Here is a 143,227-nt window from a genome sequence, read left to right on the forward strand (position 1 = left end):
TTCCTTCTCAGCTGGACTGTATTCCCAGGCAGGGGTTGCTTATCCAGCCCAGTTCCCCTCAGGTGTAGCCTATCAAGTTAATTGGACCCCTTTTCAGCCTCATTAACCCTTTCAAGGCTGGTCAGCGTTGAACACCCCGCTACACACCCCTCTGAGTCACAATCCCTCCCTGCTTCCTCCTTATGCTGCTGGGGGGTGGAACATGGCTACTGCCCTACACCAGAATCAATTGCACCTCTTGGGCACCAGACAATAGGATGGGCTGTCAGGAGTCACGACTCCGCCCACTGTACCCTGACTCCAAGGCCTGGCTATTCTATGCAGGGGTGGGGGTGTTCTTATCCTCCTGCCCCCCGGGCAGGGACACTATCTACGTCAGACTCTAGTCCCTGATTGGTCACGTCGCTCCGATGACCCCTGGATCCGATGGCTCACTGGCTGGGACTGCAGGCTCGGTCCCGGGGGCTTTGCTACCTGCAACAGTGGAGGAGCGCATGAGCACATCCCTGGGGATGGTCAGTGGCCCTCAGCCTGTCTAAAATACCAATATTTGCCAAACAGAAAAGGACAAAATGGGGGGAGAGGCACCGTGCGGGACTGGGGGTGTGTGAAAAGTGCCTGAACGAGAGCCAGCGTGTGCGGTGCTGGATGGCAAGGGGTAGTATGTGTGTGTCAACAGACATAGGGTCGGAGACAATTCCAGTAGGACACTGCAGGCGCTGGGCCTCCATCCCATACTGAAGGGGCTTGGAACAACATAGGAATTCAGGGCTCAATCGTAAGCCACCCTGGGCCATGCACAAGGGATAAATGGGCATTGCTGCTACTCCCACGCCTGGGCAGGGAGTGGGCAGGGAGCCTGCAGTGCCTTGGCACCTCCCGCCCCCCGTGTGCTGGACGTTGCAGCGGAGCTGGGACAGTGAGGGAAGTGACCTCTGCTAGGTAGAGGGCTGGCACCACTCATTCCCAGGGAGCCAGGAACCAGGCTGTCCCACGGAGAGTCAAGCTCTAGTTCCAGTCTGCTCTGGGGGCAGCACTCAGACATGCTGCCCCGCACAACATGCTTGTGCCAAATCCACCAGTTAGCCCTGAGGCAGCAGCTCGCATGGTAACGTTGTGCCAACCCTTCTCTGGCATGGGCACAGGGGCTGGTAGTTGTCCTAAGGTAGTGAGCCTGCACCCACTCCTCTCCAGGTCAGGCATTTTCCCCCTTTGCTTACATGGATCCGGCAGCCCCTGAGCCAAAGACCCAGTTGCACGCAGAGGAGTTCTGCGACCATCCATATGAAAGGATTTTAGGCCAGGGAATGGACCAACAGGCTGACGGGATGGGAACTGAAAGGAATTCAACAGCAACGGTGAAAAAACAATAGCACAATCCCTTCCCCCACCTCCAGCGGTGCTGAAAACCCTCCACTCCCCACCCCCCTGGCCTTGAGGCCTCTAACCCATCCAGTGGTGCGTGCAGCTGAGATGCACTAGCTGGGTGAGGTGGCTGCTCGGTCTGGACCTCCGGCCTGGTGGGGTGCTGCTCCTCGGCCTTCCCTTCCCTTGGGACTCGCCCAGAGTGCTCACCCCCAGCCCCAGCCGAGCCGTGCCAACCACAGCCCATCCCCCAGGCTCACGCACACCCGCACCCAGGCCAGCACAGTCCTCCCCTGCCCTCCACTGAGGCCCAAGTGTCCAAATAGGGGTCAAATCCTTCGCTCACAGACCAGATCAAAGTCTCTTCCTCATTTTTGTCTGAGAAGCTGTTGATGGCCTGTGGGCAACCCCTTCCCCTTTCCTCCTGCAAGACAATGCTTCCCAGAGAGGGATTCTCCAGTCCGTAGGGCTGAGGTTTTTCCATTCAGGCCCTCCCCTGAGTCAGGCTCCTCCACTCCCAGCTATGAGGCTCCATCACCAGGCCGGATTCCAGGATTTCCTGGCTTCCCAAGGGTCCAAGTGCCATAGGCCTTGCTCAGCTGTCTTCCAACATAGCTCCTAGTTCTTGTCTCAGCCCCAGTAATTTGATGGTCTATGAGACAGTGATATCATCTCCTGGTGGTCTCATACTGCCAGTACTAAAACATCCTTGGGATTTCTAAATAGTATCGATGACAATTTCTTAATTCAAAAGTGTTGCATCCAACACAGGGCAATTCTATATTAGACCTCCTCTTAACAGATAAAGAGGAACTGATCACCGAAATAATAACTAATGGTAACTTAGATACAAGTGATTATGACTTGGTCGTACTTATAATGTGCAAAGAGAATAGAGTCCAGGTCAGTGGAACCATATACACTTGGTGGTTTAAAAGGACCAATTTCACAAAGCTGAAAACAATTATGAGCTAAACCAGCTGGGTGGAAGAATGTAATCAGAAAAAATGTAAATGATAATTGGAAATTGTTTAATAATGTTTTACTAGATGCCTAAAGAGCCACAATTGAGGAAGAAGGCCGTTGTGGTTAAAAAAAACTGACCTGCGTTAGAGGGGAAGTGAAAAAAAATATAAAATTGATAAAGGAAGCAAAGGGATGCAAGGAGAAATCTGTGGTCAACAGAGTTAAGGACAATAAGAAGGAGATTTTTTGAATATTAGCAACAAAAAGAATCTTAGCAATAGTACTGGTCAACCACTAGATGGAAACTGTAGAATTATTACTAATAATTCAGAAAAGGCAGACTTGTTCAATAAATATTTCTGATGTATATTTGGGGGGAAAAAGATAATGTAGTCATATCATATGACAGCACTTTTTCTATTCCACTAGTATCTCAGGCAGATGTTAAAAAGCATCTGCTAAAGTTAGAGATTTCTAAATCAGCAGGTCCAGATAACTTGCTTCCAAGAGCTTTAAAAGAGCTGGCTGAGGAGCAAGCTGAACCATTAATGTTGCATTTCAATAAGTCTTGGAGCACAGGGGCAGTTCCAGAAGACTGAAGAAACCTTATATTGTGCCAATATTTAAAAAAGGTAAATGGGATGATCCAGATAATTACAGGCCTGTCAGTCTGATATCAACCCCAGGCAAGATAATGGAGTGGCTGATACAACACTTGATTAATAAAGAATTAAAGGAGGTTAATATAATTCATGCCAATCAAGATGGGTTTATGGAAAATGGATCCTGTCAGACTAACTTGATATCTTTTTTGATGGGATTGCAAGTTTCTCTGATAACAGTAATAGTGTTGATGTAATACTTAGACTTCTGTCAGGCATTTGACTTGAGACTGCATGACATTTTGATTAAAAACTAGAAAGATATAAAATTAACATGGACTTGTTAAATGGATTAAAAACTGGCTAACTGATAAGTCTCAAAATGTAATTGTAAACTGGGAATCTCCATCAAACAGGTGTGTTTCTAGAGGGGTCCTGCCGGGATCGATTCTTGGCCCTGCGCTATTTAACATCTTTATCAATGATGCAGAAGAAAACATAGAATCATCACTACTAAAGTTTGCAAATGACACAAGGATTGGGGGAGTGGTAAAAAATTAAAAGGACAGGTCAGTGATACAGAGCGGTCAGGATCACTTGGTTAGCTGGGCTCAAGCAAACAATGTGCGTTTTACTATGGCTAAATGTATCCATCTAGGAATAGAGAATATAGGCCGTACTTACGGGATGGGGGACTCTGTGCTGGGAAGCGGGGACTCTGAGGAAGATTTGGGTTTGTGGTGGCTAATAAGTTGAACGTAAGCCAGAAGCTCCCTCAAAGTGGGGGTGAAAGTGAGCCGGGGGTGAAAGTGAGCCGGTACGGGCCGGTATGGTGTACCGGTAAGAATCCACACCGGCTCATACCCAGCCCACATTAAAGCGCTGACACTTTAATGTCCCTGCCCCTTTTGCCCCGCCGAGCCGCCGACAGGTTGGGGGGTCAAAGGGAGCAGCTGCCCTGGGGCCAGCGATTTAAAAGGGCCCAGGGCTCCAGACGCCACTACCGTCGCAGCAGAGCCTGGAGCCCCGGGCCCTTTAAATCAACACGGGAGCCCCGGGCGGCGCAGGCCAGGCGGCCTGGAAGGGTTGGGTGGGGGATGCTGACCCCCCAGCCCCGTCCCTTCCGCCCAAGGCACCACCCCTTCCGGGGCCAGAACCGCCCCGGCCCCGTACCGGTAAGTGTCCTGACTTACTTTCACACCTGGCCACCGGCATCTGAATCGTGGCCCCACCCCTGTGCCCCCCTTCCCCCGAGGCCCTGCCCCTGCACTGCCCCTTTCCCAATGCCCCCCCCCCACGTTGCCCCTTCCCCCATAAAACCCTACCTCCACCCCGCTCCTTTCCCCGATGCCCTGCCCTTGCGCCAACTCTTCCTCCCAAGACCCCGCCCCTGCTCATTTCTCTCCACCTCCTTACCCCCATTTTTGCCCATATGGCATAGCCTTCCCACTTTTAAAAGTGATGGGGCCGTGGCCCCCTGGCCAAAAGGGCTAATGAAATCCTTGAATGTATAAACAGGGGAATCTTGAGTAGGAGTAGAGAGCTTACTTTACCTCTGTATTTGGCACTAGTGTGACCTCTGCTGGAATCCTGTGTCCCGTTCTGGTGCCCACAATTCAAGAAGGATGTTGATATTTTGGAGAGGATTTAGAGAAGAGCCATGGGAATTATTAAAGGATTAGAAAACATGATTTAAAGTGATAGACTCAAGGAGCTCCATCTTAACAAAGAGAAGGCTAATGGGTGACTTGGTTCCCGTCTATAAGCATCTACATGGGGAACAAATATACGAATATAAAAATATAAGAATGGCCATATTGAGTCCACCTAGCCCAGTATCCTGTCTCCTGACAGTGGCCAATGGCAGGTGCTTCAGAGGGAGTGAACAGAACAAGGCAATCCTCGCCAACCCCAGTCATCCAGTCCCAGCTTTTGGCAGACAGAGCTTTAGGGACATGTCCCTGCCCATCCTGGCTAATAGCCATTGATGGACCTGTCCTCCATGAACTTATCTAATTCTTTTCTGAGCCCTGTTATAGTTCTGGCCTTCACAACATCCCTTGGCAACAGGTTCCACAGGTTGACTGCCTTGTGTGAAGAGGTATTTCCTTCTCTTAGTTTTAAACCTCCTGCCTATTAATTTCATCGGGTGGCCCCTGGTTCTTGTGTTACGTGAAGGGGTAAATTATACTTCCCTATTCACCTTCTCCACGCCATTTGTGATTTTATATCATATCTCTGGTTAGTCATCTCTTTTCTAAGATGACAGTCCAAGACTTTTTAGTTTCTCCTCATATGGAATCTGTTCCACACCATCATATTTGTTGCCCCCTTCCCCCCTGTACTTTGTGAAATTCTGATGTATCTTCTCTGAGATGGGGCGACCACATCTGCACGCATTGTTCAAGATGTGGGCATACCATGGATTTATATGGGGCAATATAATATTTTCTGTCTTATTATCTATCACTTTCCTAATGGTTCCTAACATTCTATTCATTTTTTTGACTTCCACTGCACATGGAGTGGCTGTTTTCAGAAAACTATCCAGAATGACTCCAGGATCTCTCTCATGAGTGGTAACAGCTAATTTAGAGCCCATCATTGTATATGTATAGTTGGGATTATGCTTTCCAACGTACATTACTTTGCATTTATCAACACTGAATTTCATCATTTTGTCACCCAGTTTTGTGAGATCCCTGTGTAATTCTTCACAATCAGCTTTGGTCTTAACTATCTTGACTGTCACAACCCACAGGCCTTGCACTCAGGTCCGCGGGGTCATGGGAGCAGCCACACTCCAGCCCTCCACCTGGCAGCCAGTTTGGAATAGCTTATCTGGGACCCACGAAGCCCAGTCCCAGTGCGAGGCTCCACCCCTGAGGTCTGACTGTCAGAGCCCTGGATCCGCTGATTGGCCCATTGGCTGTACTTAAGCCAGCAGCAGGAACAGGGAGCTGTCTGAACAGCTGGGCTCCACCCTGCTCTGCACTGGGTGCCTTGTGCTTCCTGCTCCTGCTCCTTGATTTCCTGACATCCCGACCCAGCGGGACTCCTGGCATCTGACTGGTGATTCCTGACCTCCACTTTGTCTCATGCCTTTGACCTCCTGGTATCCTGACCCAGCTGACTCTTGATTCGTGTCTTGTGACTGTGGAGTCTGGCTCTGACTACTAGGTCTGGCCGCCCACGACTCGGCCATGAGAGCTTGTTCGAACCACAGTCACCCTACAGGGCTGAGCCCAGCTCGAGAAGGATGGACCCAGCTGCACTACCACAGCCACCAGAAGCATCAGACTCGCCCAAACGGGGCCTCATCTCCTGGTAGATTATCAAGCTCTACAGGCCCAAGTTGTGACCAGGGACAGCCAGCAGCTGCAGGAGTGAGCGAGGCAGCTCAGGGCTGAGAATACCATGCTGCGAACACGGCCTGCAGCGTCTGGCCCTGAACGGGGGCCTGCGATACCCTTGCCCAAACGGTTCGAAGGGAACCAGGACTTCATGAACCAATGCCGTCTTCCATTTCTGAGGTGTCCCAAAATTCATGCCTCTGATCTGGCCCAGGTGGCCTTGGTAATTAGCCTGCTGACAGGAGACGCATTACACTGGGCCTCCCCCGATGGAAGGCCAGAGCCCGGAGCTGTCGAACTGGGACACCTTTGTCCTGTCAACGTCAACCATCACCAGTGACCCACACCAAGCTCAGACGGGCGAGGCCGCCCTGAGGAGACCCATCAGGGGTCAGGCACAGCAGCCTCCCAGGTGGCACACTTCTGCCGCTGCCTCACAGCAGATACGGAGTGGAACAAAGCAGCAGAGCTGTACCTTTGCGGTGGGGCCTGCAGGAAGAAATTAAAGATGAACTGGCCTGCGTAGGGATGCCTATGGCCTAGATGCCCTTGTGGACCTTGCCATCGGCAGAGATGATCGGGGGCGAGAATGAAGAGAGTCCCTCTGTCTCCATACTGTGACCTCACCTCCTGTGTTGCCCCTGAACCAGTGCAAGCCAATCTGGCTCATCCACGGCTCGCTCCTGAAGAAACAGGAACAGCACCATCAGCAGCACTTGTGCTTCTACTGCGGCCAACTTGGCCACGCCATCTCAGTCTGCCCAGCACGAACGCCGAGGAACTCAGAGAGACAAGTCAGTCCAGGCACAGTGGGGAGAACCGGCCTGGGCCTTGGGAGAAGAGAATTTCCACGTACTCTAGTCCTCACAGAGATGCACCCCAAGCCCCATCCAGGGGCTTCCCATTTGCAGGTGATTATCCAGCTGTGCATTCCAGGGGATCCCTGATAGATTCCTCTCCAACAGCCCCATCAATGTGGGAGAGGTGGATAATTTTATGGATGCAAGGCCACACTGGACATGACTGAAACTATTGATGGCTCCATGCTGTCTTCAGGTCCAGTTGTGGAGGAGACTGTCCCCTTGCAGGCCATTATTCGGGGCCATAGAGAAATAATACAATTTGGCATGACTCATTCCCCGCATTTTCCCCTAGTCCTTGGCATCTCCTCCTTCATAATCCCCTCAATTCACTGCCAAGAACAGAAGGTCACTTTCCTGACAGAATGCTGCGGCCAGCATGGCCAGGGACCAGAGAACAATTCACCCAGGCTCAAGAAGTCGCCTGAATTGAAACACCTCTGAGAGAACTATGGCACTTCCCCCCAAAGTACACTGATGTCTCTGAGAAACAGAATGCAGAAAGCCTCCCCCCACATCAGGACTACGATTACCCCGTAGAACTCCAGCCAGGGGTGAAGATATTGTGTGGGTAAATATACACAATGTCAGAGCCTGAACTAGTTGCATTGTGAGAATAATTCCAGGAGAACCTGACTCGGGGGAACATCCATAGGTCAACTTCACTGGCCAGTGCCCCAGTCCTTTTCGTAAAAAAGAAGGATGGCAGCCGCCACTTCTTTGTCAGTTACTGAGCCCTAAATCAGATAATAATCCAGAACCATTACCCCTAATCCCTGAGTAGTTGGACTGAATGGGGCCCCCCTGCATATTCACTGAACTGGATCTCTGGGGAGCTTACAATCTCTTCTGTATCTGAGAGGGGGACGAATGGAGTCTTTTGGACCCGCTTTGGCCACTTTGAATATTTAGTCATGACTTTCAGACTGACTAATGACCCAGCATTTCATTAATGATATGATAACTGGACCAGTTCATTGTGATATACTTAGATGACATATTGATCTTCTCAGATGGTCTGGACCAACACACCTCTCACAGCTGCATAGTTCCGAAGAGACTAAAGTTGAGAAGCTAAACTTGAGAAGTGTGCATTCAATCAGACCTCAGCCAAGTCCCTGCGTTTCATCCTGTCCCCAGAAGGGATCAAGATGGATCCGTGGAAGGTCCAGGCTGTCCGTGACTGGGCAACCCCCTGTAATGTGTGTGACCTACAATGTTTTTTCTTTAGGCTTTGTGAACTTTTACCGGACGTTCAGCTCGAACTTTTCAAAGCAAGCCAAAACACCGACTCCAGAAAAACACCCAGGTGCACTGCTTGCCCAAGAGTCAGCACATGTCCCAGCAGCTAAAGCTTGCCTTCATGGTTGCTCCAGTACTGACCCACCTAGACATGATCCAAGCTCTCACTGTGGAAGCTGACACCTCTAGCACAGTGATCAGGACAGTCTTCTCCCAGAGGCATGGGCCGAAGCAAATACTGCGCCCCATCACCTGTTACTCAAGGAAACTTACCCCTGCTGAGCAAAACTATGAGATCTTGGACAAAGAGCTCTTGGCAGTTAAGACCCCCTTTGAAGAGTGGCAACACTACCTGGAAGGGGCCCATCATCCAGTCCACGTGTTTACTGATCACAAGAGCCTGGAGGATCTGCGCAGGGCCAAGGCCCTAAACCAACTACAGCACTGGTGGGCCCTATCCTTTTCCCATTTCAACTTTACCACAACATGCAGCCCAAGAACTAGAAATGGCAAGGCTCATTCCTTGTCCCAAAGATATGGCTCTGACCCACAAGGGCCCAGTCCAGAACCAACCCACATACTCCAATCCCATAATTTCCTCAATGTGACTCATTGCCAGGATGTGCTCATGCTCATCCGCTCTGCCTCTGTCTCTGGAATTCCACCCAACAAGATGGCCATTATCAACGGAGAACCACGTGACACTTGGGAGGGGATCACGTTTGTAATGGACAGCATCTGTGTTCCCCCAGGACCTGCGAGAGTGGCAGCTCTTCAATTCTGCCCTGACTCCACAGACACTTAGGGCAATATAAAACCTGACAACTAACGTCCTGGTACTTCTGGTGGTCCTGCATGCGCCCCATGATAGAGACCTTTGTCACTTCCTGCCAGGTGTGTGTCTGCACCAAGAGGCCTTGCCAGAAACATTGTGGTCTCCTCCACCCTCTGGACACCCCATCTCAACCGTGGGAGGCCATTTCCTGGACTTTGTGGTGGAACAACGGGATCCAGTGGTTTTGTGACATTCCTGACAGCAAGCTGTTTTTCTAAAATAGCCCACTTCATTCCCTGTATGGGTTTACCCCCACCGGAAAAACCACTGAGTTCTGGATAAACAGTGTAGTCCATCTTCATGTTCTCACGGATCATGTCACGTCTGACAACTATGACTACCTCCCCCGATTTCACCCACAACTATCCACATCCTCCCCCAACCCATTGGTCTTGGACATAGTACAATACATCCATCACATCCAAGAGGCAGTGAAGGGACACCTTCAAATGAGAACTACAAAAAGCATGCAGACAAGCATAGACAACAAGGTTCCACCTACTCTGTAGGACAAAAGGTATGGCTTTCTATGGAACAACTTCGCATGGACAGACCAGATTTGGAGATGGATCAACCAGGTCATCTTCAAACTCCAGCTCCCTCGATCCCATTGAGTCCACCCCATATTACACATCTCACTTTTAAGGCCCTACACTGAGAACACATTTCCCCATATAGCCCAGTCACTGCCCCCACCAGTACAAAGAAAGGGTCGGGGGAATATGTTGTACATGAAGTTCTTGACTCTAAGATCAAGCAGGGCAAATCAGGGCACCTGACTGATTGAGAAGGTTACAGCCCAGAGGAACATACTTGGGAGCCAGCTGAAGAAAGCTCTGTGCTCTCCTGCTGGTTCAGGCTTTCCATATGAACCGGCCTGAGAAACCTAGACCCATGTTGACTGTAGAGTACCCCTAGGGGAGGGGGGCAATGTCTTAAGCCAGGGGTCTTGAACCCACCTGAGGGCACTCTAACCCTATACCTGGCAGCCAGCTAGCAAGTGCTTACCTGGGATCCATGAAGCCCAGCCCCAGTGCAAGGCTCAGCCCTGAGACCCAATTGGTGGAGTCCCCGAGCAGCTGATTGGCCTAGTGACCCTACTTAAGCCAACAGGAGGCACAGGAAGCTGTCTGAGCAACTGGGGTCCCCCTGCCCTGGACGGTGTGCCTTGTGCTTCCTGCTCATTGATTTCCAGGCATCTGCCCTGTGGTTCTGATCTCCCATTTGTCTCCTGCCTCTGACCCCTAGTATCCTGACCAAGCCAACTCCTGTCTTGTAACTGTGGGCTCTGGCTCTGATCACTAGGTGCAGCTGCCCACAACCCTGCTGTGACAGCAAGAATTTTGTATCTTCTGCAAATTTGGCCACCTCACTGTTTACCCCTTTTCCCAGATCAATTATGAATATGTTGAACAGCACCGATCCCAGAACAGACCCCTGGGGGACACCACTACTTACCTCTTTCCATTCTAAAAACTGACCATTTATTCCTGCCCTGTGTTTCCTGTCTTTTTAAACAATTGCCGATCCAGAAGAGGACCTTCCCTCTTATCCCATGACAGCTTACTTTACTTAAGAGCCATTGGGATGGGACCTTGTCAAAGGCTTTCTGAAAGTCCAAGTACACTCTATCCACTGGCTCACCCTTGTGTACATGTTTGTTTGACCGCCTCAAAGAATTCTAATAGATTGGCTGAAACTAAGAACAGAATTATCAGACACATAGATTACCACAATTTGTTGGGGAAGAGTCAACATGGCTTTTATAAAGGGAAATCATGCCTTACCAATTTGCCTAGTACTGAAGTTAGCCTTACTGGCCTGTAATTCCCAGGATCACCTCTGAAGACTTTCTGAAAAATTTGGGTCACATTAACTATCCTCCAGTCATCTGGTACAGAAGCTGATTTAAGCGAAAGGTTACATACCAGTTAGTAGTTCTGCAATTCCATATCTGAGTTCCTTCAGAACTCTTGGGTGAATCCCATCTGGTTCTGGTGACTTATTACTGTTTAATTTACCAATTTGTTCCAAAATCTCCTCTACTGACACCTCAATCTGGGACAGTCCCTCAGATTTGTCACCTAAAAAGAATGGCTTAGGTGTGGGAATCTCCCTCACATACTCTGCAGTGAAGTCTAATGCGAAGAATTAATTTAACTTCTCTGCAATGGCCTTGTCTTTCTTGAGTACTCCTTTAGCACCTCCACCTGCCAGTGGCCTCCTGATTGTTTGGCAGGCTTCCTGCTTCTGATGTACTTAAAAAATGGTTACTTTTGCTAGTTGCTTTCAAAATTCTTTTTTGGCCTGCCTAATTATACCTTTACATTTGATTTGCCAGAGTGTATGCTCCTTTCTATTTTCTTCAGTAGGAAATGTCTTCCAATTTTTAAAAGATGCCTTTTTGCCTCTAATCACCTCTTTAGTTTGAGCCTCTGTTATGGTGTTTTTAAATAGTTTCCATGCAGCTTACAAGCATTTCTCTCTTGGGACTGTTCCTTTGAATTTCCATTTAACTAGCTTCCTCACTTTTGTGTAGTTCCCCTTTTTGAAGTTAAATGTAATGTAGTGGGTTTCTTTGGTATTTTGCCTCCTATTAGGAATTAATTACATCATGGTCGCTATTATTGAGTGGTCCAGCTATATTAATCTCTTGGACCAGATCCTGTGCTCCACTTAGGACTAGATCAAAAATTGCCTCTCCCCTTGTGGGTTCCAGGACTAGCTTCTCCAAGCAGCCGTCATTAATGGTGTCTAGAAGTTTTATCTCTGCATCCCCGTCCTGAGGTGACATGTTCCCAGTCAATACGGGGATAGTTTAAATCCCCCATTATTATTGGTTTTTCTGGGTTTTTTATAGCCTCTAATCTCCCTGAGCATTTCACAATCACCTGCACCATCCTGGTCAGGTGTCGGTAATATATTCCTACTGCTCTTCTCTTCTTATTCAAGCATGGAATTTCTAGCTATAGAGATTGTATGGTATAGATTGATTCATTTCAGATTTTTATTATATTTGACTCTGCTTTCTTTCTGACATAGTGCCACCACTCTGCCGCTCAGTGTGATCTACTCTGTCACTTCTATGTATTTTGTACCCAGGTATTAACTGTGTGTGACGTTATTGACATGAACTGTGACCATATAGATCATTGTTGCAACCACTGTTATATATTTGCAGCAAATATTGTACAAAGGTTGTTGAGTGAGGTGTCTATGAAAAGATTATGATCTACTGGTTATGATTATGCTATCTGTATGCATGTATCAATTTTGTAGTTGAAATTATGAATATTGGCTATGTACTTATATCTCAATGTGTTTGATTCTAAGTAGCATCAGTGAAGCATTTGGTCATCTTCTTGAGAAAGGAATTTGAAGATTAAGGCCCAGTCAAGAAACACTTAACTGACAATTGACCTTGGGAGACTCCAATCCACATGAGAAGTCTTCCTGAGAACGTTCAAGGTAGCATTTGAGCAATGGCTGCTCTCCCTGTAAAGAACTGAGTCATGCATGGACATGTAACTTGCCCATGTGACTCCAAACTCCACCTTGCTGCTGTGATTTTCCACAGTAAGAACAAAGGGGTCCTTCCACATGGCAGAGGATATAAAAGGCCCTGGAAACCCCTCCATTTGGTCTTCAATCCTGCTTCTTACGTCTGGAGGAACTTTGCTACACGGAACAAAGCTTGAATGACCCATCCCAGCTATATATACTCCAGAGACTTGATTGAAGCCTGCAGTTAATTCCATCACTGCTACAAGCCTGAACCAAGAACTTTGCCCTTACTGTATGTAATGGATTCCTTTAACCAATTTTAGCTCTCATCTATATTTCCTTCTTTTTATGAATAAACCTTTAGATTTTAGATTCTGAAGGACTGGCACCAGCGTGATTTGTGGGTAAGATCTGATTTGTATATTGACCTGGGTCTGGGGCTTGGTCTTTTGGGGTTGGGAGAACCTTTCTTTACTGGGGTATTGGTTTTCACAACCATTCATCCCCATAAGGAGCGGTGCTGGTGGTGATACAAGGGTACTGGAGTATCTGAGGGAATTGCTTGTGTGACTTCTGGTTAGCCAGTGGGGTAAAACCAAAGTCCTCTCTGTTTGGCTGGTTTGGCATGCCTTAATAGTAAAGGAACTCCAGCTTTGGGCTGGAACTGCCCTGCTCTAAGCAGTATGTCCTGAATTGATACTCTCAGTTGTGTCCCACCAGAGGCCGCATCGTTACACTGTGTCCCACTGATTATCATTGTTCAACCAAGTTTCTGTGATGCCTATTATATCAATATTCTCATTTAATACCAGGCACTGAATTTCACTCATCTTAGCCTTTATACTTCTAGCATTTGTATACAAGCACTTATAAAATCTGTCAATATTTACTTTTTGCCTTCATGTGAGATAACTGAATGGGACTCTTTTCTGTTTGAGTGTTTCTCTTCTGCTCCTACCTGTACTTTATCAATCTCTATCCTCTCCTCTTTACCAGGATATAGAGACTCCCCATTAATAGACCCTCCCCTTAGCATGTGTCTGTCTGACCCGTGTGCTCCTCCGCACCTGTTGGCTTTCCCCTAGCCCTTCGTATACAAACTCCTCTATGACCTTTTTAATTTTACATGCCAGCAGTCTGGCTCTGGTTTGGTTTAGGTGGAACCCATGCTTCCTGTATAGGCTCCTCTTTCCCAAAAGGTTCCCCAGTTCCTAATAAATCTAAGCCCCTCCTCCCTACACCATCGTCTCAGCCATGCATTGAGACCCTGCAGTTCTGCCTGTCTACCTGGGGCTGCACATGGAAGTGAACGTGTTTCAGAGAATGCGCCTATGGAGATCCTAGAGTTTAATCTCTTCTTAGCAACCTAAATTTGGCCTCCAGGACCTCTTTCTTACCTTTCCCGATGTCATTGGTGCCTGTATATACCACAATCACCAGCTCCTCCCTAGAACTGCACATAAGTCTATCTAGATGTCTCAAGAGGTCTGCAACCTTTGCACCCAGCTGGCAATTCACCATTCAGTTCTCCCAATCATTACCAACCCAGCTATCTATATTTCCAACAATCAAATTCCGCATTACTACTACCTGTCTCTTCCTATTAACTGGACTTTCCTCCCTAGGAGAGGTATCCTCCATGCAAGAGGACACCATGACATCATCTGGAAGGAGCATCCCAACTATGCTCCAGTTAGATGTTCTCCTTCCCCGAGACCTTCGTCCTCCTCAACAGCACAGAGGCTGTCAGACAGTCGGTGGGACTGGTTTACTGTGCCCCTGCGAGTCTCATCTGTGTACATGTCTGTCTCCCTTAGCTCCTCCAGTTCAGCCATTTCTAGCTCAAGAGCCCAGACTGTGTCTCTGCGGGGCATGGGTTCCTTGCACTGAATGCACACACATGCCTCCTGCCCCCAAGGTAGGTAATTGTACATGCTGCATTCAGTGCAATAAACTGGCTAGCCCCAGCTCTGCAGCTGGACTGCTTCCTGCAGTATTTTTATGCTTGCCGGGGTTTTTGGTTTCATTCTTTGTTTCTGGTTTTGGGGCGGGGTGTTATTGGCCTAAGTTTAGAATATGTATGTTGGGGTATCTGGCTCTCATGTTCCCTCGCGAAACTCCCCTGTTTGCTGCTCCTGTTCACTAGCTCCTCTGGTTGCTTAGCCAATATTTAATAATGGGCTCCGCAGTCTAGCAGAGAAAGATCTAACATGATCCAATGGCTGGAAGTTGAAGCCAGACAAATTCACACTGGAAAGAAGGGATCAATTTTTAACAGTGAGAGTACGTTACCACTGGAACAACTTACCAAGACTGGCTGTTTTTCTAACAGGTCTGCTGTAGGGATGACTTGGGGGAAGGCCTCCAGCCTGTGCTATGCAGGAAGTCGGAGGAGATGATCACAGTGGTCCCTTCTGGCCTCGGGATCTATGAACCTATGGATAAATCGCTGGGTTAACCTCCATGAGCAAAGCTGGCCGTCACACTGGCTCTGTGTCCCTGGGGACAGCATGACAGGGCTGGGTAGAGTTCTCTGCCAGGCCGACCTCAGCTGAGTGATGCTCCCATCAGCTTCCCTTCCTTCTCCAAATAGCAGCCTGCTTTCCCTCATCTCCATGGTCACAGGACCACTCCTTCCCAATGCAGAGGCAGTAAAAGGTCACCTCTTGGACCTCGAGGGCATACAGTGCGTTAGCACCAACTCTTGATTCATAGCATGAACAGTCACAGCTTTGGTGAACTCCCACGGCTCCTGTGAGCCTCTGTTTGCATTCAGTGGCTCGTGTTTAGAATGTGATTGTGTCCGGCTATCTACTTTTCAGTGGCTCCTCTCTAGCATTTTTGTGGTGCCACTTCTACCTTCTCCAAACTAAAACAGGCAATAAAGCAATGTCTCCTGATTTGATTATGAATCTCATAATAACCAGTGTCTTTCTCAGAGGTCCGGCTCCCAGGCTCATGGCATGGCAGGAGAATCTCAGCTGTTGTTACCAAAAAAAGGAAGTTTCTAGCCTACATGGTTGTGAGAAACTGGGAAATGTAATTCAGGGGCCAGAAGGCAAATAGAGGAACCCCTCCCCCCCCATTTATTGGCTTTTAAAAAGCTCTTGATTTTTAAGTTAATCTCATGATTTTGGGGGGCCGACCTGTGACTTGAACGCTGGGGGTTGTGAGGACTGAGGAAGTCACCCCCTGTGCTTGGTGAAGAGGGAGCTTTGCAGTGCAGGGCAGCGGATCTGACAGCGCACCCCCGGTGCCTGGGCCTCGCAAGGACAGCAGGTAGGATGCTGGTACACAGCACTGCCATTTCTTAGTGTGGTGCATGGGCACTGGGTGTGAGGGGTACCCTGGGAGCCCTGCCTGTCACCTACCCACCCCCTGCTGCGTTCTGGCACATTTTGGGGGGGGCTGCAGCAGGCTCACAGGTGCTGGTGCGGTGCTGGGCTCCGGTGGCCTGTCTGACCCGCCCGTCGTGTGCCAGGCAGCGTGGAACCCCAGGGCAGTGGCTGGCAGGGTGGGAAGGGGAGGGGAGTGAAGCAAGAAGACCAGCCAGGCAGCCTCAGCTTTGGCAGCCCTGCCGATGAGTCACAGTGCAGGGGTTGGGGCTGGTTTTGGGGGCCCCTGCTGCCACAGCTCCTTGGGGAACTGCCCAAGCCACCTGCAGTTCCCCTGTCAACTGCTAGAGCTTGCTGTCATGCCAGCGCTGCAGGGGGCTATGGCCCCTGGCGCCCCCCTGCCCGCCAGCCACCCCCCGCAGAGGCTGCTTCTGTTCACGGTGCCGGGCAGGGGAGGCAATGGAGACACAGCTCTGGGCAGACCCCTTCCCTACTGGCTGGAGACAAAGGGCGGCTGCAGGAGCTGCTGGGGTCAGGAAGCAGGGGGCTGGAGGATCCAGCATCGGCAGGGCTGTCTGCCCTTGTGGCTTCATTACCAGGCCCGTGATATTTCCTGTTTGACCCCCCAGCCCAGCCCTGGAGGCCATTCATGACATGGGAACCTGCCCTCAGCTTCCATTTGAACACACAGGGAAGTTTCTAGCCTTTGTGGCTGTGCAGAAAAGCCAGGAAACGTGAGCCTAGTGCATCTGCATGGCTCACACTGGGCGGATGGACTCATGGTGGCTTGGAGTCTCTGAGACTAGATTAACATTTTCCTGATCCAATCAATCCAGTTTCTGGCACAGGTGCTGTGGTGCGTTGAAAGGAGGATGCGGGGCAGTCAGTCTGGGTCACTGTGGTGGTCTCTTTTGCCTGTGGGGTGAGTGAAGCTTCCTTCATGAGCCATGGGGAGAACAGAGTTATCTGCATTGCCCCAAACATTCTCATAACACTTGCAGCTCTGCATTATGACACTGAAGCTAATAAAATCTCATGCTTCAGGGCTTCACCCGGTAACCTGCAAGGGTCAGGAAGATATTTACTTCCCCATGCACAATTGTAATCTGGATTTTTTTCTCTCTGAAGCATCAGGGATTGGCCAGAGCTGGAGACAGGACACTGGATGTGGTGGATCAATGTTCTGAGACTCCTCTTTCTAGATGCCCGGCTGGTGTGCCTCGCTCACATTCTTGGGGTCAGACTGATCACCACATTCAGGGTTAGGAAGGAATTTTCCCCAGGTCAGAAGGCAGGGAGCTTGGGGGAGGGGGGTGTTCCCTTCTTGGAAGTGTGAGGCTGGGGTCGCCTGCTGGGATCATCTGGGCATGTCCACCTGATCAATCCCCTGCCATTGCAGGGGCCTCGCTCTCTCCTGGTCGCTGCTTGAGGCTCACAACACTTTAGTCTCCTGAGGACAGACATGCTTTAGTCTAATTAAAGTCACTGGGCTCAAAGCAGGAGTAACTGGATGAAATGTAATAGCTTGACATATACAGGAGCTCAGAGCATGGGTCCCCCCTGTCTGGGGTCCCGTCTCCAGCTGTGGCCAATCCCCGATGTTTCAGACAAAGGCCCAATCTGGATTTAAATTCTATAAGATATAAAAGGGAAATATGAAACCCCTGAACCATTTTTATTTTGTAAATTGCTCCTGGTTTTTAAGCCTGGCGGGACTGCACTGGGGAGCTGGAGAGGGCGGTGGGCTGGAGCAGGCAGGGTCGGCTCTGTAGGGGGTTGTGGCCTGCATTTGTGCAGACACACCTTTTGTAGGTGTTCTCAGATTGAATTTCCCACCTGTGATTGTCTCCATGTGGCATGTGTGGCCAGGGAGTTCAACAACCAGCAGCCAGACCGGGAAACATCTTTTCCAAAAACCCTCTTCTTTTGGGGCCAATCTCAGGTTTTTTTAATGCTTGGGGTTGGCAGTAGGGGTTCCCTCACCCCTGACCCCCTACAACTCCCACAACTGGCTCCCATGGCCTCCCCTCAGCAACTCCCTTCTCAGGCTTAGACGGGAAGAAGTAGCAGTGGGAAATAGCTTTGGCTATTGAAACTCATTCACAGCTGCACGCTTATTTTTCATAAGATTCTGACCCTTGGAGGAAGAATATGAAAATCAGGGGGCTCTTTTTAGACCTTTGGGAAGCTTAATTTGATTTCAAGACAGCCCCTTGCAGCACGCTGGTATGCAGCGGGATTGCGACATGGCTGGTCAGCCAGCCAGCCATCAGATGGTTGCCATTATTTGCTGGCCAGCTGTGCCGCAGACCAGTCAGCTGAAATTCTGTAAAATTCTCTTGGCGTTCTCTGGCACTTTCATCTGTGTTCCCGTGGGATGATTATTTAATGCTGCTGGGATTTTGTGTAATTAAAGATGTTAAGAAACTCAGAGCCTTGGCTAAGTAACTTATTATTTTAAAATAAATAAATCACATGGCCAGATGAGAGAACACTGCCCTGAATTTTTAACAGAGGCTATTGGCCCTCCTAGGTTAACAGCTACAATAGTTTAATATCTGACAGATGCTGCATTAGGGCTCTCTGTCGTACCACACATATGCCCAGGATTGCAAGATCCACCAGGCGGGGACTCTGCTTTTCCGGGTTCTCTGAAGCATGCACAGGGCTATGTAAAGAGTCATTAACGCTGTGGATTAACGGCAGGCAGGAACAGACTCAGTGATTTGCGTGCTTTGATCATACCTGATTTCTCCTTCCTAAGGTGCAGGCTGCACCATCCATGGGGCTGCTGTCCTTGGGGCACACCCTGCCCTCTGCACAGGAACTGTCATTCCCCTTGATTCACAAGGGAGCATGCCCCCAGGACACTCCCTAGGGACACCAGTGGGGAAGAGGGCTTGTGCCTCCGGTGTTAGCAGGCAGCAGTCTCTGTCTCCAGGACAGCCCTAGGCCTGCGAGTGCAGATGGCTCCCGTGAGATGGCTCTGGTGAGCCCGTGTAGGAGCCAGGCCCCGTCTGCAGCTGGATCACACAGCTGCAGGCCAGGGCTCTCGTTGCCCCGGTTCTAGTCGCATGTGCCTCAGTGAAGGGGAAACGCATGGACTCTGTCCCGGGCAATAGCAAAACCCAGGAGAGGAGAGATTCAAGGGCACACGGCTCCAGTTTTACAGGGCGAGCGGCACTTCCAAGCGGAGCGGGGCCCGGTGAGCTTGTGAGCTGCGTGAGCCGGCTGCAGCTCTCTGCTCCACAGCCCTGGTGGCGCTGTGACCCTTTGCCTGGTTTTCAGAGCCCAGCAGGGCTCCTTGGGCTCCAGTCAGACAAACGTGCGTCCGCGATCACTTACAGATGTGCAGCCGTGACCATATACGGGCAGAGATGTACTGAACAAGCCATACCATTACCGTTATGTACTGCCTCCCCTCCCAGCGGGAAGCTACAAAGCAGCCAAGGGCCAGCTGAAGACGGATACGGTTTCCCTCAGGCAGCTTGTACTGTAAATAAATAAAATACCCGTGGGCCAGCTCTCCACTGTTCCTTTGCTATGAGCCAATAGTGTGTGGAAGAGAAACTAATTCTCCTTCTCTAACTGGCTCTGCAAAGAGCATAAATCCCACGTGCTCGTCAGGAAAGCACCCCTCTCTTGAGTCGTTATGATTTCCCCTTTTGCCTGCTACCCTGAGCCTCCAGACTTAGGGAAAACCCTCTGTCCCGTGCGCAGCCTGAGAAGCCGTGCTGGACTCCGGGCTGATGGCTCAAGGAGCAGAGACAGGAATCCTCTGTCTCAAACTACGATGCCCTTACATGACTCACTCCTCCCCGGCACTCTCATGCCTCGACTCCACCCAGGCCCTGTTTGCTGCCATACAGAGCCCCCTTGCAGCTAAGCTCCATGATGCCTAGGGGTGATGCACCTTCCTCCATGGCTCCACACAAGGTTTGCCCCCCTTATCCGGTGGAATGACCCCAGTTTGGCTGCCAAGGGAGCCTTTCCAGCCACGGAGACAGGGCAGGGCGGCATCACCGATTGCTGGTAGCCACACCCTCAGCAGGGTGAAGCTAGCTTCCCAGTGCAAGCCCCACTGTCAGCCTTCTACCCAGAGAAATGGATCTCTCCGCAAGCCACACGCAGCATCTCATCCCAAGAGGGGGGTGGTTTTCCAGGAAGCTGGTGCCAATCAAAAGGTGGGGGGAGTGAAGTGATAGGGCTTGGAACCTTTACCTTTTTTCCCACTTAATCTTTGCTTTTTGACTCCTAATGTCTTCAGCGTAGCTTGGCCTAGAACCCCCAGTCTGCCCTGGTTAATTGGCCTTACTGGGCAGCGTCTTTTGTTAGCTCTGGTGGACATGTGCTAGCCCACTCCGAGACAGGCATGGAAAGGGTTAGCTGGAGGCTTTATTAAGGGCCTGAGTCAGCCAGGTATTTATGCATGTGTGCAAGCTGAAGGGCCATCCTGAGGCTTTCCCCATTTCTTTGTGCTTCCCACACCAAACCTAATTAGTTCACTCTGCTCTTTGGAAATGATGGCGCCTCGAGCACTCGCAATCACCTTCTCAGTCTCTCTAGGTGATTGCGGAAGCCTGGCACATCCTGGGGAGCTGAATGAAAATGTTTTTGTTTATCAGAATTAATATTGGTCTTGTGAAGGAAACTGTCAATAACATTAATGTCTCTGGGTCCATCACACTCCCTGCTTTCTTTAACTGGCCCACTCTTTCAAGCTCACTTTTCCCCGTGATTTGAAAATGGGATCTGTGTCTCCTCAAGGGAAGTTAGTGTTCATAGAATCATAGAAGATGAGGGTTGGAAGGGACCTCAGGAGGTCATCTAGTCCAACCCCCTGCTCAAAGCAGGACCAACCCCAACTAAATCATCCCAGCCAGGGCTTTGTCAACCAGGGCCTTAAAAACCACTAAGGATGGAGATTCCACCACCTCCCTAGGTAACCCATTCCAGTGCTTCACCACCTTCCTAGTGAAATAGTGTTTCCTAATATCCAACCTAGACCTCCCCCACTGCTACTTGAGACCATTACTCCTCATTCTGTCATCTGCTACCACTGAGAACAGCCGAGCTCCATCCTCTTTGGAACCCCCCCTTCAGGTAATTGAAAACAGCTATCAAATCCCCCCTCATTCTTCTCTTCTGCAGATTAAACAATCCCGGTTCCCTCAGCCCCTTCTCATAAGTCATGTGCCCAGCCCCCTAATCATTTTCGTTGCCCTCCGCTGGACTCTTTCCAATTTGTCCACATCCTTTCTGTAGCAGGGGGCCCAAAACTGGAAGCAGTACTCCAGGTGTGGCCTCACCAGTGCCAAATAGAGGGGAATAATCACTTCCCTCGATCTGCTGGAAATGCTCTTACTAATGCAGCCCAATATGCCATTAGCCTTCTTGGCAACAAGGCGGGGATATGTTGATTCATATCCAGCTTCCCGTCCACTGTAATCCCCAGGCCCTTTTCTGCAGAACTGCCACTTAGCCTGTCAATCCCCAGTGTGTAGCAGTGCCTGGGATTTTTCCGTCCTAAATGCAGGACTCTGCACTTGTCCTTGTTGAACCTCATCAGATTTCTTTTGGCCCAATCCTCCAATTTGTCTAGGTCACTCTGAACCCAATCCCTACCCTCCAGCGCATCTACCTCTCCTGCCAGCTTAGTGTCATCTGTGAACTTGCTGAGGGTGCAATCCATCCCATCCTCCAGATCATTAATGCAGATGTTGAACAAAAGCAGCCCCAGGACCAACCCCTGGGGCACTCCACTTGATACTGACTGCCAGCTAGACATCGAGTCGTTGATCACTACCCGTTGAGCCCGACAATCTAGCCAGCTTTCAATCCACCCTATAGCTGTAGTATTATAGTGTTGTATCTGATTGTTAGAGGGTTGGCTCTCACTTTATTCCCCCTCCTCCCCCCGCATATTTTCAAAGTTAGGGAAAGTGCATTTGAATAGCACTCAGCTGTTTGATGAAATAAATTATTGACCCAGATGGGGTAGTGTCAGTGTCCTGTTATGGCTTTATCTGGTGTTTATTGTTATCCTCATTCCACAGGGCTACCAAGAAGGGTATTTGTGTACGCAGATATTATTCCTGAGGTGCAGAGCCATTTGGCTTCCTTCCAAAAACTGAGGTAGGTACATTTTTAAAATTAGACCCAGCTATAATATTGCCCCAAATCAAACATCGGATGGAGGATTGCAACTGTTCTAATACAATGGCTGCACCTCTAAAGTTTCTTCCATGTTGAGAGAGATAATGGGTTCCAGTGGGATCTCCCATCTTAGACACGGGGAGTTCAAGCCAAGTCAGTCTTTTGAAATGGAAACACTCTCTGCAAGAGACCACTTCTTCTTGGTTGGGATTTCTACTGGGGGTGTGTGACGTAAGGGCTATCAGGTGACATTCCCTCACCTGTGATATGAAAAGGTCTTTTCTGACCTTAAACTCTAACTGTGAAGAATGTAACCCTGGGGAGAATGGTCATTTCTACAGTTAAGCTTCTACTGTTCCATGGTATTATCAGATTGGCCTATTTTATTAAATTTTATAAAGGTTTTTCAACAGAGACACATAATCTGAATCATATAATTTTTCTAGATGGGAGTTAGCCGAGTACTTGGGGTACCTAAGTGTTTTATCCAGTGGAATCTATAGTTTTCATCTATCGATTTCCCCAGCCACGCCAAATGCCTCATCAGACCCCAGAAACTTGTCCAATGCACTGAATCAAAGGCCTGGAGGAAGTTTATAAAAAGTGCCATGCACAGCTCATTACATTCAGCCCTCTTCTCAAAAAGCTGTCTCAAGGTGACGATCTGGTCAACAGAGGAATGTAGAGCCGTTATGAGTATCCTGGTCTTTGCCACAAAGTGCATTGATGATTTGAGACATGAACACAGAAGTGAAGACTTCTCCTGGGAGCAGTCATGGCTTGATACCTCTGAAGTTGCTATATTCGACCTTATCACCCTTTTCAAACAGAGGCAGAATAATTCCCTTCCCCAGTCATTGGAGAAGGTATTAGTGTGCCTGGTGGTCTGGAGGAGACTATGCAGCCACAGTACAGCAATACTCTGACAAACCACTAATGCCTTCCCAGACTTCAGCTTGTGGGCTGTGATATGGATCTCTTCTTGGATAAAGGAAGGTACCTCTACTGGAATTTCCTGCCCCTCTTCACATGGAAGAGGGACTGCAGGCAACAAACAATTCAGAAGTGTCTTGAAATGATCTTCTCATTGGTGCAACTGATCCTGCAAGCTCTGGTGGATGCTGCCATCCCAAGTCTTTACGGGAAGCTGCAAACACTGCAAAGCTGAATAGAGGGTGTGGAGACCATGCTAGCTGGCAGGCTGTTCTAGACTGGCTGCTTGAGTCAACCACCAGAATTCCTCACCATTCTTACACAATGACTTGACGACGTTCAGAAGTCGAATGCATTCAGCTTTTGCTTTTGCTCTCGACAAGTGTGTCTTTGAAGATTCAGATTGTAGCCTTGGTTTTTCCTCAGCTCCATCTGCTGTGAGTGACTCCTCACTAATCCGTGGATGACGTTTAAAGGGCTGAGGCTCCAACACTGAGCTGGCAGTGATCAGCACTGATGACTTGGAACAATGTCATTCCTCATCAGAGGACAGAGGGAGTGAGTCTCTGATGCTTCAGTGACCCTAAGCCACTCAGAAAGGGAAGACGCCTGGCAGCTTGGCTGTAATACGAGTTTTTGGTTGAACTCGACTAATGTTGGGCAATTAACTGGCTGCTTTTGAAGTCGGAGGTGCACTTTTGTCCACAGAAGCTGATGCTCATTGTCAAGTTCAGCACCTCTGCAGACCCGTACGTCTGTGGCCATTGACGGCCAATGACTTGTTAACGAGGACATGGACAATAACTGTCCTAGCACAACCATCTGGGCTGTCCCAGTTCTGCTTGTGAATCCTTGGATGATGGAAGAGCAAGTCAGTGAACACCAGGTCATTTGCAGCCACAAATGCCTGCAGTCACTGCCAATTCCTGTTCTGTCCGATACCAAACTTCTGAAGTACACTTGCCCAGGTGTCATAATCCTCCGCTCCCTAGACATTACACTCGCCCAGGTTTACAATGACATCTCTCCTCAGAGTTTCATTATGATTGCCTGCAGTTGCTGGTAAAAATGATTTGCAGTCCCATGATGGCATTGATGTTGGTGGGCCCATACGCTGCAAGGATGGTAAGATGACCACAGCCATGCAGAACTGGACACTGATAAGTTGCTCATTAATCACCTGCCAACCCTGCAATGCCTGTTGGGCACTGGATGGAAGTACAGTGGCCACCCTTGCTGAAGCCACCAGCCAGGGCAGCTTGAGAATGAAGATGTGAATTCTGCAACTCTCCTTCCACCGACTGCTGGCCAGTGCCCTTCTGGGAAAGCACAGATGTCAATGTTCAGGCTTTACAACTGCTTGGCAAGGGGGACGGCATTAGCTATTTTGGCTAATGTTTGAAAGTTCCAGGCATGGATTTTACATTTGCTACCAACACACAGGAGACCAGAATGGCACTTTTGCAAGCTTTCATTGGTCATTTTTGCCTCGGTGGCAGAGAAACTCTTGGCCATTTCAGCTACAGGGGCAATTGACCAGATTGTCACCAGTGGCATAAACCTAAACACCCTCAAACATGAACATACCAGCCCCGGATGGCCATCTAAGTCAGTGGAGGTAGGGTAACGTATAATTAGTTGCAAATGTGGACTTCAGACTTCTCTGAGACCTCTAGATATCCCCATCCGTGACATCTTCAAGTAATGGTTGTAGAATTTACAGATAAAGGTGTTTGGTGTTCATTTCTTCGGTTGATCAGTTTGCCTTTCACACATTTAAGAAGGGATTTATTAATCATTTACTGCGGTTCTACAGTGAATATCAGGGTTTGGATTGTTTTGGAAAAGAGAAAAGTACTGGAGGCATCTGGGACAATTCCTAGAACTATTTGTTGGTACTAGACAAATTGGGAATCAAGGATCTGTGGATTAAGAGCTTAGTGGCTGTGTTTTGCATGACGAGATGATAAAACCTTTCCTGCCCCACAGAGGAGCAATGGACCCTTTCCTGGGGGGTTGGCAGTGGGGAGGGGGGGTTTCTAAATGGAGTAGCTGTAACAGAAGAAGCAATGATGATAACTTTAAGTTTGACACGTAGGGGTTGAACAGAAGATGACGGAGATTAGTAAAGAACCCGGCATTTCAGTGACTTCCCTTCAATGTCAGAGGCTTGAATCATCCAAATAAGAAAAGAGCAGCTAGGCTGGAATTTAAGAAAGTTAAGAACTCGCTTTTTACAAGAATTTCATTTAAATGTGTTGGAAAGAAATACGCCAGCACGTGGCTAGTTCCGACATGAATCATGTGCCACCAGGAACATCGCAAAACGGGAAAAGGCTAAACTGCTGGTCAACACCCACTCCTGCAAATGCTTGCACATCTGAGTAGTCCCAGAGGGTAGCCGCGGTGGCTGGGACTCCCATGTCCATCTTGTCACAGGGAGATGGGGGACCCCGTTTCCTGTCTTCTCCCACTCTACAGCCGGGTAGGGAAGGGCTGGTGGTGGGAGAGTCAACGGGGTCTCCTGGTACCCTGGCCTGTTCCGAGGTCCTTGGGAGTGGTTGCGCTGGGGCCAGGGTGAAAGGAGCAGCAAAGACAGAGGTGAGAGAGTCAGGTGTTCCCAGAGCCACAAAGCACGGGGCCTCCCCTGGGCGAGGCAGACAGTAGGGGAGGCTGCGGCACCCCGAAGCCCTGCTCTCCAGCTGAAGGGAGGGAGGAGGGAAAGCAGCGGGAGGAGCTTGCTTCTCTGCAGGCTCTGAAGGGGATCTGGTTTCTCTTTGCCATAGTTTGTCCACAGTATCTTTTAGGAGCCTAAGGGTATCAATTTTAAAAGGGCCCCAGTGCCTCTGACTTTCAATGGACTGTGGCTCTCCAGTGCCTAAGTCAGGCTTCTCAGTCTTTAGGCCCTTTTAGAAAATCTCACGATGGCTAATGAAACCCTGGCCAGGTCCAGGCCCTCTGCCTCTTGCTGCCTTCCTTCCCCAAGGCAAAAGCAGGCAGAGCTGCAGGGAAGGGAGCAGAGAAGGTAGTGGGGCTAGAGTGCCATGGGTGGGGGATGGACCTGGAGCTGGGAACCAGTCCTAGAGAGATGGAGGAGCAGGCAGGTTCCTTCCAAAGGTGGAGATTCTTCTCCCTCCCCTGGGTCTGCATCTGCCACCCGGACAGGGGCCAGTTTTGCTTTCTTCCGGGGCAGGCAGTGGGGGTGGGAGTCGACCAGCCAGTCATGGAGACACAGGGCTCTCAGCCCGTTCCCTTGCAAGCTTGGGTTTTGCTCCTCTGGTTTTATTGCAAAGCGGGTGCTAAATGAGGGTTTTATGAGTGTGCCGGCTTCCTCCACTTCCTGGAGCGCAGCCAAGAGCAGGAGAACTCAGCAGGATGAGGAGATCCAGGCCACTGTTTCCTGACAATGGAAACAAGTCACCCCGGCAGGCTGTTTGTTTGTCTATCTGGCTGTTGCTCTTCTTAGTCCCCGCCCCCCACCTCTCAGTACCCCTTTATTTTTCCTGCTTCCAAGACAGGGTCTCTGAGGAGGCTGATCAGCTGGAGCCCTCCTGTCTCCTCTCCTTTCGTCTCTGCATTGATCACAGAGTGTTAGGGGAGGATGAGGGAGGGATGTGGTGGGGGTTGCAGGGGCTGAGGGAGGGGACACTGGGATGCGGGGGGGTGGCTAGTGGTGTATGTGCCTGGAAACAGTTTGTGTGGCAATTGGGGATCTGCTCTCTGGATAGGCTGGTTTTGTTCTCTGTTTCTCTTAGAGGAAGGTTTATAGTCCTTATAAACACACAATTTTTCCATGCCTACCATAACTCTGCAAATTTTAGTTTTCCATCGAAATGCCTAATCCCTGTTTGAATCCTCGTCAGCTCTTGGCTTCTGTGATATCTTGTGGCAGTGAGTTTCACAGGGTACAATACACTGTGTGTAAAAGAATATCCTTATTTCACTGTCAAATTTTCTGCCTTTCCGTTTCATTGAATGTTGTGCTCTTGTGTTATGACACAGGGTAAATAGGAGTTTGCCTTCTCTAGATCTTCCACACATACATCCCTTAGCATGTCCCCGCTTCATCTTCTCCCGAAATGAAACAGTCCCTATCTTGTCAATCTCTACTCCTACAAGAGTCTTTGTCTCTAATCAGTTTTGCTCTCTGGCTATGTCTACAGGATGAGGTCAGGGGGCAATTCCCAGTTGTGACGATGTGACGCAGCAGGGAGGTGGAAGTGTTGACCTGGGAATGTGCCCTGGGGATGGGAGACCTGAGAGCCTGTCACCTGAGCCAGGAGGGGGAGGTAACACCTCTGCCCAGGAATGTGAAGACAGGCTGCAGGAGAGAGCCTGCTGGGGGGGCGGGGGGTTAGTTTCAGTTTGGGGATGGGTGAAGGAACACAGGGAACCCCAGGGCTGGGGTCTAAGCTCCCTGCTCCCCCAGAAGGACTTGACTGAGGGGTCCTGGGTGTACCCACAAGCTCTGTTTTGGACTGTGTTCCTGTTGTCCAATAAACCTTCTGTCTTACTGGCTGGCTGAGAGTCTCAGTGAATCCCAGGAAGAGGGGTGCAGGGCCTGGACTCCCCCACACTCCGTGACAACTGGTGGCAGCGGTGGGATGTACTGCACCCCGTGAACGGCACTTCCTGCAGTAAGTGACTGGGGAGCAGTAAAACGAAGGGGGATTGACGGGGACCAGGCGTGCTGAAGAGTCAGAGAGAGACAGTTTCAGGGGGCGGTTAACCCCTGGGAGTGTGTGACCAGAGAGAAGGACTTTTGCAGTAACAGGGTCCCCCGGGGGATTGCAGCGAGCGGTCCCAGGGGCGGAGGAGTCTGCAGCTCGACCCTGGCAAAGAGGTGGTGACCTCAAGAAGGACTGGCACACTAGGGGCTTTTCCTGGAAACCGTGGAAAGCTGCCCGGCCTGCGAGTGGCCAGCAGGGAGATGTACGCTAAACGCCTTAAGAGCGACCTGGTGGAGCTGTGCAGGCAGAGGGGGCTGCGCATCGGGAGGTCCACCAAGGAACAGCTGATTGCCCAGTTGGAGGAGAGGGATCGCTTGGATGACCCGATCCCTGTCCCTGAGGGAAGCCGCCCGGCGGACGCAGCGTGGGCCCTGGGGCCTGACCAGGCTGGGAGGGGTCAGACTGCTGCCCAGGACATCCCAAGACCCTTCCTGGGGGATGGGTTGGGGGAAGCCCGGCAAATACCAAGGGCACCCTGACCCCAGCAGCCAGCAGGGGATCCTCCCGGCGGAGCTCCCCATCCCTGGAGCGGATGCAGCTGGAATGGGAGAGGGAGATGAAAATGAGGGAGCTGGAGGATCATGAAAAACAATGTCAACATGAGGAGAAACAACGTCAACGTGAGGAGAAACAACGTCAACATGAGCAGGAGGAGAAGGAGAAACAACGTCAACATGAGCAGGAGGAGAAGGAGAGGGAACGTCAGGAGAAGGAGAGGGAACGTCAGGAGAAGGAGAAACAAAGAGAGCATGAACTGGAGCTGGCCAGGCTGAGGAGCAGTGGGGCCCCGGCTGCGGTGAGTGAGGGGGGACCCAAGGCTGCAAGGAGCTTTGATAAGTGCTTCCTGGCCCAGCGGAAGGAGGGGGAGGACATCGATAGCTTCCTGACGGCCTTTGAGAATGCCTGCGAGATGCACAGGGTTGACCCTGCAGACAGGCTCCAGTTTCTCACCCCCTTACTGGACCCCAAAGCCGTGGAGGTCTACAGCCGGATGACAGGGGCGGAGGCAGGGGACTATGAACTGTTCAAACAGGCTCTGCTCCGTGAGTTTGGGCTGACCCCCGAGATGTACCGGAGAAGGTTCCGGAGTCAGCGTAAAACGCCTGAGGTCACCTACCTACAACTGGTCAACCGGATGCAGAGATATGCCCGCAAGTGGACAGCTGGGGCCCAAGCTAAAGAGGACCTGCTTGACCTAATCGTACTGGAGCAACTGTATGAACAGTGCCCTTCCGACCTGAGGCTGTGGTTGGTGGACAAAAAGCTAGAGAACCCCCAGCACGCAGGGCAGCTGACCGACGAGTTTGTGAACAGTCAGTCAGGGGGTAGCCGGGAGGAGTCCCAAAAGAACAGGCCTCCCCCGATGCAGAGAGAGAGTCACCATGGGGCCTCCCAGCGGGGAAATAGGGAGAACCCCCTCCCAAGGGGAACGCCTGGCGTCGGGCCCCTCCAACCTGCTCGAGGGGACCAACGTGACCTGAGCTGCTATCACTGTGGCCAGAGAGGCCACGTACAGACCCAGTGCCCCGGGCTCAGGGACAAACTGAGCAGACCCAACCTACCCAGGGTTAACTGGGTAGGGACTCAGCTGGACGAGGGGCAGACAACCCAGGAAAGGGGGGCTACCAGTTTACCACCTGCGCAGGAGGGAAGAGTACCCCCGGCCAGCTCCGCCAGAGGGCCGGAGGCTCTGGACTCAGGGTGCTCGGTTTACAGGGTGGGCGCGGGGTGTCCCTCCGGAGAGAGTGCCTTGTTCCCCTGGAGGTGGATGGGAGGAAGGTCAATGGATACTGGGATACGGGCGCGGAGGTGACGCTGGCCCGGCCCGAGGTGGTGGCCCCAGATCGGGTGGTGCCCAACACCTACCTGACCCTGACAGGGGTGGGCGGGACCCCATTTAAGGTGCCCGTGGCAAGGGTACACCTGAAATGGGGGGCCAAGGAGGGCCCCAAGGATGTGGGGGTACACCACCATTTGCCCACTGAAATTTTGATGGGGGGAGACCTCGAGGACTGGCCAAGCAAGCCCCAGACCGCCCTGGTTGTGACCCGTAGCCAGAGCCGGCGAGGGGCACTGCGCCCTGACCTTGGGGAGGGTACCACACCGGAGGCGCAGGACCCTACCCTGGTGGGGAGGGAGCGCCGAGGGGCACGGCTCAGAGAGGTGGAGCCCTCAGACCTGGCCACTGAGGGGGAACCGGGCCCCATCCCTTCCCCAGCCGCTGAGTTCCAGGCCGAGTTGAGGAAAGATCCCTCCTTGCGGAAGCTCAGGGACCTGGCCGACCTCAGTGTGGGACGGACCATGAGGAGAGGCTGCCAGGAGAGGTTCCTGTGGGAGAAGGGGTTCCTGTACTGAGAATGGGCTCCCACAAGGGAAGTAGAGTCCTGTGGGATCAGGAGGCAGCTCGTGGTCCCCCAGAAGTATCGCCGCAAGCTACTGTACCTGGCCCATGACATCCCCGTCTCAGGACACCAGGGAATCCGGCGCACCCGGCAGAGGTTGCTACAGAACTTTTACTGGCCCGGGGTCTTTACCACGGTCCGGCAGTATTGCCGATCCTGTGACCCCTGTCAGAGGGTGGGGAAGACCCGGGACAAGGGGAAAGCGGCTTTGAGACCTTTGCCCATCATAGAGGAGCCTTTCCAGAAGGTGGCCATGGACATCGTGGGGCCTCTCAGCAAGACGACCTGGTCGGGGAAGAAATACATTCTGGTGGTGGTAGATTTTGCCACCCGCTACCCCGAGGCAGTGCCCTTAGCTTCCATTGAAGCAGACACGGTGGCAGATGCGCTCCTGACCATTTTCAGCCGAGTGGGATTCCCCAAGGAAGTCTTGACAGACCAAGGGTCCAACTTCATGTCGGCCCTGCTCTGGTGCTTGTGGGAGATATGTGGGGTCCGGCATGACTGGGCCTCAGCTTATCACCCCCAGTCCAATGGGCTGGTGGAGAGGTTCAATGGGACGCTAAAGATGATGCTGAAAACCTTTATGAACCAGCACCCGCAGGATTGGGACAAGTACTTACCTCACCTGCTGTTCGCGAGTCTACCGGATTTTCGCCTTTCGAACTGTTATATGGAAGGAGGGTGAGGGGCCCCCTGGACCTGATGAGAGACGAGTGGGAGGGGAAGGCCACTCCCGATGGAGAGTCAGTGGTGGAGTATGTCCTGATCTTCCGAGAGAGACTGGCTAAACTCATGGGCCTGGCCAAGGAGAATCTGGCCAGAGCCCAGAAGAAGCAGAAGGTCTGGTATGACCGCACGGAGCGGGCCCGTGCCTACGCCACCGGGGATCAGGTGATGGTTCTCATCCCTGTGAGAAAGAACAAACTACAGGCAGCCTGGGAGGGCCCTTTCAAGGTTGTCAAGCAGCTCAATGACATAAACTATGTGGTGGAGCTGTCGAACCGGGCGCACCACCACCAGGTGTACCATGTGAATATGATGAAGCCATATTATGCCAGGGGGAATGTGGTGTTGGCCGTGTGTGGACAGTGGGAGGAGCAGGGAGATGACCCTTTAGTAGATCTATTCCCTGGACCAGAGCTGGTTCCCCCCTGGAAACAATTCCCCTCTCGGATCAGCTCACCCCTGCCCAGCAAGCTGAGGTCAGGGGGGTGCTGCATCCGTACCGACAGCTGTTTTCCAACCAGCCTGGACGCACTAATCTGACTGTCCACCGGGTGCAGACAGGGTCGCACCCGCCGATAAGATGCTCCCCCTTCCGAGTCACAGGGAAAACTGCTCAGGACCTGGAAAGAGAGGTCCGGGACATGCTGGCTTTGGGGGTGATCCAGCCATCTGCCAGCCCTTGGGCCTTGCCGGTGGTGCTGGTCCCCAAAAAGGATGGGTAGGTCCAGTTCTGTGTGGACTATCGGAAGCTCAGTGCCATCACTGTATCTGATGCCTACCCCATGCCCAGGCCTGACCAGCTCCTAGACAAGCTGGGAGGAGCTCGGTACCTTACCACCATGGACCTTACAAAGGGCTACTGGCAAGTGCCGCTGGATGCAGATGCCCTGCTGAAATCGGCCTTTATCACCCCTCTGGGGCTTTATGAGTTCCTGACCCTGCCTTTCGGCCTCAAGGGAGCGCCGGCCACCTTCCAGCGCCTGGTGGACCAGCTCCTGAGGGGGATGGAGAGTTTTGCCGTGGCGTATATTGATGACATCTGTGTCTTTAGCCAGACCTGGGAGGACCACGTGTCCCAGGTTAGACAAGTGCTGGACCGACTCCCGGGGGCTGGGCTGACTGTCAAAGCGGAGAAGTGCAAGGTGGGGGTGGCTGAAGTATCTTACCTGGGCCATCGGGTGGGGAGCGGCCGCCTAAAGCCGGAACCAGCCAAGGTGGAGGTGATCAGAGACTGGCCCGCTCCCCACACCAAAAAGCAGGTCCAAGCCTTTATTGGGATGGCAGGATACTACCGAAGATTTGTGCCCCACTTTAGCGCCATAGCCACCCCCATCACTGAGCTATGCAAGAAGGGGAAGCCAGACAAGGTGGTCTGGACCAAGCAGTGCCAGGAGGCTTTCCGGGCGCTGAAGGAGGCTCTGGTCAGTGGCCCAGTTGTGGCAAACCCAGACTTTGACAAGCCCTTTGTGGTGTTCACCGACGCCTCAGACACGGGACTGGGGGCGGTGTTAATGCAGGAGGATGAAAAGGGGGAGAAACACCCCATCGTGTACCTGAGCAAGAAGTTGCTACCCCGGGAGCGACACTACACGGCCATCGAGAAGGAGTGCCTGGCCATGGTGTGGGCCCTCAAGAAACTAGAGCCCTATCTCTTTGGGCGACACTTCACCGTGTACACCGACCACTCTCCCCTGACCTGGCTGCACCAGATGAAAGGAGCCAATGCCAAGCTCCTGAGGTGGAGCCTGCTCCTGCAGGATTACGACATGGACGTGGTCCACGTGAAGGAAAGTGCCAACATGATAGCGGATGCGCTGTCCCGGAGAGGGGGCCCTGAACTTCCCCAGGTCACTGGTCACAGTGACCCCGCTCAGTTCAGTCTCGAAGTGGGGAGAGATGTGACGATGTGACGTAGCAGGGAGGGGGGAGTGTTGACCTGGGAATGTGCCCTGGGGATGGGAGACCTGAGAGCCTGTCACCTGAGCCAGGAGGGGGAGGTAACACCTCTGCCCAGGAATGTGAAGACAGGCTGCAGGAGAGAGCCTGCTGGGGGGGGTTAGTTTCAGTTTGGGGCTGGGTGGAGGAACACAGGGAACCCCAGGGCTGGGGTCTAAGCTCCCTGCTCCCCCAGAAGGACTTCACTGAGGGGTCCTGGGTGTACCCACAAGCTCTGTTTTGGACTGTGTTCCTGTTGTCCAATAAATCTTCTGTCTTACTGGCTGGCTGAGAGTTTCAGTGAATCCCAGGAAGAGGGGTGCAGGGCCTGGACTCCCCCACACTCCGTGACACCAGTTCACTTACACATCCTCAAACTGGTGGTGGTGACATGGGCTAACTGTGCCAAGCAAGTACCCAAGGGATTCAGCAGGTTTATACTTGATGTGGCTAAGCTGTGATGCTTCTGCCCATGCTATTGCAGCTACCCTGGTATTTATACCCACATTAGTGCTCCGCAGAGACCACATCTCTTTTTCCTGAGGGGTCGCAGGTAATTTAGATCCCAGCAAAGGACGTGGGTAAGAACATAAGAACGGCCATAGTGGGTCAGACCAACATCTAGCCCAGTATTCTGTCTTCCGACAGTGGCCAGTGCCAGGTGCCCCAGAGGGAATGAACAGCCCGGGAAACCATCAAGTGATCCATCCCCAGTCGCCCATTCACAGCTTATGGTAGACAAAGGCTAAGGACCCCATCCCTGCCCATCCTGGCTAATAGCCATTGATGGACCTATCCTCCATGAACTTATCTAGCTCTTTTTTGAACCGTGTTATAGTCTTGGCCTTCACAATATTAATTTCATTTGGTGGCCCCTAGTTCTTGTATTATGTATTATAATGCTTCCTTGTTTACTTTCTCCACACCGGTCATGATTTTATAGACCTCTATCATATCCCCCCTTAGTGGTCTGTTTTCCAAGCTGAAAAGTCTCAATCTTATTACTCTCTCCTCATATGGAAACTGTTCCATACGCCAATCATTTTTGTTGCCCTTTTCTGAACCTTTTCCAAGTCCAATATATCTTTTTTGAGACCGGGCGACCACATCTTCACGCAGTATTCAAGATGTGGGTGTATCATGGATTTATATAGAGGCAACATGATATTTTCTGTCTTATTATCTATCCCTTTCTTAATGATTCCCAACATTCTGTTCGCTTTTTTGACTGCCGCTGCACATTGAGAGGATGTTTTCAGGGAACTATCCACAATGACTCCAAGATCTCTCTCTCGAGTGGTAACAGCTAATATAGACCGCATCATTTTATATGTATAGTTGGGATTACGTTTTCCAATGTGCGTTACTTTGCATTTATTAACATTGAATTTCATCTGCTATTTTGTTGCCCAGTCTCCCAGTTTTGTGAGATCCCTTTGTAGCTCTTCGCAGTCTTCTTTGGACTTAGCTATCTTGAGTAGTTGTGTATCATCTGCAGATTTTGCCACCTCACTGTTTACCCCTTTTTCCAGATCATTTATGAATATGTTGAATAGTGCTTGTCCCAGTACAGACTCTCGGGGGACGCCACTATTTACCTCTCTCCGTTCTGAAACCTGACCATTTATTCTTACCCTTTGTTTCCTATCTTTTTAACCAATTACTGATCCATGAGGGGATCTTCCCTCTTATCCCATGACTGCTTACTTTGCTTAAGAGCCTTTGGTGAGGGACCTTGTCAAAGGCTTTCTGAAAATCTAAGGACACTATATCCACTGGATTCCCCTTTGTCCACATGCTTGTTGACCCCCTCAAAGAATTCTAGAATATTAGTGAGGCATGATTTCAGCTCTGGAGCCCTTTTTAAAAATTGGCGTCACATTAGCTATCCTCCAGTCATTTGGTACAGAAGCTGATTTAAATGATAGGTTACAGACTACACTTAGTAGTTCTGCAATTTCACATTTCAGTTCCTTCAGAACTCTTGGGTGAATCCCACCTGACCCTGGTGACTTATTACTATTAAATTTATCAATTTGTTCCAAAACCTACTTTAATGACTGTCAGTGACACGTCTTTATTCTTTGTTCTCCTCCCCACCCCACCCCACCCACCTTCCGGGGAGGGAGATGAAACCAAAAAAATGCACCCCTAAATTCTGGGACTTCGCTGACCTTGGCCAACCAACTGTGAGTGGCATGCAGGGGAGGAGAGTGTTAAAGGGACATTCATCTGTCAGACTTTCACACTGCCAAGTGCGAAACTGAGGCAAAAGACACTGTCCAAGATACTGTGGGGCAGGTGTTTGTTTATGGTTTGCATACTTTTGTGTCATTGTTGTGATATTTTCCCAAATTAATGCTGTGCTCCTTCCCCATAGTAATAAAAACTTTCTTTTGTTGTACACAGACCCAGGGCTTGTGAGCAGGGAAATATTGCCTCTTAGAGATGCCCCAGGATGGTGCTTAGTTTTCCCAGTTTTCCAGATGGGGCCTTGAGCCAGTTCTGTTTTGTAATGTTAAGAAACCGCCCTAGATATTCAACCCAGCTCTTATTGCTGCCGACACCACCTGGAAGAAGAGTTACAAATATATTAAGCTACACGTGTCCTGTCATGGAACTTTGTGACACCTTTGCCATGATGAAACCTGGCCTTTTATTCCTGTTTTTTTGTTTCTTAGCTAGTTTGTCAGCCATGACCGTGACCCTACAAATATTTACTTTCTTAACAACCTCATGTGAGGTTGTGACACTCTCCTCAGGGCATCCAGAACTGTAAGCCACCGTTACCTCTCTGCCTCAGCAAGAGAGCTTTGCTGGAGATTAGACTGTGAGACTTCTCCCTGCCACACCCATCCATCCGCCTCACCAGAAAACTCCATGAGACTCTGCCAGTCTGAACCTTGCCTTGTAGAGAACATTCAGTGAACCCCAGTTCTCGAGTTCCCCTGAGACGTCTCCCTGCAGTGTCCAGTCCCTCTCACTGGACACTCACAGAAGTTATTAAGTTCACTGCCTCCAGAGAGGCACACAGCAGCCTGTTAGGTTGGCTGAGGACTCACCCTCCCCTGCTAATACACAGCACTGAGATGGGTTTGTAACAAAACAAGAATAAGGTTTTTTTAATAAAGAACAGAAATTTAAGTGATACCAAGCAAGAATAAAAGAGATTGAAAAGGGTTACAAACAAAGCAAAACTAACAACATTTTGGGGCCCAAAGCTTAACTCTAGCAAGCTATGTCTTTGCCTAATACAGTTTCTCACTTACATCAAGCTACCACCATCTCCAGCATTCACAGAATCAGAGGATGCTGTCTCCTTTGGCTCCTAAGTGATGGCTAACTAGGTCTTTTTGCTCCCCTTATATTTACCAAAGTCCCTATCTTTGCCTCAAGAGACGGGAAGACCTCCCAGAGGTTCAGACTCCCGTGTACCCCACAGTGTGCTTGCCAAGCTATCGCTCGTTACCTTGATGGTTGGTTTATCTTATATATAAATGTACTTTCATTGCCTATGGCTTACAAAGCTTGACCTAGACAGGTAAATCCACATTCCTTTGTGTAAGGTGGGCTTCCCTCCAAAACATATTTTAAGAACATATTTCCGACACACACACTCACACGCACACACACACACATACACACACACACACACACACACACACACACACACACACCTCCCTCTTTACATACAATCCCTACATGCATAACTCAATCATATTCGTGGCCAGCACGTCACTAGTTTTTATGTGATATCTTACAGGACACTGTCTGGCTAAATATTCTGACACCAGCAAGTTGACTATGCCCTTTGCCAATTGGCATAAAGGCTCTTGGGGTCACAGAGGTACTTTGTCAAAGGCTTTTTGAAAATCCACATAAATTATAAATAAATCTGTTAGTCTTTAAGGTGCCACCGGATTCCTTGTTGTTTTTGTGGATACAGACTAACACGGCTACCCCCTGATACTTGACACACAAATTATATCTCCTGAAATTATATCTACCAATTTTCCCTTATCTACTTAGACTGCGAGCTCTTTGAGGCACAGACTGTCTTTTTGTTCAGTGTTTGTGCAGCACCTGGAACAATGGAACCCTCATCCATGCCTGCGGCTTCCAGGGGCTTCTGCCAGACAAATAATGATCATATCTTGCTGATGTGCTCCAATAATCCTTGTTGATGGGATAAGCACAATTTTCCTTGTAAGAGCTATGCTGCTGTACATTTATCAACTTATTTTCTGCTAGGTGTTTTATAATTCTGTATTGTTCTGATCCGTTTATGTTGTACTGATATAAGGACAGCATGTGCTACAATCCAAACATCTGGCTGATTTGAATGAGAGTGCATATATTTACTATCAGCACAGACACTGCATTCTTCAGTGCCTTCCATACTCTGGAGTGTGTATCAGATCGTTCATGTGAGTTGCTGCTATTTAATTTATCATTTGGTCTCTTTTTTAGCTGAAGACAATTGGTCTGGGGTGAGCATCTATGCAATATTCTCTATGGTGAACACTAATGCAAAAAAGTAGAACCATAGCAATGTAGGTCTGGAAGGGACCTTAAGAGGTCATCAGGTCCAGCCCCCTGCACTGAAGCAGGGCCAGATATATCTAGACCATCCCTGACAGCTGTCTGTCCAATCTGTTCTTAAACCTCCAATGATCAGGATTCCACAACCTCCTTTGGAAGCTTGTTCCAGAGCTTAGCAATCCTTATAGTTAGAACGTTTTTCTTAATATCTAATTTAAATCTCCCTTGTTGCAGATTAAGTCCATTATGGTTTGTCTTACCTTCAGTGGACATGAAGTAATTCAGGTTTTCCGCACTGTTCTTATCCTCTTTAACCCATCAGGTCTCTTGCAGGCTTTTTGCTTCTGATATACTGAAAGAATTTATTTTTTATGATTCTCTCTGTTTGTTTGCCTTCAAATTGCCTTCAAATTGTCTTCAAATTGCCTCTGAGCCTTCAAATATCCATCTTACCTCTTCCTGCCATAGACGAGGTACATTTCTATGGGTGTCACTTCGGGCTGGATTTCCAGGTTTCAAAGAATACCTGTTTGGTTCAAATATCCTACTGAATTTCCATGTAGTTACACTTTATTTTCTTGCCTCCCGGTCCTTTTTTGTCGAGGGGAATGTATGCCCTCTGGGAAAATGCTGTGGTTGGTTAGGTAGCTTCCATGAATCTAAGGGATTTTAATTTAAAGGACCTCAGGGTCCTTTAAACTAGTTTCCTCCTTGTTTAAAATCCCCTTTTCTAAAGTTTAATGTCACCATGCTAGTTTTTATTATGAGCCCTACCCTGTGGTTTTTTTCTTGAATCAGCTTTTATGGTGTTACTTCGGACTAAATCAAGAACAGTCTCTCCTCGAGAGTTCTGTGCTCTAGTACTAGCTGTTCCATGAGGCAATGGTTTAAGTCGGGGTAGTCAATTATTTTTTGTCAAAGTCCAAATTTCTTGGTCAAGGTTTAGTCAAGGTCTAGACTCCGGAGGAAATAAAATTTTTAAAACCTCAATAATGATGATAATAATAAATAAATAAAATATTTTGGAGTCCATTCTAGTCTGGTGGTCCAGATTTGGCACCTATTGGCTACCCCTGGTTCAAGTTGTGAAGGAATTGCTTCTTTAAGCTACTCTGAAACCCTTCTTTAAACTTTGTCATGTTGCAATGTTTGACCACTTTATATGCAGGAAGTTTCAGTCATTATTATTGTTACCTGCCTGTTTGATCTCCCTTAGCATTGCACACTCAAGATCGTTTTCCACAAGTGGAAACCAGTAATGTAACCAGGATAGTTATATTCCCATGAGTAGGATTTGGACTCACCTGTGTGGTCCTCTCCACTCAGAAATCATGTCCATTAAATGCTCCGGAATCTTTTAGGTTTAGTGTTTAGGATGCTATTCAGTCTTTTGGGTTTAGGTCTTCAGCCTCTGCAACTTAGTCTGTTCCTTCTGTATAGTTCAAGGCAGGTATTGCATTGTCACCTTGATTTTGGTCATTTCACCATGTTTCAGAGATCCTGGCTATACAAATGGTTTCTTCCACTGACAGGTATTCAGGTCACCTCTTTTTGGTTTTAAGCTTCTCACTCTAGTACATGGACATTTATATTTTGTGGCCAAAATCATCAAACTTGGATGTCTGCCATTGAGCTCCTAACTCCCTTTGTGACCACCCGTATTAAATGTGGCCTGAGACTGCAAAGAGCCGAGAACTCCAAATGCCACTGAAGTCCAGGTGAGGTGCAGTGCTAAGCACTTTCGGAAATAGGCCATTTTGGTCTAGGTGTCTACATATGGATTTAGGGGCCTATCTTTAGGCTCCCAAGTTTGAAAGCTCCAGAATATATTTTAACCATGTGACTATTACGATTCAACTCTTTTGCTGACTCCTCAGTGTCCCCAACTAGTCCCTCCTCTGTTCCAGCTGCAATTTCTGTCCCATCTCCTTCCCACCACAGAGGAGGTGGATTAAGGACCATGTGAGCAATCTCCCTCCTCTCCTCTGATAGGAAGGGGCAGGGGATTTTCTGGATTGGGGGGGGGCACTTGTGTCTCTGTTTTATGGGTGCACTTCTCTGGTCTGGTTTGTATACCTCTGCCTTGTTGTGTTTATGGCCATGTTGGCCATGTAGGAATGAGCAAAAGAAGTCAGCCCTGGCTTTGAGGGACTGCCTTTGGAAGCGAGAAGCTAGAGGATCCAGTTTGTCACTGCTCTACATCTGGCAGTCGTTTACATCTCTGCAAGCCAGAATAGCAATGTTTGCGCAGATCCTGTTGTGCTCAGGCGTGTGACTCCCCAAAGTGCAGGCCAGGGCAGAATGAGGCCCCATGTCTCTATTCTGGAAGGACACGAAGGCCCTGGCCCTGTGAGAGTTCTCATCACAGGGAGTGGGAATGCTGGGCACTGGGTGCTCACCATGGGTGGAAGGGGCAGGAGCAGGGCGGATGCAGGATTCAGTCTGCACTTTGATAAACTCCCAAAGATACATTTACAAAACAACTAGGAAATTGGGATGAACATTTCTTGGCCTGGAAGGCCAAAGAGCATCCAATAATAAAACATACTGACGGCCCAGTCATACAGTCCTTATGTTAACAAAACTCCCACAGACTTCAGTGGAGCTTTGAGTAACAATGCTAGGACGGGCCCAACGTGGGGCTATAAATATGAGCACAAAAATGATACGGAGAGTTTTTTTAATGGTGTGGATTATATCCTTAGGCTTGCGACATTCCCGTTCTTCTTTTTAGAACAGCAGCACTGTGGCTATGCCGTAACCCATTAGCCAACATAGATACAAGATATACGGGGGGAAGCGGGTGGCAAAATATTTTTAAATAGAACTAAATTATGTTTTGATGCAGATCAGGATGGTTTTGCAGGCACAACCATAGCTGAAAAGAAGAAATGGCCCCAAGACAATGTGTTTCAGCAACTCACTGGTTATGCTAAGGATCAACTGAAATTGACATTCTGAGATCCCTCCCCCTCTGGAGTTGGGCAGCTCCTGCTACTTTCCTCCTCATCTTAACTCCCTCTCCCGTGCCTCCTTCCACAGAAACTCAGGGACAGAGTAGAAAATTAGAAAAAATTCCCAACTAAGATAAAAATTCCTTGCTGCCATTTCTGGCCTCTGTCTCCTTCCGTTTCTCCCTCCCTTCCTTTCTGCAAGTAATAAATGGTAAATCTGAAATTAGCAAGATGAAGTTAGCAAACTTTTTGTTCACTTTCTTGCTTCAAGTCTGTTTCCTGTGGAGCGGGGCGCTGGCTCAACAGACAGAAATAGTCAACAGAATTGAAACCTTTCAAGGTAAGAATGTCACTCTGGGGTGTACTTTCTTTTCTTTTCCTGTGCGGATAGTTTTCTAGACTGTTAAAGGCGAGATCTGCCTTCAGATCTGTATGCCATGTACTGCTAAACAGACGTCTCAGGTTGTTTATACTGTTGTAACTTTAGGTTTGCCTGAACTTTTAAAAAAAGGTATATTTCAAATGTCTGTTGATTAGTTATTCCTTCCACATGTATTGAATATCTACCTGCTCCCTTCACCTACCTACCCAGTTTATCCTGAAGCCATTTTTTTCCAGTTATCTTCAGCTCTGTCCCATCTCATATGCGATCATTTTTGGTTGGTATTTAGCAAAGAAGGGGACTAAAAACAACTAACGTAGAGGATAATATTCCGGAATACTTCACAAATATTTGATGAGAATTTTATCAAAATCTGTAAACATATTTTTGGGGTTTTTTCCTTTATTTGTAATAATCTCTTGTGTTCCTTTTGCAAAGAAAATTCCTTTGTATAGGGACTTTTTAAAATGATTATTCTTTATATGGAAAATTTATACAAGCGAAAATGTAACCCTACATCTGGACATTATTTTAAATAGTATCTGTCTGATATTTCATTGTAATGAATTAATTAATGTCTAAATAGATATAGCGCTTAGAAGCCTGGGAAAACAATCTTTCATTTTTAAAATCACAGTAAATGTAAAGAAAAATACCAAGTTTTTTCAGAAAAAGACAGTGTGTCCTCCTTGGCTTTAATCTATTGAATATATGTTCATTTTCAATCCAACCTAGCACAAATGCCATGCAAGTGTGCGTGTGTGCATATGTTTGTAATTCTGACACACTGAGTTATTATTTGCAAGCTGTAAACTTTAACTTAGTATAAAAATGTAACAATGTAATAGAGATACAGACTGCACATGTACTGTAGAAAATGCATTGGCTATGTCTCTTGAATACACATGCTTCACCATGATGCACGGGAGACCCAATCCACCATGACATATCTTATAGCATAACTGGAAGATGCAGTAACACAGTGCTTAAAACCTGCTGTCTCTCTGTTTTTGAACAGATTGCCCCGTTGATCTGTTTTTTGTTCTGGATACATCAGAAAGTGTTGCTTTAAGGGTAAAGCCATTTGGAGCCTTAGTTACACAGGTGAAAGAATTTACCAACCGGTTCATTGACAAGCTAACAGACAGGTAACTGTATTGAAAGCTTTTACTTTTTCTGCACTGCTTATTTTATTTTACTTTTCCATGGGTGTTCACCAGAATAGATTCGCCAGAATAGAAAAAGTGACACCAGTAAGATTTGGGACTCTGCTTGGGAATTTGTATTTGTCTTGCATTAAGGCTGTCAGCTGGTGATCACTGTGTGTACACGGGAAACGTTATGTGTATGGCTGTGTAACAAATGGACAGAAACTGCCTGCAGCAACGAAGGGTTTAATGCGCTCATTCTGGGACCATTGGCTGGAGTTGCTAGCTTGAGTGTTCTCCTGTCTGCAACGGGAGTTTTCTGCACTTCTCCATCCCCATCTGCAGGTGGCAGTATTCCTTCAGCAATGCTCGGTGTAGCCAGGTTTGCTGCCCCACGTGGTTTGCTTTGCGTTTTCCCGGAGGTGGAGGCCTGTGGTGGGGACAGTCGTGTGGCTGTCGTGTTTCACGGCAGAATGATCATCTGGGATCATTTTTTAAAAAACCAGGGCTTCATCGGAGTAGTTGAAATAATTGAGGCCTGTGCTTAAAATCAAAGCTGGGCCCTGGCCTATCCTCCGCCTTCGGTTTCACGCGCAGTCGCTTGCACCCCGCAGCCCTTCTGCTGGGCATGTGCAGCGCTCTGTGATTGCACACCCTGCGAGGGGAGCGTGGGTGCATGCTGGGCCCTCTCCGCGGGACGGGAGCCGCAGGGCCTCAGCACAGCATCGTGCGCACGTCCAGCGTGGTGTGCCGCCCAGCTCTGCTGCCGGGAAAGCTGGAGTGGGCTGGGGGTGAGCCCGGGCTGGGCTGGTGAGGTCCCCCTCCCGGACACCTTGTTGCTGGATGGGGCTGGCAGGAGCACCTTGGTAACGGAAGGAGAAACTTTATTAAACAGAGGCTTTTCCTTGCACGTTTCCTTGCAAAGCCTTTCCTAGAATCCCACAAACCAGCACAGCCCCTCACTCTCGTGGTGAGGGACACTGCACCAAGCGGGTAGCTCCCAGGCTGCAGATGGGCTTGCCTCAGCTGCGGCAGCTGCTGCAAGTATAACTCCCCTTCTCCATCCACCACCAGTGCATGGAGGGCATGGCACAGCGGCCTCGCCCTGCCACACCCTGGCAGCCTCTCCAGCACTTCTCGAGGGGGAGGAGCACTGGACGGAGTGCCCAGCTGCTGAAAGCCAGGTCTCTTCTCACTGGGGTGTGTCTGCCAAGCCCAAGCCTAAAGTTTGAGGCACTGGAACTGGGTGGGGGTCTGTCCTCCCACTTGGCCCCTTACTCCAGCCAGCGAGGATCTGCCTTCCTCACCCAACCCACCACACCAACTCGAGGAGACCTGCTGCAGTCAGGGGAAACCCCGTCATCCCAGAACCCCAAACCCTGTCACCCCAGAACCAAAGGATCCACTCCTCCCCGTCCCAATAGCCCTACACAGGAAAGAAGCCCACCGGCCCAAGCTGCAGGCTTGGCTGCCCTGCTGGGGACACGTCTGTGCCACGAAATGTTAGAAATGTTAGCTCCCATCCTGTTAAATACATGTGACACCTGGCGTGGGCGGGCAGTGCTCACGAATAACACGGGCACTCCCTGGCGAGAATGGGACCAGCACGTCCTGACACAGCACTTGGCAGTGTCCCCATGAGGGGTCTACTGGGACCTAGGACCAGGGAGCCTCCATGAAGTGCTTGGGGTGAGGAAGCCGGGTGGGGCCCGGTGGAGGGACTGACGGACTGGAGTGGGGAAGAATATGGACTGGATGGAATTGTGTGGGGTGGGGAGGAGGTTTTGGGGACAGGAAATGTCACAGATGTTAGTGACTCCTGGAAAATATTCAAGGGAGCCCTTGTCTCAAAGCTGGCTCCCCAAAGGGGGGCCTGAGGGCTGCCACGTAGTTCATTCCTTCCTGCCTCATCCGCAGAGGTCCCCAGCACTGGGGAGAGTGGTTTCCTCTGTATTTTCCCAGCCATCGTCCTCTGAACGTCTGAGAGCCCCAGTTTCCATCTCCATCTCCTTGGTGAGCTCCGTACATAGAGCCATGAGCAGGCCGGTTCTCCCACACCAGCCCACATGCTCAGTGTTCCTCGCGTTCCCCTGGGCGGCAGGAGGCTGGTGCCCAGATGTGCAGCGTGGAGGGAGGAGGGGCAGGAGAGGCAGTTTGGGTACAGACTTTGCAAATGGCTGGGGTTGGATACAGGGCTGTCCCTGCAGCCTCCTTATCCAGCTCTTTCTGGTGTAATGACTCTGCCTGATCAAAGGCTTCTGCTATTCTGGGGATGGGAGACTCTCTCCTCTTGGTCCTGGAAGGGAGCCCCAAGCTAAGGGTCCCCACTAAAACATAGGGCTGAAGCTCCCCACTAGATTAACCCCTCGAGGCTCTTGTCTTGGGCGTATGGCAGTCCCAGTTTCCTTTCCCACAGTCCGTCCCAGGGAGCATGAAGGTGTTCAGCCAGTGCTGGGAATGACAATGCCCTGGTTGGAGAGAGTCCAGAGAAGGGCAACGAAAATGATCAGGGGGCTGGAGCACATGACTTACAAGGAGAGGCTGAGGGAACTGGGCTTGTTTAGTCTGCAGAAGAGAAAAGTGAGGGGGGATTTGATAGCTGCTTTCAACTACCTGAAAGGGGGTTCCAAAGAGGATGGAGATCAGCTGTTCTCAGCGGGGGCAGATGACAAAACAAGGAGCAATGGTCTCAAGTTGCAGTGGGGGAGGTCTGGGTTGGATATTAGGAAACACTGTTTAACTGGGAGGGTGGTGAAGCACTGGAATGTGTTACCTAGGGAAGTGGTGGAATCTCCATCATTAGAGGTTTTTAAGGCCCAGCTTGACAAAGCCCTGGCTGGGATGATTTGATTGGGGATTGGTGCTGCTTTGAGCAGGGGGTTGGACTAGATGACCTCCTGAGGTCTCTTCCAACCCTAATCTTCTATGGTATCTATTCAGACTCCCCACTGACCGCTTCTCCCCACACCTGATTGCTCATTGCACCTCCATTGATCTCACACTGTCTATGGGAATAAGGTATTGTCTCTTTGCTAACCACCTCGCCCCCTTTCTTATCTGGTTCCTTCACTGATTCCTTGCCACCCCTATAACCATTTGGCTTAACTTACTGCTCACTGGGTCATCCATTGGCTGATTGGCTGCACATCTGTTCAGTAATGATGGCCAGGCGCCCAGGGCTCTGGTCACACCCCTCTGCCATGTCCCAGTGTCTGCTCCTCCCTCCTCTCCTTTATCTCTCCATGCCCTCCCTCTTCTGGATCACCACATCTGCCCCCCACGCTTGTCCCCAGGCCGAGACGCCGCAATGCGATGCAGTGGCAGGGGGCGAGCGAAGGGAGGGGGCTGATGGCTCAGGCTGATGGCCTTAGCAGCCGGGGTGCAGGAAGAGGGCTGGGATCGAAGCATAGCTGTGTGAACAGAAAGGAACGGTTGGCGTCTAGGAACATTGTGGGGGGCAGAAGAGGCATGACGGGGACCTGGCCTGGATGTGTGGGACCAGCGGAGGAGAAGCCAGCGCTGAGCCCCTGATTGACAGGAGGGCAGTGTTCATGCCAGCGGTGGGGAGGATAGGGGAGGTGTGTGGGGGAGAACAAGGAGTTCACTTTTGATTAATATTGGTGGCAAATCTTCCTGGAGGGGACCCTGCTGCAGAGGCCGAGATAAGGGAGCAGGCAGGGGAGATGGGCGGGGGCGGGGGAGAAGGGAGACGGTGCGGAAGGAGAGTGGAGAGGTGGGGACAGATCCTGCCACTCTGCTCTTTGGCGCGGTCAGTGTGGCCTTGTCCAGAGGGGATGGAGGGAGGCAAAGGGCTCCGATGGGTGTCTAGGCGCCAGCCCATGGAGGAGAGAGGGCGGGTGGAGGGTAGCGCTCTCTGGGGAGGACCATGGCGGTGCTGAAGCAGGAGAGACCCGGTATGTAGGGGAGGATGTCTGCCTGGGTGCGAGGCTGGGCAGAGGTGCTCAGAGACAGAAGCAAGGTGGTGCATGTGGATGCTGTGGGTGCACCATTCATGGGGGGTCTAGGATGGGCTTTGTGGTGGGGCAGAGGGGCAGAGAAGGGGGGTTCCAGGAGCAGGCGGGAAGCTGGCTGGCTGATGCAGGAGGGCAGGGGAGCTGTCCAGAAGGTGATGGAGCTTGGCCTAGGGATTAGGAGGATCTGGCATTTAGAAGCATCAGGGAAGGCGGTTGAGAAGTTTGTCGCTGTGGCGATGTGGGTTGATGTTCCTCTCTTCTCCTCCGAGACTCCCTTACTCAGCCTTTCACCAGCGTGCTGGTTTTGCCCATGACAGCTGACCCACGGCAGCACACCCTGGACAGCAAAACTTCGTAGCAAGACCCTAGCCCTCCCTGCCTATAAACAACGACACTCCAATTTCCAGGGACCCGGCCTTTTGCTGGTTCCTCAGCAGACCTCAGTAACAATGGAGTCTGTGTCAATGGGTCAGGATCCCCGTCCCACATGCTCTGACATGGGCTCTCCTTGGCCAGTCCATGTCAGGAGAGCTCTCACTGGGTATGGAAAACCGCCTAGCCCCGCGTGTACTGCTTGACATGACGGTTGGGATGGGACTCTGCCAGGAACGGCGGCCAGGATGCTGGAGAGCTGGGGGTTACTTCAGGAGCCAACTCGGCTTCCAGGGTGCCAGAGGGTGAGGGCTCCTGCATCCTGCCATGCATAGAGCCAGCCGATGGTGCGCACTGCCAGCCAATGCACCAAATGGCATGGTGGGCCAGGCACCGACACTCCCTGGCAGAGAGGCGGGGATTGGCCTCATGGGAGGGAAGGCAAGATGGCCCGTGAATGAGGGGTTAGCAATAATCAGTGCCCAGATAGGGTTTTTCGGGGGAGTGGGGTGGAGAGAGGGTGCTAGAGTTACAAAGAGGAAAAATGGAACAGGATGGGGAAACGGGAGAGCGATCAAACGTGACAGGCCATGTCAGCTTCCCGTCTGTGCAAACCCATCTCCTGAGACACGCTCCTTGTCAGGCGGGATGGCACCTTGTTGCCATAACAAGAGTCAGACACCTTATGGTCTCAGCATTCCCCCCCACATATATTCACACACAAACCCCTATCTTCACACCCATGCATCTACTCTACCCTCTATTCATACACATTTCATAGAATCATAGAATCATAGACTCATAGACTAACAGAGTTGGAAGGGACCTCTGGAGGCCATCTAGTCCAACCCCTTTCCCAGAGCAGGACCAATCCTAACTAAATCATCCCAGCCAGGGCTTTGTCAAGCCTGACCTTAAAAACTTCTAAGGAAGGGGATTCCACCACCTCCCTAGGTAACGCATTCCAGTGTTTCACCACCCTCCTAGTGAAAAAGTTTTTCCTAATATCCAACCTAAAGCTCCCCCACTGCAACTTGAGACCATTACTCCTTGTCCTGTCATCTGCTATCACTGAGAATAGTCTAGATCCATCCTCTTTGGATCCACCTTTCAGGTAGTTAAAAGCAGCTATCAAATCCCCCCTCATTCTTCTCTTCCGTAGACTAAACAATCCCAGTTCCCTCAGCCTCTCCTCATAACTCATGTGTTCCCCAGTCCCCTAATCATTTTTGTTGCCCTTCACTGGACTCTCTCCAATTTCTCCACATCCTTCTTGTAGTGTGGGGCCCAAAACTGGACACAGTGCTCCAGATGAGGCCTCACCAATGTCAAATAGAGGGGAACGATCACATCCCTTGATCTGCTGGTAATGCCCCTACTTATACACCCCAAAATGCCATTGGCCTTCTTGGCAACAAGGGCACACTGCTGACTCATATCCAGCTTCTCGTCCACTGTCACCCCTAGGTCCTTTTCTGCAGTACTGCTGCCTAGCCATTCGGTCCCTAGTCTGTAGCAGTGCATTGGATTCTTCCGTCCTAAGTGCAGGACTCTGCACTTGTCCTTGTTGAACCTCATCAGATTTCTTTTGGCCCAATCCTCCAATTTGTCTAGGTCCCTCTGTATCCTATCCCTACCCTCCAGCGAATCTACCACTCCTCCCACTTTAGTGTCAGTCATGCACCGATCTTCACACCCATGCATTTACACCCCTCTATGCACACCCATTTACACCGAGAATTTTCTTCTCATTTCGAATTGATACATGAGACACATTCAGCCTTAAAAACGTGCATAAGGAACTGATTCTACTCCCAGGTTTATTCACAGATTATGAAGTCAAAGGGTACCACTGTGATCATCTAGACGTAGGACTTCCCTGAATTAGTTCCTGTTTGAACAACAGCAAATCTCTTAGAAAAATCTCCAACCCTGATTTTAAAATCTCCAGTGAATCTCCAGCATGTCTCTAGGTAAATTGCTGCAATGGTTAATTATCCTCACTGTTAAAAATTTACACCATGAAAGCCTCTAGCGTCAACTTCTAGCCATTGGATCTTGATGTACTTTTGTCTGCTAGATTGAAGAGACTTCTCTTTTCAAACTTCTATCCGCCATCTTGATGCTTATGGACTGTGATGAAGTCACCCTTAATCAACTCTTTACCCTAATCAGATTTGTTAAAATAAACAGACTGAGCTCCTAGAGTGTCACCATAATGCATGTTTTCCAGTCCTTTAATCCTTCATCCCCGCATCGCACGAGAGACAGACCTGAAAGAAAGACCTAGAGAGGCAGGACTCTGACCGAGGCAGAGGCTGCACCATTACCGAGGATGTTGTTTGTAAGTCAGTAAGATGCTGAAGTCAGGGCAATATTTAGGTAGAGCTGAGAGAGCAGAAGGTCTGTACAGGGCCACTCCGCCGCCAGAGAGACAAAGCCAGAGATGTGTGGGGCCTGGGAGGGGGTCATGGCGGTGATGAGGGGAGGGGACTGCAGGGGTGGTGGAAGCAGACACTGAAGGTGGGTGTCCCTTTTTGTCTCTCCAGGTATTACCGGTGTGACCGGAACTTGGTGTGGAATGCCGGAGCTCTGCATTACAGCGATGAGGTCGTGCTGATCAAAGGGCTTGAACGAATGCCCGCTGGACAAAATGACTTAAAGAGCAGAGTGTCTGCTGTGGACTACATCGGGAAAGGCACCTATACGGACTGCGCCATCAAGAGAGGGATTGAGGAGCTGCTCATCCGGTGAGTGAGAACAGTGCCTCCCACACAGTGCCCAAGGAGCACAGAGGAGAGAGAAGGAGGTGGGCTGGGAGACGCCTTGTCCTTGTTCTGGGACACAGTCCTTCTCTACTGCCGGTTGAAACGTTCTGGAGAGGCACTATGGTCTGACTCCACCAGGGCGCTTCCCCCTTCTCTTCTCTGGGCTCTTTGTTTCTGTTTACCTCCAAAACACTCCAGGAGACCGCTGGTGAGCCTCAGCTGGGAGAAATCTCAACAGAACTCTGACAATGGACACCGGCTAAGGATCTGCCCCCCGTTACATTTAGCTGCACCTCAGCCGGGCTCAAGTGCTCTGAGCATAATTTAGTGGCTGTGTCCATGATGGACACAATCAGTTGGCTGTAGTTCTAAATGGGTGTAATTACAGGTGCAATTAATTGTGCCTGCAGTTAATTATGTGGAAACTTGTACCTCTAGTATTGACTAGAACCTCTTTTTGCAAATGTACATAAGAACATAAGAACGGCCAGGCTGAGTCAGACCAATGGTCCAGCTAGCCCAGTATCTGGTCTTCTGACAGTGGCCAATGCCAGGTGCCCCAGAGGGAATGAACAGAACAAGGAATCATCAAGTGATCCATCCCCTGTTGCCCATTTCTAGCTTCTGGCAATTGGAGGTTTAGGGACACCCTGAGCATGCAGTTGTGTCCCTGACCATCTTGACTAATAGCCTGTCCTCCATCAACTTATCTAATTCTTTTTTTGGACCCAGTAGTGTGGCTACCCAAATGTAGCCATAAAGGTGTGGCAGAGCTCATCACACAAGGCTCCCCTCTCTGAATACTGACGGGGGAGCGAATGGGCCACTTCACCCTGAATGGTGCCTGAAATATGTGTTCACTACTTATGCTAAACAATCTGTTTCACTTTGTATGTAGCTGTGACACTCTGAGTACCTTTCCCAGACCCGCAGGAGAGCTCTGTGTCAGCTTGAAAGCTTGTCTGTCTCACCAAGAGGAGGTAGTCCAGTAACAGATATTACCTCCCCGACCTTGTTTCTCTAAGGAGCTCTCAGCATTTCACACAGGGGATTCCATCTCTGTGTGGAACATGCCTCCTTTTGAAATCCTTCATTAGTTCAAAATTGTATTAAGAAGTTAAAATAGAAAGAAAACGGCACAGAGTTTAAGCACAGAAGTTCCTGTTTATCAGAGAATAACGTACAGATTATCAAGGGGTGCAAAGTTCGGTTTAGGATCGGATGGCGAAAGGAATACATAATCTGCAATATCCCCAATTGGGGGTAAAAGGTTAACGGGTCAAAATACAGACACTGAGGTATGAGGTATGTTGTTCATATAATGGCTATGTTCAGGTGTGGAGTATAGTGAGTGGATACAATGATGAGGATGGATTTACCCGCATTAGTTGTATTACAGTAGCTCCCAGGGCCCCCGTTGGGATCCATTGCGCTAGGTACCCTATAGAAAGACACAGGGTCTTCCCCAGACAGTTTGCAATCCAAGGCTCAGGTCATAGAAAGGGATCTGCACAAGGTGCAGAGTTCAATTTGTACTGACTCACTTGTATGTTTGGGGCCTAGATCAAGAAAAGACCCAAGTGAGGGTAAGAAACTGTAGGAGGTGGGGAGGTCTGCTCTAGTAAGAATATGCAGTTCTATAGTCCAGTAGAGCGCACAACCTGAGTCTACAAAATTGATCTAAACCAATTGAATTTACATTTACCTTGCAAATGTCTATTTTTAGACATTTTAAAACTTCTCCATTTCTCTATTTAATTATTTTTATTGAACCCCCCCCAAAAAAATTTGAAGTGAATTGAAAAGTTGAACTAAATTTCCCCAGTTCCTTCCCTCCACTTTTTGAGCTTTTTTGCAGTCCCAAGAGACACTGGTGGGACAGCGACAGGCAGGGACAGGGGTCACAGAACAATTACAGAGCAAGTCAGTGAGTAAATCATCCAGATTTCAGTAAGCCTCACAAGGAGAGCTGGGCAAATCACCGATTTCCCAGTTTGTGGGCAATCCCCAAAGAAGAATTTGCTTCAAGCTGAACCTGAAGTGAATTGAAAAGTTGGAAAAAATGTTAAGGTCAAACAAAATGTGTCCTTTCTACATTTTAGAAGATTTTTGATGGTTTCTAATAAAGCTAACGGTAATTTGGAAAAGAAAAGTTATTTTAAACTGAAAACTCAAAATGTTTTGAGGGTTTTTTTATTAATTTGAGTTGGAGGGGAGTTCAACCAAAATAATTTGGTGAAATCGACATGAATTCACTAAACCTTTTGATGTCACTGAATCTGCATTTGTGGCCAGAAATATTCCTCCCAGCGCTAGTCCCAGGTCTGCGCTGCTGTGTGTCTTGTTGCGGGGAAAGCAGCACAGTTCAGTGCTAAAGTTTGCGGCATAGTTGCTCTGTTGTGGAGGTAAACTGAGAAGAGTATCTGCCAGCTTTCTCCAGTAACATACTGGATTCTTGAGCTAATGGGAGAGGATCCTTCCCTCATGTGGCTCAGGGAGGAGCCAACCCCTTTAACCAGCTCACATGGGTCGTGATTTGGGTCTCATTCTCTAAGGAGACTGAATCTGCACCAGTCTTAAGAGCACCTCTTAGGACATGATCTTCAATTTGTATGTAGCTTTATATAATGGGAGCAGGCCAGCAGTTCAGAAAACTGTATCTCAGAATGAGAGTGACAGAATTGCCCCAGCCACCCGGACCAGCTGCCCTGGAGTGGTGCCCCACTTTGCCCAGGGCACAATCAGGACAGGTGAGGTTGAACGAGAGTCAGTGTTTGAGGCCTAGAGCTTCCTCACCCTCAGAAGAGAATTAGAAATGGGACCTTCCCACACTATCAGCAGGTGGGCTGAGTCTAATCGGGGAAGACATCACTGATTGCCCAGGTAAAGACCTAGGACACTGCAAGTCTGGCAGTGTAAACCCGGCGATGATAAAAGTACATTTTGTAGCGACACTGCTGTTGAGGAAGCCAGTTCTCTGAACCAAACCAAAGAGAGAGATGGCAGAGAGAATGTTGTCCTTGGCTCTCAGATGAAGTGATTCACCGCCATCCACTTTCCTGTAATTGGCAGCCTTTCCACAGAGGACTTGACTTGAATCCGTTTTTTTACAAAAAAGCAAGTTTCTAGCCCTCCTGGTGGCAGGGAAGGGCTTGAAAACGTGCGCCCGAAAGGCTCAAAACCTAGAAGGGTGAATAAACAGAGTGCAAGGAGGATTGTTTTTTAGGCTCTCATGGTTTGTAAGCCAGTCTCACCATTCGGGGGCCTGACTCCTGGTTTCTGCACACTGGGGTCTGGCAGTGCTGTTGGCCCTTTGAAAGGAGTCTGCTGTTTTCTAAGAGTTATCGGAGTTTGACTGAAAGTCACCAACGAATGTAGAGCAAACCACAAAGGCTATGTCAATTTGGGCCTGCTTAGCCCTTCCCAAAGTCAGTCGGCACCCTGCCTTGGACTCCAGTGGGAGCTGGATGGAGCTGCTCCCCAGCAGCAGCTACAGCACATTCCCAACAGAAACGGAAGGAGTCCTCAGACTAGTTAGAGTTACAGCTACCTGAGAGACTTGCCCCTCGGCGTTTCTCTCTCCCGCCTCGCGGCAAACCAAGCCCAGGCATTTGCAAGCCCAATTCAGTGCGGGAAGCAGAGGAGCCATTTTCCAGCAACACCCGCCAGCCAGGTCTCAGGCTTCCAGTGGCAGAGTCAGTGTGCCTCCTGGGAACTGTTGTTTCAGGGTAAGCCAAAGTGGAGCAGGAAGCTAGTGACACCCCCCGGTTACCAGTGAATCAGGTTTCGATTAGGACGTGCTGTTTGTAATAGGTGAAGTCAGAGACTGTGTGTGTCCATCCTAGTTCTGTATGCTTCTTAGCATGCCGGTTAACCCGTCTTGTCACTCAGGCCTGAAATTTTCATTCCCATAGATGGCAACCAGAAGCAACTCCTCTTGTGCTGTGACGAGAAAAGCTCGGCATTATGTCACAGAACCTAACGGATGCCCTTACTTCATGTGTGAGTGCACACAGCTTAATGCCCATGCGCTTAGCTTCAGCTGGAGCGTTGCCTTTCTCCAGCAGGCTGACAAAAGCCATCCTGGTCCTTTTGACACTTGACTTGAAACTGCAAGTGTGGGTTACTGCACTCCCCAGTAAAGGGCTTTCTGTTCTCTGCAGTGATGAGGAATTGTCATGTGCTCTCCCCGACCCACCTTCCCTTCCAGATTGCGTCAAAAGTTAGCGGATCAGCTTGGCCTGGGGTTGCAAGTACTGCATTCACCTTTCTCCTCTGTGTCCCTTCATTGGAAGTGTTTCCTGTTGGAAGTTAAGCTGCTGTCTACACAGATGTTACCTGTGGATCCGAGTTTAGCGATATCGTACTGTGTAGTTAGATAGTCTGGGGATTAAATTATGAGCATTGTGTTTCTTTTTGAAATGCAGCGTATACGCTCTTTGTAAATAGTCATTAATAATGTTTATCTGGCTGCTTCTGCTTCCTGCTGCCGAGTGACACGAAAAGAGAAAGATCTGGCTCAGTGTGTTGTTGGTTTAATAATTCAAGTTCTCTGTATAGAAATATCCTTAGACATAGTATTAAACCATCGCCCAAGGAAATCTAATTCCATTCCAAATATCCTTTTATTACATTCATGTTGCAGGATAAGTAAGGTTCAGGTTAAAGCCATAAAACAACCCTACAAATTGAGACAACATTGTAAAAATAGTTTTTTACAAACTCTTGGTCCAACCCCCATCTCACACTTACGATTTGTACAGTACTGGAGGTTGTTGGAAGTGTGAGGGGGGTGATCCCTGTGTTACTGGGAGTTCATCACTTGGAATGCAGGACTTCCCAGGAGTCCAATCTATGATATAATTTAAATACATCCATGTTAAATGCTGATCAATTATTATTGTCCTAAAAATGAGGCAAAAATTTTCTCAAGAAAAGAGAACCTCAGAAAAACACTGTGAATTCCCCACCCCCCTCCCCGAGTGTCACCATCAGCACAATCAGGCTGAGATGCCAAGCGTTTGAACTCTGCCCTCTTCCAGTGCTGTATACCTGCAGACCATTAATCCTTCCGTCACGAGTGCATCAATGTACCCCAAACAGGCATCGCCATAATGCTGTGAAACACAGCGAGTGTAGGTCATGTCAGAATAGAAGCAGGGGCACTCATCAAAGCTACACATTCCCAGCTAACCATTTTGAATTGTTACAGCGGCTCCCATCAGAAGGAGAACAAATACCTGATTGTGGTGACAGATGGACACCCCTTGGAAGGGTACAAAGAGCCATGTGGAGGACTGGAAGATGCTGCCAATGAAGCAAAGCATCTGGGAATCAAAGTGTTCTCCATTGCCATTTCTCCTGACCATCTGGTATGAATTGCTCAAATGTGGCCCTTGTTATCGCCTAGGTATTTCATAATTGGAGTGGAAAGGAATATAATTAGAAACAGGATATTACTGAGAGGAGTCAATTAATCCTCTCTTTGATGCAGAGGGTCCCATGACTGACAGCAATTCCAGGAAGGGCAGCCAGTGAGTATAAAGTTTGAAGCTGGGGGGAAAAAATGACGATTAGAAATAAAGTACCAGTGGAGCTATGCCAGTTGACACCAGCTGAGAATCTGGTCCAATGCCTGTAATTAACACAGAGGGTCCCAAAACAAACTCCTGGATCTGACACCCACACCTTAACTCTGGGGAAACTTGGATTCCGCTCCATAGTCGAATGTTATGATTGATCCTATCTCTACATTCGGCTGAGCAAAAGCATCAGATCCCAGCAGGCCCAGACACTGAGATGAAATTGAGGTATGACACTTTCTGAACCATGCTATGCAAGATGGCAGCGTATGCCAGCTGGGCAAGAGAGACGCAGACACAAGGCCCAACCCCAGCGACTTTTAGCATGCTATGCTTGAGCCAAGCTAGGGCGAGTCTGTCTCCCCACACTGGGAGACTCGTTCCTAGCTGCAGGGTAGATGTACCCAAAATGATATAAAGATGATCAAGCATGTCTGGCTGATGGGTCCTCCTAGAAACAGGAGGAGGTTCACGGCCCAGGGAAAAGTTCAGCTGGCTTCCTGAATGCCAAGAACGTGGCACGGCCTCTCTAATTTCTCAGCCGCTTCCCCAAGCCTGGATAATACTGTCCTATTCCCAGGACAGATGATGCAGTTCCTGAGACACTGAATTCTTTGCATGTGCAGGGCGTTTCTAGACTCTAGCTTGCAAGGCTAGCCCATTTAGGAATGCCATCAAGTCGTGTTACTTGAGTTAATCATGGATGGAAGGGCACTTAGGAGGCATCACAGCTCCTGATCTCCTTTGAGTCCAACCTTGCTGCTTTGTTGTTGTTTTACCCCAGGAACCAAGGCTGAATGTTATAGCCACGGACAACAGCTATCGGCGCAACTTCACAGCAACCAGCCTTGTACAGTTTCCGGTAGATACTGACAGTACAATAGAAACCATCATAGATATGATTGTGAGTATTCCCTTGCTCTTCCCCTCCATTGCTCCTGGCCCCCCTTCTCTCCTGTCTACCCCAGCCCACTGCCGCGGGGTATTTGGCCACACTGTTCTAAAGGGGCTCATCAAATGTTTGTATTGTTTTTGCTATTTCAGAAAAAGAATGTGGAACAAATGGTGAGTCTTGCGTTCTCCGGGCTTTTCACTTGTGCAGCAGGGGCCCACTGCCCTCTCCAGCTGAACGTGTTCCCTTTCTAGCCCCCTCTCCTTTGCTGTCTGAGCCAAGCTGGCTCTCCTGTGAGCCGCGATGAAAGGCAGAGCTTGTTCTCACTCCATCCTACACAACAGTGAGCCCAGAGCCAGGGCCCTTGGGCTATCTTCATCTATAGCCCAGAGGCAGTAAAGGGACGCAGCATGACTCCTCCCTTCCAGGCAGTAGGGAACAAACTATGCCAGGCCTGGAGAGCTACCCCTGAGCCTTTCCTGCTCTCCAGGCCCCACAGGGGTAGGCAGAGCTTTCGCGGACATGCCTTGAAGTGTCCTGCCTATGCCCAGTTCAGCTCTCGGGGGGAGGGTGCGTGTGTAGCTCTTCTTACTCCTGCTGCCAAAAAGTACAGTGTGCCCTCTCTTAGCATTTGTTGCTAGCTGCTAGCAAGTACCCAGTGGGATGGAGCCTGGCCACGCACCCAAACGTACAGTGCCGTGCCCCCTAGGGTCTGGTGCGTGCAGCTGAGCATACTGAGGGAAGAGACTTTCGGGTATCTTATTATCACATCAGAATAACCCGGACTCCCTGTATAGGGAGAGTGGCTAGCCTGCAGACTGTGGCATGTCAAGGCTCTTCTTGACCTTATAACAGCGTAAGTCGCCGTCGGGCACTGCCTGCCTGGACACCTACAGTCTGGTCCAGTTCGCCCCTTCCTGGGTTTAGGGTGGTGGGAAGGTGATAATTCAGTGTTTCAATTTCTGCCCAGGTTAACTAAGGTAGCCCAGCCCCTCCATGTCTCTAACATTGTGCTTTCTTCTTCTCTTTGGGCAGTGCTGCTCCTTTGAGTGCCAGGTGAGTGGGGCTCGACTAGCCCTCCATTAGCTTGCATTGAATACATCTTTCTCCATGTCTGTGCACGTTTCCCTGCTCTAATCATTACATGTTTTTTGCAGCCTGCTAGAGGGCCTCTGGGACCACCTGGGGATCCAGGATATGAGGTCAGTAAATAAACGCACCCAGCAACTTCCCTGCCATGGGAGTGAGGCTGAGATGGGGTACACCAGAGCAGAGATCCAATGGAGGGACGTGGGGAGGCCACTGGACAGGGATACTCATGGCATAATCGCCATCTGATTTGTGCTCTGCCCTGCGGTCTTCCAGAGCAAGGCTGCCTCGGTCAAGAAAATATAGATTAAGGATCTAAGCAGAGAACAGTATCTGTGGCTTTAACTTCATGCCCCTTTGTTAGACCACCCTCCCCCCAGAATCACTGCTGTCTGAGAGCTTACAAGCCAGCCCTCCCTTAGCCCCACAACACAGCTGCATCCTCCAGGCAAGAAGAGCTGGGATCCTACGCAGATGCTATTCACACTCCCAAATGCCAGTGGTGGGCCATGCCAGGCCACTCCTCTCCTTGGAGCTGGCACTGGAGTCCTGTGACAGCCCTGTCACTCCCCAGGGTCAGCAGGCAGCACTGACGCTGGGCCACCACCCCAGCAAGGCTCCCAGCAGTGGGAAGTAGAAGAGGGGGACAGTGTGAACGGAACCAAGGGGGGCATGTGTTGGGATCACAGCTGTGCTTTCCTGAGCTTTAGGAGAGCTAGGGTGGTGAACTGAACACCAGTCAATCCATTGTGGCAAGCCCTGTGACTCCTGCAGCCACGCCGGCTCACAAGGGTTCCCCTTAGCCGTACATCACTGGTTTCTACTTCAAAGGAGCAGAAGTCAGACTTACTGACCAGCCATTGCCAGGATCACGTTCCGTTGCCTGCGGGAAAGTCAGCGCCATGTTTGGTTTTCTCCAGTCTCCCTCTAGGCTGGGGTGGGAGATGACACATGAGATTGGGAAATAAGGAACCAGTCATGGGGAGAACAGGAGCAAAATCCTTTGAGCCCATTGGCTACAGTTTCCAGTTTGCCCAGTGGACCACACTGCTCTCTCTCAGAAGCTCTAGAGATGTAGTGAGCTGGCCTGCCCGGAGGTATCGCTGTTTATGAATCAGGAAGCTCCTCGTTGGTGAGCAGCCTGTCACAGACCCAAAACAAATGAAGTCATTTGGTCTTAGACAATAAGATTAGACACACATCCAGCTGATCAGAAACATTAAGCTAATGACAAGGAGCATGCCCGGGGCCACCTGTCCTTGCGGGAGAGTCACTCCAGGGAGTTATGCTGGGGATGAAATTGGATCACTTGATAAAGCTACATATAAATAAAGATTGTGTCCTACATTGATGAATGTTTTGTGTTTCAGGGGGAAAGAGGAAAGCCAGGTCTTCCTGGTGAGAAAGGAGATGCTGGAGAGCCGGTAAGTAGGGAAGGACACACAGCGCTTTGACGGGGGAGATTGAACCAGAGGCTATGCTTTGACCCTTAATGGCTCGTGTGAAACACTCGAGAGCCCCTGGGACAGCACTCCTTTGTGGGATGGGTCTGTATGCTCACCTTCTTCTGGGCTAACTACATACGGGATGGCGCTAGACAGTCACCTTGTTCTGGGCTAGCTTGTTGCATTCCAAGAAGACGTTTGCAGGTGTAACGTTCTGTTTCACGTTCTGTGTCAGGTACGGTGAGGTTCGCACTAGCGTGCTGCGGCACAGGCCTCGTTCGCCTGGGGCACGGGGCGGTACGTTGCTGGTTTTCCAGTCAACTGTAGTTCTGACCAATAAGTCTGTCAGTCTGTCATGTAGCTCTGCCCAACAATGGGTGAGCTAACAGGTTTACAGTGTTCAGAGGGGTAGCCATGTTAGTCTGGATCAGCAAAAACAACGAGGAGTCCTTGTGGCACCTTAGAGACTAACCAATTTATTTGGGAAAGCTTATGCCCAAATAAATTTGTTAGTCTCTAAGGTGCCAGAAGGACTCCTCGTTATGTTGACAGTGCTAGCTGTCGATGGTCCATCACGGCAGGAAATATGATGCCCTGGACTCCAGATAATAAATAGGATGTATCCTGTTACATGAGAATGTCCAGTCTGCTAGATCATACTTTCCCTTATTGTGACCCATCTGGAATTTTTGTCCTCCTTCCCCCACCTCCTACTTCTCTTGGGGACCAAGACTAAGGGGTCTTAGGAAATAAAATCTCTGCAGCAGCTGTCCACTAGGCCATTCATAGTTGTGGCTTTCTGGTTATCTTCTCTGCACAGACCCAGCCTGCTGGGACGTCCTGGCCACAGTCTCCAGCGTTGTTAGGGAGTAAGGACAGCCCTGTGCTGGCCAACCGGGAAGCAAACCAAAGTAGCCAAATAAATATAAGAGACGGATTGGTAATGACAGGCCTTCCCACGGCCAGTGGGTCAATCAAGAAAACCCAAGGCGGTGCGGAGTATGAATCCCTGACCGGCCTGAGTCTGAGCAGAGATGAGCTCCAATGATGATGCACTGTTTCAGTAGTTGCTGGCCTAGAGATTGCCTTCACTTCAGCTTCTCTTCAGGGTCGGAGGGGTTTCATAGGCAGGTCTATGTTTGGGTCCCACGCTAGTCACACAGGAACAGTTCAGAGAGAAAAGGTAGATGGTAGCGACATCTGATTGGTTACAACAGAATAGTAGACCGGCCAATGAGCGCTCTCTCCCCTCCCCCATTCCCAGTCAGGGCCAAAGTGTTTCTGTGGGACACCATGGTAATGGTGCCAAGAGTGATGACAATGGTCTGATGACTCAGATGAGGAGCCCTTCATTGCCTCACTGCAAACTTGTAGCCAACAGGCCTCTGAGTGCCAAACCCAAAATAACCAGTTTTCCTACAGGGTATTTCTCTGACTCACCCATCCCATGGATGCCCGCCTCACTTTGGCTCTGATGCGCCTTTCCCACTATAGACAGGACAGTGTTACAGGGAGGTGTTTAATCTGCTAACAGGAGGAGGAGGAAAACATCATTTTTCCTCCTCCCCTTTTTATTAGGTACATTTATTTTTGTAGGTGTATTTCTCCCACACCCATCAGTGCACAGTCAGCTTGTGTGTTTTCAGCTTGGAAAAAATGTGACTATATATTTTCTTCTTTGTAGATTTTTTCCGAGACTTAACTTTCATCCCAAATGACACCTCTTGTAGCTCTCAGTTTCCCCAGCCCTGGAAAGGACCTGATTTTCAGATATTCACATGGAGAGCTTTAAGGGGATGAATGCTTCCTTACCTTCCCAAGGAAGCAATTAAGTTTCCTTTAACTTTCTGAGATGTTTAGATGCTTGCAACATAAATGTTAATGAGTACTCCCTGTGTATGTGAAGAGGAATTACTCTGTATGACCCACTGGTAAAGTTTGGATTTGAAACCCAGCAGCAAAATTTGCACTGAAATACCCAGCGTAGATGTGGCAGAAATGAATCAATTTGTCTTCACTTTCCTTTGTATTTGCTGATAAGATTGTAGCCCTGTTGTAGAGAAGTGGGTGTTATGCAGACGATGAAAAGTGCAGCTCAGCTGAATGAAGTTCTGAAGTGGACAGAGATATTTCAGGAACATGATTTTTGGTGTGTGGGTTTTTGCTGAATTTGTTTTAAAACCTAGAAATAGAAAAACATCATAAATAGAGAGAACTTGAATACCATCTTCCCCTTATATGTGCATAGTATGCTGCTGAACAGGAGGGGTTGTGGCTAGCTATTTCCTGCTATAAAGGTTCTAATGTGTTCGGGTTTTGTACCCTAGGGCAAGCAAGGTGACCTGGGACCCATTGGCTACCAGGGGATGAAGGTATGTACAATTTTCTTTGCAGTCTATTGGAGGGTGATTAGGAGTAGTAGCATCATCATGGCATCTTAGAGCTGTGTTTTGATGCACACTTCATTGTCTCAGTTTAATTGTTGTCTTTCCTTTGTTGTTTAGGGAGAAAAAGGCACTCGAGGAGAAAAGGTGAGTATGGCATGCAGTGTGCAGTCAGTGGCCTTCGTCAACCCTGCAGGTTTTGCTAATTTCCCCACACAGTCTCCTGTGACACCTTCCCCCTTTGGCAGCATGACTAGGCTTTCTCCTGGAGACTGAAACGTGGCCACTGCCAACACCATGTCCCGCGGGGCGGGAGGATCCATCAGCTACGTTTATCTGCCTCTGTGCTCCTTTGTCAGCTTAGTGAGTCTATGGTTGCTTCTCTCTCTCACACACACACACACACACACTGCTGTGGGTCACTGGTTTCCCCTCCTGACACTCACACCAGAAGGGCTTACCTCAGGGGAGTAAAGAGAAGCAGGTTTTTCCTAGGCTCAACAGGACTCAGACCCTGGCTGATTCAGCCCCAGTGGGGTCTGCATCTCCAAACATTGGCAAGTTGAGTGCGGGCGGTCCAGCACCACAACCCAGCTGTGCATGTTGTCCTCACAGTCCAGCAAGGCAAGGCCAGAGGGACAGGTGCTCTAGGACTCCCCACTGTGGAGTCAGGAGGGACTGGGACTCAGAGAGCTGTCGTCCAGACTGATGATCCTTTCCATGAACTTTCAAGCCTAGCATGCTGGGCGTTCGCCCACCCGCCATGTCTTCCCTCCTCTCCAGCGCCCGGCTAGGAGCAGCATGTTACCCGGGCAGTTGAGACAGAGACAAAGTGCTATGGACAGGCGCTGGAATATGCACCAGAGTGAAGTGTTACTTTGAAACACCAGTTACCTGCCGGTGTGAATTTGTCCTTCCTCCCATTAATGAGGGGAGGGGGAAAGCCCTGCCTCCTTTACTAGGGAAGAGGCGGGCCAACTTCGAAGGGGAGCTTGCATCCTGTGTCTCCCGTCCTTCCCGGTCAGCTGGGCCAAGCCAACGCATAGCCCACACGTGGCCGGGAGGTGAACATGACCTGTCTGCTGTCACTAACCTCTCCTCTCCTTTCCGGACAGGGCTCGCGAGGATCCAAAGGATATAAGGTCAGCTGCTGGGATTTTCCTATGACTTGGTGGGCTCTGGCGGGGTGGGCAGTGTGCCGGAAATGGTTTCTACACTGTTCTCTTGTTTCTCTCCTCCCAGGGGGAGAAGGGCAGGCGTGGCATTGACGGCATAGATGGCATGAAGGTGAGTCTCGCGCTCAGGGGCACAGCGTGCCGGGAGGGCTGTCTCTGTACGCTGGTTACCATAGAGACACCTGTGGGCCGGGAGGCTCTGTTTGACTCCAGGGTGTTTTGGGCTCCCCATGCCCTCCGGGGTGGGGCTGGGGTCCTGGCACAGAGTGATCGGGGGCTGGGTGCAGGAACAGGCATTGATCTTGGGACCTGCAGTAAAGCCATACAGCTACTGGGATGGGAGCAGCCAAGGAAGGGAGAAAGGTGAGGCAACTGCCCAGGCCTGACCTCCCCCTGACAGCACAGGTCCCATGGGAAGAAATCTGGCCTGAATCCAGCTGGGGATCCAACTGCTCCATGTGCTGAGGGCTCCTTTCTGGATTCCCAGTGAGGGGCCCGTCACTAGGACAGGGCCTGGGCTGGGTGTCTCAGCTGTTCCCCGCCCCTCTCAGGAACAGAGTGCTCCCGGCTGCAGTCAGTTACTGTGCAGCCCATCACAGCTGTGCCTGGGCACATTGCATGATGTAAAGCAATTCATCAGCTCAGTGGCCTGTGCCCCCTGGCTGGCCATCAGTCCCAAACTCCCACCCCTGGCTTGGGGATGGAGGAGTTCCCCCAGGATTCCCTCCAGCACCGCTACCAGTAACACCCAGTTTTATCAGCAGCCGTCACCTCTTCCTCTCCAGTGGGGAGAGGGGCTGGCAGCTGGGACTCGGGCATGGGACTCCTGCCCAGTCCTCCAGCCAGCCAGTGCCCCTCTGTGTGGCCCCTAATCTGTCAGGGCTCGTCAGGGGAGGCTGCTGATCTGTGGAGGTGGGGTCCGCAGCTCCTACTGCCTTCACGTCCCATGGGCGTTGCCTGCTCACGTAGCATGACACTCATTGGCGGCCTTTTCCTTTCCTTTGCCAGGGGGAGAGTGGATTTTCTGGATTGCCAGGCTGCAAGGGATCACCAGGATTTGATGTACGTATTGGCTGGTTTGCTTTTAGTTTCAATAACAAATACAGCTCGATGGGGAGAGTGGTGGAGCCTAGGCCTGGGAGCCGGGCAGACTGGCAACCAGTCAAAGAGAATCTCAAAGTGGGGGGCCTCTGGGTGCTGTCCCAGCGGGGGGCAGCGTGAGGCATGATGGCCTTCCTCATCTACTGCATAGGACCTGTGTGTGCTGTCTGGGGCCTCGAGAGAGCAGAAAAAGGGCTTTGTTGCCCCTTTCCCTGTTGAGTTGTGACGCTGATTGGCTAAGACTTCCCCCCTGCAGGGTATGGGGTGTGGTTGTTAGCCATATTTGGGTCTAGCTCTGTATGTCGCATTCAGGGCACTGGTCAAATTGGGCTCATTTAAGATGATATTCGCTCGAGCAATCTGAGATTTGTGACCAGTGTGAAAGCCCAGAAATCACCCCGGGCAGACTACAAAACCTAGCTGCCTGGGAGAAAACCTCCTCTACAGAGAACAAGGAAGTCTAGCCTAGTCTTCAGTTAGCAGTGCACGAGCGAGGAATGACAGGGCAATGCCTAATGGGTTTATTGGCACTGCAGTGCCAGTCTCTGGCTTTCTCCAGAGCATAAGTCAGGTGTCTGAAATTCGGGCAATCGTTTGCAAGACAGCAGGAAATACTGGGTCACCCAAGCTGCTGGACGGTACAGGAGGTCTCTTCCGCTGAAGGGGCAGAACCCCTGCCAAGTTTTGTAATGCAGGAAAGGTTTAACGGTCTCAGCTGCACTGACCAATGGCCATCCTTACAGCTGTTAGAGGTTTGAATGTGCAGGTAATTCTCATGACTAATTCCCTCCTATCTGCGGTTTTCTGGACAGTACAGTAGTAGTTGTATAGGAAATTCCAGGAGTAACAGGGTTTTCTGGGGTGATTTGGCAGCTTTTCACCCATAGGTCCTTGTTGTGTGGCTTTTCGGTTTTGAAACCATTATATATAGGCAAATCTGCAAGCTGCTTTGGGTGAAATCCTGGCTCCATTGAAGTTGGTGGCAAAACTCCCATTGATTCAGCGGGGCCGTATTTCATACTTTGTATCTTTGTGAAAATGTGGTTTGCTCGTGGTGAGAACCTTCTTATCACAGTGTGGCTTGAAAGAAGTAATGTGGAGTGTAAGTTTTTCTGGGACTTTCTATGTCATTCATCACCACGGCGTCCAAGTGGTTGGTCAACATTTTCAAATGTAAGCCTCAATCAAGATGGGCTGATATTCACAGCTGTAGAGCATCTGCATCTCCCTTTGATTTTAGCTAGAGTAGTGGATGCTCAGTGCTTTTGATAACCAGGACACTTTACTGAGATGGCCAAAGGCCTGATTCTGCGAATATCTATGCTTGTGGGTAAAGTTAGTCCCATGTGTGAGCATTCGCAAGACTGGACACTGAATACTGATGGATTAAGGTCTCTAACTTTAGGCACTTAACTGAAAATTTTGACCTTAGAGTTTAGTGTACTAAAATCAACAGAGAACCCTGACTGCTAAACAGAAATAGTCCAGCTAATCCTTTGATTATAGTGGAACCGCCAAAGGAGACGATTCAGTCTAGCTATACTGTGTATGTGTGAGTGTTTCCTTCCTAGCTGAACACCTTGTTTTGTAATAAATACATGCATCTTGTAGCACCTCAGATAGTTTGAAATTTGCCAGGAAGAGTAATGTTATTAAAACAAAACTTTCAAAACCTAAGGCCTGAATAGTCCGATGTGCAAATCCTCTGCCTTGACTTTTCAGGTTACATCATTCATCACTCAGGGGGTTGTTATTCCACACCCACTGGTCTGCTTTTCTAGGAAGGGTGTTTCAGTGTGTAATACATTTTCATTTGCTATACTTTAAATGTGAGTATTCACCCAGGAGGTGTAGTCCAAAATAGGATCAAAACAGAAGTTTTTATACATATTCCTCTTGGTTGCACTTTATACAAACTGTGGCTTGTGCAGTTTCACTGGTGTACAGGCAGATTAAGTAATTAAAGGAAATCGTAAAATCTCCTCTGACGAATGCTTGGGAAATGTTCAAGACAGAAACAGTGTAACTAGGGCAGATCTTGATTCATTCTTGTGTTTTGGATACGGGTCACCTAAAAATTGATCACAAAGGGGTGGGGAATGTATCCGTTCCATTTGATGGATTTAAGGGGGTCAGGACCCCATTTTTTCTAAAAATTGAAAATAACCACATTATTATAGCCTTTGCCTGTTCATTTCTGTGTGCCAAGTTATGTCAGTCTCTCAATTGTTCCATTTGCCAGGGGTTAGATGATCAGCTATTTCCCATCTTTTCATGGCACAGCACATTCTGCTTTATTGGCATTAATACAACATTCAAATTTAAACATTTTCACTAGAATCCACCAATGAGGCTCAAAAGTGGCTCTGCTTTAATTTATTTTTAATTTCAAAAGCAAGTCAAGGGTTACAGCATTTTATAAGAAGACGCAGTGTCGGAATGTGACTCTCACAACCCCAGAGATACCTAGCTCAAGCATACTTTAAACTTCCTCAATCCATCTGTTTCTGACTAGTTTACTTATCCACCTCTTCATTTCGAGTCCCCAGAATGCGATAGGCTGTTTAGTGACGCTTGTGATGTTTGATTTGCTCCATATGTTGATAATTGCCTGGTTTTTTATAGGGATTACAAGGCCCTCCTGGACCTAAGGGAGATCCCGGTTATTACGGCCGCAAAGGAGCAAAGGTGAGCCATGAGTCACACCCAGTATTAAATCAGCCATGATACATCTCTGTCAATGCTGTGGGGGCTGCAGGCCACTCTAAGCTCGGCCCCTGCTAAAGGTTAATGCTGGGAGGATGAAGTGAGAAGCCAGGAGGATACATGTACAATCCAGCACAAGGGAGTTGGAAATCACGCTCCTATTAACAGTAGATGGGCGGTACTCGCCTTGTTCTCTGCCTGCCGTGTGGACGGGGATTGAATTGTTTAACAGAGTGCGAGGTGTCACCAATTGTTGTGAAAGTTTCCTTGGCAAGCAAACCTGTGTCCCAAAGTGAATAGAAATGCTGCAGCTCCTGCTTCGTTAAATTCAATTTTCAGGGCTGCCTTGGGACAAACCTCTGGTTGAAGCCAGTGGAGCTGTAGGTGCCCAGAGCAGACCTGTGAGACCCAGAGCTTTTCTCTCTTCAGGGCTAGGAAAGTCAAATGGTCTCCATTCTGCGATTGCCCTTTTTTCTTCCATCGATCCATAAACTTCATTATCACTAACGGATAAACATAAATACCCTGCCACAGCCCAATGGTACGTCTACTCAGCGGCGCTGCCTTTGTGGAGTTCTGGAGACCAGTGAATCCAGCAGCTGAATGTTACGCCACCTGGTACGACAATGAGCCCCAGCATAAGAGGCTAAGTAGTGTTAAAAAACACACCAGTCCTGGCAGCACCCAGGGGGGGTGAGCCTTCTAGGACAGCTAGCAAACAAGGCATTCCTTGGTCGAGCAGCCTTGGAAATGGGGCGTAGGAGCTGCTCAGTTGTTCATCCATCACCCCTGTCCTCATGCTGAAATGCACAGGTCACTGGCCACCGATAATAGACGTCTGTCTAGATCAGTCGTTCAGACTGGTGACGAACACAGTAAAACAGGTGTCTGGAGAGCTGTGAAATGGAAAATGTTATCATGGCATTAGGCCTTGTAAGTCTAGGTAATAAAAAAGAATGCTACTGGCTGACACTGGGTGAGTTCTAAAAGGGCTTAAAACGTCAGCCCTTAAACACAGACTCCGGGTTCAGACTGTACTGTTTGTAACTCACTTTGGAAAGGCCCAGACTGGCATGGACTACTGGGGCCACCAAAAGGTTCTTAGAAGTTTACAGGGCATCATGTTTCCTGTCAGAGGCTTAACTGGGCCGCTTTCAGCTCTGTGGCTCATGGCCCTGTGATTTAAAGAACAGAAATGTTTCCCAGCAGATGAACGTGCAGCTGCAAATGTAAGGGGGATGCAATTTTGAAGCCCTGATATCATACTTGTCCCAAGGCTCTCCGGCTTCCTAGCAAGTTTTCACCAGCACGTGCTGAGCTGTTTGCTGTGCAGCTCTGAGGGGAGTCTCCGAGCTCCCTTTAATGGAATGCCTGCAGGGCGCAAAAAGTGCTCATCTGGCGTGTGGCAGTGGAATGCTGCCGTGCTTTTCATGAAGGTTAGTCTCCAGACCTTTGTTTCTGGAAGGTTCACACCATGGGGGCCAAGCCAAAAGAGAGACTGAAGAGTTGTGTGAATGTGGCTTCAACTCCCAACAAGAGACAAGGCATTCTTGGAAGACTGAGATTAATAGTTTTCGGCACAGCAGTCAGAATACATAGGCCACTGTGATGCATCATTTCCTCCGTTAGTGTTATCCGCTCCTTCACAGCTTTCCAAGCAGCCTGAGACAGTAGCAGAGAGCACAGAACAGTTCAGAATACACACAAGCAATCCCAGTACGCCATGGGGCAGAGCAAAATGGATGCAGGGATGCAGAAGCCTCGCGGTTTCATAAAACCATCTCCTCATTTCTAAGATACCTTCCTCCTCTGAGAGGTATAAACCCAGCCACTTCACAGCCTTGACTGCAGACGGCTCAAAGTGGCGAATTCACTTTGAGATCAGCAAGCATGTGGGTAAATCTGCTGGGCTTAAATCCCTGTCATTGGTGCGGAGAGGGCCCTAATGATCTATTACCCAGGGCTGAGCTCTCTGTGGCCAATGACAAAAATTGGTCTGACCCTTGAAGGAAAAATGGCTTTTGGTAAGAGCTGGGAGCTGGGTCTGGTTGCTTGAAGTTTGATACAACTAAACTCCAGGGTTCAAGACGGACCAGTGTGAGCTGGGAGTGGTGCTTCGTATTTATAACACCCTTTACCTTTTATCAAGGGAGAACCTGGGTTGGATGGGAAACCTGGCAGACCTGGGAATGCTGGAAACTTTGGAGACAAGGTAAACCACCTTAGCAACCAGACTGCCCTCAGTCCCTGTGCTCTATCCCTGCGCTCTGCCCTTGTTACTGGTGGCCAGAGCTGCCATGTAACTTCCAAGCACCCATGCAGGGCAAGGGCAGTTCTCGGCCTTTGCTCTCTGGTTTCTTTTAAAATTCAAACCGAAAGAAAAAATTAATTGTTTTTTTTTTCACAAACCCTGGGGGGAAATGTAACAGGATGTGCTGGCAGTGTGACCAGTGGGGAAATGTTTGGTTCTTTACGCAGCTCCTCTGTGGGTCCAATGGTTAGCTGGGGGGAGTCTTATCAGTGGGGCTATATGGCCTGGCCTTCATCCCCAGAATCCTTATGCTAGTGTGTTGCTGTCCTCACCTGAGGAGCTCCATTACAAGTGAGTGAGGGTAAGCCCGTGCAGAAGTATTTACAACAGCAGGGCCGTAACCAGGAGGGCTGGAACAATTTGTATAGTGGGGGTGCTGAGAGCCATTGGACCAAACTGTAAACCTGGGATATGGTGGAAACCACTTCAAGCCGGGGGGTACGACAGCACTCCTAGGTCCAGCACCTATGGCGTTAACCCTTTTGGTCAGAAAGAGAAACCCTTTCAACCGGCCGTATTGCTTTCTCTGGCGAATAGATCGACTGCGCAGTCTGCAGCTGTGTTACTAGTGCACAGCTAGTTTGTTACTCCAAACCCCCGTGGTTGATCTTGTTTTTCTTCTGTCTGATTTGCCTGTTTAGGGACAAGCTGGAGATGCTGGTGGCCTTGGACCGAACGGGGAGTTGGGGGATGAGGTGAGTCACATGTGCGCCTGGATTTGGCTGATTTGATTTGCTGGCACTTTCCACTGTATTAACACTGCTTTTATGTCTGTGTAGGGAGCTCCAGGCCCAGACGGCCCACCTGGAGAAAGGGTAAGAGCGCCCTGCTATACTGTACTTCCAGGTCACAAGCCATGGCGGGAGGGGGTCCTGGGCATGTCTGGGCTTGGCTACCCATCAGAGGGGCTGAGGTAACTGAGGCGTGAGCAGACACAGGCTGGGACCGGCTGAAAACGGTCGGGGAGCCCTCCACGTGCCTCCTTTCCAGCAGCTCCCTGCACTTAGCCTGCTCGGAGCCCTGGGAGTTCTGCGGCTAAGTCATGCCGTTCCTTGGAGGGTTCAGGGGCGACCTGGGAGTGTTTGTTTAAAACCCTGCTTTCGAATCTGTCCCCAAGTAACACTGATGGAACTGGCCGGAATCTGGCCATACATTCCTCCCATCGCCTCATTTAGAAACCGACTCAAACCGAGGTTAACTCTCCCCCTCTCCCCACTGGCTGAGCAAAGAGCTGTTTCTAGTTTATGTATTGCTGTGTTCGTGCGTTGGAATGGTACACACTTAATGCAGTTATAACCCTGTGCCCCATGAGCCGCAAAGCCGAGGGAGCCAGTCTGAAGTGCGGGGTACGGGTAGTCGCTCAGAGATGATAGTCTAGGAACCATGGAAATCTCTGCACAATGAGCTGGATTATTCCTCCGGTGGGAGGAGGCTCGGGGCGAGGAAATCTGTGGAGACCCCCCCGCCCCTTTGTTGTTCCATCAGAGGACAGGGATTTGGACCCATCTCCAAACCTGGTAGATATCCACGTATGGGCGGCCTTGCCATCCTCACTGGGGCCCTGTGCTCTGCCCTAGCTGTGCCCCCCCCTTGGCAGTCCCTCCAGCTCCTGCTGGTCGTAGTGGCCTCTGTGAGGTGAGGAGAGGAGGGGGTGTTAGTCACATGCGGTAGAGGGACGATCCGCCCCCGGGGCTGGGGTGTCATGGGCCCCCGTGATCACGCTGAGCGATGCAACGTGTCCAGCGCTGGCCCTCATGCAGAGCAGATTCTGAACTGGCACTCTGGTTCTTTCTAAACAGGGAGGCAACGGAGAACGAGGGCCACTGGGCACCCCCGGCATTCGTGGGCCCAGAGGAGCCAAGGTAACTACTCGCGTGCACACAGCTGTACCTCGCTCCTGGCTGGCTGGGCTCGGCACACCTGCTTTGGCACAAAGGCACTAACCTGGACAGGCAGGGAGCTGAAATGTGCTCCCAGCCTCCAGCCCCCACTGGATGGCTGGCCAGTCCTGCAGTGCTGTGCCATGCCAAGCTCCCGCTGACTCCACTGGGCGTTCCAAGAGCCACAAGGCTGCATACCCGGGGCCCTGCTGCCTGTCACCTACCCGGCTATTCCTGCCGTGACTGTCAGTGCCAGCATGCACTGCCATGGCCATTGCTTCAGACGGCTGCAGCATTAGACTCCCAGGGGACAGAACCAGGGTGTGGGGCAGGGGCTGTGCAAAGCTGGCTTCATGTCCCTTCATTGCTCGGGCATTCTAGGCTCCCACCCTGCGCAGCACAGCTCCGCAGTTCCCAGGGGAATGGGGCTGGGGCAGGCAGAAGAGGAAGGTAGTGATGTGATAAAATCCCTCCATCTGCAGCATTGGCTCCTCCATGGCTACTTGTACGAAGTGAGCTACCTACTTCCAAGGGGGCACGGCTAGCTGGGAGGGAAGGAGGCGTCACGTTCCCCTTCCGGGGGGGCATGCCTTACCCGCTAAAACCCAGGGCTGGTGACAGCTGCTCAGAGGCCCAGCTACCCCCATGCACCTGTGGGGCATTGCTGAGGTGTCTGGGTATGTCATGGGCGGGACACTCCCCCCGGCAGCCCCGCAGAGCGCAGAGCCATGCTGGCCGCTCCAGAAGGCGGGATTCATGGTGCAGTGATAGGAAACGCTGGCCATGCGCTCTGCTCCTGCCCGCCCCGTCTCCGGGAGAGGAGAGCACTGTGGGAAGTGACTGTCGCAAAGACCCCAGCCATGTGCAAAGCACCCGCCACCTTTCCCAAACTGGGATGGCTCACATTTGTCATGGTTTGGGGTAGGTAAGGCCCGAACCTGTCTGAAGCCCAGCCACCTGAACCTGACCTGAGACTGTTGAGTCCTTTTCAGACCTGACCCAACACCCCCCTGAATCTGTATCAACGCTGTGCGTCATCCTTGGGGCTCGGCCTGGTGCCGGCTGCCCACTCCCCAAGCCCAATGCCCACGACCTGTCTCCTGCCCTGGTGCCCCGCTCCTGCCAGCCACCGCCCCCAGCTGCGCTGTGTGTGCTGAGCAGCAACTCATCGTCACACTCGCTCCGCTGCACCCAGCCGCTCCCACGCCAACCTCACAGGCCAGGGAGGGGATCGGAGATGACCTGAGCGAGCCCAGCACAGCTGGGTTGCTTCCCAACATGAGCCGAGCCCGACAGGTGTAGTTGGGCCCCTTTGGGCCCAGGCTGGGTTTCAAGGCTCTGAGTTGAAATCCCTCTCAGCTTGGTAACGGTAGCCTTGGAGGAGGCTGCTGAGAAGCTGCTCTGGTGGGAGGAACTTGTGGCTAAGTGTAGAAAAGTCTCCGTTCTACGTTGCAGTGAGGAGCCAGCCTGGGGCAGGAATGTTACTGCAACTCCCAGCTCGGAGCCAATAAGTAAACAATGACCATGTGGGAAAGAGCTTCCCGAAAGCAAGGGAAAGGGCGAGAGAGATGAGCCACAGCCTTGGTCTGACTCTCCATGCCCTTCCCAGGGGGCTGCGGAGCCAGCTGACCAGCTGCATGCATGGCAGAGGTGCTAGGAAATAAACGGCTTAACGTTTTCTCATTGTAGTAGCAACAATCCGGCGTTCTAGCTTCATGAGTTCGCTGCTTCAGAGCTATTTTGAGGGCGAGTCTCTCCCAGCAGTGCCGGTGTGCAGGCTCCGGGGACGGGAGACTCAGCAGGGAGGGGTGGACGGTGCTGATCTGGCAGTGGGGAGCGGGAAAACGTGTGTGCAGGAGAGGCTCCCCTTTCATAAGGGCTTGAGCGCCGTGCATGGGCTGGGACAGTAGGACAGTATCCGTGCCTCTGCCGCAGGGTGGCTCATCCAGCAGGCTCTGCGCAGCCCTGGGCACTCTGTTGTCCAACACCAACAGGCTGCAAACCCTGGGCGCGGGCACAGGTCATGCCAGGCGGGGGAGGGGGGGGGATGTACAGTTGCCTCGAGAGGCGGCGGTGGTGAGGAATCAGAACAGCACCAGCAGGACGTACTGTGCTCGCTTACCGCGGATGGATTCCCATCTGTCCAGCCCTGTTGCCCACAAGATGGCTATGGGGCTGCCACAGCTGAGTTTACGAGGCAGCCAGATCACTAGCTGGGCCGAGCTCCCCGCACACGCTGTAAGAAAGGCCCCATGAAACCCCCTGTGACGCGCCGACCCACACGGTGCGCAGAGTCAGACCTGCCTTCGGTGGAACTAGCACCCACTCACTTTGCCCACGTGGCTGAGCCCCTTTAAAACCCAGTGCAAAGTAACCTGCTGAAGCTTCCCATCTCCAGGGGCACACGGGGGAGCAGGGTCTGCACCAGCAAACTGACCGCCTGCTGTGTGCGGTGGATTGCTAGTGTGGTGTTAGGGTGGGGAGGAGGGGGGGTCTTTCAATCAATCTCCTTTGTTTTGCCCTTATTCCTGATACCCCGGCTCCTTCTGCTGCCCCAAACCTAGGCTCTAAACAACAATCCACTTTCAACAGCTGAAGTCACCAAGTGAGTCACTTCCCAAAGGCCCCGTCCATCACCCATGGCTCTCTGTGCTTCTCCTGGTCTGGGTCTTCTGTCGACCCCTTCCTCTCCCATGTCATCGGCCAGCGCTGCTGCGCCCCCCTTGGCCCTCTGCTTTGCAGCAGTAGGAAGTACTCAGCAAGCGTAGGATCAGCCCCACAAAGCCACAGGGAGAGCCAAGAATTCCAATGTTAAGCTGCTGCATCTGATCAGTATGGTGCGGTTTGCTAAACTGGGCATGGGGATCGTCTATCCATGCAGCAAAGAGCTGAGCAACTCCCGATGGGCTGGGCAGCCATTGCCCGTGGTTCTGACTGGCAGAGCATCACAGCCAGGAGGATCTCCCAAAACTTGAGCGGATTTGCCAGCATCTTAGGCCCATCTCTTTCCCTCTGCCATACGGCAGGGAGGACAGCATGTGTGTCCTGAGGATGTGACAGTGGGGCTGGATGGACAGTGGATGGAGGAGTGGGGCAAAGGCTGCTAAAGGCCATGTGTGCCCCAATGTGGAACCTCTCCCAGCCCCTCTGGGAGACTCCATGTGATTCTGAATGTGCCCCATTTGGGAAGGTGGCCCAGCTAGAGGGGGAATAGAGGAGTTATGGGGTAGCTGCCATAAGAGCAGGCTCCTTAGGCCAGTGTCACTCATTTCTGCATCAACTCAGCACTCAGAGGTGGAAGCCACCTGATGAGAGAGCCAAAGGTATCCCAACAAGCCAGTCCTGCTACCACATGGAGAGGGGGCCTTGCCTGTGGGGGGCTACGGCTGGTGCATGAGCGGTCAGTGTCCATGGGGTCAGGGCTGGGATTTCCTGCTGATCCTTAGGGCCTGGGCACTTGCCATAGAATCGTAGCAAGGCAGGGCTGGAAGAAACCTTGAGAGACAGGACCAAGGCAACCTAGACCATTTCTGAGAGCTGTTTCTGCAGCCTGTTCTTCAGTGATGGGCATCCCACATCAGCCTCCCGTGATGGGCATCCCACCGCCTCCCTGGGAAGCCTGGCCCAGAGCTTAGCTGCCCCGGCAGTTAGAAAGTGTCTCCTAGTGTCTAACCTAAACCGCCCTTGCTGCAGGACAAGCACATTACTTCCCGTCCTGCCTTAAATGGACACTGAGAACCATTGTTCACCATTCTCTTTATAACAGCCCTTAACACACCGGAAGATTAAAAACTTGCCTAAAGCATGGCACACATATCTGGACACATTACTCCAGCTGAGGCCTCACCAGCACAGAGAGCGGGACAGTCACCTCCCATGTCCTCATACCACTCTCCTGTTACTCTACCCCAGAGCTTAGCCTTTTTCATAACGGCATGGCATTAACTCATGTTCATCTACCCCCTAGATACCATTCAGTGGTACGAACACCTGGCCGGTTAGTCCCCCTTTTGTAGTTGCGCATTTGATTTTTCCCTACTAAGTGAAGTGCTTTGCACTTGTCTTTATTGAATGTCATCTTGTTGATGTCAGACCAATTCTCCAATTTGTCAGGGTCGTTTTGAATTCTGCTCCTGTCCTCCAAAGTGCTTGCAACCCCTCCCAGGGTGGTGTCATCTGCACATTTGATAAGCATACTCTCATCTCCATTATCAAAATAATTAATAACAAATGATGAACAATACTGGACCCAGGACTGACCCCTGTGGGACCCCACTCGAAACAACCTCCCACTTTGACAGCAAACCATCGATAACTGCTCTCAAGCAGTCGTGCACCCACCGTGCAGTAAATTTATCTGGTGACATTTCCCTAGTTTGCTGATGAGAATGTCACATGGAAATGTGCCAGGCTGCTGTGCCTTGCCAGATGCCATGATGCCTTCCATGAATAGGTCTAGTGCTGGGCTTTCCCAAGAGACTTAAAGATCCAGTTCTTCCTGCCCTCTGGGGTGAGCTAGGAAAGATTTACACAGCTCTTATCATCTCCACCAGTTAGACATGGTAACTTATTTCTCATATCACACCTCTGTTATCTAGTTACAGAGGCTGGCTGACAGCAAGAGAATGCAAACTGGTATGCACCCTGCTGCAATGAGCATTGGCACTAGAAGCCGTGAGCGTGGCAGAGATCTACCTGGCGTTATAGACATGCAGGGTGGGGCGTGTACAGAACAGCACAAAGGAAATTCCGTGGGGTTCTCTAGTCCGGCTTGTTGTTGGAAAATGCCAGAATTGTAATTTCCTGTTTACATATTGTGTCCTGGGAACAGCAGCCCCACTCTCGGTTGTTTGCAAGGCAGATGTTCATTAGAATGAAGCCACAATAGTGCTTTGGAATGAAACTGTCCAGAAAAAGGCAGAGGCGAATTTTCAAGGCTCCGTTCTGGCTCGAGGGATGAGCGCATTGCCAGAAACGTCTCCATCAGTATTCAGGACCTTCATACTGTTACGGTTTATATTTACTGCTTTACGCCCTATGGAAGTGTCTAGCTAGCAAACAACGGCTTTGTTGCTCTTCATTTTATAGGCCCCCCCGACCCTTAGCCATTAGGCAAGGTTGTAAGTAAAGTATAAAAGTGATGGAAGATTTATCCGCTAGTATTTACCATGTGCCAATGCTTAGTGCGGCACTGCCAGGCTGAGGGAATGCAGGGCTCAAAGCAGGCTATGGAAGCATGGAAGGAGAAGTGGAAGAGTCGAGAGTCCCATCAAGTGGGCCTGATGGTGGGGCCGGCAGATCTCAGGGTGGAGGCGAGTATGCACAGTGGCTGTTGCTGCTGGGCTCATAAGCACACAGCTAAGGGACAATGTGCTGTGCGTGGGAGAGGAGCTAGCTTAGCGTTGCAGAGAACTGGCTATTCGCCTACGTGGCTCTGAATTCACAGTGAAACCTGGGGAATGAGGCATTTCCTGACTGTTCAGAGCTACATGTTGCAACTCCTGCCAGTCTCCTTTCTTGGTGTGGCATATATCCTGAGATTCAGGGACAGCCAGTCAGCGCACAGGGATGGCCCAGTTTCTGGGCTTTCTCCATAGTGTTCTCCTTTATGCAATGCCCTGCACTGTGGTTAGTCATGGGGGGTCTGACTTGCAGAGCCGCAGTGCAAGGTTTCCTCACTAACTGGGCAGTCTGGGACTCCCTGACACTGGCCCCTACCACAGAGTGCTTGGAAAGAAGCAATCCTGGGCTCAAGGTTTCAATGCTAAACGCACATCTGCCCATGAGTTTCCATTTGCAGCTACGCTGAGCGGCGCTCTCCAAAGCAGGACAGAGAGACATCCAGCTCCAGCACATCATCCGTTTCAGCTGTAGGAAAAGCTCTGAAAGTTTAACAGTACCAAGTTCCTAGGAGAATCCCTGCTTCCTGTGTCCAGTCACCACCTCTCAGCCCCATCTCTCTCCCCTGCTCTCAGCGAGCCCTGGCAGTCTGTACAGCCAATAGGTGTGAGGAAGGGGATGTTAAGGGAGAAATATGGAGATCCTGACCCTTTAAAAGCAGGAGGTGACGAGCCATTTCATGGCCATCCCCTTGGCATTGCAGGCACCCCCCCATCCCAGCATCCTCCACAGGGATTGTTCCTGGCCTTTGCTCCCTGGAATTCCTTTTCACCAAGCCAGGCCAGTTAGCAGATACATTTCCAGGTTCTCTGCTCCCACTCGCTGCTCAATATTTCAACAGGGCCAATTCCTGCCCCTCCCTTTTCTGAGCACAAAGTCCCTAAGCACCTGGCAATAGCCCAGAATGGGCGGGGTTGGGAAGCCCTGTGCACTGTGGGAGATACACAGGTCAATGGCACACCTCTTTCCAAAGCAGAGCTGAGGTTAGGGCCCAGCTGGGAAACAAGGACCCCAGCTCCGCTCTCTGTGTACGTGCAGTGATAAAAGTATCTTGTCCGTGTGCAATGCAGGGAACCCACCAAACAGTGGGGAGAGAGGTTGGGCAGATATCTTGGCTTGACTATAAGATCATTGAGGAAGGGACTTATGCAACCCCTAGCTCAGGGGGGCCTGATCCTGACTGGGGACAAGGGGTTCCGTTGCCATACTCATTGACAATGATAAATGAAACTTCATGGGAGTCGTTAAGGCAGAGATGGGCCCAAACCAAAACCCCAGATACAAACATCCCTGTACTGGGCGAGCTTGGCTCTCAATCCATACTGATCATCCCAGATGAACCCCATTTGCTGATGCTCAGCCCTGCATGCAAACTCCCTGGAGCACTAGCTAATTTCCCACCTGATCTTTGTGACTTGGACCCATCTCGCTAGAGGGCTAACGATCCAAGGTGCTTTGTGTGTGGATAAAGGTCTACTTTCTGAAATACTCCATTTTCTGCCCACCCATGCCGCTTTGCTCTCTCTGTCTCTGTGCTGCCCAGTACCTGCAGGACTCTTGGCTTCCAAAGTGACTCCTTGAGTTATATATTTTTTCTGCCTTTTCAGGGTGAGCCTGGCCCACAGGGTGACCAAGGACGGGAAGGACCGCTCGGAGTGCCTGGAGACCCAGTAAGAACATGGCTGATCCTTCCGCCTGGGGAAGGGGGGAAATGGGGAGCGTGTTAAAATCAGACAAGGATGTGGCTAGAGATGGGGTGCACCCAGCCTTTCCTTCCCAGCCTGGACACATGCCCCCAAGAAGAGAGGCAGTGGGAGGGGTGCATGCCAGAGTCCAGGACCTGGGCAAGCCTAGAAAATGGAGATTTGGCTGGCTGTTTGGGACTGAGAAAATTCCACGTCGTTTCCTCCTTCCAGTGGAAACAGGTGCCAGAAAGTCAGTCCGGCAGATTTGGAAACCTACAGATCTGAACAGCCGCAGTGAAGGAATACTAAGCCTTAGGGCGAGACCTAGGTCCTCTTAGTCACCTGAGTCAGTGGGCTACTGCGGGGAGTTGGGGCATGATTTGGCCCCTGCATTGTCATCTAGAGCCCCTCATCTTGATATGGTCTGTTCTAAAGCATGCACGGATGGAGGTCTCCTTTCTGGGGCAGCCCTGGCTTTCCAGAGTGCTCTTCCAGTAATTCTGCTCCTCCCATCACCAAAGCTGTGTGCGCCAGGGTTGTGAGAGAAGGGGAGGCTGCAGGGCCCAGAGCAGTTTGCTATGGGAACGGGGACATTTCCATGGAGACTCCTCCTCCCCCAGCAGGCAGCAGCCCTGGCCGTCTCCACGGCAGGTGGGTGGGCGCTGAATACGAGTGAGGGTGCTGTGCTGCTAGCCGAATGCTGCTTCCCCTCCCCTTCGGAGCTCTTATCGCTCTGTGCTAGCTGGCTCCCAGGGGCCCAAACATCCCCCAAATCATCGGCAAGGAGGGCACCCCCATGCTGATCTCCCCACTCTGCGTTTCATGTCCCCCCAGGGCATCAGCCTCCATCCTGCACTTGCTGCCTCATAGCTGAGGGGTGCGGGGGGACAGGCAAGGAGGAGGCCCCGGGGCAGGGCTTGTGGAAACGCACCTAGGCCCCACTGCACTTGCCCTGCCATGTTCAGCCCTAGTTTGGCAAACTCCAACAGGAGGATTAAGGCAGCTGTTTATCTTTGTCACCACGCACACTGATCCCTGCCCTTCGTGAGTCCTGAGCCTCTCTGCTTCAATCCACTGAACACTGAAAGAGCCCTTTGCCCCCACCCGTCGCTGCTTTTCCGTGGGAAGACTTGTGCTGCGTGCTGCCCCAGCCGTGCCCCGGGAGCCCCGCTCGCAGCGGAGTGCCCCAAGCCCGGCGGGAAGCGCTGCTCCCCTGCTTCGCTGCTCCAGAGCGGGGAGCGCTTAGCAGGGACCCACCTCCAGCTCCTTGTCCAAGCTCTTCTCCCCAAGCTTTAATCGCCCCTAGCCCGTAACACCGAGCTGAGCTGCCGATACACGCGGGCCCCCGGGCCAAATGGCAAACAGCCACTAGAACAATAGCTCACCAGGGCTTCAGCTCTGAGCGATGGGGCCAGAGGACATGCCCTCCTCTGCCCAAGTTAGGGGGGAGGCTAACTCTCGGCTGGACCCAAGACACAGCTAGGCGATGTTACAGAAATTCCCAAGTGGCTGGAATACGAGTCCTACATACAGTTGATTCACCTCCATGGAAGGGACAGAGATAAGGCAGCACCCGAATCCGGGGCTGCTAAGGGCCAGGTAACTGGTGCAGGCCAGGTCTGCCCTAAATTGTGCCCTGGTTGCCATGGCCCCAGTGGCCTATTGCATCAACCCAGTCCCCGGTGGATAAGAACCTCTGGGGCACTCTGTTGTGCCGGCATCATTCGGTCAAAGGGGCCCCAGGGAATCCGGCTTTGTGGGGCTAACCCTGCCCCTGCGTTCTGGTGTGGGGCATGTCTTCAGGAGGTAGGTCTGTGCGGACAGGGAGCATGGCTGCTTCCACACTAGCCTCCTCGCCTCCCCCAGAGCCTGTGCACGGAGCTCTGAGATCCCCCCCGAGGCACTGCAGAGTGCCCCCCCCCAGCACAGAGTTTAATTGATGTGCCCCATCTCTCCCCGCCCCAGCGCAGAGTTTAATTAAAGGCAGCCGCATGGAAAGACGAAGCGCAGCTGCTGGCATCAGAGCTGGTCTGTAACTTGGTGCCAGCCACAGCTTGAGTCAGCCCAGGGAGGGGGACATTTTGTGCTGACACTGGGCACTGAATCCAGTTAGTAGTGGGATGCCGCTGGGCCAGATCCTGACATCCTTAACGGAGCCAAGCTCCTGCTGCAGCCAGAGCATTTAACTCTCCGAAGGCGGCAGGGTCTGGCCCGCTGACGGCTCTACATTATACAGCTCTGCGCTGTCGCTCGTCTGGAAAGGGTTTGGGTCTGGGAGGGAGTTTGGTTGTAGAAAAGCAATTCATTTTTATGAGTATTTATGGCATTTCCCCTGTGCTGGCTGAGACTCTTTGCAAAGGCTTTTGCCAAGAGCAGCCATTTCAAAGGGCTCCGAAGTGCTTGCCTGTACCTCCCCCATCTCCAGCCACTCTGCAGCAGGAGACCTGGCCCAGCTGGGCTTTGCCCCTTCCCCTGCCCTCATTTTACCTTTTTGAAATAAAGCAGGAAGAATTGGCCCAGTTTCCCCAAATCTGCAACATGAGCCAGCCCTCGCTCGGCCGTGTCTGAGCAGCCAGCTCCTGCGAGCAAAGCTGCAAAATGGGGCCTGGGACCACAGATATGGGCAGGGGAAGCCAGCAGCCTGCAGTGGCTGTTCTTTAGCATCTGGGGGAAGGAGAGAAGCGGCAGCAGGGATCTGAGAGCCAGTGCACCGCACGGGCCTGTTCTCCCGGTCAGAAGGGGAGGGCTGGCTCTCCGCTGGACATGAGAGGGATGGTAACCGTTGGGAAGGAGAGACGCACGTTGTAGGTTTTGACTTGTGACTTAGAAGCACTTCAGACCCTCGTACCATTTTGTTCTTTTAAAATATATATTCAGAATGGCGGGGAGGAGACAGACTGCATATGTGCTGGATACCTGTCAAGAAAGGGCCAGAGACGACAGACACATGCTTATTCCGGACATGCCAGACTGTCACTGTCTTGGAATGTGGACAAGCTATATCCATTGGCCATTAAGATGCTTCATTTGTGGTTGAGGCCTGTTCCAGATTTGAACTACGAACACAGGCATTTGTCTGAGCCTCAATGCAAACCTTGAGACCAAGATTTTAGGGTAGGTTCATTGCTGGGAATCTGTTCAGGACGAGTATATTCTGCCCCCAGTAAATCCATCACCACTGTTTAGTAAGAATCCCAGGCAGTGGGCCTGTCTCTGTGCTGCAATATGTGGAAGACACAGTCTCCCTCCTTCCGTGGAAGATATGGTGGTCCAATCAGTCGCCTGTCGGAAGAGCAGGATATGTTCTAAGCTCGGATCTGAGTTCTTCCCAGACAGGAGACTTGCTGAGTATCTTGGTCAGGTCTAGCTAAAATAGATACAGGGTTCCAGTAAGATTTCAAAAGCGGTTGCACTCTGAGATGTTTTTTCCATAAGCTAGGGGGAAATGCTTTTGCTCAGCCAAATAGAAAATAAATATATAATTGGCATTGGGAAGGGAAGGAGCTTGGCAAACAGTATTTTTCAAGGCTTGTTATCTGCGAGTTCTGGCTCTTTGAATGTGTTTCTCTTGGCTAAATGTAGGGCTCCTGCTAACCCTTGAGTCCCTTTCACTTTCTTTATGTCTGCGAGAGAATCTAGAGGTCAGTGTATTCTTTCTTTTATCTCTTTGGAAGCCCTGGTGTTACCTTCTGTGCGTGTGCACGTGTGTGTGTCACCCCCATGTTACAGTGTACACACACACACATACACACACACACACACAGTAGGTGGATGGGAATTGCTGAGATCTGCTGCATACAGAACCCTAAATGCACTCCAGGCACGGTACCAAGTCTGTAGAAATGGCATGGACAGCACAAGCCAAGAGTATATTTGTCAGGGTTCCAGGCACCATAAAACAGGGCAGTTTTCTGTCTGCACTATCGCCATCTTCCCAGCTTTCCTTGTTTTCAGGTTTATTGTAGTAGATAGGAATAAGGTAGCATCCCTTTAAATAGTCAGTGAGCCTTCTAGTGGTACTCACTGTGTTCTATGTTTTACAAGTCATCGGAACCCAGCCAGAGCAGCCACGTGTACATAGCTAGGCCTTGCGTGTTTGGGTCTATTCAGTAAATACGGTTATTTGGGACCCAGCTGTACCCCTGTGGTTTCTTCATGTTATTTTTTTCATGCAAAGAGCAAAACACCCAACAATCAGAGATGAAGATGGGATACCAGATGACAACATGGAGCCTACCTCTACAGCTGTTAAATTGAGAAGACAACAAATGAGATGTTATTTGGATTCCCCTTCAAGTGGGAGGAGTAAAACGTACTATGGAGCTAGATAAAGTGTCTGCTCTTTCTAATTTCACAGCAGGAGTATCAGAGACCACTTAATAGGGCGAAGTTGCAGAAAACCTCAGTGCTACTAAAATCACACAGGGGAAATCCCTGGGCATTATTACAGTGAAGGGAACACATGACTGGAAACAACGCCTTGCAGACCTCTATGTTGGGAAGCAAGGAAGTCCTGCGCTACATGGTAAAGAATGGCTGGGAGAGATTCAGGTGGACTGGCAAAGCCTAACATGCCTGGAGGTTTAAAACAAAACAAAACTCCAGGCCCAGACTAAAATGAGCAGAGCTTTCGGACAAGGCAGCTGATGTCTTTCAGGATGGTATCAAAACCTCAAAACATATGAAAGCAAAAACTGAGCATTAGGAGGAGGCAGTTTCTGCATTTTGCAAAGCTCGACCAGTGCCTTTTGCGATATGGCCAGAGGCAGAGACTGAACTGCAGCACTTACAGGATGCTGGAATTATATCCAAGGTGACCTGAAGGAGAGGAGCGCCCCCGTCATGGCAGTGATGGAAAGACTGGCGCTGCCCATATCTGTGGTGATTTCAAGGTTCCTCGTGAGGCTGGCTGAACGAGGACTTAGAGCAAACAAGGAGAAATGTGAATTCAAGTGTGTTTTGAGGCCAAGCCATTGAGAAAGAGATCACATTAGAAAGCTGAAGCCTCTGAATGTGTCACAATGACGTTCCTTTCTAGGAATGGTCTGTCATTTCCACAGCTTCTTGTCTGACAAATGACAGAGTTACAGCCTCCAAACCGCCTGTCACACAAGGGACAGAGATGAAGATTATTCATACAGCGTTGCCCAGGCTTCGGATGCCCTTACCAGCTAACATGTAGCTTTGCTTGTGATCCTTCCCCATGTGGCATAGGAGCAGTAATGTCCCGTGGTGGAAGATCACATTGAAAGACCAATTGCCTTTGCTTACCTCAGCAGAACGTACCTATGGTCAAATTGATGGAGAAGCTCTGAGCTTAGTCTGAGGAGTTAAAGTTTCACCACTCTCCATCTGGAAACAATTACTCTAGTTACAGATCTTCACCTTTTAACCCAAAGAGCAGTCCCAGCAATGGGATGATATTCTTGGGTGCTTGCTGTTACAGTATTGAGTTCAAAAGTGCCAATGATTTAGTTGGGGATTGGTCCTGCTTTGAGCAGGGGGTTGGACTAGATGACCTCCTGAGGTCCCTTCCAACCCTGATATTCTATGATTCTATGAACCACCATGGGAATGCAGACTGCTTGTCATGCTGGAAGAGGCAGGTAAGGATACCGAATGGAACCAGAGACAGTCAATATGTTCTATAGGGCACAAATTGAACAAATGACACAGTACAATGCGAATTACTCCAGGCCATCTATGGGACAGATGTACATGATTGCAGTAGATGTTCCTTCTAAATGGATTGAAGCATTCTGTATGAATTCAACTAGTTCAGCGCAGATACCGAGAGCATGCAGATTCGTGTTTCTCAGAAGGGAGTTCCGGAACAGATTGTAACTGACAATGGGACCCAATTCACATCTGAAGAGACCCAACTATTTGTCAAAAGAAAGGCTATCAAACGTGTCATATCAGCTGTGTTCCATCCTTCCACAAGTGAACTAGCAGAAAGATTTATTCAGATATATCGGAACTGATTTTATAGGCAAAGCTGCATTATTGTGGGTAAGGGCCATTTCAGGGAATATGAACTTCTTGTCCTTATTCAAAGAGTTGGTGCCCTGTATGGACCAACACTATTCCTATCCATTGTGTGACAGTTTGATTAGAGGATTTAACTTTGCTACTATGTTAGGAATGCAGTCCATACTACTACAAATCAGACACCAGCCATGTTGCTCAGGAGACATCCTTTAAGGTCTCGTCAGGACGTGCTAAAGCCTGATATCAGTAGGGACATTTGTAAGGAACTTTGTGATCAAGTGGCCACAAATAGTCATACGCAACTGCGTTATTTTCATGTGGAAGAGAAGGTCTTAGTAAGACATGCCTCAGATAATTGGTGGGATCCAGGAGTGATTGCATCACAGACTGGTCCCTCGGGGGGTTTTCAACTAACCCCATTTCAACTCAGGACGGGATGCAGAGATAAAATTTCTATACACTATTAATGACAACTTCTTGGAGCAGCAAGTCCTGGAAGCCACAAGGGGAGAGGCAATTCTTGATCTAGTCCTAAGTGGAGCACAGGATCTGGTCCAAGAGGTGAATATAGCTGAATCACTCAGTAACAGCGACCATAATGTAATTAAATTTAACATCCTTGAGCGGATGGGGGGCTACCAAAGAAACCCACCACAGTGGCATTTAACTTCAAAAAGGGGAACTACAAATGAGGAAGCTAGTGAAATGAAAAGGACCAGTCACAAGAGTGAAATGCCTGCAAGCTGCATGGAAACTTTTTAAAAACACCATAATAAAAGCTCAAATTAAATGTGCACCCCAAATTTAAAAAAAAGGTAAGAGGACCAAAAAAAATGCCACCATGACTAAACAACAGAGTAGAAGAGGTGGTTAGAGGCAAAAAGGCATCCTTTAAAAATTGGAATTCAAATTGTTCTGAGGAAAATAGAAAGGAGCATAAACTTTGGCAAGTCAACTGTAAAAGTACGGGTTTCAGAGTAGCAGCCGTGTTAGTCTGTATCAGCAAAAAGAACAGGAGGACTTGTGGCACCTTAGAGACTAACAAATTCATTTGAGCATAAGCTTTCATGGGCTACAGCCCACTTCATCAGATGCATAGAATGGAACATATAGTAAGAAGATATTTATACATACAGAGAACATGAAAAGGTGGAAGAACCCATACCAACTGTAAGAGGCTAATTAATTAAGAGGAGCTATTATCAGCAGGGGAAAAAAAACCTTTTGAAGTGATAATCAAGATGGCCCATTTCGGACAGTTGACACGAAGGTGTGAGGATACTTAACACGGGGAAATAGATTCAATATGTGTAATGACCCAGCCACTCCCAGTCTCTGTTCAAACCCAAGTTAATGGTATCTAGTTTGCATATTAATTCAAGTTCAGCAGCTTCTCGTTGGAGTCTGTTTTGAAGCTTTTCTGTAGCAAAATTGCCACCTTTAAGTCTGTCACTGAGTGATCAGAGAATGAAGTGAGCTGTAGCTCACGAAAGCTTATGCTCAAATAAATTTGTTAGTCTCTAAGGTGCCACAAGTCCTCCTGTTCTTTTTGTAAAAGTACAATTAGGCGGGCCAACAAAGAAGTTGAAGAGCAACTAGCAAAAGACTCAAAAACCAAAAAAATTTTTGAAAAACTGTAAGTACATGAGAAGCAGGAAGCCGGCCAAACAGTCAGTGGTGCCGCTGGACGATAGAGGTGCTCAAGCAGCACTCCAGGAAGATAAGGCCGTTGCGAAGAAACTAAATGAATTCTTGGTGTATCCCAAGTGCAGCGTGCTTCAGCAGCAGCAGTGGGAGCAGCAAGTTGCAGACGACAAACTGTGGCACGTTGGGAGAACGTCCTGGCTCCTGCCAAGATGCACCCTCTGCCCTCCCAGTAGGACGTTTCAGCTGGGAGCCCGAGTCAGGCAAGCTGGCAGGAGGCTGCTGGACTGGAATCCTGTTCGGTTTCCTTACAGAATAACGCCTTGTTGCTGATGGTTTGTCTGAGCGGGTCTGGTCTGAGGTGACACACACAACGCAGGGCACACGGAGGAGCCTCAGGCCCAGTATCCCAGTGTTGTGTAATAAGCCCCAGCGCAGACTTACCCCAGTTTGAACAACCTCAGAGCGGGCCAGGGAACAGGATGCGGGGTGGGTTACATTTGTATCAGTCTTCAGTGCAGGGGATGTGAGGGAGATTCCCATGCCTGAGCTATTCTCTTTAGGTGACAAATCTGAGGAACTGTCCCAGATTGAGGTGTCATTAGCGGAGGTTTTAGAACAAATTGATAACCCAAACAGTAATAAGTCACCAGGGCCAGATGATATCTAGAGCCTGGGCTGCTGACAAGCCACAAGCCAATGGCTGCAGGCCTTCCAGGTTCCTGTCACCTAACCTGACAGGCTGGTGGGGTTCTGGGTGCATGGGAAGCCCTGAGCCGTGGAACTCCCGGGCTCCCCATCAGGCCACCTGGCTATGGAGAATATAAAGTGGAACAGTTCCAGTAGGGGAGACTGACAAGCCCACCTCACAGAATAGCTTATAGCTTGATGGTTAAAGGATTCACCTGGGACGCCGCATTCATCACGCTCCCTAGAATGGGACATAACGGTGAGATCAATTGGCAATGTAGGCCTTTGAAAGGCGACTCTCCTAGCAGTGAGATGGGAACAAAGCTGTGATCACAACATATTATCTACAGACCTAGAAACGAAAGACTCCATTCCTCATCCCGGCTTTTACCTTACTGCGTCCTTGGGGCAGCACGAAGCTCTTGGCTGAGGCAGTGCCCGGTGATGCAAGCTGCTGCAGGTTGCTGGGCAAGGATGTGGCTGCCCAGCTGCAGAGAGGAAAGTACAGGCTTGTGCAGCCGGGCAAAAGCAAATGGCTATAAACTGGCCATCAACAATTTAGGCTTGAAATTAGGTGAAGGTTTCTAACCATCAGAGGAGTGAAGCTGTGAAACAGCCTCCAAAGGGGAGAAGTGGGGGCAAAAAACCTGACAGTGGGGGCAAAAAAAAGACTGGACTTGATAAGCTGACATAGGGGACGGTATGATGAGACTGTCTACAGTGGCATGTAGCTGATCTGCGACTGCTAGTAGCAAATATCTCCAGTGGTCGGTGATGGGACACTCTGAGTTACTACAGAGAATTAGTTCCCAAGTGTCTGGATGGTGGGTCTTGCCCACATGCTCAGGGTCTAATTGATGGCCATATTTGGGGTTGGGAAGGAATTTCCCCCCAGGTCAGATTGACAGAGACCCGGTAGGGTGTGGGGTTCGCCTTCCTCTGCAGCATGGGGTCACTTGTAGGTTTAAACAAGTATAAATGGTGAATTCTCTGCAACTTAAAGACCTTAAGTCATGATTTGAGGACTTCAGTAACTCCGCCAGAGGTTCGGGGTCTGGGTTACAGGAGTGGGTGAGTGAGGTTCTTTGGCCTGTGATGTGCCGGAGGTCAAACCAGATGATTGTAATGGTCCCTTCTGACCTTAAGATCTGTGAGTCTAAGAGACACAACACATAATAATGTGTATTATGTACGTTACCAAAGCCTGCACGGAAGAATGGCTTTTGCTGCCAGCAGAAAGGAATTAGAGGCCACAGTTTATATTAAGGTTCCATGTATAAATAGTGATATAAGCTTGTTCCTGACAGGAGTAGTATGTGTTATAGGTTGCTAGATTCAGAGCTCCCAAGACCTGAAGGGACCATTGTGGTCATCCAGTCTGACCGCCTGTATTTATAAATGGAAACCTCACTGTAAACTGTGACTCAGCTGGGCATGACCCATCAATGTGTAAGGGGTTCATCAGGCACCAGGCCTCACCCTGTGGGTCATGAAATGAAGAAATATTTCCCCACCCCGGTGAGCTAAATTTGGACGTGAATTGAAGCACCGTGAGGCCTGCAAGGGTGAAGTTTGGGAATGAGTCACCTGGCAGAATCTGGGCCGCCAGCCACCACATCCGTGACAGTGCAGAACTCAGCATTGCTGTCTTGCTGGATGCTCAGAATCCAAGGTGAGGTTTGTGATGTGGTGACCAGGGTCCAGCCCCGTAGCAGGATAGGGGGAATCACATTTCTGCACAAGCCAGGCACACAATGCGTGGGAGACAGCTATGCGTTCCTCCAGAGGAGCGTAACCAGCGAGACAGGGAAGAAATGAAACCTTCAGTTCTCTTTTTACTTTCACAGGGGGAGGTTGGTCCGATTGGACCCAAAGGGTACAGAGGAGACGAAGGACCCTTGGGACCTGAGGTTAGTGTTCTTTATCATTGTCTTGAAGGAAGGCATGGCTGTGTGATAGATAAACCAGAGAGCGGTGATCAAAAAAGGCTCTCTCTTCTGCCTCCCAATGGACAAGGTGCCTAGCCTTATGGATCTTGGAAAACCACGTGGAGCCCTTATAAACAGGAACAGAGAAGCTGGTTTTCCAAGACACACAGTAATTCACGTCCATGATGGGATGGTAGCATTTTAAATGCTTCTTCTTTAGTGTGGACCCACAGATCTCTAGGGTCAGTTTTCTGAGCAGAGCTGGTAGACAGTATAGCTACTCAGTAGGTGATTCTTATGAACAGCAGCCTGTCTACACTCTTTGATTTCTGCAATAAGAACATTACAGAATGTAGAGGAGGGGCCCTCTTAGAACACTAGTCTAACCTGACAAGCCCGGGTTGGATCGTTTCTACAGTGCACCTTGTGGGCTTTGTCTGGTCCTACTCCGGAATGGATCATCTGACAGGCCTGCGCCACTGCCCTGAGGAAAAGGGGGAACTGAAACAATGGCAAAGGTGCACAGTTTATGCCATGTGCTGTCCACAAATAAACAACTCCACTTGGAATATTGCAATGTTCCCGTTTGTATCCTTCAGCGCATCAGGGTTCTTCTAAGGTAGGAAGTGAGGGATCAAAATGTCACAGGAAAATGAAAGCAGCTGGTTTGCCTTTGAAAGGATCATTTGCTGTGCATTCATGTCCTTTACAATACGCTTGACCATTTCGCCCTCTCCCTTCAGGGCCTCAAAGGACCCCCTGGACCCACCGGATTGCCTGGAGACCCTGGCGTGATGGGTGAAAGGGTGAGTGGTATTTCGCAGTGGAATATGACATATGAAAAGTGGCTTACAACTGGTCGTGCTCAGCAAGAGGAACCCCCTCCCCCCCCGCCCCCTCCTTGGCTTCCCCAGCGTGACTGCTGAATGCTGTGCAGGAGTTCCCACTGGATACTCCCCTGTGGTCCCACGCACGATGCACATACACAGGGCTGATCTTCAGCTGGTGAAAATCAGCATCGTTCCATTGACTTAGCTGGAGATATGCTGAGTTACACCTGCTGGGGATCTGGCCTATTCATGCCAATGGTGTTACGTCTGAGTTACACCCGCTGGGGATCTGGCCCATGGAGTAGAGCCGCAGAATGGTAGACTCAGGCGGCAGGTGAAGCCCATTCTTGAGTCTGGCCTCCAGCTGTGCTGCATGGTATGTCAGGATGCTGGGGGAGAGGGATCCAAGCATAACATCTGCCAGCGGGGTGGGCATAGAGACTCTAGCAGGCCAGTGTACACACTTGGGTTTACTTTGTTCTTCAAATACATTCAGGCCCCGACAGAGACCAGCCTGGAACCCATTACTCTCAAGTCACACTCTGCAATTTGTGTCCCATGGTACCAAACGCACTTAGCATACTGGACCGGCTCCCCAGCTGGTGTGCTCCATCCATGTCAGTGGTGTTACACTGATTCCCGCCAGCTGAGGATCTTCACATGGGTCTCCCATTCTTGCCTGCTTTGTGTTTTCATCCCCCACCCCCGCTGCTTCATATTCATTTTGTATTGTGAATTCATTCATTGTCCTGCGAATGGTTGGAGCGGAATCCGTTGCTCTCCACAGAGAAGTTCAGAATATTGTGTCAGTGGAATGCTATAAACCCGTGTTATCATTTGGGTTTGCTTCTGTGGGTTTAGTTTCTATAGAGAAGAAATGAGCCATTACAAGCTCAGCCTCTGGTCCCAGAGACAGGCAGCTTTTCCTGTCAGTAGCTCAGCCACAAAACTCTCCTTGCTTCTCTGATCGCTTCTCTTCTGAACTTTTCCCGTCCCACTTCTCTGGTGTACATAGAACTGAAACCAGCATGCCTGTTACTTATTGTGTGGGCAACAGCACACTACTAGCTTGCAGCCTTCAGCTGGAGTTCCCTAAAGGATTTCTATTGCACAAGTCACTGCACTGCAATGGAGGTTCATTGCGGTAACAAGACTCATCCAATCCAGAGGAGAAAAAACAGCCCGTCTGGCCTACACATTTTCCAGTGGAAGTGGGATTAATTGTATGTCTATCATACTGTCGCTCGCCAGCCCTTTGAAAAGAGTCCTTTAACTACATCCTCCAGCTCTGCAGGCTGGAAGAGTCGTGCCTTCAATACACACTTCAGTAGAGGACCCAGAGGTCTAAAATATCAGTCTTCTGTTAAAGCTGCTGGTTCATCTATTGGGGTGTGTATATATAACGCACGTGTATTAGTGTCTTGGCTGCACCCTCTTTCCAATGGCCAGATCCCTTATGCCTGATCTCTGAAATGTCCCCATCACAGTGAAACTCCAGTGGAGGAAAAGGAGATCTTTGTGCCTTTCCCACTTGCCGGCCCCCGCTGCCGCTCTCCCTTTTACTTCAGGAATAAAGAGCAGGCGCTCGTGCGGCTTGAGATACTGAAGAGACAGATGACGATTGGAGGTGGAGAGGGAGTTAGAGGAGTAACCCCGCCCCCAGCCTCTCTGCTACGCTCAGAAGCTTTAAAAAGGACCAGCTCCCTCCGCGTTTGCGGATGGGGCTATAGCACTGAGTATGTGTGTGAATGTGGGGGCAGGTTTCTGCCCCAGGAGAGATGAGGCAGGAAAAATTATATTTAACTTGACTGAATATGAATTGTGGTGGCTCCTAAACAATGGCCCTATAAAAATAGCATTGGGGGCATCCGTGCCTATTCTGTGTGGCTCCAGATCACACACACTCAACGTACAGGTAGAAAGGTGTTTTCTTTTCTTCCGTCAGCACTGTGAAATCAGGCTGGAGTTTGACAGTCAAGCTGCAGTCCCACCAACAAGAGAGGGAGACGTAGCTAACAATTCCATTACAGATGCTGCACCCCAGGAGAATCCAGCACGGCTTCTCACAGCTCTGCATTGCAAATAGGAACCAACTGGAGTCCAAACTCACTGCAGATAGGAAAATGAGCAGATCTTTTCAGCGGGGAGATGCCGTCATGTCACAGTCACTTTTCTGATCTTAATGACACATTAAGCATTTTTGGGTGGTCATCTCAAGAAGATAAAGAGCATCTTTAATGATATGCAACCTGGAAAAACTCTTTCTATCTCTATATTGATCCTGTCTCTTGCCGCACATCATCTTTATATTTCATTACCACTTTGAGGGTCTAGTAAAGCTCTGATTTCCATGTCACGCCCTTTTACAAAGCACAAGCTGTGCACATGGTGATTGTAATGGGTTCATTGTAGTTGTGGACAAGATTTAAGAGCTTCCACTTAGAAGTGGCTACTAAAGCTTGTGATTCATATGCCTAATGACAATTGGTACAGGGGAGAAACCAGCAGGATGTATTGATAGTTGGCCCATCATTGAGGACTTTCACTTTATTCATCACGACTGTGCCTCTAGGGAAGGCCCGGAGGAATGTGGTAGGGTTCTGACCTGCGAGTGTCCCATCCCAGTGAGAAGTTATGGGCTCTGTTGAATAGCAGGAGAATGTGTGAACACCATGCTGTGGGGGAATGGCTGCCTGCTAGGGAATGTGGGACATGCGGATAAGTGAACTAATTGGTTTGGCTTTGACACCTCACTTATTTTTGCTCTTCCCACTAGGGAGCAGACGGCATTCCAGGAAATGGCACAGATGGTTTCCCGGGCTTCCCAGTAAGTTACACAGAAAATTTTTACGCAATAATTTAACAGTATTTCTATTCCTCTGATTTAACGCACTGTCTTCCCTTCCCCCTCAGGGCTATCCAGGCGACAGAGGAAACCCTGGTGCGAATGTAAGTCTGCCTCCGTCTCTCCTACAGGGCTACATAATACAAAACTGCCTGCGCAGTACATCCTGGTGATGGCCCTTCTCATTGTTCACCGCTGGCCACTTCGCTCCAGAGCCCGTTGGCTGACCGTGCTCTGAAATGGGCTTCCCAGCGCTGGCTGGCCAGCCCTGCTCATCCCGAAGGCCTTGTTTCCAAAAGGTTGGGATGTCCCCTGCTACCCCCGTACCTGTGCTGTGTGGGCATCTTTAGCTATAGACAGGCTTTGTATGGGTTTCCCTTTCTGGGGCAACTCGTAATAACTTGGGGAGGGGGGTTGCAAAAGCTGATGGAATCGCTGGCATGTGTTACGAGGTTACCTCCGTATGGGCTGTATGGTAACTTATGCCAAGAAAGAAGGTCTCTGTCTCGATGACACACTTTTATTGTAACTCAGCATCAAGAAATAAAGACCAGCTGTGACTCCTCAGGGATGTCTGCTCTGGTAGCTTGTTCTCACGCTTGCTGTAGGCGAGGGAGGACGCTTGTTGCTCTAATGCCTGGCTTTTAATTCGCAGTGTTATTGGTGTCGTTTTTCAGGGCACTAGAGGCTATCCTGGTCCCAAGGGCGATGAAGGAGAAGCAGGAGACCCTGGGAATGATGTGAGTGCAGAAGGAGGCTGGTATCACTTTCTTTTTAAAGCTGAATCGTTCCCCCCGGCGGGGGAATCCAGAGGCCTTGCTCCTGTTCTAAATTATTGGTGCAGCCTGCTGCAGTGCTGTAAAGCTCCCCAGTCTGCGGAGTGCAGTTTGCCCAGGTGGTAACTACCCTGTTAAAGGGTTATGGGGGAGGATGGCAGGGAGGTCATAGCTCCAGATCTGTTTGATTTGTTTTCCATAAGAGCAACACTGTGAATGCAGCCTGGAGCCCTGGTGTCCGGTGTTCCTCTTTAGTTTGCTGGCCCAGAGCAAAGGACAGATAACAAGGGGCTCTGGAGCTGATGCCAAAGGCGAAGTCCCTGACCATAAGTCTGAATGGAGGACAGGCTCGGCTAGCATACCCTGAGGGCCCTGTGGCCCGGGAGAAGCAGGTAGCTGACAGACTTTGGGACTCCTGCTCTCTCTGCTGGGCAGCGGCTGGGAACATTGCCATGCGGTCTAAGTCCTCAGGTACCCCAGTGCAAGTGGAGCTTTTCCAAGCACTTGTGAGTGAAGAACCGTGAAGCAGTACGAACACCTCGTAAGCTGCAGCCGCTGCCTGCCCAGCCATTCATAGCAAAGCCATTACCCATGTCCTAGCTAGAACATCCACAGAAAAAGTTCGTCAGGTGGAGATAAGCTTCTTGCGTGGCCCATTGTGTTTGTTGATGCGCCATCAACATGAATACGCCAGTGGTTCCCAAGCAGGAGTACATGTACCCCAGGGGATACGCAGAGGTCTTCCGGGGGTACATCAGCTCATCTAGAGATTCGCCTAGTTTTACAACAGGCTACATGAAAAGCACTAGCGAAGTCGGCACAAACTCAGATTTTATGCAATGACTTGTTTATACTGCTCTACATACTCTATACACTGAAATGTAAGTACAGTATTTATATTCCAACGATTTATTTTATAATTATATGGTAAAAATGAGAAAGTCAGCAATTGCTCAGTAATAGCGCGCTGTGACACTTTCGTATTTTTATCTCTGATTTTGTAAGCTGGTAGTTTTTAAGTGACATGAAACCAGGTGGTACACTGGACAAATCAGACTCCTGAAAGGGGTACCGTCGTCTGGAAAGGTTGAGAGCCAGGGGTCAATGTGAGGAGCTGAAGGTAGCTATCCCTTGGGCTGCTAGACTAACTGTCAGCAGCCGCAGCAGAGACTGAAATTCAGCCCATCAGGAGCAAGCTGGACATGGCAGGGGTGTTTATGGGTTCAGAGGCCAGTGAGAAGGTTGGTTTGTGACAAGGTCCACACGCCCAGTCAGCACAATCAGGGGCGCTTTCCCCGAGCCAGAGATGAGAAAGCACTGGAGGCGAAAGCATTAACCCCGGCTGGTGCCAGCAGGGTGCTCAGCCCAGGAGCTCAGCAACAGCCAGGCAGCCCCTCTCCCAAGGGTCCCTTCGCTCCCCGCCATGGGCAGGACAGAGAAAGCAGATCATGCTTCAGATTCATTTGCTTTTCCCCCATGGGGCCTGTTTTCCATCTCTAAGGACAAGCTTCAGAAAGCAGCCTGGCCAGAAAGAAAATGCCCAGGCTGACAGAGCAGAGCCTTCGCCCTGGCTGTGGCCACTATTTCTATGCAGGTATTTAAGAGGCACCCCTCCAAGGCCCAGAGGACATGTGCAAATCATTTCAAAATACACACACACTTCCATCTGGCCTGCTGGCTACATCGGACATGCCAGATTTACTAGGAGACATTGTACAGTCAGGACTGGTGTCTCCCATGGATCTGCCCTCTCATGACTTGTTTTTCACTGTGGAAGTTATCAAGTAGCTTTAATCCTACTGCCATGGGCCTTCGGTGCTACAGTTTAGTTTGGTTATCAACCTCATCTCTCATGCATCAATTTCAAATTGCACTGGGCTAAACGTTGGTGAGGATTGGGGCAGCTGCTGTCAGTCAGACTGATCTGGGGGAATGTGCTTTTGCAAATCTGACTTCAGCAGTTTGGTTGATCTAGAGTAGTCAGAGGTTATGCGGGGAAAGCTGAGGAGCCAATCCTGCACCCCTTCCTCATTCAATTTACCTCACTGTCTTCACTGGGGCTACTCACACAAGGATTACTTGTGGCATCAAGAGATATAGACACTGGCCCTAATTAGTGCATGCTCCTGTTGGTATAACTTGAACTTTGCCATGTTGGTGTTAGTCTATTCCACAGTTATAGCAGCACAATAATAACTGACAGGGGACAACTTGTGTCGCCCATGTGCTATAAATCTACTCGTGTGAGTGCTCGCCAGTGCCAGTAGGAGGGCGTCCTGTAGGTAATATGCTGGCCTTCTTTGGAAATGGACTCCACCGGCCATGGTTTGGCCATTGGTTTTAAAAACACAATCCAGACTTGGGGCTTTTGCAGTGGTCTTTCAAAAGTCCTTGTTTTGGTGTATTCTTAGTTGGCAACAGAAATCACATATCATTTAATCGAGATAATAATGCTGCGTGTCTGAAAGTGGAAAGTACTCTATAAAACGCTACCAGGGTGGGTGATGTGTGGGGCCAAAGTCAGTCATAGCTCCCGAAGTCCCACGAACGATCCCGGTAACCCAGCAGAGCTGACAATGCCACTGCAGTCTCGTCCCTCAGTAATGGCACGTTCTTTTCTTCCAGAATCCCAACCCTGGTCCCAAAGGCGTGAAAGGGGCCAAGGGTCACCGAGGCGCAGAAGGCCCCCCGGTAAGTAACCCAGCTCTGTGAAAGAGTTTGTATTGAAAAGCACAGCAGACTGGAGGGAGCAGAGCACCGAGGAGCTAGGGCCACTGGGAGCTTTCTGATCTGCTCTTCTGACCCGCTTGTGGTGAACTGCAGGCCAGTTTGACAGAGATTGTTGTGTCCAGTTTTGAACCCGGTTGTGAGCGCCTGAAGCCCTGAGCAGTGACAGAGCTCTATGAACTCTATAACAGACATTCGAAGCGGCGTTTAGCGAAATTTTGAATGTCGGTCCCACAGGAAATTCCAGTATTTCCACAATTGTTTGCGTCCCAAATTGTGACGAAATATTGAAATATCAAAAATTTTCACAAAACACACTATTCTGAAAAATTTTGATTCAGAACTGTCTCAACATTTCTTTCCAGCATTGTCGATCACAACGAATCATTGAGACATTCCCAGAATAGAAACATTTTATTTCAGTTTGCAAACTGACTAGAAACACTTCGGTGCAACATTAAACCACGTTTCACCATTTTTGCGCATTGCCTCATGGGAGTTGTCATTTGGGAGCCTGATGCCTCCATTATCCCCTATGGGCCATTCCCTGGTTGTACTGCAGCTCCCAGGATGCACCCACAGTCTTGCAACTCCAGTGATATACCACACAGTTTAGTCAGTGGAGAGTCTGCACTGTCTCATAAGAGATGTCCGCCTGCGAGCCCCACCCATAGGAGAGAATAGGGGCTTGAAATACAACTCCCAGGAGGCATACACCACAATAAGGAATGTAGTTTAATGTTGAACGGACTCAAAATGGAATGCTTTGGGTCAGGTCAGCAAAATGAGTTTGTGCTGAAAACTTGGGGTTTTGGGTTGAACCTGTCAGAAGCCAAATAGTTTGTTACGTTACTTGCAACAGAAAAACAGTGGGTTTTGGCAAAGTTGAAATTTTCTCATAGAACATTTCAGTGAAGCAGAAACTACATTTTGAGTAGTTTCCCTCAGAGAAAACCATCCCAGTGGAAAACTCCCTCAGAGAAAACCATCCCAGTGGAAAATTCCACCCAGGGCTAACTGTACGTTGTGCATGAATTCTACCATGTTGCTGCACCGACAGATCACAGCGGGGCCACTGTTATACCACACATGCCCAAACACATCCAGTTCAGTTTTCCATGTGCCTATGGCAACCTCACAGTGACTCTGATGGGTAAAATAAATGTCTCCTTTTCCCCTGGGCAAGCAGATTCTCTACTGAAGAGGAGAATTCAGACGGAGGCCAGTGAAGATGGGATATAGACCCTTGCCTGAATTAGCCAATGCTATAATGCAGAACTTGCCTCCACTAGGGCATCTGAGCCCAGCTGATAAATACAGCCTGTGGGAGGGTGATGAGAGCCAAGGGCCCAACTCCTTACTTGCCCTGCCATCCTGGGAAAATGAGCAAAACTCTCCCAAAGCTGAATGCTGGTGTTTGCAGCCCCTGCGCCCACGGTGCCCTGGCATTCATGGGGCCCAGAGGTGGCCCCGAATATCTTCTCGCGTCAAGGTCCTGAGCAGAGACCAGGCTCTTGCAGTGCGGCCCGCGAGGTGGCTAGGGGAGGTCAGCACTGTACCCCCGCCTGGGGCTGGTCTCCAGGAGTTTTGCACAGCCTTGTCTCTACTGTGTTTGTACAGCTGGAGAGCTAATTCGACATTGGGGATCCCAAAGGAGCCCAATCCTTGGGCAGGGCAGGCTAGCCAGTGACCTGCCCCGGGGCAACGGGAGGGGCTGCTGCTGCTCCGTGGTCAAGCTCCGGCCACTGGCAAAGTGGTACCACGAGACTCGGAAGCATGCCCAGCCCTAGCTGGCCACTGGCTCTGATGTCAGGGGGAGAGGGAGGAGGGTGCCATGGCTCTGACAGAGATGGAGGGGACGTTCCCTCCCACCGCAGAAACGCCGCTCTTTTTAGCAGTGCATTTCTGGCCTCGTCTGGCGAATGTGGATAAGGCTGGTGCACAGAAGCTGGGAGCTGCCACAGCAAATGGCTCCTCATTACACAGCTGGAGTGGTTTGGGAAAGAGCTTCTGATGATTTACCTTGTGGCTTGGCTCCATGGGCCTGCTCAGACAGGCAGATGGACCTGCTCAGAGCTCAGCTCCAGCAGCTGAGTCCTGGGAGCGACGCTACTTTTCCAGACTCTGCTCTGTGTGGTTTAACAGCAGATAGTCTGGAGAGAACTGCAGAAAGCTCTGGCTCCTCTCTTACCCGTCTTTTCAATGCTTGGTTTGACAGGGACCTCCCGGACCCCCAGGGCCTACAGGACCAGATGTGAGTGACACCGATTGTGTGCACTGCTTGCTTTCCTTCTCTGTCTTCCAGCTGCCCTGTGCTATGGCTTGAGGGGAACCATGTTCCTTTAGAAGGTTCTTAGACAGCAGCATGTGCAGGGCAAGTCCCCAGTAGGGCTGTGTAAACTCCAGGGCTTATCCAGAAGGAGGCCAAACCCAGTTGTGTCTTCCTCCCCGCATGCCCTCCCAGTAATTCCAATCGGTCTTTTCCACCAGTCTGAAGCCCTGTGTTTTGTTGGGACCCAGCAGCTGTAAGGGCCTGGGTTTCCTCCCACTGAGGAGGGTACAACAACCATATACCTCACCCCTTAGCATCAATGTGGGTTCCATGAAACCTGCCCACTGTAATAGAACTGGCAGCCTTTGACTGTGATTTCACAGAGATTAATGACTTCTTGGTACACTAATGAGCTTGTCGCATATGCTGCGATTGGGACACTACTTCTGCTCCACTCGCTGCCAGAGAGGGGAGGGAGCGGCCAGACGTGTCCAGGGTGTAAGATCCATTGCTGCAGTGATAAAGCAAGATGGAAACGGCCACATAGTCTCTGCCATTGGCCTGTGCAACAGATCTTATCGCTTTTCTCCAGAGCGGTGACGATCACCTGCTGTGGACTCAGAAATGCCCCCTGCAGCTCATTCCCCTTTCGGCTGTCTAGCAGATGCCCAGGCTGCAGGTGCAGCCGTCTGTGATGCTCACACAGGGCAGCGGTCGCTCCTGGCAGGGCAGGGGCGGGAGTCAGTCTGCACCTGGCCCTTCAGCATTTCTTTTCCTTTCTTTTCAGGAATGTGAAATTTTAGACATCATCATGAAAATGTGCTGTGAGTATCCCACTCCTGGTCGGTCTGGGAAGGCAGGCAGCCTGCCAAGCCAGCTAGCCACCTGCAAGGCCTTGATCTGGGACTGGCCCCTGGGTAGTGACCTGCCAGACAAGCCCACATGATGGCCAGTGTTGCTGCAGGGAAACCCCCGTGGAAAGAGAGAAATGTCTTAAACAGATTCTTGCCTGAGGTGAAAACCTGAGCAAAGCCCAGGGAAGCGTGGCGCGTGCCCTGCTCCTGAGCCGCGGCAGCCGTGCTGCATCGTGAGCCCATGCTGGCCACCCCAGTGCACGGCAGAGCACAGCTCTGTCCCCCTGGGGTTGAAGGGAGCCTGGGGCCAGTGCGCCTGCCTCTGGGTGGACCCCGCAGTGCCCACGTGCTGCCAGAGTAGAGCCCAAAGCCCATTATTTGGCGCATATCCGCTCAGACCCGCTCCTGTGCCCAAAGCAGACGGAGAACGACCCCAGGGTGGCAGGTCAGCCATCCTGGTGTGCCAGCCAGTCCCCTGACAGCATTGGGGCGTGAGGGCCCTGCTTTCAGACCCTCGTCCTCCACTTAGCTGGGTGGAGTGAAATGGCACAGGTGGAAAATCTAGGCATCGCTACTTTATCAAGGAGTCACCCATGGTGATTCCAGCTTCTGCCACTTGTCACCCACAATGAACCATGGGACTAGTCACTGCAGAACGGTCAGAGATGGGGAAGCAGGCACCATTCCTGTCCAGCATGCCAGAGGGTCTGGCAAATCAGCCCTGGTCTAATACTATCTGCAGCTGGGAGAGCATCTGAAAATGCAGGCACTCACACTTGTATACTGCCCTCCGTAAGGCAACCCCTGTGCCACCCAGACTGTCAGGGCTTGATTTTTAATGCCTTGTGTGCAAAGGCATGTGTAATTTACACATACCATTTTTGCAACTGCATGTGCACATCAGGTATTTGGTGGTGGCCAGTGAGACACGTGCAAATACCTGAATTGCACATGCAAACACTGGATTTGTGCGTGCTCCTGGTAACTGCACATACAAATTATGTGCACATCTTTGCATGTATTTTTGAATGCCTCTGACTTTGAAAATCAAGCCCTTAATATTTTTCATTAAAAAAGGGATTTAACATCTCCTACTGTGACTACCAGAGAGTATGATGCTGTTTGCCTTTCATGTAGTGCTCAGTTACCCTGGCCAGCAAGGGATTCACAGTGTTTGGGGAGCTGAGTTTGCAGTCTGCACCCTGACTGACAATTGCTTCATCTTTCTGGGTTTATCCTTTATTTATATTTTTAAAAGTAATAAATCACTGTACCTAGGAAAGGAACTTGGCCAAGTAAATTGTTTCAAACCTTCTAATACCTAATGCATCCAAACCTGCAGAATGTGATAAGAGACGCTATCTACAGTGTTTGGGAAAGTTTTCAGTGCATGGTGACAGCATGGGTTTGGTTTTTTTAAATTTGAACTAACATTTTCCAGCCCATATTCAGCACAAGTAAGCAGGATTCCTTGTACACAGTCTATTCTAAAACCTCCTCTTCTGTTTAGAAAATGATTGGCCAGTCCACTGAATTGCAGACGTGTTTGGGTACTCCCTGAAAGATTCTGTTTTGGTATCATCTGGTAGTAATTTATTCTCCACACACATTCCCTGAGGCTCGTCAATCTTTTCATTAAAACCCCTCTTGTCTAGCTGGTGCTTAGGCCTGCTGCGGAACGTGCACGTTCTGAACCTAGGAGATGTTTTGAAATGCACCAGATGTGAGGGAAGCACTGAATGGAGACACTGTAATTTTGCTATGTCCTTGTGTCCATCACTCATGCTGTAATATTTCATGGCAGCTCTTGCAGTTGTACTGCCTGAGTTATTGTGGGGAAGAACATTCAGTACACTCTGCTTTAACTTTCTCTCTCTCTCTCCCTTTCTTCCAGCTTGCTGCGGTGAGTGTCACTTTACAAACTCTTTGGGAATGTTTCCTGGTTCTTTTGCTTCTTTCCATCCCACCTCCTTCCTGCTCCAGTACTTGAAGCCACAGTAACTAGCCAGGCAATTCAGTCTGGTCGTGCCGAAAGAGCTCAGAGAACACAGCCTCAGAACCAGGCAGGAATTGTAGCAGGGAAAGCTTGAGGGCCTCCGGCACTCGTAATAAGGAGGCCAGCATGCATCTGTGCTGTATCTCTAGAAGATAACTGTCCAGATGACCCATGGCCAGCAATGCTCTGGGAGACCTTTTCCCACCATTTCTCTACTGAAAGAGACAGCAGTTCTGCACATGTAAATCCAGATCTGCTGCATCCTCCCCTCCCCTTCCCTCCCCTCCCTGGGATGAGGGAGTTGCCATTTCGCTTCCCTTTACAGTGTCTTGATGGAGTGGTTTAGGAACCCAAAGGCGGGAGGGGGAAGCAGGGGCTGGCTGAGGAAAATTGTTTTCCAATGGTGGAGCTTCCCCACCAAACCCAGATGGCCCAGTCAATCTGTAGCTGAGACTGGGGCCTAGAGGAGAGCTAGCTGGAAGAAATGAGAATTGTAAGGGACCTGGTTAGTGCAGTTTGGGCTCTTTGAAATGTTGCCTGTGTGTTTAATAAGCTGGGTAGAACATTTAAAGGTCAGGAGAGGCCATGGGGAAATCAAAAGGAATAACTAGCTAACTAAATCTCCAATCCTACGTGTGGTGATTTTGCTGCTTGCTTTTGGGCTACATCTTCTCTGTTGGCAAAGCGAGCACGTGACTATGGACTGACACCAGCTGTCACTCCACGGGCTCGTGCAAGCTGCACTATGCTGTGTCAAAGCAGCCGGGCTGTCTAACACACATCCCTCTGGGTCTGTGCTTTGCTGCAGAGTGTAAATGCGGCCCCATCGATGTGCTTTTCGTGTTGGACAGCTCGGAGAGTATCGGCCTGCAGAACTTCCAGATTGCCAAGGACTTCATCATTAAAGTCATTGACAGGCTGAGCAAAGATGAGCGTGTGAAGGTGAGTTTTCAAGGGGACGTGTACTGTGTGCACGTACAAATCTCCCTCCCATGCAGAATGGAGGGACTGAGCCACCCCACACGGTGCAGACTCACACACCAGGCAAACGCTCCTCACTTGTATGCTGACAATATAAGGCTCAGCTGGTAAATCACATGTAACTACAGGGGGCTCCTTCCCAGCTGAGCAGAGCAGCGGCAGCCGAAACTCCTAATACAACATACCAATCCTGCACTCTCCAGAACTCTTTGCCATGGGCTTGTCTCCCTTGCCTCAGAATAGCCAATTCTTAGGGGACTTGTTCTGAGGAACGCTCTCTGGGTGGCTGGATTGGGTGAACGGGGAGATCCTTTCCAGCTCCCTTTGAGTCTACAAACCTCCCTAGCTAATGCACTTGTGGCCGAGATGTTCAAACATGGGTTCCTGCCGTTAAGCTCCTAAGCCGCATGTCGATGTCCTGGGAAGTGCGGGGGCAGTGCCTGGGAGAGGAGTGTGGGAAGGGGGCTGCTGTGCTGAGGCCACTCTCAGCCGCCACCGTGGCCTCTAGGAGTTTGTGGCAGCCGAGTGGACGCAAAAACACCGTCCAACGCTGCTCTAAGTTATGCCGGGGCCAGGCTAAGATTCAGGGAAGCACAAAGGTGCTTTAACGCCCTTCCTGGCCACCTCCATCTGTTCCTACACCACGTCCAGCTGGAACAAAATGAAGAAGGAGAGGAGGGGAGATCCCATTGCTGACTATAGACCTGGACTTGTAACGGCGAGCCCTCTCCTCCCCAGCAGCAGGGGATGGGCCTGGAAGTGGGGCCCTCCCTCCACTCATTCTGGGTCAGTGATGATGTGTAGGGGCTTCTTGAGCAGGCTGGAGCCACAGCATCCCTAGGCACCGCAGGCACAAAATGGGTCCCCAGCCGGGTCTTTCTGAGCTGCCTCTGGGCCCCATGATGCATTACCCTCTCGCTAACATGTGGTTGACGATGTTTGTCACAGATCCACCGGGTCTGGTCCATGCACCAGCCTATAACCTGTCCCTTGGCAGTGACCTGTTTAGTGTGCCAGGCCCTAAGGACCCACACAGTTCCATGGAGCAGGCCCTGGCCTCCACAGCTCTGAAACTGGGCCTTCGGGTGCCAGCAATCCCTGTCGCTCTCCATGGCTCCTTGCAGTGAGTTCAGCCATGCCAGAGTCCTGCCAGAGGCTTGTTTCCCGCCTCCTTTGGGTACAGGGCTCCCAGCGTATATTTGCAGTGACACTCAGCAGCTGTCTCAAAACCAGGTCACCATCTATTGGGCACCTGGCTACAGAACCCTTCGCTTAGCAGAGAGAAGCAAAGATTAGACATCATCTGTACTGACTAACGCCAGCGCTCCCTTGACCCATGCTGCTGTAGGAACCATCTTGGTTTCCTTTCTCTGTCTTGTTGTCTGTCAGTTCCAGGTGAGGCCAGTGTCTCTTGGACACCCACAGCTGGCCTCTGCCAACCAACTCAGGCTTGTGGGGCTCGGGCTGCAGGGCTGTGTCACTGCGGGGTAGACTTCCGGGCTCGGCTGGAGCCCAGGATCTAGGACCCTGCAAGGTGGGAGGGTCCCAGAGCTCAGGCTCCAGCCCAATCCAGGAAGTCTACATAGCAGTGAAACCCGCAGCCTAAGCCCCTCAGGCCCAAATCAGCTGGCACAGGCCAGCCGTGAGTTTTTCTTTGCTATGTACCCTGAGAGCTCAGCTCTACACCTCTTTGTTCTCTGGACCCAGCTGGGCTGCGTTCCCATGTTCAGCTGCGTCTGCAGCGAGGAGTTAATCGTCAGTCCTTGGGAGTCCTACTGTCTCTGTGTCTCAAGTCCCTAGGCTGATCTCCCGTGGCCTACGGAGAACACGAATTCTTTCCCCCACAATGGATGCCAAGGTAGGGGGGCCACTCACATGTCCCTGGAAAACCGGACATTCGGGGCCTTCCGGGAACAGCGTGGGCCTGCCCCCGTCCAACGGTGTGTCAGTGTGTGTATGCTCACCCTGCAGGGACCGGGGGGGATTTTTAAGAGCCAGAGGGGGTGAAGCGGTGCCCCCATCCAATACCGGACAGAACCATGTCCTATTTTGTCCCAGTACTGGATGGGGGACACACCCGACGAGAAGAGGACTGTCCAGTTTAATATCGGACAAGCGGCTTCCCTGGTCCCAGGTGATAGGTACAGAATCATGCAGATAACTCTTAAATATACGACAGAAAATTCCTACCTTGGTCACAACTTCCCTTCATGTCTCACCATTGCTCAACAGTTTGAACCGGGGGATTCCCGAGTGGGTGTCGTGCAGTACAGCCATCACAACACCCAGGAGCTGGTGGCTATGGGCGATGCCAACATCGACAACATCGGAGCCTTGAAGGAGTAAGTCGATAGGCCTGAGAGCTGGGCTTCGGTCAGCCGCTCAGAGACCAGCACCAGGGCCAGACCGAGCAGTTACGGTCCTGCACGTAGCACCGCCCGGTCCTGCATCGCTGAGTCCCGCTGCTGGAATAAGCAGCACCACACTAATTGCATCTTACCTGTGGGTGTGTCACAGCCTCCCCGCCCTGTGGAGACGCACCCAGAGTCAGCAGCGGGGCGTTGGAGGGCCTGTCCCCATGTGCTGAGACGAAAGGCAGGGGGTGGTGGTCAGAGGTGGGTGGCATGCTATTTCCACAGTCCCTAGCGACTGTATTTCTCCTTAGCTCGGCCTGACAACCCACCCAATCAACCCCATCCTGCAGTGACAGCTCTGAGCCGTGTCCATCTCCACAAGTGCTCGGCTCTTCGTCATATCATGAGCCATTTACAAGAGATTATACCCGTGGCTGGCATGTACGGACTACATCGGGCTATAAAGCCCTCTCCGTGGTGTGGATGCAAGAAGTTGTGCCAGTGAAGGCCAAACCCCCTACTTGCTCTCCCAGATTAAGACTGACAGTCCTTTCCACCTGGGAGCAGAAGTCTTTGCTTTCGCTGGTGATTTAGCCATGAAATATAAAGCAGCCCAGCAAACCCCTCTTGTCTTGTAATGCCAGCACATCAGCCCCAAAAGCAGCTCATTCCCAGCTGTGAACTCATCCGACTTCTGAAGTCTAGGGGGAGAGGATCGTCTAGGGCCAGGGCCTGTTAGCTCTGACCTCCCTTTGCCGCTTGTTTGCAGGGCCGTGAAGAATCTGAACTGGATAGCGGGTGGCACTTACACAGGGGAGGCCCTGCAGTTCACCAAGGAGAAACTGCTGTCGCGGTTTGCCTCCGACAAGAGGGTGGCCATCGTCATCACAGACGGGCGGTCTGACACGCTGCGGGACCCCACCCCGCTCTCCTCGCTCTGTGAAATCAACACCCCGGTAGGCAAGCCTGGGCCTGAGGCTAGCTGGTGCTTCCCGAGAAGGGAGGGTCCCTAGAGGAGGAGGGCAGCCTTGCTCTGTAGTAGTGACCGTCTAGGCAGACGCGGGTGCAGCTGACGCCCACGCTCCTGGTGCCAGTGCGCGCTAGCTCAAACCACCAAGACAGCGAGAGTTCGTGTCAGTGCAACTGATGAGCACTTATCGATTAATTCCGTCTACTAGTGTGTATGTGATGTGTGTGCTGGGATCACGCCCCTCTTCCCTGCCTGTCTGCTGGTCATCTTCATGAGAAAACTCTTCATGTTCATACAGTTCATGCCACACCTGGCCCAGTGGGAGCCAGAGCCTGACTGAAGGCACCTGGGCACCACCGTAATACAGAGAGACAGAGTGACAACCAACCCGTTGAACACCAGTAACGAATCTGTGCTTGCCCCGTAGGTTGTTTCCCTGGGCATAGGTGACATCTTCCGAGCATCCCCTAACTTGGAGCAGCTCGGTGTCATTGCGTGTGAAGGCACATCCCAACGCCGAGGATTGTCTCTTCCAGTGGACAACTACGCTGAGCTGCTGGATGACACGTTCCTCCAGAACGTCACCTCACATATCTGCCGAGGTGGGTGACCGTCCTCCGCTGGCGTTGCTGTGACCCAGCCGAGCCTTGCTGTGGGATGGTGTCCACGTGCTGCTTACCCGTCCGTAGTGTTGCTGGAGAGCCAGAAGTGATGCTGGGGGGCAATACACAATGGGAGCCGAGGGGCTAATGGGGGAGGGGTGGTCACGGCCTGATCAGGTCCCAGCTGATCATGTTCTCAGCTGTTATTCCGAAAGGGAGCAGCCTGTGTTCTGAAGTCAGGGGAACGGAGGTGATTCAGGAGTCTGATAAATGAAGGGTTCTACCATTTTGAAATGTCTCGGACTTTGGGTAAATCAATCACAACAATCTTTAGATGTTTCGAAATTGCCAGCCTCTCTCCAGCCAAGGGATTTTTTAGCAGTCAGTGGCCCTCTTACAATACACTGCACCGGCAGGACGTAGCGCTGCAGTTAGACCCTGTGATCCAGAAGCACTTTTCAATTGTGTACCTGCCTCTTTGTGCCGTTGGGTGACTGTCTAATAGATTCACGCAGCATCTAGCACAGGGGGGCCTCAAGCTAGTCAAGGCTCTAAGCGCTACCACAGTACAAATCAGAAATCACAGCAATGTGATTTCACCACTAAATCCAGCAGTTACCTGCCCAAGTGCTGTCAAATGTGCCCACAGTTAATTGCAGGTTTAAAAACACAGGCACAAAACTGGAGGCTGTGGTGAAGTCTTCCTGGAAATCATGGTCGAAATCATAGAATCAGAGAAGATCAGGGTTGGAAGGGACCTCAGGAGGTCATCTAGTCCCACCCCCTGCTCAAAGCAGGACCAATCCCTGACTAAAAATACCAGGGCCTTCCGGTCCTTCCGTGCCCATTTGCTGATGGGGGGGGGTGGTATTGGCCTACTCTAGACATTGGCACTGCAATCCAGGTACCCTAGCACGACTGTGGGCTTGGGGTAACTCTATAATCTCCCTGCCGCCCTGCACACCCACGCTGAGCCTCGGGACAGCCCGGCCCTTCCTGAGACCCATTTCTAGGTCCAGTGGAGAGCTCCCTTCTCAAGGCGAGGCCCTGCCCGCCGCTCCCCGACCTGCTCTGGCAATGCCCATGCTCGAGTGCTACGCTCCGGTAGGGTTGTTCCCTTCGCACTGCCACCTGGCACGCACCCAGCTAGACACACGCTCTGCCTCCTCTTGGAACAGAGGGAGCCTCAGCTCGCAGCCCGGCCCCTCCCTGAGTCCTTCCTGGGCTCCTGGCCTGCCCCTGAGGATCAGTCACTGCCACCTAGCCACAGGGACCACCAAGCTGCACCACAGCTGTGGGGCTCACTCTCCGCCACTCGGGGAGCAGAAGAACTGGCACACCTGGCGGTGGTGCTGGGCGTCGCATCCGGCCTGCCCGTGAAATCCAGCATGGCACCGTGCAACCAAACGCGGGGCGACTGCCCTGGTGACGCCACTACCATCAGGGAGAGCCTCCTGTGGCATCGGGCAATAGCACTGTGTTGGGCCACGGTGACTAACGGGCAGCGGGTGTGCAGCAGGGAGCCCCAGCCCACTCCTGCGGATCTGGTTATAAACGCCGAGTACTGTGAGGAGCTCTGGGGGATGGGGCCCTGCATCGACTGAATGTTCTAATCCCGGGGTGCCAGGAGGACACCATCGGCCTGGGGGCTAGACAAGAAATACCCTTCCTGAGGGAGGGGAATGATTTAAGGTGGTTTGTTTTGCTTGTTTCTCTTGCAGAGAAGAAATGTCCAGACTACAACTGCACAAGTGAGTATTTCCAACTCGTGAGAGGCAGCCCAGGAAGGAGGGCAGGTGGGGGCACAGGGGTGGGGGCGGAGCATGTGCCGAGGAGGTGCCAGGGAATCTGAGATACAGTTTCTGAGTGGAGAGGACCACACAGCAGGATCTGTCTCTGAGTCCAAAAGATGACTGTAGGCTTGCCGGGCTGTACTGCTGGCCGGGGTGGAGAGCACACCGTGGTGAGGAAGAGGCAGCTAGGTCAACAGCGATAAGGAGGAATTCGGCTACCTACAGACTCGCTGGACAAATGACACAGTGGAGTGAGGGCTAGAGAAGACTGAATAGTTGCCTTCAGAGCAGCGGGAGCTGTGACTATTCTCTGGCCATTCTTGGTTTAGTCCTAGAACCCAGAAGTTGCTTCAGAAAGCAGCCACAGGTGAACCGTGGCATAATAATGACCACGGCGGAATTAGGGTCGGAATTCTTGGGGAGGGAAAGGTACAGAAATTAGCAAACTTTAGAAAAGGGTATTTTTTTAATGTGGAGTTTAATCCAGAACACCCTAAAGCTAAAAGTAAGTAAAAAAATCCTTAGACTCAGGATGGAGGCTGCTGGATCAAACAAATCAGAGCCCCAGAAGGCATTCACGCTCCTAGAAAAAAAAGGAAGCAGGAGGGCAAGGAAAACAGCCTAGTGTGTTTAAATGACTATAGGTTTTAAAAGCTACATACAGACCTGAGAATCCACCCGAGAGAAGCCAATAGAAAAGAGCAAGATAAAGTGTGAGATGACACCCAGGGAAGCATAGATGGAAGAGCATAGAGGCAAAGACTCAAAATTCATTGAGTCGTCAGTAGCAGGAAGCCTGAGACAACCAATGAGTCCACTGGACTCTGATGGGGAAGGGGAGCAATTAGGGAGGATAAGCCATGCAAATAACAAAGAACCTTTCTCGATGCAGTCACCTTCAGAGAGCCAGCTGACATCACTCTCTTGGTGGACAGCTCCACCAGCGTAGGGAGCCGGAACTTTGAGCTCACCAAGAAGTTTGTGAAGCGGCAGGCGGAGCGGTTCCTGACAGCGCACATGCCTTCGGAGGACTCTGTGCGCGTCTCCGTCGTCCAGTACAGCGGCAAGACCCAGCAGAAACTAGAGGCCCAGTTTCTGCAGAACTACACGGTGATCGCGGACGTGATTGATGGCATGGAGTTCATGAATGATGCCACAGATGTCAGTGCCGCCCTCCGGTATGTCACCAACCTGTACCGGCAGTCCTCCCGGGCCGGCGCCAAGAAAAGGGTACTGATCTTCTCAGATGGCAACTCTCAAGGGATCACGAGAAGTGACATAGAGAGGGCAGTGCAGGAGGCTCAGCGGGAGGACATTGAGATATACGTGCTGGCGGTAGGCAGCCAAGCCCACGAGTCCAACCTCCAGGTCCTTGTTACTGGGAAGACCACAGAGTACGATGTGGCCTATGGGGAGCGCCACCTCTTCCGAGTGCCTGACTACAACTCCCTGCTACGAGGCGTCTTCTATCAAACAGTCTCCAGGAAGATCGCTGTTGACTGAGCGGCAGGGAGGACCTCCCCCAGCCCAGAGGACAGGCTGTGTATGCTTTGCGTCTCTTAAAAATGAAAAAGTTAGCAATATTCTTGATGAACTTGTTTTTCTATATAAAGCCATAGTGCCAGAGTCTGTCTGTGCACAACCCCCTGCCCCTGCTTGGAGCTCCCTTTTCTTCCCCTTGGGTCTGAATTGCCTTTCCCAGCCTCTGAGTCCCCACAGCAGACAAACACAGGGGCAGCCTAGCTACTAGCCTTCAGAACATATACAGATCCCTGGGGTGAATTATGATGAGACGAAGACCACTAAGAACTTGCCCGGTTTTACAAGATTGATCACACACTTTACATACAAATTTTTGGTTTTCTTTATTCAAATTAAAGCTCTTTGCTTGCCCCGTTCTCCAGGGGCCTCACCAGTGCCGTGTTTAAGGTTAAACTTTAAAGTGCCAACATCTCTCTGGCCAGTAGAGAGGTAGGATCATGGTCATGGCTGGCAGGTTTGTTTCACATCTCCTGCTCCAGTGGGGGACGAATGGGCTTTAAAACCATCCTCAGCATCTCGGTGCCGGAGATGGGTCCAAAGTGCAAACGGCTCTCAGTGCCATGGGTTAGACTCTGTTCAGCACATCCATTTCTCCCAGTGGAGGTGATGAAGCACAGCTGGCCCCCACGCACTCCCATCCATATCAATGGGATTCGATGGGGCATAAATCCAACCCCACTGGACCTTTTTACTTAAAAAGAGTTGGAGAATAACCAGAGGGGGAAACAGTGGAGGAACAAGGTAACAGTGCTCCTGTGCTAGCTAATCTCATTCCCATGTAACAAAGCTGGAAATCCCACCTGTAATCTTATGATCTGTTGTGTTCCAAAATATCCTTTGGAAAATCTGTCAAGGCACATTGTAGTATATACTGATGCAGACTCCAGTGATGTCAATGGAAAGATTGCCATTAGCTTCAGTGGGTTTGGGATCAGATATGGTAACAAACAAAGGTGCTACCCTCACCTGGGTGATATCTGCCCTATATGTTTACACAGTAATTGCCAAGACCACCCTGAAGACGTGGATTGGCTTGGAGAAGTTTCATTCAGTGTTCCCAGTGGTGCTCTTGCTATGAAGTCGTGCTTCGAAAAGGAAGGCCATTGATAATGCCAATGTTGCAGTCTATTTTACTCTGTAACCAAGATCCATTTTACCAGTTAGTTTTATTTTATGCCTGTGTTACTGAAATGTCTCCACGTCAAGAGTTTGTCCAAATAAATGGTTTCCCACAGTCCTGCTGGCAGGCTGTCTGTGTGTAAATGGAACCCAGGAAGATGGACTTAGCTTGACAATTTCATACCTTGTGGAAGGAGCCACTGCATGGAAAGTGTGGCTAACTCCCGGTACATCACACAAGAGCCTGTGGTGATCTGTGAGTCTCTACAGAGCTGCATGGGAACGCTGCATGTGAATACAAGGGAAGGGAACCAGTGTTTAGAGCTCACAAAAATGGTCTCTGTTGGATTTCCTGATTTCAGAAATGTGCCCAGTTCCATGTCCCAGGGATCTATTGGTCAATGTATTTCTTGCACATACAAATATTACATTAAAAGAACATTAAGGTTGCAGAGTTGAGCACTGAGGAAATGCTGGAATTAAGGTCCATCCATGCAACTTAAATTCGGCCCCCCTTTCATGTATACATTCTGATACAGTCCTTGATTCCAGTCACACAGTACTTTTCCACGGGCTCCCTGCCTCATTCAGGGCACAGGAGGGACAGTGCTCATGGTGTGAGCAGCTGTTCAATAGTTCGTTTTCTCACTGTTCAATGGGTGCCCCCAGATCTTATTTCCTGCTGCCTAGTCCAACCCTGCTCCAGCGACAGAATTGATAATTACCGCCTGGGTTCATCACTACAGTGTCTGAGTGCTTCGCAAAGAGGAATGAGTTTAGCTCACCTGGGAATTGAGTGGGTGTTAGCCCCATTTTAAGGAGGGGGAACTGAAGCACAGAGAGATTAAGGTCATAAGAGTCCACTGATTTGCGGTGCCCAACTTGCGGTGACCTGGGCCTTGTGGAAACAGTGGGAAAGATTTGAGAGACGAGGCTACAACACAAATGCTTCCAAAGAGGCCTGAAGATCTGGACTCAGACTTTTTTCCTGTTTTAAAAACCACCAATTCCCCCACTCCTGCAGAAGCAAATAAAATGACCCACTTCTTCCCATGCCTTCATCATGAATCAGTCAGCTGTAAACAGTTACCTTCTTTCCCTGGTTAGCCCTCCCCCTTCAACCTGCACCACACTTGCATAAGCATTTTGAAGCAAATTCCAAGCAATGCCCCACAGCAATACAGTGATATTTGGAGGCATGCGATGCTTCCCCTACCACAGCTACAGCTGCTCTTCCATAGATTCATAGACTCTAAGGTCAGAAGGGACCATTGTGACCATCTAGTCCGACCTCCTGTACAGCACAGGCCAGAGACCTGCCCCAAACTAATTCTTAGAGCAGAGCTGGTAGAAAATAAAAAATCCAACCTTGATTTTAAAATTGTTAGTGCTGGAGAATCCACCACAACCCTTGGTAAATTGTTCCAATGGCTAATTACTCTCCCTATTGAAAACTTACACCTTATTTCCAGTCTGAATTTGTCTAGCTTCAGCTTCCAGACATGGGATCGTTTTATACTTTTCTCTACTAGACTGAAGAGCGCACTTATTTATTCACGTTCAGCTGATTATCCACCACAGCACACCTCACCCCAAACCTTTTTCAGAGTCACTACTTCCCAGGGTACTGTCCCTCATCCTGTAAGTACGGCCGACATTCTTTGTTCCCAGAAGTATGCATTTACCTTTTGCCATATTAAAGCACATATTGTTTGCTTGCGCCCAATTTATCAAGTGATCCAGAGTGATTGGAATCAGCAACCCTTCATTCTTTGCCACTCCCCCAGTTCTTGTGTCATCTGAAAACTTTGTCAGGGATGATTTTATGTTTCCTTCAGGTCATTGATAAAGATGTTAAATAGTGTAGGGCAAGAACTGATCTCTGCAGCATCCCTCTGGAAACAGACCTGCTTGATGACTATTCCCCATGTACAGTTACATGTTGAGAGCTATCAGGCAGCCAGTTTTTAACCCATTTACTGTGTGCCATGTTAATTTTACATCATTCCAGTTTTTTACTAAAAATGTCATATGGTACCATGTCCAATGCCTTACAGAAGTCTATTAGGTCATCACTATTACCTTTATCAACCAAACTTGCAATCTCATCAAAAACGCTATCCAGTTAGTTTGACAGAATCTATTTTCCATAAACTCGTGTTTAAAGGAGAAAAGGTGGGGGAGTTGCATTATATGTACGGGAGCAGTATGACTGTTCAGAGCTCCGGTATGAAACTGCAGAAAAACCTGAGAGTCTCTGGATTAAGTTTAGAAGTGTGAGCAACCAGGTGATGTCGTGGTGGGAGTCTGCTATAGATCACCGGACCAGGGGGATGAGGTGGACGAGGCTTTATTCCGGCAACTAACAGAAGTTACTAGATCGCAGGCCCTGGTTCTCATGAGAGATTTCAATCACCCTGATATCTTCTGGGAGAGCAATACAGTGGTGCACAGACAATCCAGGAAGTTTTTGGAGAGTGTAGGGGACAATTTCCTGGTGCAAGTGCTGGAGGAACCAACTAGGGGCAGAGCTCTTCTTGACCTGCTGCTCACAAACCGGGAAGAATTAGTAGGGGAAGCAAAAGTGGATGGGAACCTGGGAGGCAGTGACCATGAGATGGTCGAGTTCAGGATCCTGACACAAGGAAGAAAGGAGAGCAGTAGAATACAGACCCTGGACTTCAGAAAAGCAGACTTTGACTCCCGCAGGGAACTGATGGGCAGGAGAATAACATGAGAGGGAGAATAACATGAGAGGGAAAGGAGTCCAGGAGAGCTGGCTGTATTTTAAAGAACCCTTATTGAGGGTGCAGGAACAAACCATCCCGATGTGTAGAAAGAATAGTAACTATGGCAGGCGACCAGCTTGACTTAATAGTGAAATCCTTGCTGATCTTAAACACAAAAAAGAAGCTTACAAGAAGTGGAAGATTGGACAAATGACCAGGGAGGAGTATAAAAATATTGCTCAGACATGCAGGAGTGAAATCAGGAAGGCCAAATCACACTTGGAGTTGCAGCTAGCAAGGGGTGTTAAGAGTAACAAGAAGAGTTTCTACAGGTATGTTAGCAACAAGAAGAAGGTCAAGGAAAGTGTGGGCCCCTTACTGAATGAGTGAGGCAACCTAGTGACAGAGGATGTGGAAAAAGCTAATGTACTCAATGCTTTTTTTGCCTCTGTCTTCACGAACAAGGTCAGCTCCCAGACTGCTGCATTGGGCAACACAGCATGGGGAGGAGGGGACCAGCCCTCTGTGGAGAAAGAAGTGGTTCGGGACTATTTAGAAAAGCTGGACGAGCACAAGTCCATGGGGCCGGATGCTCTGCATCCGAGAGTGCTAAAGGAGTTGGTGGATGTGATTGCAGCGCCATTGGCCATTCTCTTTGAAAATTCATGGGGATTGGCGGAGGTCCCGGATGACTGGAAAAAGGCTAATGTAGTGCCCATCTTTAAAAAAGAAGAAAGAGGATCCAGGGAACTACAGGCCAGTCAGCCTCACCTCAGTCCCTGGAAAAATCATGGAGCAGGTCCTCAAGGAATCAATTCTGAAGCACTTAGAGGAGAGGAAAGTGATCAGGAACGGTCAGCATGGATTCACCAAGGGCAAGTCATGCCTGACTAACCTAATTGCCTTCTATGACGAGATAACTGGCTCTGTGGATGAGGGGAAAGTAGTGGACATGTTATTCCTTGACTTTAGCAAAGCTTTTGATACGGTCTCCCACAGTATTCTTGCCACCAGGTTAAAGAAGTATGGGCTGGATGAATGGACTATAAGGTGGATAGAAAGCTGGCTAGATCGTCAGGCTCAGTGGGTAGTGATCAACAGCTCCATGTCTAGTTGGCAGCCGGTGTCAAGTGGAGTGCCCCAAGGGTCGGTCCTCGGGCTGGTTTTGTTCAATATCTTCATTAATGATCTGGAGGATGGTGTGGATTGCACCCTCAGCAAGTTTCCAGATGACACTAAACTGGGAGGAGAGGTAGATACACTGGAGGGTAGGGATAGGATACAGAGGGCCCTAGACAAATTAGAGGATTGGGCCAAAAGAAATCTGATGAGGTTCAACAAGGACAAGTGCAGAGTCCTGCACTTAGGATGGAAGAATCCCATGCACTGCTGCAGACTAGGGACCGAATGGCTCGGCAGCAGTTCTGCAGAAAAGGACCTAGGGGTTACAGTGGATGAGAAGCTGGATATGAGTCAACAGTGTGCCCTTGTTGCCAAGAAGGCTTACGGCATTTTGGGCTGTATAAGTAGGGGCATTGCCAGCAGATTGAGGGACGTGATCGTTCCCCTCTATTCAGCATTGGTGAGGCCTCATCTGGAGTACTGTGTCCAATTTTGGGCCCCACACTACAAGAAGGATGTGGAAAAATTAAAAAGAGTCCAGCAGAGGGCAACAAAAATGATTAGGGGGCTGGAGCACATGACTTATGAGGAGAGGCTGAGGGAACTGGGATTGTTTAGTCTGCAGAAGAGAAGAATGAGGGGGGATTTGATAGCTGCTTTCAATTACCTGAAAGGGGGTTCCAAAGTTGATGGATCTAGACTGTTCTCAGTGGTACCAGATGACAGAACAAGGAGTAATGGTCTCAAGTTGCAGTGCGGGAGGTTTCGGTTGGATATTAGGAAAAACTTTTTCACTAGGAGGGTGGTGAAGCACTGGAATGGGTTACCTAGGGAGGTGGTGGAATCTCCATCCTTAGAGGTTTTTAAGGTCAGGCTTGACAAAGCCCTGGCTGGGATGATTTAGTTGGGGATCGGTCCTGCTTTGAGCAGGGGGTTGGACTAGATGACCTTCTGAGGTCTCTTCCAACCCTGATATTTTACGATTCTATGACAACAACATTCCAGTCATGGGAGTTGTCCCACCACCTTTCACTAGCACCAACTAGATCCAATTTATGCAACTTATCGAATGAGCAATTCCAGTTCCGAAGTGTGATCCTCACCTGCTTCTATTTGGGACTGTCTGGTAGTGGGTCTGACTGCACTGGGAGCTGGGAGCACCCAGCCCCTCTGAAAATCAGCTCGCTGCTACTTAGGTGCCTAAATGTAGAGGCAGGTATCCTGAGTTTGTGTCCAGACTGGCCTCCCCAGTCATGGTGGAGTTGGGGTCGGGCAGACACGCTGTCCCAGTGTATGTCTACACTACGAAATTAGGTTGAATTTATAGAAGTCGGTTTTGTAGAAAGCGTTTTTATACAGTCGATTGTGTGTCCCCACACAAATGCTCTAAGTGCATGTAGTCAGAGGAGTGTGTCCACAGTACCGAGGCAACCGTCGACTTCCGGAGCGTTGCACTGTGGGTAGCTATCCCACAGTTCCCGCAGTCTCCGCCACCCATTTGAATTCTGGATAGAAATCCCAGTGCCTGATGGGGCTAAAACATTGTCACGGGTGGTTCTGGGTACATATCGTCAGACCCCCGTTCCCTCCCTCCCTCCGTGAAAGCAAGGGCAGACAATCGTTTTGCGCCTTTTTTCTTGAGTTACCTGTGAAGACGCCATACCACGGCAAGCATGGAGCCCACTCAGCTCACCGTCAACATAGGTCTCCTGGGCGCTGGCAGACGTGGTACTGCATTGCTACACAGCAGCAGTTTATTGCCTTTTGGCAGCAGACAGTGCAGTATGACTGGTAGCCGTCGTCGACGTAGTCCTGGGTGCTCTTTTAACCAACCTCAGTGAGGTCAGGGGCGCCTGGGCAAACATGGGAGTGACTCAGCCAGGTCATTTCCCTTTTAAGTTTCGTCTCATGGAGATTCAGTCCTACCGGCAGTGCTCTGTCTTTTAATCTGCAGCCAGCAGAAGATGATGGCCAGCAGTCATACTGCACCGTCTTCTGCCGAGCACCCAGGAGGTGACGATGGCTAGCGATCGTACTGAACAGTCTGCTGACAGCAAGATGTATAAAGATAGATGAAGTGGATCAAAACAAGAAATAGACCAGATTTGTTTTGTATTCATTTTCTCCTCCCTCCCTCCATGAAATCAACGGCCTGCTAAACCCAGTTTTGAGTTCTATCCTTGAGGGGGCCATTCTGTTTCTCGCAAAGCCACCCCCTTTGATTTTAATTCCCTGTAAGCCATGTTATCCGTCGCCCCTCCTCCGTCAGGGCAATGGCAGACAATCGTTACGCACCTTTTTTCTGTGCAGACGCCATACCACGGCAAGCATGGAGGCCGCTCAGATCACTTTGGCAGTTAGGAGCACATGAAACACCACACGCCTTATCCAGCAGTATATGCAGCACCAGAACCTGGCAAAGCGAAACTGGGCGAGTAGACGACGTCAGCGCGGTGACGTGAGTGATGAGGACATGGACACAGACTTCTCTCAAAGCATGGGCCCTGCCAATGTAGGCATCATGGTGCTAATGGGGCAGGTTCATGCGGTGGAACGCCGATTCTGGACTCGGGAAACAAGCACAGACTGGTGGGACCGCATAGTGTTGCAGGTCTGGGACAATTCCCAGTGGCTGCGAAACTTTTGCATGCGTAAGGGCACTTTCATGGAACTTCGTGACTTGCTTTCCCCTGCCCTGAGGCACCAGAATACCAAGATGAGAGCAGCCCTCACAGTTGAGAAGCGAGTGGCGATAGCCCTGTGGAAGCTTGTGACGCCAGACAGCTACCGGTCAGTTGGGAATCAATTTGGAATGGGCAAATCTACTGTGGGGGCTGCTGTGATGCAAGTAGCCCACGCAATCAAAGATCTGCTGATATCAAGGGTAATAACCCTGGGAAATGTGCAGGTCATAGTGGATGGCTTTGCTGCAATGGGATTCCCTAACTGTGGTGGGGCCATAGACGGAGCCCATATCCCTATCTTGGCACCGGAGCACCAAGCCGGCGAGTACATAAACCTCAAGGGGTACTTTTCAATAGTGCTGCAAGCTCTGGTGGATCACAAGGGACGTTTCACCAACATCAACGTGGGATGGCCGGGAAAGGTACATGACGCTCGCATCTTCAGGAACTCTGGCAAACGGGGGAAGTCCCGGATGACTGGAAAAAGGCTAATGTAGTGCCAATCTTTAAAAAAGGGAAGAAGGAGGATCCTGGGAACTACAGGCCAGTCAGCCTCACCTCAGTCCCTGGAAAAATCATGGAGCAGGTCCTCAAAGAATCAATCCTGAAGCACTTACATGAGAGGAAAGTGATCAGGAACAGTCAGCATGGATTCACCAAGGGAAGGTCATGCCTGACTAATCTAATCGCCTTTTATGATGAGATTACTGGTTCTGTGGATGAAGGGAAAGCAGTGGATGTATTGTTTCTTGACTTTAGCAAAGCTTTTGACACGGTCTCCCACAGTATTCTTGTCAGCAAGTTAAGGAAGTATGGGCTGGATGAATGCACTATAAGGTGGGTAGAAAGCTGGCTAGATTGTCGGGCTCAACGGGTAGTGATCAATGGCTCCATGTCTAGTTGGCAGCCGGTGTCAAGTGGAGTGCCCCAGGGGTCGGTCCTGGGGCCGGTTTTGTTCAATATCTTCATAAATGATCTGGAGGATGGTGTGGATTGCACTCTCAGCAAATTTGCGGATGATACTAAACTGGGAGGAGTGGTAGATACGCTGGAGGGGAGGGATAGGATACAGAAGGACCTAGACAAATTGGAGGATTGGGCCAAAAGAAATCTGATGAGGTTCAATAAGGATAAGTGCAGGGTCCTGCACTTAGGATGGAAGAATCCAATGCACCGCTACAGACTAGGGACCGAATGGCTAGGCAGCAGTTCTGCGGAAAAGGACCTAGGGGTGACAGTGGACGAGAAGCTGGATATGAGTCAGCAGTGTGCCCTTGTTGCCAAGAAGGCCAATGGCATTTTGGGATGTATAAGTAGGGGCATAGCGAGCAGATCGAGGGACGTGATCGTTCCCCTCTATTCGACACTGGTGAGGCCTCATCTGGAGTACTGTGTCCAGTTTTGGGCCCCACACTACAAGAAGGATGTGGATAAATTGGAAAGAGTCCAGCGAAGGGCAACAAAAATGATTAGGGGTCTAGAGCACATGACTTATGAGGAGAGGCTGAGGGAGCTGGGATTGTTTAGCCTGCAGAAGAGAAGAATGAGGGGGGATTTGATAGCTGCTTTCAACTACCTGAAAGGGGGTTCCAAAGAGGATGGCTCTAGACTGTTCTCAATGGTAGCAGATGACAGAACGAGGAGTAATGGTCTCAAGTTGCAATGGGGGAGGTTTAGATTGGATATTAGGAAAAACTTTTTCACTAAGAGGGTGGTGAAACACTGGAATGCGTTACCTAGGGAGGTGGTAGAATCTCCTTCCTTAGAGGTTTTTAAGGTCAGGCTTGACAAAGCCCTGGCTGGGATGATTTAACTGGGAATTGGTCCTGCTTCGAGCAGGGGGTTGGACTAGATGACCTTCTGGGGTCCCTTCCAACCCTGATATTCTATGATTCTATGATTCTATGATTCTGGTCTGTTTCAAAAGCTGCAAGAAGGGACTTTATTCCCAGACCAGAAAATAACTGTTGGGGATGTTGAAATGCCTATAGTTATCCTTGGGGACCCAGCCTACCCCTTAATGCCATGGCTCATGAACCCGTACACAGGCAGCCTGACAGTAGTCAGGAGCTGTTCAACTACAGGCTGAGCAAGTGCAGAATGGTGGTAGAATGTGCATTTGGACGTTTAAAAGCGCACTGGTGCAGTTTACTGACTCGGTTAGACATCAGCGAAAACCAATATTCCCACTGTTATTACTGCTTGCTGTGTGCTCCACAATATCTGTGAGAGTAAGGGGGAGACGTTTATGGCGGGGTGGGAGGTTGAGACACCAGGGTAGTTAGAAGAGCACAGGAGGGCGCGGTGCGCATCAGAGAAGCTTTGAAAACTAGTTTCATGACTGGCCAGGCTACGGTGTGAAAGTTCTGTTTGTTTCTCCTTGATGAAACCCTCCGCCCCTTGGTTCACTCTACTTCCCTGTAAGCTAACCACCCTCTCCTCCTCCCTTTGATCACCGCTTGCAGAGGCAATAAAGTCATTGTTGCTTCACATTCATGCATTCTTTATTCATTCATCACACAAATAGGGGGATAACTACCAAGGTAGCCCAGGAAGGGTGGTGAAGGAGAGAAGCACCAGGAGGGGTGGTGGAGGAGGGAAGGACAAGCACTTTAAAAGTTTAAAACTTTAAAACTTTTTGAATGCAAGCCTTCTGTTGCTTGGGCAATCCTCTGGGGTGGAGTGGCTGGGTGGCCGGAGGCCCCACCACCACATTCTTGGGCGTCTGGGTGAGGAGGCTATGAAGCTTGGGGAGGAGGGTGGTTGGTTACACAGGGGCTGTAGCGGCGATCTGTGCTCCTGCTGCATTTCCTGCAGCTCAACCATAGGCTGGAGCATATTAGTTTGATCCTCCAGCAGCCTCATCATTGCATCCTGCCTCCTCTCATCACGCTGCCGCCACCTTTCAGCTTCAGCCCTCTCTTCAGCCCGCCACTTACTCTCTTCAGCCCGCCACCTCTCCTCCTGGTCATTTTGTGCTTTTCTGACATTGTCTGCCTCCACGCATTCATCTGTGCCCTGTCAGTGCGGGAGGATAGCATAAGTTCAGAGAACATTTCATCGCGAGTGCGTTTTTTTCACCTTCTAATCTTCACTAGCCTCTGGGAAGGAGAAGATCCTGTGATTCTTGAAACACATTCAGCTGGTGGAGAAAAAAAAAGGGACAGTGGTATTTAAAAAGACACATTTTATAGAACAATGGGTACACTCTTTCATGGTAAACCTTGCTGTTAAAATTACATACATAGCACATGTGCTTTCATTCCAAGGTTGCATTTTGCCTCCCCCCACCGCATGGCTAGTCCCTCATCCCTCCCCCCTCCCCGTGGCTAACTGCGGGGAACATTTCTGTTCAGCCACAGGCAAACAGCCCAGCAGTAACGAGCACCTCTGAATGTCCCCTTAAGAAAAGCACCCTCTTTCAACCAGGTGACCATGAATGATATCACACTCCTGAGGATAACACAGAGAGATAAAGAACGGATGTTGTTTGAACGCCAGCAAACATACACTGCAATGCTTTGTTCTACAATGATTCCCGAGTACGTGCTACTGGCCTGGAGTGGTAAAGTGTCCTACCATGGTGGACGGAATAAGGCTGCCCTCCCCAGAAACCTTTTGCAAAGGCTTTGGGAGTACATCCAGGAGAGCCGCGAATGCCAGGGCAAATTAATCATTAAACATGCTTGCTTTTAAACCATGTATAGTATTTTAAAAGGTACACTCACCAGAGGTCCCTTCTCCACCTGGTGGCTCCAGGAGGCAGCCTTGGGTGGGTTCGGGGGGTACTGGCTCCAGGTCCAGGGTGAGAAACAGTTCCTGGCTGTCGGGAAAACCGGTTTCTCCACTTGCTTGCTGTGAGCTATCTACAACCTCATCATCATCATCTTCCTCGTCCCCAAAACCTGCTTCCGTGTTGCCTCCATCTCCATTGAAGGAGTCAAACAACACGGCTGGGGTAGTGGTGGCTGAACCCCCTAAAATGGCATGCAGCTCATCATAGAAGCTGCATGTTTGGGGCTCTGACCCGGAGCTGCCGTTTGCCTCTCTGGTTTTCTGGTAGGCTTGCCTCAGCTCCTTAAGTTACACGCGGCACTGCTTCGGGTCCCTGTTATGGCCTCTGTCCTTCATGCCCTGGGAGATTTTGACAAATGTTTTGGCATTTCGAAAACTGGAACGTAGTTCTGATAGCACGGATTCCTCTCCCCATACAGCGATCAGATCCCGTACCTCCCGTTTGGTCCATGCTGGAACTCTTTTGCAATTCTGGGATTCCATCATGATCACTTCTGCGGATGAGCTCTGTATGGTCACCTCTGCTGATGAGCTCTGCATGGTCACCTGCAGCTTGCCACGCTGGCCAAACAGGAAATTGAAATTCAAAAGTTCACGGGCCTTTTCCTGTCTACCTGACCAGTGCATCTGAGTTGAGAGTGCTCTCCAGAATGGTCACAATGGAGCACTCTGGGATAGCTCCCAGAGACCAATACTGTCTAACTGTGTCCACAGTACCCCAAATTCGACCCAGCAAGGCCAATTTCAGTGCTAATCCCCCTGTAGGGGGTGGAGTAAGGAAATCAATTTTAAGAACCCTTTAAGTCAAAAAAAAGGGCTTCATTGTGTGGACGGGTGCAGCGTTAAATCGATTTAACGCTGCTAAATTCGACCTCAACTCCTAGTGTAGACCAAGGCTAAGTGACCCCAGGCTCAGACTCAAGCCGATTAACCGGAGATTAGGAGTCACACCCACATTGCTATTTGTAGTGCTCTAGACCTCAGGTGTCTAGCGGTGAGGCTCAATCCCAGCGGCCGGGCAGACATACCCATAGGTTCTGAGGCCCGAAGGGACCATTTCATCTGAGCTCTGCTGAGCAGAGGCCAGGAAATGGCACCAGTGAATTCCTGCATCAAGCCCATGACGTCTGTTTGAGCTAAAGCTCTTTTTAAGGAAGACATCCAGTCTTGGTTTACCAAACAAAGGCCCCCCCACTTTTCACTTCTGGCATGAGAACCTCCGCTGAGGTAAGGGGGAGTCCGTGCAACAGGACACATTAACTTGGAACATCACTGAAGTTCAAGGGGGTCTCATTTTTATTAGAGTTGGTTGAAAAATAGAAATTTTCCCCGTGAAAAATGTCACAAAAGCCACATTTTCTGACAAAAAATATTTGGTTCAGAGACATTGCCTAGCTGTAATTTTCATTCCCAGTCTCTCAGTGTAATATGTATTTTGTGCCTTTTGTTCATCCTTGGGCCATTTGCATAACAGCCAGTCCAGAGGAGTCCAGAGGAGGTCTGTGCCCTGGAGGCAGGGTGAACCCATAAATGCTGGGCATTTCCTGTCCCCATTTCTGCACTCAGTCACTGCTGTCATTTCGTTCTGCATTTAACTTCCTGTCCAAGGAAGGTTCAAGCCCCTGCAGGCCTGTTTTGTTAATTCTCAGCTGCCATGCAGATGTACAGCAGGGCTGGGGGAGGGAGGTGTTCGATAACAAAGACAGACTTTGGCCCACTTCTCAGGCTTTTACTGTAACTTTCCTTGTTTGAGGCTAGTGCTGCTCCGTGTCCTTGAGCCGCTCCTTGCCCACAGGCGATAGGGGGTGTCGGTGTGAGCAGTGCTGAGCTCTGCTGGTTAGGCCGGGCTGGGGGGGAGAGAAGTCGAGTTGGCATTGCTGAACACACTTTGTAAGGAAGGCTGTAGGAATATTCGCTGCACAGCTGAATTCCTAAAGGGCAGATGGACACATACAAAGCAGCTAATCACCCTCTGATGAGGAGTTCAACCCACACAAGGCCGAAAACAGGGGTTCTCAAACTGGGGCTCAGGACCCCTCATGGGATCATGAGGTTATTACATGGGGGGTCATGAGCTGCCAGCCTCCACCCCAAACCCTGCTTTGCCTCCAGCGTTTATAATGGTGTTAAATATGCTAAAAAGTGTTTTTAATATATGAGGGGGGTCTCACTCAGAGGCTTGCTATGTGAAAGGGGTCACCAGTACAAAAGTTTGAGAACCATTGGCCTAAAGGAGTAAATTAGGCCAATTAAGTTTTGGAGGAAACCCAGGGAGTGCTAGGTCCTAATTGCTGATGAAGTCCAGCTGGAGAAGGAGGCAGTTGGAAGGCTGCAGGGAGGAAACCAGCAGTCATATTCCCTGATGCAGGAAGCTGTAATGACGGAATAAGAAGCAGCCCAGGGAAGTGGCAGGGAGGGCTGAGAGAGTAAAAGCCCAGAGCTGCTGGATCGAGGGTCCCCAGACTGGAGCCTGGTGTGGAGGGCGAGCCTGGGTTCCCCTACAAGTCACTGCTGAAGTGACACACTAGAGAGAGCCCAGTTGGGGACAGCTAGAAGCAGTCTGGAAGCAGACTTTGGTGCTACCCTAGAAGTGGGGAGAACTTTAATGAGACTTAGCCAGAGGGCTCATCCAGGATGAGAAAAGCACTGCCATTCCCGGCTCCTGAGAGGCCATGGAGTGAGTGAGTGGAACCATGGGCTGAGTAACTGCAGGAAGGGGTGTCAGAGCAGGTAGCAGAGCTAATTCCCCAGATGAACCACAAGGAGGCGCCACTGAGCAGTGAGTAAAGCAGACCCTGCTGCACACCCGTGCAAATGGGTAACTCATCAACTGGCAAAATAACCATCAGGATTAACCCAGTAACATGCAAATGCAGATATGTCACTTCTCCCCTTTTCAGAACATATCCCCCAAAGGGATGAAAGACACCAATCCACAGATATGCCTGTCCTCCCTCTGAGGCTCACTTGTTCCCCAGCATGCTAGATTGTCACACATGTGGACAGGATTGTTCTGTCAGATAATAACAGCTGAGATCTCTATGTTTCTTAAAGTAAATTGTCTCTTTATTAAGAGAATTATGTACAGAGGTGCTGCCGCTGTAGCTGGCATTCCAGCCATGCGCACACAGACTGATATCTTGGTTGCACTCCAAACTCTCGCCTGCTGCAACCCATGTTCCTCCTTCCAAGGCCCATGCAGGTTGCTACATCTTTCTTTTTAATAAGTGTTGTTGTCATTGGCATGTTTCTTGTGCAAGCGTTTGCTGATGTGCTGGGGCCAGAGGCCAGAAGTAGATAGCCCATTACAAGGACAAGCCCTTTAGTGCCAGCCTGTTGAGGCCTATCAAGCCTCAGTCCTTCAAGTGTGCTGTCTTCAAACCAGTTTCCCACACCTTGTTGTGTTATCACTGTTAGTGTGGGGACTTGCTGCCTGCCTTCATTCTGTTGGGTGAGGATCAGCAGGAGGGTCTGGGTATGAGGGGGTGTCCGGGTTCCTTCCCCACTCTGAACTCTAGGGTACAGATGTGGGGAACCACATGAAAGATCCCCTAAGCTTATTTCTACCAGCTTAGGTTAAAAACTTCCCCAAGGCACAAAGTTTTTGCCCTTGGATTAGGTAAAACGCTGCCACCACCAAGTGATTTAACAAACAATCAGGGAAAGGACCACTTGGAGTTCCTATTTCCCCAAAATATCCCCCTGAGCCCTGTGACGATGTGACGCAGCAGGGAGAGGGAAGTGTTGACCTGGGAATGTGCCCTGGGGATGGGAGACCTGAGAGCCTGTCACCTGAGCCGGGAGGGGGAGGGGGAAGTAACACCTCTGCCCAGGAATGTGAAAAGAGGCTGCAGCAGGGAGCCTGCTGGGGGGGGGGGTAGTTTCAGTTTGGGGCTGGGTGGAGGAACGCAGGGAACCCCAGGGCTGGGGTCTAAGCTCCCTGCTCCCCCAGAAGGACAGGACTGAGGGGTCCTGGGTGTCCCCACAAGCTCTGTTTTGGACTGTGTTCCTGTTGTCCAATAAACCTTCTGTTTTACTGGCTGGCTGAGAGTCTCAGTGAATCCCAGGAAGAGGGGTGCAGGGCCTGGACTCCCCCACACTCCGTGACAAGCCCTTACACCCCCTTTCCTGGGGAGGCTTGAGAATAAACAAGATGAGCACAGACCAGCCTTGGATTTTTAAGACCCCCAAAAAACCAATCAGATTCTTAAAAACCAGATCTTTATTAGAAGAACAAAAAAAGATAAGAGAACAACTTTGTAAGATCAGAATGGAAGATAATCTTACAGGGTGATCAGATTCAAAACATAGAGAATCCCTCTAGGCAAAACCTTAAGTTATAAAAAGACACAAAAACAGGAATCTACATTCCATTCAGCACAGCGAATTTCACAAGCCAAAACAAAGAAAACCTAACACATTTTCTATCTAGATTACTTACTAACTTTACAGGAGTTGGAGGGCTTGCATCCTTGATCTGTTCCTGGCAAAGGTATCACACAGACAGACAAAAGCCTTTCCCCCCGCCTCCAGATTTGAAAGTATCTTGTCCCAGCATTGGTCATTTTGGGTCAGGTGCCAGCCAGGTTAACTGAGCTTCTTAACCCTTTACAGGTAAAAGGACTTTGCCTCTGGCCAGGAGGGATTTTATAGCAATGTATAAAGAAAGGTGGTTACCCTTCCCTTTATATTTATGATGGTCTGGATGTGTGGGGGTTGGGTGGATGTGAGAGAAGGTCCCTGTACAGTAATCCCTCCTCCTTCAGCTGAGAAGAGATGGGTGCAGGAAACGTGGGGTAGGGGGACAGTTTGCAGAGCTTCCTACAGTCGGAGGAGAAATCTAGGGGTGGGTCTGACACAGCCCCAGATGCCATGCAGGGGAAGAGGAAGTCCCATCCTCCCCAGCCCAGCCGGGACTAGCAGAAAAAGTTTTCTCCAGTCCCGCCCCCTGCGCCACAGTGATTTACCTCTCTGCTGGCTGCCCTGGGCACCCGAAACATACTTCTGAGGAGGATCATATGACTACTCTTGTGGGTTCCCTTTGCTTCCCCGTCAGAAAGTCATTTTTCTGCAGGGAAGCAAAGAAATCTGCAGAGGGACATAAATTCTGCACATGCACAGTGGCACAGAATTCCCCCAGGAGTAACCTGCAGCCAGCATTCTAGCCATGTGCACACAGACTGATTTCCTGGTGCTTCCTCCACACTCTTCCCTCCTGCAACCTGTGCTCACCCCTCTGAGTTCCCTCTGGATAGTTGCTCCATCCAACATGCCGGAGTGTCATACACACAAGGCTGGGATTGCTGTGGATGGCATGTTGATGAGTTCCAGGCACGCTACATGTATGTGCAAACCACAGCACTTTATTCTCAGAAACAGCAGCATCGGCTGCCAGTTCCCCAGTCCCACTCCAGCCCCTTTTGGGTGCTCTGGAGATGCAAAGGGCCCAGGAAGCTAGTATAACATGTCAGCTGGGAATTCTCTGGCCTGGAAGAATGCCTGGGTGGTTGGTGTTCGGCTAGCACTGGCTCTACACCACCCGCTTCCCCCGGCCTCAAGCATAAGAGGCACGTCAGGGTATGGCTGTGGGGAAGGGGACGTGTCCCTGGGGCTACAGCCAGCTGGCAGAGTGTAGAACAGCTCCCAGCCCCAGGAGCTGCCAGTGTCTGCTGTGGCTCTTCTCCATCCCCAGGCATGCCTGGCTTGTGCCCCATATCTATTACACAGGCAATCCCACGGGTGGAGCCCAGCTCATACGAACAGCCCCAGTGCGCGGATCAGATTGCAGGATCGGGGCCCAGTGAGTTCCTACAGGTTCTAGCCATGAGCAGTGTCTCCTTTGGACAGGAAACTTGTGATTTAGGAGCAATCACATGCCTTTGAGCAAAGCATACCAGGAGAGTTAGATTGTATTTCCACCAGGGATTGATAAGTAAGGCTCCAATTTATTCCAGTAAACTAGTACACAAGAAGCCGTAGTTCCATCTGCTTACAGTCCCAATTGGACAAAACTCCCAGTCTCATCAGTTGTTGTGGTAAATGATTACAGGAAATGCTGTGTTTTCATGTTCCCCATGAAATGCTTGTGTTTAGCTTCCAAGTGACTGGGACTTGCAATATGTAGGCCAGAAAAACACAGCTGGAGAAATTTTTCTGAATATTATCATTAGCAAAGAGAGAGAAATCATGATGGGACATCAGGATAATTCAGTCACATCGTATCCTTCACATCATGTTTCTGGAGATTTTTTTTTTTCCTGGCAAAAGGACACTTTTGTCTGTTTGTTGTAACATTTAGTTCAGAATTATTCTAGGGGGCTTGGGAGATAAACTATCGATTGAAACTAAGAGATGAGTTGCCCAGTGCCTCTAGTAAGAATTTATTTCAATGGAAGAAACGGAGACTTCCTGAGCATAGCCAGCTTCCCTGGCACCACTGTCCTTGCTTTGTGTCCTGCGCACATTGACAGACAATGCCGAAATGCGTTCCGGTGGCCAGCGCACTGCTTCAGACGCTGCTTTGGATTAATATCAGAAGGGTGCACATACTGTAGTTAATTGTTGTGCAAGCCTCTATCTACTCTAACAAAGTACTTGGAAAGGCCTCTCTTCATAAGAAGTCTTTACTTAAACACTGGGGTACGGTCCTCATTGGTCCCGGCTGGTTGGACTGCTGTGTGCCAGCCCAGCAGAACAGTCTGCAATTTCCAAAACCCCTGTTGTGATTGATTTGAATGGAATTTACTAATCTCTTGTTAAGTGATTCATTATATCCTCATAAACAAGCATGTCCTCTGTAGCCAGTCAGCATTGTGATTTATCCAACACCAGTTATCGTTATCATGAAGATGTCATCGCAGCTAACTTACAGATCCATGGGGAACCCTGCTCAGCTGGCGAGAGAGCTTGTTTTCTACGTCTCTTACGGCTGGAAGGTTGCACAATATTAGCACAGCTGGGATCATTATGGAGGAGAGCTGATCAAAAAGCAGAATTTCCACTGCGATGAGGCAGAGAAACTGCCCCTCAGCACAGCAGGGGTTAAGGACAGCCTTTGGGCCCGGCTAGCCCCACCCCCTTATACCTGCAGCCAATGCCAGGCCTGGAGGGGGGAGAAAAGGAGGGAGCCTGGCTCAGTTGGGGGATGAGTGGCGAAGGGGCAGGAGCTAGCCACCTCCCGACCTGAGAGGCAGGGGCACTAGCCTGCCAGCCAAGGCAGCCACCGGTGAGTGAGCGCTGTTAGGATATAGATATTCAGGCCTGTCTGTAAAGGCCTGTACTTTAAGAATTTAGGGGTATTCTTATCACTTGGCTAGTTCTAGAGGTATAAAAGAAAGAATCAAAATCACTGTCTGCCGGTGTAAGGGCCTTCTCTTACTGTGACAGTCTGAGGCTCTGTGCTTAGGCTAAGGCCTTTGGCTAAGCAGCAGAGGCAGCCATAAGCTGGGAAGCGACCGGTCACATCCTCACATTCCAAACTAGTCACATTGAAAGAAGGTGCTATTGGGCTGTTAGGAATACAATCCTGTCCTGATAGTGCCGATCACCTCCAGAGAAAGGGAAGTGCCTAGAAAATGTAAAAGGAAACTTAGTTTGATAGCATCCTGTCTGGCCAGAACTCACTTATCAATAGCCGGGATGTGAAATCGTCACTTCTGTATTGTTTTGTCATTAGAGTTCCCACTTTGCTATTGTTTGTCTGTATAATCTCTGTCTGGTTCTGTGATTGCTTCTGTCTGCTGTATAATTAATTTTGCTGGGTGTAATCTAATGAAGGTGGTGGGATATAATTGGTTAGCTAATCATGTTACAATATGTTAGGATTGGTTAGTTAAATTTCAGTAGAATGATTGGTTAAGGTATAGCTAAGAATATTACTATATAAATTAGGGGCAAACAGGAAGTAAGTTGGGATTCGAAAATAAGGAAAAAGGAACTCGTATTTAAGCTTGCTGGAAGTTCACCCCAATAAACATCGAATTGTTTGCACCTTCGGACTTCGGGTATTGTTGCTCTCTGTTCATGCGAGAAGGACCAGGGAAGTGGGAGAGTGAAGGAATAAGCTCTCTAACAAGCGCTGTCTCCCCAGCCAAGGGAGACTGTAAAGGAGACCTAGGAGCCTCCAGCTCCAGAGGTAACTGAGTGAGCGAACCCACAAGAGGGTACTATGGGAAGCAAGCCACCCAGCCAACTGGGCTCAAGGGCCCCACCCCAAAGTGGATGGACACAGGTAGGAAGTAGCCCAGGGCAGAGGATTGAGACTTCCTGCTGGGAGAGCTTCTCCTGTTCAGGGGTTGATGCACACAGGCCCCTGGGCTCGGACCCAGTGCAGAGGGAGGGCGTGGGACCCCTATCCTCCTGGTCTTAAAGACTGAGGCTCCTCAACCAAGCAGGGGGCCAAAGGTCTAGCACTCCAACCACTCGGCCACCCAGCCCTCCAAGCCACCTGTTACAGATTGGTGGAGAACACGGGCAGATGTCCTCGTCCCTGCATAAGGGAACTGAAAAAAACAGAGAGAGAGAAAGAAACCCTTAAGCCACCAGCACGCAAATCCCATCCTGTTAAATGGAGATGGAGCCACTACTAACACAGATGCCGAACAAAACATCCACCAGCAGCTGCAACCACAACTGCTTCAGCAAATGGCCGACAAGCAGCAGCAGCTGAACCACAAGCTTGCAGCCCAACAGCTGGTCCAGCTGGACCACGATATTCCGGCCACCCAATCTAGCGAAGCCAGCAAACCACACCCCAGCTGGGACTGATGTTCTGATCAGGCTTACCAAGATGGGGCCCGATGATGATCCTGAGGCCTTCCTTGTAACCTCTGAGTGAGTGGCCATAGTAGCTCGGTGGCCCTGAGACCAATGGGCCATGGTGCTGGCCCCATACTTAACCAGAGTAGCACAAGCTGCAGATCATGTGTTAGATCCTGGTGAGGCCCAAGTCCATACACATGCCAAGGCAGCCATTTCTGATGCCTTGGACATCTCAGAAGAGACATTCCAGCAGAGCTTCCATTGGGAGCAGTACCCACGGGGGGCAGGACCCCACCCTGGGTTGTCCCGAAGTTACGAGAAGCATGCTGGAGGTGGCTCAAGCCCAAAATAAAAATGGGGGCCCAGGTAGTCAAGCTGGTCCCCCTTGAACAGTTCACCCAAACACTGCCCCCTGGGGGAAAGCAGTGGGTGTTATGGCACCATCCCGAGACCATAGTTGGTGTTGGTCCTGCTTTAAGCAGGAGATTGGACTAGATGACATCCTGAGGTCTCTTCCAACCTAATATTCTATGATTCATAGCTGATGCCATTTGGCTCGTCGAAAATTACCTGCTGCCAAGACCTCTGTAATGACATAGCACTAGGGGTCTGTGGCGACTAAGAGCCTCACAACACCAATGGAGGAAGCAACTCATGGAAGACAGGTTTCAGAGTAGCAGCCGTGTTAGTCTGTATTCACAAAAAGAAAAGGAGTACTTGTGACATCTTAGAGACTAACCAATTTATTTGAGCATAAGCTTTCGTGAGCTACAGCATCCGATGCAGTGAGCTGTAGTTCACAAAAGCTTATGCTCAGATAAATTGGTTAGTCTCTAAGGTGTCACAAGTCCTCCTTTTCTTCATGGAAGACAGGATCTCAAGGGACCCAAATTAACTCCCCTATCACTGGGACACCAGAGGGCCTGGAGATCTAGGAGCCCCACGGTCTTCTGGCCCAGAAACCTGGGGCTACCAGCTCGCACCCCAGTCCAAGAAACGGCTGACCCACCAGAGGTTAAGAAAGGGATGTTGCTGAAGCCTGAACTCAGGGGATCCCCTGGGGACGAGACCGCTCGAATACCCAGGATGCGGGCCAGTCACCACAGCCAGGATCAAGACAGATGTTTCATCTGGGGCGTCCCCGGCACTGGTCCCGAGATTTCCCCGAGAAGGCATGCAGCTTTGGGAAGATCTGAACCCATGGGCATGAGCTCAACAAGGGAACCCTGCGAAGTTGACCACCCCTGTACGAGTCAATGGGATAGAAATGGTGGGGCTTGTTGACTCAGGGTGTGTCCAGACCATTGTCTAGAACTCAATGATTTTCTAACCCAGGGCTGACTTGGGGCTCCATCCGGCTACAATGTGTGCCTGGGGACATGAAACCCTATCCATGCATTCAATTGATTCTAACAGTGGGGGATGGCACAAAACCCCTGATGGTTGGCCCTGCACCAATGCTCGCCTACCCCGTTATTGTCGGCTGACATGGTAACTATTTTGAGCAGTTGCTAAAGGAGCTTGTGGAACCCCCCGTGAGACTGCAGGACCTCCCCACTCCCAGCCATTGGTCCAGCTGAGCCAGTCACCCTTGCAGGCATGGGAGAGATCCCCAATCTGGGTGAGGGGACATCCCATGCATTTGAGCCAACCCAGCAAGACAAGGCCCCTTCCCAGCATCACGAGGAGTCGCCCGATTACCTGAGTCAGGGATTCTGACCCAGTTCTCCAACTTCGTAGAGAAACAATGAGCAGACAACATGGTGAGGCGAGCATGCACCCTAGTGGCGGTGGTAAATGGGGAGACCATTGAGTGTCATCAAGCAGCAGCGTTTCCATACTTTGGAAGTCAGGATGACACCCTATACCACACTGAGAAAGACCAGTAGCCCAGGGAAGTTTGGAATCAACTTCTGGTACCGCAAAACTACTGTAGGAGGTGATGTGACTCACCCACACCATACTCTTCACAGGGCACCTAGGGAGGGAGGGCTCCCCTGTACAGGGGTTGATGCACACAGGGCCTTGGAAGGGGACCTGGTGGAGAGGGAGGGCCTGGGTCCCCCTATTTCCCTGGCCTTAAAGACTGAGGCTCCTCAACCAAGCAGTGAGCTAACAGCCGTGTGCTCTAACTACTAGTCTGTCCAGCCCTCCAAGCCACCTCTTACATCCTCCTTATAGGAAATTCCAATATTTGGATATTTGTTTTTGTCCCGAAGTGGGACAAAAAGTCGAAACTTTTATTTATTTATTTATTTATTTATTTATTCACTGGGGATAAATTCAGAAAAAGTCAGTCTGGAAATGTCAAAATGTGTTTGGAGTCACTTCAATATTAAACCATCTCCATATGGTGCTATGGTGTCTCATGGGAGTTTTTCATTTGGCTGACCCTGTTCTGCCCTTTGGGCTGGACTCTCTTGCTGCACTACATCTCCCAGGATGCACTACAGCCATGTGACTCAGGGCTCAGTCAGATGTATCCTGGGAGATGTATTCTGGCCAAGAAGCCCACTCCATGTGAGAGAATCATAGAATCATAGAAGCTCAGGGTTGGAAGGGACCTCAGGAGGTCATCTAGTCCAACCCCCTGCTCAAAGCAGGACCAATCCCCAACTAACTCATCCCAGCCAGCTAAATGGGGACAGGAGACGCAGTTGAATATCAATCTGACAATACCAAAATGTTTCGGTGCAGTTCAACAAACCATTTCAATTTGGGTTAAAAAAAAAACCAAAATGAAATGTTGTCGTTTGATTTTCCCAATAGAAAATTGAAACGTTTTGGCAAAATTGAAATTTTCCTGTACAAAATTTCATTTTAGCAGAAGCTTCATTATCTGTTGTCAGATCATTTCCATGAAAATTTCAATTCCATTTCAATTATGTGTTCATGTAACTTGCGTGCCTTCACTGTGCATTTCCATATCTTAATGTCTTTTAAGTTTACCCTAGTCCTGAAATTCCTGGGTTTAGAACGCTTGGTTTTATTTAGGATAATTACAACACTCTTGTGATGTGTGTTAGCCTGAATTTAATTATATGCATTTCAACCTTAGCACTATCTTAGCCATTTGGTATTTTATTTTCTATTATTTTTGGTCTGGGAATAACTATAGATCTATAATGTATTTAGTGTATGTAATAGTTAAATTTAAATTAGCTATAACTCTTATGAAGTTCAAACGTCTATTCTAACTCCCCCTCCTTTCGCCTCCCACACTTTTCCAATTCCTGATGTCATTTTCTAACTAATCCCTTTTTGGCTGAAATTCTCCAACCTCGATGTCAGCCTGGAGGTGAACTTTTTAAAATTATATTCCTGAGCTAAATTGGCTCATCATAAACCATTTTTGAGTTATATCTTCCAGGAAAAGAAGTGCACTTCCCATACGTTCTGATTATAAATACTGTGCAGTACATGCAGACCTACAAGCGTCAATCTTGACTTGATTTTGTAGATTTCAGTGAGATTGAAAACATACGGTGAGTCTGAAGAAAAGCCGTCCAGTGGTTTTAGTGCCATGAGCACTTAAAGCAGAGCTGCTTGTGAAAGTTCAACAGAACGATGCAGTGCCTTCTTGCACTGCACGAGTTATCACTTCCTTTATTACACAGTGCTGGGCACGTAACTGGGCAGTTGCTTGAACAGTTAACAACACAGAGATGCAAACTTACATTGTGAAGTACAAAGTGCCAGGTCTCGGGGGAGGGCACAAGAAACAAAACACACATTGTCGTCAGTAAGTGCCAGGCAGCTCTAGCTGACGCCACGAAAACTGGGAAGCAGGAGCTGTGCCCATGCCTAGCGCCATACGGGGACCTAGCCAGTGAACCAGCTACATTGACCACCAAACTCATCCTGCAATATAGAATCACAGAATCATACATGTTCTCCAGCCAAATGCTGGCCCATCACAGACTGGCTACTACTATTGACCTTTGTGAGTGGGGCTCCTGGAGCATCTGCACCTGATCACACTCACTGTGTTACAAACCATGAGGAATGAGTAATTGCTGTACAACTGAGATACTAAGAGAGTATCATAACCCATGGGTTTCAAACCCAGGCCTACAGGGGCACCCATGCTCCTATCCTCCACCTGGCAGCCTGTGACAATTGCTTATCTGGGACCCATGAAGCCCAGCCCCAGTGTGAGGCTCTGCCCCAAGATCCAATTGGCAGAATCCCAGGGCAGCTGATTGGCCCAGTGTCCCTACTTAAGCCAGCAGCAGGAACAGGAAGCTGTCTGAACAACTGGGCTCCACCCTGCTCTGGACTGGGTGCCTTGTGCTTCCAGCTTCTGCTCCCCTGGCTTGACTTCCTGGCATCCCAACCCAGGGTGACTTCTGGCATACAATTTGCGGTTTCTGACCTCCAGCATGGCTCTTGCCTCTGACCCTCTGGCAACCTGACCTAGCCTGACTCGGGTTCCCAGCTCGTGGCTCTGATCTCCAGTTTGTCTCCTGCTTCTGATCTCCAGGTATCTTGACCCAGTTGACTCATGTCTCAAGTCTGCAGACTCTGGCTCTGACTGCTAGGTCTGGCCATCCATAACCTAGCCATTATTATCTATTTGGCGTATGCAATCCGGTCAAGCCCTGCCACAGCGTCTTATCAACAATGTTCAAGGCATGAAGACCTCCAGGAAGATGAATTATTTTGCCATCCTCAACAATGCGTGTCATGGTTTGTGGCCGCCCACATTGACATAGTGGGCCACCTCTAAAACGCCACCGAAATTCTGCTGCAACACAAATGCCATGTCCGGTATGAAGCCGGTTGAGAAGGCTCCATGGCCTTCACGGTAAATCATACCCAGGTTGACGTTGAGTGGGGTCCGAGACAAGATAATTATTTGTCACTTTTTCTACGAACCATGAAGCTCACCACGCATCCTCTACTGTAAATCCTTCACCCAGTAAACTTAACCACAGTGGGCGCCATGTGGTGGATTAAACAAGTCTTATATGAAGGGTAGATGTGGCATATCATTCAGTTTTGTCATGAGCTTTGCTTCACTTTCCTTTCTGCGAACATTTGGTGGAGCAATACGGCAGCGAACCAGTAACCAAGATAGAGGAGTGGATTTAAGTGTGCCTGAAATAATACGCATGGTGGAATTAAGTCGTACGTTGATCATCCTTGTGTGAGGCGAGTGAGTCCAGACTGGAGCGCAGTGCTCTGCCGCTGAGTAACAGCGCGGCCAGGCTGAAGTGCGTAATGTTTGGGCTTTGGCTTCCCATATTGTTCTGGCCTGTTTTCCAAGCAGGTTGTTGCCCATTTTGACCTTAGTCACTGTCTTTGTAAGACGGTCACACTATGTGAGAGTTCTACCCAACGTGATACCTAGATGGACCGGGTGTGAAGCCATGACAAGGAATGGGATGTCCAAATCCCATTGAAATCAATGGAGAGTCGGGTTCCTGGCTCCTTTCTGCCCCTTTGACATTCCAAGCTAAAGCTACTTGTCGCTGTTCTGCAGGTAACTTGCCCAGTCTGGGACAGTAGGCCTCTGACCTCAAGCCCGTGCAGGGCGTGTGGGAAGAATATGGGCTGCAGGACTAGGAATCTGGTGAATGCACTGGTGCTCAGCTCCTGCCCAGCTCCCTCCTCGTTACTCTGCACCACCCAAATCCTGGACATTGTGCCTGAGGGCAAATTCAGCCACGCTCTGTGGCTGGGGCAGGCAGGGAGCTGCGCTGGTGCTCACTGGTGACTACGGCACGTTCTACCGTCAAGGAGGTGAGCACAGACCGTGCTCTGACGACAGAGAAACTTTTGGTGGAATGCTGTGGTGAGCTCCGCAGAACAGCATCCCAAGGAGTCACCAAACCCTGTGCGCCCCTGCCCGGCCCTCTCCTCTGGCTGCTCTGATGACATCTATCTCACCCCCAGTTACTACGCCGGTAAATATGAGCCACATGCACTCATCGTGGCCTGGTCCTCGTGTTTCCTGACATGTTTGTTTCCTCTCCTTGTAATTTTTTTCTGATGTTTCAGACAAAACGTCGCTATTCATCACCTGTCTTTGTACTTTTACTTGTACTGCTTCAGACAAGAGATCCCTATTCATCACTTTTATCAAACCATTTTATCGTGTGCTAGATTGGGGTGTTCTTGTGCTGGCCTGCTGGACTGTGTTTACACACAGGGTGACCAGGTGTCTGGTTTATGACTGGAACAACCTGTCGAAAGGGGATCCTGGCAGCTTCGGTCAGCACCGCTGACCGGGCCGTTGACTGTCCGGTTGGCAGCACCACGCAGGCTCCCTGCTAGTCTCCACACTGCGCAGCTCCTGGGAAGCAGCCAGCATGTCCGGCTCCTAGACTTTGGGGCAGCCAGGGGGCTCTGTGTGCTTCTCCTGCCCCTTGCCCACAGGCACAGCTCCCATTGGCCGGGTCAGAGCAGGGGACAAACTAGCACGACTCGCGAGTGCTCAGCAGGTGGCTATTGAGGGGTCGTCCTCCTGAGTCCACCGCCGGCCCCAGCAGCCAAGGACTCTGGGCAACTCCTCCCCCACAGCCCTGCACCCTCATCACTGCATCCCTCCCTGTCCCAACCCCCCCCCTCACTGCCTCCCTCCACCGTCGCATCCTGCCCTGCCCCCCACACCTACCCATCCCAGCCCTGTACCCCTTACAGCGCTCTCCCACCCATCCTCTCCACGTCCCAGAGCCACCACCCCCATGTCCCTCACCCCCCACAGCCCTGCGCCCCATTCACCTCCGTACACTGCCGCACTCCCATTATGTTCCTATACACCCCTCTAGCCTTCTGCCTCCCCCTGCATCCCTATCCACCCCACACAACCCCCACGCCCCCTCCTCGCTCCGTCACTTTGCCCTCTCACCCCCACCTTGCTCTCATCCTTGGCCTCTTTCCCTCCCCATCCTCTCTCCTCCGCCCCCCACATCTTTTTCCCTCCAGCCCACCCGCCTCCCTTCCCGGCTCGGTGATTTAGGCAGCCCCTGGAAGAGTGGCATCCTCCCGGGCACCATCATAATCACAGAGAGAAAATAAAAAGACAATAAAACCAGACAATGAAACTCAGCCAGCAGCCCGGGGCCCAGGCAGAGCAGAGCCCTCTCAGTGCCAGGCGGCCAGCCTCTGGCCCTTCGCTCCGGGGCCCAACCTTCACGCCGGGCATGGCAGCGCTGCAGCCCGAGGTGCGAGGTGCCCGCGGGCATGGGAAGTCTCCTGCAGCTAGGGTGACCAAGCGACAGAGGGAGGGGAATGGAGTGAGTGGGGGCGGGGCCTCGGGAAGGGGCGGGGCAGGGCTGGGGCCCCAGGGAAGGGGCGGGGTAGGGGGCGGGGCAAGGGTGTTCGGTTTTCTGGAATTAGAAAGTTGGCAGCCCAAGTTACACATTCAGTGTGTTTTAGCGGGACTGGCACTGGCTTGCAGGCAGGCACCTGACTGTTGCTCAGAGCGTACCGTTGGCTGACTTCGGTTCAGGCCTCGGGCCTTGCACCAGGCCCCTGCCTCGGGCTCTCCCACGGCTGCTAGAGAGGAGACTGGGTTTCACTTTGCTGGCAAATGACTACGTCTCTCTGACCTGGAAATAATGAACAGAACAGAGCACCAGAGCTTGGGCCACCTTCGGTGAGATGTGTTTGCATGGTAGACGCTCTCCCCACCAACTGTGAGCAAACAGGCCTGGGCCAGTTTGGCACAGAGAGATGGCTGCAAAGGAGGGTTGGGTGGGTGGAGGAGAAAACCCCTTTGTAACGTGACTCAGCACTGTGAAAAATGTATGTTGAACAAGCCAAAACGGTACTTTCAGCAAGAAGGAGTGTGGGACCCCAGGGCCTGTCTGTGCTGTTCCATGGTCCTGGAGCTTAAACAGGGATTCAGGTGCAGAATGTGTATATATAGACTGCTTTTAAACAACGCCACCCCCGCAAGCTGTCGAAAGTGGTGTCTGGGATACGTGCAGGTCAGCAGGGCATGCTTCAGTCAGATGGTTTCAGTATGGGGCTTAGAGTGCCCAGAAAAAAGGACCCTCTCTAAACTGAAAACCAGAATATGGGCTGGTCACTTTTCTGGGGATGCCACAAGAGACAGGGGGCGGGTTAGAACATGGGTTCCTAACAGTCTCCGAAAACCTGCATCCATCCAAGAAATTCAGCTCTGTCCGATTGCCCCTGGGCAGGCCCTGCCTGGCTCTTTGCCCAGCCCAGCAGCGAGTCCCTAGAGAGGTACCGCTCCGATATGCAGATGTATCCAGCCCCAGGAGCAGCACAAAGGGATGGATCAGACAAGGGGTTGGATTGGCACGGGCACCGCAGTGAGTTAGGAGACAAGTGTCTGGGTGCTGGAGATGGGAGCACTTGCTAAGCTGTGTTAATTAAAGCCTGCAGCTTTGGGGGCGTGGTTCAGACCTTGGGTCCGGGTTGCAGCAGGCTGGCGTGTCTGGCTCGACAAGGCAGGTTCTGGAGGCCCCAGCTGGCAGGGAAAACGTGCTCAGAGGTAATCTCAGCACATCAGGTGACAGTCCCAAGGGGCTCTCTGTGACCGAACCTGTCACATCAGCAAACTGTGACCGAATGAAGACGAGAACCCTCTCTGGATGGGAAGGAAACAGCCGGTTTCCTTCTGGTCAGGAGATAACACACAGCGGGCAGCAAATGGCCCTTGGCAAGCCACCCCCAGAGACCTCTTCTGGGGAAGCTGCTGCTCACAGGAGGGGAGGGTCTCAGAGCTTGCGGCGGTGGCCCCATCGGGCTGGCCAGGCAGGAAGGCTCAGCGCTCCGTCCGTCAGCCCCCGGGAGGGAAGGGCAGCACCTGCTCTGTGGAGATCACAGCTCTCTGCTCTCGCCCAGCTCCCCTTTCCCTGTGCCCTCTGCTGGGTGACTGAGGCCGGCGTTAAATGGCATGTTCCCGTGGAGAGAACTTCTTGTGAAGTCTAGATAAGCGGAAGCCTGGGCTAAGCAAGAGTCAAGACTGCTGGTCGCGACTACATAACCCAGCCGCTCAGACTTTCCGAAACATACAGTAACTCAATGCTGTGCACTGTCTTCCGCAAGCCAGCCAAGTCCTTCTCCTCTGTGTGCGAAGGAATCCACACCCATTAAGTTGTTGCTCTTCCACTTAAAATGTTCCTGCTTCCATCCCCAGTGGAGAGGCTGGGCCAGAACTCCCCAGGATTTCTGATCTGTCTCCCCAGCTGTTAAATGAACCCTTTAGACGTGTATCTAACATGAAAATGGAGTAGACACGTATGTGGTGTTTTCCTTAAGTACCTCGTGCCCTTGGAGCAGCTTTTCTGACCTCAAACAGTCAGGGGGAGTGTTGGACACCACCTTTGTCCCAGCGAAGGCCTGGGACATAACGAGGGGCTGCAGTTCCCTTGCTCTGAGAGCCTCCCAGGGAAGAGCCGGATGTGTGGTTAACAGGATGCAGCTGCTGGCGCCTACGGCTGAGTCACCCCAATGGAGTCCCAGCTGGAATTCCTTACAACTCCTCCGAAGAGGGTGTGTCAAAGGAGGGTTAATGGGGTGGGGGGAGGGAGGGGATGAGAACAGATGCAACAGGTTAAGTCTGATAACGCCCAGCTCTTACCTAGAGCATTTCATCCACAGCCTTCAAAGGGCTTTTCAGGCTTTCATGTATTTATCCGCACACACCCCTGGGAGGGAGGCAAGTAGCATTATCCCCAGTTTTACAGACCCTGCTCCATGCTCAGAACTAGCCTCAATATCAGCAGTGTGAGAGCAAAACCCAGCCTCGGATTTCACAGAGAGCTGTGATGGGGTGTGCGCCCCACACAGGCCCTGAAGGGTTGAATGTGGCCCTGCAGGGCCAATGAGGACACCCGGCGACACCTGGAAGGAGAGCCAGGCCTCACGGAACAAAAAGCCCAGCGGGGCAGGAGTGGGCTGGATTATAAAGCCAGGAAGTTTGCAGCGGAAGGGGGCTGCGGGCAGGCGGGCTGTGGTCACTCTCTGGGAGCAGAGAGGAGGCGGGGGGAGAACCCAAGAGGGGGAATAAGTCCTGGGGGGTCTAGCCCTGGCAGAAGAGTCACTGCCTGCAGAGCTGTGGGGAAAGGAAGCCTGAGTGGGCTAGGTAGAAAGAGGCCCATGGAAACAGCAGCAAAGGGTGGAACTGTGCAGACCACGGCTGCTCGTTACAGAGGCCCTGGGTTGGACCCCAGTGTGGATGGCAGGCCTGGGTTCCCGTGCCAGTCACTGGGGAGTGGCACAGGAGCGTGGGAGATGCCAGATTGACAGCTGGTCTGGAGAGACATAACTCCAAAAGGGGAGGACTGTAGTGACCTGGCTGGGGGGCCGAGCCGTGAAGAGAGAGAGGGTCACAGCTTGAGTAACCGGCAGAAGAGAGCACCAGAGCTGATCTCCAGAGCAGCCACAAGGAGGCGCCGCCTGCAGCGATTGGACTGTTCAGGAAGGCATGAGCCTGAAATAACTTGTTTGTTATAGGTCCTACTCTAATTATTATCTACTGTACAAAACTGATGCACCAAACCAACCAATGTGCTCGACTGGTGTGGGGTGCGTCTCGTTACTGGCACAGGAGCTGGGACGGGACACGCTGTCCCCATTCAACAGAATCTTCCTCCTCTGTTAACGCTCCACATCCCACAGGAGATTCCACTTTTATTAGACAAAGAGTGGGACAGGCCCCTCCCCCGCAGGCAATCACACTGGCTCTAATGACTTGACAAGCTAACGATTTGGCCCAGTGACTTTGGTACTCCTGAAAACCAGGGCTCAGAGCCCTCCCCAAAGCCACGCACGCTGCAGACAGGCTCAGACTGCGCCTTGCCAGCCAATACCCTACTGCATACCTCCCATGGCCCGTACAGCCCCGCCCAGAGTCCCCTGGGCTTTGGGGACAATGTGTCTCCTCGGCACTCCGGAAAGTACCTGATTCCGGTGCACTCAGGACTTGCTCGTGAAACACTCTCCATGTCGCTGGAGGTCCCCTGGGTTCACCCACAGCGGGCTTGTGGCAAGCCCTAGTGCCGTCACGTCAGCCGGAGCAGCACAGCCCTCCCCCTGGCCACAAACAGTTTGGGGTCCCCCTGAGACCGCAGGGGCCTGCAGCCGTAGAGCCCAGAGGTTGGCCTGGGCAGGGAGGGCAGGACAGAGCACAGCGGCACATGTCGGGCCATGGCAGCCGACCCTTGGCCAGTGGGGCAGGGGAGGGACAGCAGCCATGGGCTCTGCAGGCCTCCACAGCCAACGTGGGTGGAGCTCCATGGACTCAATGACACTACGGCAGGGCGCAGGGTTTCTCTGCTTCGTCCACGGCAGGATTCGGTGGCTGGATGCCCTTCGTGTGCGAGCCAGAGCTGTTCCCAGCAGCATGCTCAGCAAAGGAGCCATTGCCCGTACCGGAGCTGAACCAACAGCATCCCCCAGTTTCGTTGTTTCTCTGATTCGCTTTCAGGCTGACTTGCCACTTAACAGCCGATTCCGTACTTATTCTTGCTCCAAAATCGACGCCTTGTCCCAGCAAAGACAGAGGCCGCCACTGGGTAATACGCGGATGTCGTGAGCGGCGGGAAGAAGAAAGTGCTGAAGGCACTTCAGCAGGATGTCCTCTGTATACACTCAGGAGAGACCACGCTGCCGCTTGGCTGGCTGCGGGTGGGTGGTCTGGCAGGGAGGAGCTGGCTGATAAACACTTGCACCTGGTTAATTGCCCCGGGGCTCAGGCAGGAAAGTTTGCTACGTCTTGGAAAGAGGAGGGCAGGACCACAGCATGAGAAACCTCCACCCCCACCTGTATGGGGACAGAGGGAGAGGCCCCTCTAAGACACAGCAGGCATTAGGCACTTTAAGCCAACTGTTGCCTCTGTTACATGGTTTATGGCTCAAAACCCCGTGGAGGGCACTTTCACCGAGTGCACGCCACGATCAGTGACCTACTGTGTACCTGTCGAGCTGATTTTTCAGACGGGGAGCTGAACTGAACAATTCAACCCGGATTATTTCAAGTCACCCCCAAAGGAACATTTTCCAGTGATGTTTGGTGAAAAGAGAAAGCTGAGAAAAGTCCATGTTGGACGGAAGGAGTCATTCCAGGGGCTCTGAGATGCCAGTTGGTGGCACTGACACAGGAGATGTCAATGGTGCCAGGCCCCTGCCCTGCTTGGGTGTGCTGACAATCCTGCCACATGCCTGTCTGCATCTGGAGGGGCTGGATCCCTTGGCGGCTGTGGCCCTCAGCGGCTTGTGTCCCCACTGACTTTTAAGAGTACTCCAGCTTCTCAATGCCACAGGGTACGTCTACACTGGGTTTAAAAACCCGCGGCAGCAAGTCTCAGAGCCCGGGTCGGCCGACTCTAAAACAGCACTAACAAGAGCAGTGTAGACACTGCTGCTCGGGCAGGAGCCTAGGGAGGGGGTGGGCTTCAGAGCCCCAGCTTTACACAGCTGCTCTTCGCGCGGTAGTGCGAGCCCGAGTCCGTACACCCAGGCTCTGAGACTCCCTGGAGCAGGCTTCAAAACCCAGTGTAGCCGTGCCCTGGTGTAAACGGGGCTCTGGCCCCTCAGTCACACAGGAACTTTGTAAATGTTACTCGGTATTTTCTGGGTGGATTAGCAGGAACCTGGCCAGTTGTGTCTTGTCTGTAAGAACTTTATCTCAGCTTCCTATTCTCCTTGGCTCATGGCAGCCAAACAAAATGAAAGGCTGGTGCTCTTTATAGAGCTGTGAAACTGGAAACCAGCGCCCACAATTGACATGAAAACACTGTTTTTTCAGCTGATTTTTAGCAAACAATAATTCGCCATTGGAACGCTATGGGAACCTTTGTGCTGCCTTAGTGCAAATAGATCTGCTACACTGCACATCTTTCCCGGGAAGCAGAAATTTCAATTAGGCCACTTGACAATAATTTTGCTTTATTATGTTTTTTAAAATGGACATTTACTGCCACCTGTATAAGATTATTCCATGAGAAACTGTCTCACAGACACTTCTGATGCTGTAGGAATAACTTTTTTTAAAATAACTCAGAGGTAGGGTTGCCAGGTGTCCGGTTTTCAACCACAACACCCGGTCATAAAGGGACCCTGGCAGTACTGCCGACCGGGCCGTTAAAAGTCCCATCCACGGCACAGCGGGGCTAAGGCAGGCTAGTCCCTACTGTCCTGGCACCGCACCGCACCCCGGAAGCCACCAGCAGGTCCGGCTCCTAGGCTGGGGGGCGGGGCACAGGGCTCCGCACGCTGCCCCTGCCCCAAGTACCAGCTCTGCACTCCCATTGGCCAGGAACCACGGCCAGTGGCTCTGGGGGGGTTGCACCTGCGGGCGAGAGCGGCGTGCAAAGCCTCCTGACCCCCCCCTCCACTGCTGCTTAGGAACTGGACCTGCTGGCTGGGGGCCAGGACAGGCAGGAAACCTGCCTAAGCCCCGCGGTGCCACTGCCCGAGGTAAACCGAGGCCCCAGCCCCGAGTCCCAACCCCCTGCCCCAGCCCCGAGCCCCCCCCCAAACCCAGAGCTCCCTCCTGCACCCCAATCCCCTCCTCCCCGGCCCCAGCCCAGAGCCCGCACTCCCAGCCCAGAGCCCTCAACCCCTCCCACACCCCAACCCCCTGCCCCAACCTGCAGCCCCCTCCCACCTGCTGAATCCCTCGGCCCCACCCCCTAGCTTGGAGCCCCCTCCTGCACCCCAAGCCCCTAAGCCCCACCCCAGAGCCTGCACTCCCAACCAGAGCCCTGACCCCCTCCTGCCCTCCAACTCCCTGCCCCAGCCCAGTGAAAGTGAGTGAGGGTGGGGGAGAGTGAGCCACCGGGGAGGGGAAATGTAGTGAGCGGGGGGGCAGGGCCTCAGGGAAGGGGTGGGGCAGGGGTGTGGCCTCTGGAAGGGGCGGGGCTAGGGTGTTCGATTTTGTGTGATTAGAAAGTTAGCAACGCTACTAGAGGTCTGATCCCAGGTCTGGGAGGAATGGTACGCTGATCTGCAGCTGAGCGTCTCCACTGCCTATTCCTCTTCCTCCTCAGCCCCGTGGCTCCTCGCAGAGCTGGGCCGACGCCCAAGGTCAGCCCCGGGCCCGGACCCTAGCTTCCCTGCGGGTCGTGGGTATACCCAGTGCTGGCTCACACCCACTGCTACTTGCCGCATTTGCAAACATGACCCTATCGCTGGACATTGCCCTCCTCCAGTGGCCCAAGGGTTCGCTTTCGTGCTGGGTGCTGGGTGCTGCGTTGCATCTGGAACTGGGTTATTACTAAAAATACCCATTCAAGGCACAAGTCATGCTTGTCTGCCTTGTGTGAATGAGAGGGGCTGGTGCCCAGCACAGGGCTGGGGCTGCAGGCCACCTACCTCCCCCCACCCCAGAGCCTGCAGGGAAGTGTTAAGCCTCTGCTCTGAGATGTCACAGAGAAGCGTTTTGCGGGTGGGGGGGGGGGATGGATGAGGGAGGTCAGTGAGAAAAAGGGAAGAAATGGGGGTGCCCTCTGCCACCCCCCCCTTTGGCTCAGGCCGAGTCTCGGAGATGGGAAGCACTGTTTATACTCCCTGACGCGTCCCTCCTCCCTCACTCTCCCAGATTTGAACCATTTTAAAGCGGGCCAGGTTTGAGGCCCGCACTACAGCCGGGCCGCTTTGGCACGGGTTGGAGGGCGAGGCTCCCCGGAGGCTGACGAGCTGCCAGCCTCCCCCTGAGGCCGAATGACACGTTCTCCAAGTGCAGGACGGAGCGTCCTAAAATCACTTGCTAGCACGTGTGCCTGGCAGGGAGGAGCAGCAGTACTTCCACCGAGGGGGCCATATCTTGTTTTAATTGCACGGTTCAGTCAACGTCCCAGGAACTTGGCAGCTCTGCCTGCCCCTTCCAAATGTTTCCATTTATGGCCGGGATCTTGACTTCTCTTTCCCTCAAACCAGCGCACAGATGGAAAAGCTTAACTGGACAGGCAGCAGCCTTAAGAGCGTCTCCAGCAGCCAAGGGAGGAGGCGGCGGGAAACACACACTGCGTACACCACACTGTACGCTTCCAATGTCTGCCCAGGAAGCACACAGCTCCAGCCTGCCCTGGCCGTGCTGAGCTTCCCAGAGCGTCGTGAGGGTCCTTCTGGCACAAAGCGAGTGACTCAGGGAGCCCTGCTGAGTCCGGGCACAAGGGCATCCAGGGACAGAAGCATGATGCTAACCTGGGCATGTCCTTCAGGCTGCCAGCACACTATGTGCCTATGGCTTATTCCATGTGCAGTGTGGGTATGAAGGAAAACAGGGCTGCAGCAAACATGTGGGCAAGGGGGATCCAGTGGATAGAGTGTACTTGGACTTTTAGAAAGCCTTTGACAAGGTCCCTCACCAATGGTCCTTAAGCAAAGTAGAGACAAGGTGCGGGAGGTAATAGCTGTTATTGGACCAACTTCTGTTGGTGAGAGAGACAATATCCTGGGACCAATATGGCTTCCTGAATCAAAGTGAGCTGTCACGGGATAAGAGGAAAGGTCCTATCATGTATCAGTAACTGGTTAAGAGACGGGAAACAAAGGGTAGGA

The 143,227-nt window shown here is 50.7% G+C and overlaps 1 protein-coding gene across 1 annotated transcript; it reads left to right on the forward strand.

The window, feature by feature from the left end:
- Positions 1–40,485: 40,485 nt before the first annotated feature.
- COL6A1 (collagen type VI alpha 1 chain) lies at positions 40,486–108,769 on the forward strand. The gene is made up of 35 exons (XM_007066684.4): positions 40,486–40,783; positions 41,844–41,973; positions 48,869–49,069; positions 54,300–54,459; positions 55,454–55,573; positions 55,714–55,734; positions 56,597–56,617; positions 56,719–56,763; positions 58,021–58,074; positions 60,423–60,467; positions 60,600–60,626; positions 61,595–61,621; positions 61,722–61,766; positions 62,663–62,716; positions 65,381–65,443; positions 67,611–67,673; positions 68,414–68,467; positions 68,552–68,587; positions 69,572–69,634; positions 76,660–76,722; positions 86,910–86,972; positions 87,734–87,796; positions 90,597–90,647; positions 90,734–90,769; positions 91,343–91,405; positions 94,067–94,132; positions 96,387–96,422; positions 97,228–97,264; positions 99,189–99,197; positions 100,099–100,232; positions 102,504–102,613; positions 103,395–103,581; positions 104,023–104,197; positions 105,919–105,948; positions 106,883–108,769. The coding sequence occupies exons 1-35, from the start codon at positions 40,675–40,677 to the stop codon at positions 107,491–107,493; spliced, it is 3,072 nt and encodes a 1,023-aa protein (XP_007066746.2). The 5' UTR covers positions 40,486–40,674; the 3' UTR covers positions 107,494–108,769.
- Positions 108,770–143,227: the final 34,458 nt, after the last annotated feature.

This window comes from Chelonia mydas, chromosome 11 (assembly GCF_015237465.2).
Source record: "Chelonia mydas isolate rCheMyd1 chromosome 11, rCheMyd1.pri.v2, whole genome shotgun sequence".
Classification (NCBI taxonomy): domain Eukaryota; kingdom Metazoa; phylum Chordata; order Testudines; family Cheloniidae; genus Chelonia; species Chelonia mydas.

Coding starts and splice junctions, on each gene's coding strand:
- COL6A1 (XM_007066684.4), top strand. CDS start 40,675: ATGAAGTTAGCAAACTTTTTGTTCACTTTCTTGCTTCAAGTCTGTTTC. Junction 60,627..61,594: donor AAGGCACTCGAGGAGAAAAG/GTGAGTATGGCA, acceptor CTTTCCGGACAG/GGCTCGCGAGGATCCAAAGG. Junction 100,233..102,503: donor GCAAAGATGAGCGTGTGAAG/GTGAGTTTTCAA, acceptor ATTGCTCAACAG/TTTGAACCGGGGGATTCCCG.